General features: G+C 39.6%; 1 protein-coding gene across 1 annotated transcript; it reads right to left on the minus strand.

The window, feature by feature from the left end:
* Positions 1 to 28362: 28362 nt before the first annotated feature.
* Positions 28363 to 81774, minus strand: PTCHD1 (patched domain containing 1). Its single transcript, XM_004587815.3, has 3 exons — positions 80907 to 81774; positions 42743 to 43403; positions 28363 to 31050 (listed from the first exon to the last, which is right to left on the minus strand). Exons 1-3 carry the CDS (start codon positions 81255 to 81257, stop codon positions 29396 to 29398), a joined length of 2667 nt encoding a protein of 888 aa, XP_004587872.2. The 5' UTR covers positions 81258 to 81774; the 3' UTR covers positions 28363 to 29395.
* Positions 81775 to 144179: the final 62405 nt, after the last annotated feature.

The following is a 144179-nucleotide window of genomic DNA, read 5'->3' on the forward strand; positions in this document are numbered from 1 at the left end:
CTACAGACACTCCCTAAAATGGTTAGAGTTGTGGCAGTTCATAGCCAGGACCCAGGAGCTTTTTCTGGGTCTCCCATGTGGGTGTAGGGTATCAAGGCTTTGGGCCATCCTCTACTGCTTTCCCAGGCCACAAACAGGAAGCTGGATTAGAAGTGGAGCAGCTGAAACTAGAATCAGTGTCCATGTCTGTAAATATTTGCTCTCATTGTGTAGTTGCCTTTTCCCTCTATTGATTGTTTCCTTTGCTATGCAGGAATGTTAAATTTAACATTACTTTCATTTGCCCTCATTGACTTATGATGTACATGAAATCAGTATTAAGACAAATACTAAGTATTCCATATGTTTTATTTTAATTTTATAGCTTCAGTTCTTAAGTCTGTAATAGACATTCAGTTGCTTTTTGTACACAGTGAAAAATAAGGATCTAATTTTATTCTTTTACATGTGAATATCTAGTATATATATAACTCCATTTTTGAAGAGACCATTGTTTTTATTGTAGAGTCTTGGTTCCCTTCTAAAAGATCATTTGGTCATATATGTATGAGTTTGTTTCTGGGATTCTCTATTCTCTTCCATTGTCTTTATGCCAGTGCTATATTTTGATTGCTGTGGATTTCTAATATGTTTTGAAGTCAGGAAATGCAAGGACTCTGGCTTTGTTCTTTCTCAAGATTGCTTTGGCTCTTCAGGATACCTGTGGTTCCATATGAGTTTTAAGATTGTTCTTCTGTTTATGTAAAACATTCCATTCAGATTTCAAATTAGATTGCATTAAATCCATAGATTGTTTTGGATAGTATGGTTATTTTAATAATACTATGTCTTCTAATTCATGAACACAGGAGATCTTTTCATTTTTGGTGTCTTCTTTAACTTCTTTCATAAGGGCTTTGTGGTTTTTAGTGTGTAAGTCTTTCACTTCCTTCATTATTTATTTACCTCTTTTAAGTGACAGAGAGAATGAGAGTGAGCAAGTGAGTGTCCATCTACCAGTTCACTTACAAAATGCTCACAATGTCCAGGGCTGGGCCAGACAGACGCTTGGAGGCAGGAACTCAAGTAGGTGTGTGGATGTCATAGAGTCAGCCACTTGAGCTGTCATCTGCTGCCTCCTAGGTTGCATATTAGCAACAAGATGGAGTTAAGAGTGGAATCATTACTTGAAGCCAGGATACTCTGATACTCTGGGGATTCCAAGTCATGTCTTATTCACTAGGCCAAATGTCCAATGCAGTGTTTTATTTTTCATTGCAATTGAAAATGAGATTATTTTCCTAATTTCCTTTTTAGGTAATTAATTATTAGCATATAGAAATGAAATTGGTTTTTGTGTGTTGATTTTGTGTCCTGCAATGTTATTGCATTCATTTGTTAGTTCTAATATGGGTTTTGGTAGCATTTATGATTTATTATAATTTGGTGATGTCATCTGCAAACAAGGATACTTTTCAAAGATATATTAGGAACTCCTACACTTCAATAACAAAAACAGACAAGAAAAAAAAACTAATTACTTAATTGAAAAATGGGACTTGAATAAACATTTTTCCAAAGTGTACATACAGATGACCACTAGATAAAACGATGCTTAAAATCAAATAACAGAGGGGAAATGCAAATCAAAATTACAATATTATCTCACACTTGTACGAAGAACTACCGTGAAAAGTCAAAAAGCCTCACATATTAGGTTGTGGAGAAAGTGGAATGCTTGTATACTATTGGCATGAATGCGAAAAGGTATGGCCTCTGGGGAAAATAATATGAAAGTTCCTCAAAACCTTAGAAAATAGAACTACCAAATAATGTGGCAATCTCATTTCTAGGCATTTAACAAAAATTTAGAAAAATTACCAGAAATGGAACAACCCATTGAATGATTAGATTAAATTTGATATTTTCACAGAGTGGTATATTATTCAGCCTTAAAAAGATCTGGCTAAACCTTGAGATTCTACGTGCTTTCATTTATATGAGTTATTTAAGATAATTAAACTCATCAGATTTAGAGAATAGATTGGTGGCTTCCTGGGATGAAAAATGTTGTAGTGCAAATGATTAACATTTTCCCATCTCAATCAATGTTTCAGTTGAGTGAAATGCTATAAGTTCTGGAGATTCACTGTGCAACTTTATGCCTGTGTTGTGTTCTTAAAATCTGTTAGGAAGGTAGATTTCATATTGATTGTTAGTACTTACCACAGTGAAAAATGAAAGCAATGTAGAAAGGCAGAGTCACAAAGAGAGGAAAAGACGGAGAAAGACCTTCTATCTGCTGGTTCACTACCCAAATGGCCATGATGGCCAGAGCTTGGCTGATCCAAAACCAGGATCCAGGACCTTCTGGGTCTTCCATTTTGGGATCGGGAACCCAAGTACGTGGGCCATTCTTTGCTGCACTCTCAGCCATATTAGCAGTGAGCTGGATAAGAAGCGCAGCAACGAGACATGAACCCCCACGTATAGGGGCTGCTAGCTTCACAGCCAGCAGCCTTACCTGCTATGTCACAGTGCCATCCCACACGATAAAGTTTAAAAGAAAGAAGGGTAGTAGTCATAGAAAAGAGAATGAGGTGGGACTTTTTATCTTGTAAGGCCCTATGGTTGTTTTTGTTTGTTTGTTTTGTTTTGTTTTTTTTAGAGAATACTCTGACTGTAAAGATCCTATGCTGAATAGCTCCTATTCCTAGTGTTATTCCATGTTATGATAAAATTATGCTATTTAAAGAATTTAGCAGATAACTAAGAACAACATGAATTTATAAGGTACTATGAAATGTCTCCATAGATGTATACATTATGTGATGTTGAAGTTAGCAGAAGAATATTTCCTCAAACCTTTATCATCTCTTTATGGTGTAAATATTCAAAATCTTCTCTTCTAGTCTTTAAAAAATAACAATATCTTGTTATCTCTAATCACCCTACTGTGCAGAAAATCAGAGCTACTTCTAGCTGTAACTTAATGGCTGCCTAGCACTTCCCCTTAATTTTTTTTTACATTTCAATTGGTAGTATAGAGAAGTCACAGGAAAATATTTAATTGTTTTGGATAGATCAATACATGGTGAGACATATAAAAGAATATGAAGAGGCTGATCATGAAACTGTTGCATTAAGCACCGATCAAGGAAGAAACAATTGTCTGAGAATAATGGTAAAAAAAATCTGTGGCTGAACTTTACGAAGTAGTGTAGGTTGACCTTTCATAGCTATGTTGAATTCCTGTCCTCTTATTATTTGGCTAACCTATGCACTGTGTCTTCTAAGGTGGCCTATAGAATGTTCACCTCACTGAGTCATTAGATCCTTAATATAATTGGTAGATTTAAAAAAATTTTAAGATCCCTTTTCATATATAGTCATCATTCAGTGTGCTAAGAAAAAAAGCAACAAGCATGTGGTGACAAGCAGACAGATTTAAGCACTATTTTAGATTTTTTTTTTTAAAATCCAGAAATAAAATAGAACAAGAGAAGAAAGAACTATCTCCAAAGCAGAAGCTTGGCATACAACATATACTCCTTTTGTTTTTTTTTAATGCACACATTTGTTTTGAAAATCAAAACTACATACAGATAGATAGGTAGAAAGAGAAAGATCGAGTTCAAGTTCGAGATTGAGATTGAGATCCATCTTCCATGTTCTATTTCACACCCCAGATGGTTACAAAGGCCAGTGCTGAATTCTTGCCAGGTTGAAGCCATGATCTGAGAGCTTCATCTAGGTCTCCCATGTGGATGGCAGGAGTCCAAATATTTGAGACATCTTTCGCTGATTTCCTCAGGCTATTAGTGGGAAGCTGTAATAGAAATGTAACAGCAGAGACTCAAACTTGTACCCTTACGTTGTGCTTGGTGACACATGCAGTGGCTTTACCTGCTACAACAGAGTGCTAGCCCCCAGCGTCAGCTTCTTTTCAGTGTGCCTGTCAGCCACCCTGCCCTGTTTTTATTTTCTTCCTTTGCTCTATACACAGAGCCAAAAATCTGGGGTATTTTGGAAGCTCACCATGTGCCCTAAAGCTCTTTTTATCAAATAGTAAAGTACTGGCCACTTATTATTGCTTCCCTTGCCACTATTGTTCTCTTTTGAGCTGAGCCAAGGGTCCCACGAATCTGTGTGGACTCCAATACAATCTTCATTACTCTGTGAGTATAAAGTTTAGCCTCTTTTCAGTTTAAAGGCTTCTAAATTCAGAGGAACAGAAAGCTCTTTTTAGGTGTTTCCTTTCTGCTTTCCGTTGTCTTCAACTGATTTTGGCTATAAGCTCAACCATTCAAGCAATATCACTTTTGTTTTCTCTATTGTTTTCTCTCTTGTCCCTCTTCTAGTTCTGGGATTACACGAAGTTATTTATCTATGTCCATGCCAGTGCTTGCCTGGAGTGTTACTGATGAGGTCACTGGGAGCATTGAAAGATAGCCTAGACTTTATACTCAGAATTCTTTTATTTTGTATCTTTATTAATATAAGGGGACCAGATTTCATGTTATTTCATAAACATAATTCTAAGAAGATAACCATGCTTTCTTCCTTGAACTGTTCACCTTTCATTTCTTTTTCTCTGATAAAATCCTTTCAACTTGCTTAATAACTACAGATATAATGCTCTACTAACCATGATGTTCAACATGTAAAAAATAGTAAGATCACTGTTCTCCAGGAATATAGACAAGGGCTATAAACAATCAGTCAGTTTCATGCTTATATATTTTTATGTAAACATTTTATGTATACAGTTTCATGCTTATAAATTTTTAAATATTCTGTATTAATTACCATATATCAGAGAAAACTTAGGATAGTATTTTTTGGAACTGGCCTATTTCACTAAACATAAACTTCACTTGTGTTGATTTTGTTGCAGAAGATGTGATTTCATTGTTTTGTATCACTGAAGAACATTCTGTAGTGTGTGTGTATGCTTCTACACATAGCATTTTCTTTACTGAATCATCAGTTGATAGATATCTGAATTGATTCCTGTTGTGAATTGAGCTACCACAAACATGGCTGTACAAATAACTCTTATGGCTGATTTAACTTTGGGAAAAATTCCAAGGCATGGCATAGTAGATGTATTTTTAGATTTCTGAGGAATCTTCACACTGTCTTCTTAATGGTTGTACTAGTTTGCATTCCCACCAACAGTTTTTAAGGGTGTGTTTTTCTATATATCTTTATCAAAATTATATAGTTTACAATAACTTCTTTATGCGGTATACTATCATCCTTCAGATCCATGGGGAACGTGTCATAGTAGTTGCATATTACATATGCATATCCTTCCATATACTTCAGATAATTTCTGGATTACTTAAACTAATAAAATGCAATTGATATGTAAGCAGTTGGCCGTACTGTATTAATTAGGGAATAATGACAAGAAAAAGTCAGTACATGTTCAGTACAGATACATTTTTTCCAAATATTTTCCTTCCGTGATTGGTTAAATTACAGATGTGGAGCTCATGGACACAGAGGGCTGGTTGTGCTTACCTCCATATCAGTAGGTCTTTGTTCACACCAGAACAATAGTGCAAGAACTTCAACTTGTACCCTAACTCAAAATTTATTTAACTCTGCTTCAGTCAGGATTGGCCAGATTATACTATGATAGTAAGTAGCTTCTGAATCTCAGTGACTTAAGTTTATATATCATTTTTGTTAACGTGTCCATTTCATGTCTGTCTTTCTCTTTTTTTAATTAAAAAATTTTTGTAGTTTTTTATTGTATTATGTTATGATACAGTCCCATAGGCTCTGGGATTTTCCTCCTTTTCTTTAAGTCCCCTCACCCCGCTGATTCGACTTACATTATTATAATAGTATAATCCTTCATAATCAGTCATAAATACATCATTCTGTTATTTAACGATAGCCTGACATTGCGGGAATGGACAATGGCAGAGAGTCCAGCATTCTATTGTCAAGATATATTTAGCAGTTTCATTGGCAGTCCATCTTTGGTTTGGGAGTAGAGATGCATACTGCATTGTATTTTCACATCTGGATATTATAGTCTCTATTACACAGTTACTATATATCCCCTTAAATGAAAAGCCATAAAACAAAAATCAAAACAGGAAGAAAAATTCATAACAGCACGAATGACTGAATGACCAATATGTTGCTGAAGAATGAAAAAAACCTTCTTGAAGAAAATAATGCTACTTTATAATCTATGTGTCACTGAGGAAATGAATAAGAAAAAAACAACTGTTTTGAAGAAGTGAAAATAAAAACAAAAATATCAAAATCCATTATATATAACAAAAACAGTATTGTAAGGGACATCTATAACATCAGGTACTTACAAAAAATCAAAATATCTCAAATAAATGGTCTAATACTATATCTCAAGAACTTATTAAAAAGAAAAAATGAACAGAAAGCAAGCTATGATAAAAATAACAGCAAAAATAAATGGAATTGAAGCTTAAACATATACATATTGCCATAAGAGAGAGCCATTTTTTAACAGCGTGAGCAAAACAAATTTTTAGCCAGACTAGCAAAGAAAAGCCAAAAAGGAAAACTAAGTAAAATTAGAGATGAAAAAGAAGCATACTAGGAAACTAGTAAGGTTATCTCTTCTTGTTGAACGGATCCTTTGATCATTATGTGGTGGTGTTCTTAATCTTTTAATATTTTTCTCATCAAAGTCTATATTATCTGATATAAGAATGACTTTACCAGCTTGTTTTTCTTTTCCATTCGCCTGGAATATCTTTTTTCATCTTGTCACTTTGTTTCCATGTATCTTTGTTTGTGAGATATGACTCCTGTAGGCAACAGATGAGTTTTGTTTATTGATCCAGTGTGCTAATCTGTAATGCTAAATTGATGATTTTAAGCCATTTACATTCAGGATTAGTATCAATAGATAGTAATTTGGTTGTGTCATTTTAGCAATGGGTTGTTCAATGTTTGATTTAATTATCTTTTGTTGTTTTATTGGGATGGTCTCCATGTTTGCCTTTGGTTTTGGTAGGTGCTTTTTCTTTGCCGAGAACATCTTTATCATTTGTAGGGGAGGTCTGGAGGAGGTGAATTCTTGAGCTTTTCTTTATTGTGAAAGAATTTTATTTCATTTTCAAAAACAAAGGAAAGGTTTGCTGAGTGTGTTATGCTGTACTGACAGTTCTTTCCTTTTAGAATCTATAATATATCATTCCATTCTCTTCTCGTCTGTGGAATTTCCTCTGAGTGGTAAGCTATGAGTCTGATTGGGTTTCCTCCATATGCTAATTGATTTTAATGTGCCTATTTAAGAATCTTTTCCTTGTGTTCAACTGAATAGAGCTTGATTATTATGTGTCATGGTGAAGATTGCTTTTGGTCATCCCTGTTGAGAGTTCTGTGCCCCTCTTGTATGTTGTTTCCCAATTCTTTCTCCATATTAGGGAAGTTTCTGTTTATTATTTAATTGAATACATTTTTTAAAATTTATTTATTTATTTTTTTTAATAAAGCAAACATCTACTGCTATGTTTCACTGTAAAATTTACCTTTGTTAAAATTTGCTTCTGTTCAAATTTGTTGAGATCGCATCTGTATGTGCTTCTTATTGTTGATAAGAAGCTTTATAAAAAGTTTTTAAAGTTCCTTGTCCCCCATTTTCTTGATGTCTTCCTCAGTTAACTTTGAGGTTGAAAAAGGCTTTTGCCCCTTTGAAGGGGGAGGCTTCTGAAATATCCTTTATGCTTCTGTCTCTTTTTTTTTGCTCTTGGCCATTCTGGTTTGCAGATTCTTCTCTTTAGGGCTGGTTTCTAAGCTGTGTCACCCACAGGTCTACAGTTCAATTTTGCTGATTGCATTTGGTATCTGGTTCTTCATTTTCAGTCACTTGTATAACTCCTTCCAGTGAGTTTCAGTCCCAGGACCTTGTGCTAAGCTTCCACCATCGTCTCCATAGACCCAGATCCTGTGCTGTAGCTGTACTGTTGCCTGCACAGCCTTTTCTCCCACTGCAGGTTTGAGCAGTGCTGGGATTAGGGAGACACCAGCTGTCCTAAATCACTGGGTTATCAGCGGTTCTGGTGTTTCCGATACTTGCTGGCCATTAAGTCTGAAGCCCATTTGGACTTATTTTTGGTGGAACCCATAGGATTCATGAGGCCTATACCCATGAATTGTTGAGCATCATGAAAGATATATAGTAGTGTTAGGAAAACTTTTATGCTTATTTTCTCTTTTTTTTTATTTTTTTATTTTTTTATTTTTTTTTAAATATTCATTTATTCATTAATTACATTGCATTACATGACACAATTTCATAGGTACTGGGATTCCCCCCCCTTCACCCCAAACCCTTCCCCCATCATGAATTCCTTCACCTTGATGCATAACCACAGCTCAAGTTCCGTTGAGATTCCCTAATTAAAAGTTTACACTATACAGAGTCCAGCATCCCACTTGTCCAGTTCAAGTTCAACCGCCTCTTAGGTGTGCTTATTTTCTCTTAAGGAAGAATGCTTGTAAGTTAGTTTAACATTGTGGGTGCTTACAATATCAGTGTAATTTCTTTTTCATTACTTTGTATTATATGTCTGGTATATTTTTCAGAGAAGTTTAAAAAGCAATTGAGTCGACTGTAAATGTTCTTTCTACTGAATATCATGCTGTACAAATAGATTATATAATAAGACAATCTGCCTGTGTGGAATGCATGTGTATTGGATAAATCTACTAAATGTACTCTTGGCTTCCCATAATCCAATTGTTATAAGTTTCAAACTAGAAAAAAGAGCAATATCTGAAACTAATTTTGCTGATGTTGAACACTTACCTATAAAATGTGTATAACTAAACACATAAACCTATCTGAAAATAAATGGAGATACTAAAAAATCATTTTGGACATTTAATTGCTCTGTAGAAGGAAAAGAGTTGGTTTCTTCCTCATACTATTAACAAAAATATGCTACAAATGGAGTACTGATTCTTAGGGTGAGTGAAGAAGTGAGGAAACGCAATATGCTGTATATTGGAACCAGTCTGAATTGACTGTACTTTTTGAAATGACAACGTGCATTAAAATGTGTTTACTATTTTCATCCCTATAATTCATTTTAGGTAATTAATCTAAGAAGATAATTGTGTAAGCATCCAAAGGATTTTGTTTCAGTCTTATGTGTAAGCAAAACTGTCATGAACCCAAATATTTAGCCATACAATGGGAAGCAGGTATAGACTTCAAAGGGCAGACTATATTTACAGGCATTGATATGGGAAAGATACTACAACCTATTAATGATTTTTAAAAGGCTACAGAATAATTTACATACATTAAAATCACTTTTTATCTACATGCTTTTAGAAGTTTCCCATGGCTAACAATAGATAGCAGAGTAGTTTTCTCACGGAGCAGTGTCTAGTTTCAACTATGAAGACACTGAAAACTTGCTTTTTAAAATTTTTTTTAAATTTTATTTTTCTTATTGGAAAGTCAGATATACAGAGAGGAGACAAAGAGGAAGATCTTCCACGTGCTGATTCACTGACCAAGTGGCCACAACGGCTGGAGCTGAGCTGATCTGAAGCCAGGAGTCTGGAGCCTCCTCCTGGTCTTCCACATGGATGCAGGGTCCCAAGTCTTTGGCCTGTCCTTGACTGCTTTCCCAGACCACAAGCAGGGAGCTGGAAGGGAAGTAGGGCTGCCAAGATTAGAACCAGTGCCCACGTGGGATCCTGGGCATGCAAGGCAAGGACTTTAACCACTAGGCTACTGCGCTGGACCTGAAGGCTTGCTTTTTAAAATAAAATTAAAAACTAAGGGCAACTTTTGCATAAAAATATCAGAAATTTACCCACTTGGGCTCTGTTTTAATTGCTGCAGATAGATAAAGCAGACAAGAAATTCTCATACTGAAGAGTTTCACATAGGAGACAAATGGTGACCATAAAAACCTGTCAGATTTTTGCCCATATGAAAGACATGCATAACTTTGTTCAGATTAAATTGGACTTTGTTGGAGTAGGATAAATAATTCAATTCTTCCCTCCACCTTTCCCACTTCTTTCTTCATATTCTGTGAAACAGTAGTATTATAACAAGAACAAATACTTGGGAATGTCTTCCAGTGGCCTCTGAACAAAACTGGTTATTCAGAGGTTCAAATAAATAACCCACATAAACTTCATTGTATGGTAGCTGGGATGATAGCCAGTCTCACTTGCAATATTGGTAGACACAGTTCTGTTCTGCAGTGAAATGACTGCTCTTGTAAAGCTGCCATTAGACCTAAGAGGCAGTCAATAGGTTGCTTGTGGCAGGTCCTCCTCTCTCTTCCCATCTCTATTCAATAATATTCACAACATGAATTTTTTCTTGGAGTGTAAACAAAATATTATCTATCAACAGCCATTTCCTACCAAAGATTGTGGGAGATTTTTAGAAATCTAATGATGCCTAGGATATACCTCTAGGAGATCTGTGTGTGTGTGTGTGTGTGTGTGTGTGTGTGTTTGTGTGATTGGAATTTATTTCATTAGGACTTCTTTAAGTGACTGTCTTGATTAGCAAGCATCAAAAAGCCAGAAGAAGGCATAATGTATTGTATAAGCTTGCAATGTTTTGGAGACCTACTGGCTCAGTAGGTCTTTAGAGATGCCGTTCAGGATTCACTGTCTTTAGAAGTCATCCTTGATTCTGTTTGTGGTCATCTCTGTCTCTCTAATAAACAGTGGGGTCTTCTGTTTCTCAATGTTTATAATAATTGTGGATCCTCCTCTACCCATGCTCAAATGGTACTTTTGGTTTGAAGTGCTCTTCGATCCTGAGTTTTGTCACTAATTCATGCATTTAACAAATTGTTATTTAGAACCAACCATTGCAGACTGTATTATGTGACTCAGTTGGTGTTTCTGTTCTTTATTATGTGTTGTATCCATCTCTGTAGGTAATGTTTACCTTAAACCATTAGAAAAAAGGATTTGTATGTCTGTCTACTTATTCCACTGTTGCTAATATCCAGAATTATGTCTTATTCATTTTAAAATTTCCAGTGCTTGGTATCTGCCCTGACATTTTGGTATTGCACAATGAATATTAGCTTATGCTATTATTTTTGAAGGGAGGACAGATGGTGTGTTCTAGAACTAACAGGTCAGTAATGCATATTTAGTACGGCTGTTGCAAAGCAGGCACTGGAGAAGGTGGTGGCAGTTGAAGTTTAATAGGCAAACTAGAGTCTGAGACAGCTATTGTATGCCATAATAAGAACTTTTGATTTTATAGACAATGGTGAGCCACTCAGTCATATATCCAGAAGATGGTTTATGCAAGTGCAGTTGGAAGGAGGGTACAAGAATCAGGAATCAGCTAGCTATGATGAGTTAGACTTTATTGCAATAATATGGATGAGGGAGAAGGACAGGCCTAAACAAAGGCAGTGATGGAAGGATAAGGAAGGGACAATATAACAATTCATGATATGTTTCCAGGACTTTGCTGGAGCTATTTTATAGTAGCTGGGGAGAGTTAACCCTGCCTCTTTCACGTTTTGTAATCTGTGACGTCACATTAGCAGCTTAAACTTGGCTGTGGTGAGACTATACTACAGATATCTGAAAACATTATGATTTGGATTTTAAGTTCATTTTTCAGAAAAACCATTTTACCAGTATATCACTATATTTACTCAACTTTAAAAGTCATCTTGCTGGGATAGTGTAATAACTCTACTGGCTGATTCACTGCCTGTAAGCACTGGCATCCCATATGGCGACTGGTTGGTGTTCAAGCTGCTGCATTTCTTATCTAGCTCCCTGATTGTGGCCTGGGAAAGCAGCAGAGGATGGCACAAAGCCTTGTGATTCTGCATCTGCATGACAGACCCAGAAGAAGCTCCAGGATGCTGGCTTTGGGTTGGCTCAGCTATGGTTGTTGCAGTCATTTAGGGAGTGAGCCAGTGGATGGAAGATCTTTCTTCTCTCTGTGAATCTACCTTTGCAATAAAAATAAATAAATATTTTAAAACGTAGTCTTACCTTGGAAGGCCTACCTTTTTGCAGTCCTGGACTATGTTTTTCTTCTTTCTTCCCCATGTTAATACATGGCACTATGTATTCTGATAACTTATTTGCTTGCTTGCATACCCTGCTAGATTGTAAGCTTTTATGATGGAAGCAAATACCTGCAATGTTGACAGTTGTTTCCTTGTGCTTGTCATAAAATGCTCCATAATGTTTACTGATTGCATGAATAGTTTTTGTTGCATGCTGCTAAGTGTGTGGTATGTATATTTCTATAGAAACATATATGTACGTATGTGTGGTTCATGATTTTTTTTTAGGATCTGGATGAGTCAAAACTTCCTGTGCAGTTATCAGAAATGCCATATATTCCCTCAGCTCTTGAAAAAGAACTGAAAAAATGACTAGATTACTTCTCTAACATAAAGGAAATATTTTATAATATAGTATTTTTCATTTTGTTATACTTTTTCCTTCATGTGCTATGAATGCTGCAATTTTCTTTGCTTTTTAAGTATAGCATGAGAAGCAGGAAACTTTTGAAGATTTATAACAGCATTTTGTAATAGCTAGGAAAGTGTCATTTCATTATTTTGATTTGAAAAAAGAAGGGTAGGAAGTAAATAGTTTTCAGAATTTAAAAAAAATATTTACATATTGTATTTTTTATTAAAGATTTCTTTATTTTTACTGAAAAGGCAGATATACAATGAGAAGGAGAGACAGAGAGAAAGATCTTCCATCTGCTGGTTCACTCCCCATGCAGCCTCTATGGCCAGAGTTGAGCTGATCCAAAGCCAGTAACCAGGAGCCTCTTCCAGGTCTCCCATGTGGGTGCAGAGTCCCAAGGCTTTGGGCCGTCCTCGACTGTTTTTCCAGGCCACAAGCAGGGAGCTGGATGGGAAATGGGCCTGCTGGGAATGAACTGGTTCCCATATGTGATTCCGACATATGCAAGGCAAAGACTTTAGCCACTGGGCTCAAATAATTTATTTTTTTTAAACATTTTTCGAAAAATTGTTTTAGATTTATGAGACAAAAATTGTGAAGCAGTAATACAAGGAGTTGCCATATACCCTCTTGTCAGTTTCCTTATTCATGTCATATTAATATGTGTTTATCACTGTTAATGAAACATACCCTCTTTCTTATATATTTCTTTTAAATCTACAACCCTTTTATCGCTTTCATCTCTTCCAACCTCAAATAATCAATGTTTTATGTTTGAATTGAGTTGATTTTAAAAAATTTTTGTTCCCACATTCAAGAGAGAACATGTGGTGTTTGTCTTCCTGGGTTTGGCTTTTTTCAGTCAGTGTGATGTCGTGCGTCTTCCTTGATTTTGCTATAGATGATAAGATTTCATTCTTTTTAGATATGAATAATATTCCATTTTGTGCATATTCCACATTTTCTTAATATGATGATGTACACCTTGGTCAATTCCATATATTGATTTTTTTGGACAGTGCTGCTATAAGCATGGTGATACAGGTATTTCTTGAATATGTTTGTGTGTTTTAAGTGTATGTCCAATAGTGGGATTACTGGATAGATTGGTAGTTCAAGTTCTGAATTTTAATTAAATCTTCATACTATTTTCCACAGTGGCTACACAAATTTACATTCCCACTAAAAGAGTTTATGAGTTCACCTTTTTCTACATTTGTGCCAGCATTTGCTGCTCTTTTTTGTTTGTTTGTTTTGATAAAATAGTTCTTTTTGCAGAAGTGGGGTGATATCTCACTGTGATTTTGATTTGCATTTCCATCTTGACCAGTGCTGTTGAACAGCTTCCCATGTATTTCTTGGTCATTTCTTGGTATTTCTTTTCAGAACTGTCCATTAATTTCCTTATATTTTTAGACATTTATTTTAGTTAAAAGCAGAGTTACAGAGAGAAGGGAGACAAAGATTTTCTGTCTGCTGCTTCACCCCCCTCCCCCGCCTCCCATGGCCATAATGACCAGAGCTGAGCTAATCCAAAACAAGGAGGCAGGAGCTTCTTCTAGGTATCCTCCATGGGTGCAGGAGCTCAAGTACTTGAGCCACCCTACACTGTTTTCCCAGACCATAAAGAGGCAACTGGATGGAAGTGGAACAGCTGGGACAAAAACCAGTGCCCATATGGGATGCTAGTGCTTCAGATGGGGGATTAGCTTGCTAAACCACCATGCCTACCCCCTTTGCTCATTTCTTAACTGGATTGTTTATTTTTGTTGTTGTTGTGGTTTTTCGTTATTGATACATTCTGAATATGAGTCCTTTGTAAAAAAAAAAGTAGCTTGGAAATATTTTTTTTTGATTTTGTCAGAGATCTCTTCACTGAATCGATTATTTACTTTGCTGTACAGAAGCTTTTCAGTTTGATATAATCCCATTTATCTAGATTTGCTTTTATAACCCGTGGGTTTGGGAATCTTTTAAATGACTTGATCACTGGGGCTGGCGTTGTGGTGCAGAAGTTGCAACCACTCTGGCATTCCGTGTCTGACTACTGTTCAAATCCCAGCTGTTGCGTTTCTGATCTAGCTCTCTGCTAGTGCACCTGAAATAGCAGTTGAGATGGTCGAGGTACTTGGACCTTTGTCACTTATGTGGGAGAACTGGATGGAGCTCTTTTTTTGCTGACTTCTCTTTCATTTTGGCTATCTAGGGAGTGAACCAGCAGATGAAAAATCTCTCTCTCTCTTTTACTCTGCCTTTCAAATAAAGTAAAACATGATTCATCAGCTACGCTAGTGACTTAAAACGTTTTATGTGTATTTTCTTCTACCAATTTCATAATTTCTGGTCTTAAATTTAAAACTTTGATCCGTATTGATCCATATTGTTTGTTGTGTGTTTCAAGAATTAGGGATCCAATTTCATTCTTTCACTTATCTGTATCCAGTTTTACTAGCATCATTTATTCAAAAGCCCAGACTTTCTCAATTTGTATTATTGACCCCTTTGTGAAAGATTGTTTGAATGTTAATATGAGGATTAATTTCTGGATTGTGTACATTCTGTTCCTTTGATTAATGTGCTGCTTCAATTAGTATAGTTTTATAGTATACCTTGAAATCAAGTCTTGTAATACTTTGAGCTTGATTTGTTTTCTTTCTTTTATTTTGGTTGTCCTGGTTTTTGTTCTGATTCCATATGAATTTTAAGATTTTTTTCTGATTATATAAATGACAGTGGTGTTTTGATAAGGATTACATTGAATCTGTAGCTTGCTTTTGGTGTTATAGATATTTTAGTGATGTTAATTTTCCCATCTCTAAGCTAGAATTATTTTTTCTCTTTTTATGTCTTTGATGATTTCTTTCATCAATGTTTTATAGTTTTCTTTGTAAAGATATTAATTTTTTGTTAAATTTACTCCTAAATAATTGAATTGTTATAGCTATTGTGAATGCTATTTCTTTTCTGTTTTCTCTTTCAGCAATATCATTGTTACTATTTAAAATTTCACTTTTTGTGTGTTTATTTTGTATCTTGTGACTTTGCTGAGTTGATTGGCAAGTTCTGTATAACAGCTTTTTGATGGTGTGTTTAGGGTTTTCCATCTACATTATCATGTCATCAATAGACATAGATATTTTGGTTTCCTCTCTTTTTATGTCTTTCTCTTCCCTTATTGCCCCTGCTAATACTTCCAGTACTACACTGAATAGGGGTAGTAAATGCATATGTCTTTGCCTTGTTCTTGATCTGAGGGGAAATACTTTTAGTTTTTCCCTGTTCATTATGATACTGTACAGTTGTCATGGATAGCCTTTATCATTTTGAGGTATGTTTCTTCTATATCTAATTTGTGGAGGGATTTTTATCATGAAGGGATGTTGTTGACATTAAAATTGTTTACATAGATTACTTAATGTCAAAGTAAATTATATATACACACATACATAATATATACACAAAGTATATCCATTAAATTTATGTTGCTAAAAAACTTTAATTTTAACAGTTTTTCATCCATTTAATAAGGAGAAGAAAATTCTCAGACCATGAGAGGACTGAAAGAAAAGCTCTATTATGGATTTTTATTTCATAACTCTGCTAAATTTCCAGATCTCACATCTATGTAGGAAATGCTGAGTAAAATAGTTATTTTAAGTTTAAGCACTAGCTGTGGTATGTAGAGGCACAGAGAGTATTTAGTAGTACTAGATCTTTATAAAATTCAAGTTTGAGTCATGGCACCTCAATTTGAACACCTATTAGCCACATTCAAGTACCTCTTCCATGTTTAGGGGTGAACTGATAATTTTCCTATAATTTAAGGTCAGGTAAAAAGTTAAGTAGGTCATTTTTGCTGAAAATCTTGCATTTCTTAACTCACATATAACACCTTGGGAAATATATGACACTATGACATCCCGTATTTGTTTATGGAATTAAATATTCTTATAGCCTAAACACCTATATTGCCATTGAAGATGAAATGATGGGTACTTATTGTGGATTATTTTTAGGGCTTCCTTCTAATGACTGTTTTTGAACTTGATTTTTTTGAGAGGCAGAGATACATATTGAGAAACAGAGTTACACATACCTAGAGGGAGAAAAGGAGAGAGAACTCTCATCTGTTGGTTCACCCCTCAGATGTCTGTGATGGCTGTGATTGGGCCAAAGCTGGAATCCAGGAACCTAGACCTCAGTCCAAGTCTTCCACATGAACAGCAGGAACCCCATCACTTGCACCATCATTGCTGCCTCCTAGAGTGTGCATTAGCAGGAAGCTAAAGTCAGGTGTTCTGAAGTGGGATGTGAGCAACATAACCAATGGTTTCTGCATTAGGCCCAGTGACTGCCTCTGAACTTGGTGGTTTAAGTCATGTTGTTCAAGGGAGAATCTTCACTTTATTATATTCTTATGATTCAGCAGAAGTGGCCATTTCTTTATAGATGATGAAATCTTATCTCAGTTTATCAACATGTAGAAGATAACACTTATACCTGTAAGATGTCTTTGCTACTTTATAAGATTATTGCCTCCTCCCACATTTGTTGTTTTGAATGTAGACATTTATCTCTTATTTGTTTTCTACTTATAAAAATGTTGCTTACATTTTCTAAAGTTATCCTTTCCCTTGCCATAGTTTTGGATGCAGAGTACCAGTACTTTCCCATTTGAGGATGAAGTACAAATGAGAATATGCTGTAGTGAAAATATACAATAAGAACACTCATGTTTAACAGCAAACCTTGTTGTCCTGTTGATTTTTTATTAGCTCAAGTGTACAATTCTTCTTCCATTTTGGATTCTAGTAAAATATAAGTGCTTCATGACTTGAAACATTCATCAGCTATACAGAACAATGTACTAAAAGAACCTGATTCAAGACCACTTATTGTCAACTACAGTCCACTTCAAATGGAAAATCCTTTAAAAGCAATTCTGTTTTCATCTTTCTTATAGAGAAAAGGAATAGACATGGAAAGTAAAATATTTCCCCTTATCAAACTTGTTTATGTGTAGAAGCTTCCAGGTTGCCTGATGATTTCATTGGAGACATATGGAATGGGACAGTGTCCATTTTTCCTGTCACTTTACTGTATGTTTAATCAATGCCACTTTAAAGGTACCAGCTTGACTGTTGTCTTTAAGAGAGATGTAGAATAAGATGGAAACATTTATTATAAAATAGCCTCATAAATCTGTGGAGGCTATACATACTATTTTGCCTTTAAGATGTAAACTTAGAAAGTCTGTATTGAACAATTAAATTAACGAATTTACTTTCTTGTTTCCCTTCCCCTTATTTATTTTTTGAGGAACTATTTAGGTAAATGTCTATACTTTGGAGTACTGCAAATGGGACAATAATCCAAATGATTAAATTTAGTTTCTGTGGATGTTTTCTCACTATAAAACATTTCCAAGTTAGTTGCATTAATTGAACATAAACTGGAATGCCCCAAGGATTTAGTAGCAAAGACCTGGTATACACTTAGTTTTCTAACCTGGGTTTTTCATCTGCGTTATAATAAACTTGGATTCTGAAAGTTATGGCGGCCTAACTATCTGGCCTTTTTCTGCTTGTTCAGGATTTATCACTGAGATGGATTTGTGACTGTTGTTGAAGGACTAACCTATTGTCACAATGTAGGGGAAAACAGTGAGGGGAAGAGGGCAGGTGAAGGAGGCTGGAAGGGGAAATCCCTGAGCCTGAGGAACTGTATTATGAAAAATGAATTTTGCACACACACACACACACAGATAATAGTGTCCATTGCAAAAATTATCCTGTAGGTGCTTACACACATGCATGTGCACATTGAACTCTAGACAATATTTTCTGTGTGTGTGTGTGTGTGAGAGAGAGAGAGAGGGAGAGAGAGAGAGAGAGACAGGGAGACAGAGAGAGAGAGAGAGAGAGAGAGAGAGAGAGAGAGAGAGATTCCATGGAAATGGGCTAAATAAGGACTTTAACAGCCATGAGTGTGTGTGTGTGACTTCTTTGCTATTCCCAGCTGCTGGGTTCCAGCTCAGTACTATTCAGATAAACTATGAAATCCTCTCATTCTTTGCATTATAGGATATGTATTGTAATTTGGTACCTGATCTTTATGATGTGATAATCACTGTTGATTCAGGTAGCCAGTGAATGAACTAAAACAAGAACACTCACTCACCAACCCCTGACACTCGTGCATATACATTGCTTTGTAGCTTTCTTCCCAGACTTTTCTCTTCCCTCTTCATATAGGGATTGATCTGTAGCTAATATACCCAGCATTTTCTTCTTCTTCACCCTAGATGCTTATGGAAAACCAGAATTCTAAGAAAAGAGAGACTATACTTAGGTTTCTTTGAGAACTCTGTTGATCTTTCCTCAGCATGTAGTCACATAGTGCTTCCAACTACAATTTTCGTGTCCCATTTATGATTATATATTACACTATGGCCAGTAATTGGGTTTCTTTCCTTTTCCCAAAGACTGAGGTGTGACAAAGTGACAATTCAGCTAAAGAAGGCACCATATGTAAGGTTTTATGTATAAAAAAATTACCCACTGCTAAATAAGGGGGAAAAAGCTCCAAATCTCTATAGAACATTGGCTCATACACACCCATTTTGATTGTTTGATTAGAAAAAAAGTGACAAAATGAAACAATAAAGAACACATATTAATAGCTGTAAAACAGCATTGAAATATTTGGAGATAAAGAAAATAAAGTGGACATATTATCCCAGCCTGTTGCCACTTTATTCTTTGGTGTGTGTCTGTTTAATAATTAGAAATATGTATGAAAAAATGAAAGCAAAAGAAAAGGTGAGGTGATGGCGATTTTAATTACTTTGATTTAATCTTTGCTTGATATATACATGTGAAAACATTATATTGCATTCTATATATATGTACAATTTTATGTCATTTGAAATTAAATATAAAAGAAAGAGGGGAAAGCAGTAAGTATGAAATGTTTGCATATGGAATTGGATACCAGGATTGAAAATAGGATGCTTCATTGGAAGATGGGCTTTTAATAAGAAAGGATAGTCACCTAAAGACTCACTGTATGTGACAGGAGTCATTTCCTAGGTACAATGTGCTAAGTGGCTTGGGGGCTTCTACGGTCCAAGTGCAAGCATTAAATACTGCCCTGTGGCAAGAGCTGGTCAGCTAGAGAGGAATAGTGGGGTTGGCAGTCACCGATGGGATGGTTTTCCCTACTGATTATGTCTCAATAGAGGTATAGGATGATGCAAGCACGTATTGTGAGTATTAGGGAAACTCAAGTAGTATGAAATATGGCAATCCACCCCACTCTCCAAAAAAACCCCAGTTAAGCCATATGTCATTGCATTGATTTTCCTTAAACCAACCCGTTGCTTTCCTTAAATCATTCAATTGATTACCTTTAAAAGGGAAAAATACTATAGATCTTCATCTGAAATATAATCAGTTTCATTTTTATAGACTTAGAAGACATGTTGGGTGTTGGGGAAGCATTACACCTTCTTCATGTCAGCAATTTCTGTTGAGATCCATGAACCATTTCTTCTGTAGGAACTGTGTGTCCACATGGAAACTTCTAGGCTTGATCATGTACAGAAAGGTCTTGTAATGAAATAGAGGGGCACCAAAAGAGGTGTGATGAAATAAAGGTACACGTTACAAAAGGGGTGTGTGTGTGTGTGTGTGTGTGTGTGAGATCATTTTAGGCAAAAATGAGTTTGTGAACATTCCTTGCTAGAAGATATTATTTGGAAGATGTTTTTAATATTTTGTGCGGAACTGGTCTGAGTACCTTTGTTTATTTATAAAGTCCCACATGAACAGATACTGTCTGTCATGGATAAAAGTTTTGTGACTCACACTTTGTCAAGCTCAGAGAATGACTACATTATGTTTCCCAATAGAGTTTAATGTTTATCTGACTCAGAACTGACCAAACTAAACTAATTTTTTGTTATAACATTTGGATATTTTTTCCTACTTCAAAAATAATTTACTATTATCAGAACTGTCTATTTGTCTAGCATGAATTTATCCAAATAAAACACTGGGGAAACACAAATTAGTTTTGAGAACTTTTTTGAGAAATAGGTAAGATTTCTGAATACTGCATTATATGATATTGTTATTGGCAAGATGTAATATATTGTTGAGAATGCAACTTTAAAACTTATTGATATTTAGGCCAAAACTTTATAAGATAATACCCATTTCAGATACTTCTTCTCTTGACAATGATAATGAGAACATTCATATCTTTATATTGTGTCTAGAGTGGGGACCCTTTCCAACATGACTAAAAATTTGAAATAGAATTTCTTCCTTTCTTGTTTTCTCAGCTGTTACAGTTGGACTGCCATAGGAACATTTTGCTATCATGACTATTTTATTAATAGTTTGTAGCAGAGGTTATCTTTGATGTTGATGCACTATGTATGTAGTCATGCTTTTATAGCTTTGAACAGGGAATTTGAACAGGGAATTACCAAAGCCAAGCTGAAATTTTCATCATTTGAATTAGCATTCAATAATTCTCATTTTGGGTTTAAGCTGGAGGGTAACTCCACAAATACAGATGATTGAATAGAGAGATCAAACAACAGGAAGAGAACCTGAGTGTATTCCTACCAAGTTATTGAGGAATTGTGAGTCAGTGATTCAAAAGAAATCATGTGTTGCTTTTATTTTATTCAAAAAGTAGATTCCCACTTCGGATTTCTATCCTGAAGAATTCCATTATTCTCAACTTGTACATTCAGCTATTCCCTACAAATTTGATTGGTTTCAGATTCCCAATAATTTTTACATCATACTGTATGTTGAAATTTATTAGGAAAATGCATCAGGGTTCCCCTTAATATCCACTTCGCATTGTATGGGTGTGTGTATGAGTGAGTGAGTGAAACAGAAAGAAAGAGCGAGAGTGAGAGAGAAAACTTTAAGTTTCTGGCCAGATTTTTTTTTTGTTGTTGTTGTTTGTGTATCATCTCCTAAAATGAAGTTTCTCATCAGTCAGCTTCCTTGGATGGCAGCTTCTTTCCTTGATGTGGATGAAACGCACTGATTTTCACATTAAACTGCTGCTGTGGATAAATGTCAAATGCCTGCTCATTCCTAGAACTGGGACCTGGCAATATAGATTGACTATCCCATATTTCCTCCCTGTTTCTGCTTCTCTGGATTACCAAGCAAAGATTGTAGATACATTTCCAAAATTTCAGATCTTAAGAGAGATAGCTGCGATTTTGGATCTCTGTTACTTTGTTGATGACTTAGAAGTTTCACCAAATGTTGTTTTTCAACTATAAAACTATTAGCTAGCAATATGACAGCTGCAAATTACATTCTTACCTTCCCAGGTCTCTTTTCTTTAAACCTATTGCTTGGATGCTCTCAGATGTGCTCACATTCAGGAAATACATAGAATGGGAGAAATACTTTTAATGCTTTTTAAAAGGATTTATTTTTATTGGAAAGGCAGATCAGATTTATGGAGAGAAATACAGATTTTCCATCTGCTGGTTCGCTGCCCAGATGGCTGTAATAGCTGGGAGCCAAGAGCTTCTTTCAAGTCTCCCATGCAGGGTCCTGAGGCTTTGGTCCATCCTCTACTGCTCTCCCAGGCCACAAGTAGGGAGCTGGATAGGAAGTGGAACAGCTGGGATACGAACCAGCACCCACACGGAATCCTGGTGCTTGTGAGGTTACAAGGCAAGGAATTAGCCACTAGGCTATTACACCATGCCCTTATAATCTTTTTCTTCTTTTAGGGTAAATATTTGTTTAATTTAATTATAAGAGTTATATATATAGAGAGGTAAAGACAGAGAGATAGCTTGCATCTGCTGATTCATTCCCCACGTGGCTGCCATGACCAGAGTTGGGCTGGTCCTAAGCTGGGTGCCAGGAGTTTCCCCCTGGGTCTCCCACACGGATGGAGGGGCCCAAGAACTTAAGCCATCCTCTGCCACTTTCCCTGGTCTTCAGCAAGGAGCTGGATCAGAAGTGGAATGGCTGGGATTGAAATCTGCATCCATATGAGATTCTGCTGCCACAGTGTGCCTAAACTGTTTTAGGTTTATGTTAAAAGGCTGGTGTGTATGTATTTGCTAAACTAGTATGTGTGTGCATATGGTAATGTGTAACATATGCTATAGGTATGTTCACATATGTATATATGCATGTGTGCATATTTGTGAAGCAGAACTAGTGTGTTATTCCTAATTTTGCCTACCAATCAAAAGTCCTGGAGAGCATCATAGTTACTCTCTTGGTAATTCTGGGACAGCAGGCAAAGCCAATGTGGCAGGATATTACTTTAAAAAATAAATATCTGGGCCCGGCAGCGTGGCTAGCGGCTAAAGTCCTCGCCTTGAAAGCCCCGGGATCACATGTGAGCGCCGGTTCTAGTCCCGGCAGCTCCACTTCCCATTCAGCTCCCTGCTTGTGGCCTGGGAGAGCAGTCGGGGATGACCCAGTGTATTGGGACCCTGCACCCACGTGGGAGACCTGGAGGAGGTTCCTGGTTCCCGGCATCGGATCGGCGCGCACCGGCCGTTGCGGCTCACTTGGGGAGTGAATCATAGGAAGGAGGATCTTCCTCTCTGTCTCTCCTCCTCTCTGTATATCTGACTTTGTAATAAAATAAATAAATCTTAAAAAAATAAATATCTGAAAGGCTGAGCCAGACACTTTCATGGTCACCCTGAAAAATCAAGGACATTGTTTTGCCAAAGCCAGAATCCAATGGATTTTCTCATATCATTTTGCAGGAATTATACAAAGCACCATTTAAAATCCAATGGGAAAAGCCCTCATATCTCTCATCAGATGCTACAGAGTGAGAATCATATTTCTGCAACTCAGTAGCATGTTTCCATTATTGTGGTACAGCAGAGGGTTATACTGACCTATGCCTCCGTAATGCTTCATGGAAGACCAGGCAGTGAATATCTCCACCTTGCCCTAGCTCAACACAGGTAGCTTGCATTGTGCTTAACATTACACCAACAGAGACATTATCATGAACAAATTAAATAATTTATTCTCAAACTTCCCCCATCAATCTATGCTATATCTAGCTTCTGAGTAGGAATCAAGGAAACAGGGCTTTTATTTGCATATATGTCTGGGACCTGTCCTTACTGTACCCATCTGAAGGTAAATTATCCAGATGAATGAGATTTAGTCTTTCCATGTCTGAGTCAGCTGTTGCAAGTGTGTGCAAACTTGCCTGGTTTAGACCTTTCAGAACAGCACTCACATTGGGAGCAACCTTCGAAGCAAGAGTATGCTGCCACAGATAGGCTGGAAGTAGGCTGTTCTTCCCCTGGTTCTTTGGCATTACATACTACTGTAGATTAGCTTTTTTGGCTGCTCATTGTGTATGTAGTGGTAACCATTATTTTGAGTCTATATAGTCTTTACTGCAACAGTGAAACGGGAGAGGTTACTACAAAGTAACACCATTTGGTATTCCTTCTGTCAACAAAGGCCCAACCTTAGAGGTGGTATTCGTTTGGTTGCTGGAACATAAATTGGCACTGAAAATACGTTTCCGGAATAAGTGAGTGAGTATAAAGTAAAGGAATAGAAAAAGACACTTGACTTGTCATGAAGACACCAGTATTTGCAAACTTTTTTGGCTCCTTAATAGGTGGTTGAGAAGTTATTAAATGCCCAGTAGCCAAAATGAGGACACTAGGATCACACTGCCATTGAGGTCTTTATTAATTCAGGACAGTGGTTCTTTACCCCTTTTGGAATCTGATGACAACTATGAACCGTCTCTTTAGGAAAATGCACATATTAAACACATACACACATTTTGGCATGTAATTTAATTTTCAGGAGCTCAGAGTCCCTCCTCCCACCAACTCATTCATGACCCCCAGGTTAAAACCCCATAATTTAGTTACACAGGTTTTGGCAGTAAAGTGACGGAATGGAGAAGGAATTGAGATTAGAAACTAGACTTCAATTGTAGTCCTCTGTCTGCTTCTAACTAGCTCTGTGAATATAATCTCACTTCTCCAGGTTTCAGTTTTCTCATGTGAAAAGTGAGAGGGTAGGCTTCTTTCCAAATACTCATCTGGTGTCAACATTCTGGAGGGAAAAGAAGCTGGCACATTCTACAGGACTGTCACTCCTTCCAGCAAGGCTCCTCTGTGGGTGGCCTCCTCAATATACACTGTTTTCTTGGTACTTTTTTTTAAGGCCTTTTTTTTGCCATCAGGTAGGCTTCTTCAAATCCCTGTGGTACTACTTTCAATCTAACTAGAAAAGTCTACACAGAGGGAATAACTCTCTGGCTTCCTGACCTCTTCCTCGCCTGGGACCCTCATAGATAGCAAAGAGAATTTCAAACAGATCACCTGGGCAGAAGGGGGGGCGGAGGAGAGGCAGGCTATGGAGGATATCCTGACACTGTTTAATTAGGTGAACAGTTTGCAGCTCATTCACTATTCTCTGCATTCCCCTGAATTGGCATGAAATAGAAATAGACAGTTGTAACCACCACAGGGAGGAATGCTGCAATGTGCTAGCTGTATCCAATCTCAGTTCTTTGCCAACTAATCCAGTATAGCAATAATTTAATATTTTTCCTTGCACTGCAGGTTTACCACACTTAAAAACATAGGAATTTTATGTCTTAAATATGTGGTGCTTTTTATGTAGCCTAAACTTCAAAGATCAAATTATACAAAGGAAATGTTCAAATGTCTTCAGACACACCAGGCATAATTATTAAATAGTAAATGATGTCTCCTCCTCAACCTCAACACTCAAGGATCACAGTCCAACTTTAACCTCCAGGACATAAACCCCTTAAAGTTGTCCCACTAAGTGGTGATACAGTCCAATTTTTAATGTCCCAAGATGATAGGCTATCATCCTAAATTAATTACTTTCTGTGGCAACTCATTACATCTTTATAGAGCCCAAATGTTCAGCCTCAATTCACTTCTTTGTAGCTTTATGTCCTGAGATCTAGTGCTACTGTGCGCATTTGACAAAGATGATTTGAGTTCCTTCTCTTTGTCATGCCTTTTGATGAGAGTCTTCTAAATGTCATCTCACTTTATCCTCATGGCAAACCTGAAGCATTGAACATGTGCTATAAGCAGGCAGATATTAAAAAAAAATCACATTAGTCACTGCTGAATCCCCTGTTTCTAGACCAGTATCTGAGCAATATTCACAGATTATTTGCTGAATATAAATATATTTCCTATTATTAATCCCATATTACAAATGTTGAAAGAGATTCACAGAGGTCCAGCATTACCACCAGCTACGGAGATACTTGAGCAGGCTCCAAAGAAGTAAAGCCATTATGAGAGTGACACTATTTGTGTCCACGATGCTCTGCTTATACCACACTCTCAAGGTGTGTTCCAAGCCTGTCCCACCTGGTCTTATGATTGACACAGTCAGTCTCTGTCACTGGGGCTGGAGGAGAGTAGTGTTATGGTCCTAGAATGCCACTTTCAGTGGGATGGTGGCTAGTTACTAAGGGTCTTGTTTTAAGCAATATATTTCATCAATAACTGTGGCCATAGACAGTGGCATCTGATGATCTGACTTCTGACTGAAAATGCAAAAGTTTAAAGTGTTCAGAAAGGCAGAAGCAAAACAAATACAAAGAAATAAACAAATATACCAAATCAACCCCAACAACAACAAAAAAATAATAACAGCAAACAAACAAACAAAAACCAACACAACCCAGCCCCCAAAAGCCAAAACAAGAATTATGAGCTGGAGCACTGGAGAGGAATTTCCATGAGCATTTTTCTTATTTTTTCTCTGGAACAAACTCTACTTTTTGCCCAAGGAGCCCTGATGTGACTTGTAACATTACTGTAGGACTAAACTGTGATGCCTTACTTTAAAGTATCATTTTCTTTCTTGCAAACTGCTAAGTTCCTTTTGAATTTACATCTTCTGCTGAATATTATTTCCCTTCCCCTGGCTTTTCCTATGAATGGGCTAGAAAGCCCAGGTATCACAGTTTTTGAATTGAGCAGGGGAAATGTTTTTATAAATGGGACATTTTCTTTGGTAAGCAAACTGCAAACACCAATTCACAGTTAACTAAATATGTTTCTTTGGTAGAGTGGACATTAATGTCTGTTTAGGATGAGTTGAAAGAAAAAAACACTTCTTCAAACGTTTTCTGGAATCATTTCTTTCTCTTTTTGTAGCAATTCAAAAAGTAAAACATCAGGAAGTGAAGATGTAACCTTTTATGAGAATGTGATTCTGAGTTACTTCTAAAGTGTCATCTCCAGGGTGGGGCTAGATCACTGTAGTCGGAGCAATAATCGATAATAAATATTAACAAATAAATAATAATTATCTAACAATAAATAATAAGTCTTTGCATGCATAGTTCCCCAATAGAAAAATTCATTTCACAGTCAGAATTCCATAAGCCTTGATTTCAAGTGCTGAAAAGAGAAGTTGACAAGTTTGAAAATGCCCTTCATTTAAAAACACAATATCCCAGGGTATACAGAAACTCAATCAAATTGGAAAACTACTATCTGTCATAAAACAAAGTTCCACAGTAAGTTATTCTGGTTGACCACATCAAATGATTAAATTTTCAACAAATTCCATTTAATTGGTGTGTGTGTTATACCAGATATGTGGAGTCACTTTAAGCTGAGGTGCTCCATGTGGCTGACACTAAATCAATGGGTGATTAAGAACACACTGTTCAGAAAATGATTTATCAACATATGATTTAAGAATAAAACCAAATCCTCTCTTCAGTTGTGTTTTATAAATAATAGCCTAGTTGCAGGCCCCTAGGAGAGAGAATTGATCAAAGATCTATTATGCAAACTTGCCCTTTGCGAGGACTGTACTTGTCCTCAGGTTAAAGCTCATTATCTTCTTGCTGAGCGCATAACATGTTGGTATGATCTCTTAGTGAGTCTGCAGGGAAAATTAAGCAAGTGTGTAATGTACTAGCTATGATCTCCTGCACATGTATTTAATACTGTGTGGACAACAGTACATGAAATAGAAAGCACAAGTTTGTTCTTGGTGTGATTTACATCTGAATCATGTGGGCTTTTCTGCTGCTTGGAAAGACAATGGCCAACCCAAATTCCAAACATTTGAATTCTAGACATTAAGAAGTCTTCCTCCAGACACAAATGTGTTCCTTCCTTAGAAATGTATTTTAAGGGGAGCAATAATTGTCTTATGAGAAAACCTAAAATTGGCCTTCCTTGTATTAGGCATGCTAAAACGATAGAAATCCTCTAGTTGGTATGGCCTGGGTGAGTAACATCATTCTCTCATGTGTTAGTTTCCACTTCTGAAAAGGATGGGGAAATTGCACAGTACATCTGCTAAGGTCCAGAAAGGTAAGATGCTTTAGGGAAATGCTTACCACTATCAATGTCTAAAGAGGCTACATCTGTAAAAGGAAAAAATATTGCAGACATTTTCTTCAAATGGAGCCAGGTTTCAGCTTCATTGTATAGATCTAAAGAAATGCTGGAATCTGGGGCAGGTACATAGCCTCTTCAGAGCAATCCACTTCTGTTTAAAATTCATGAACTGTTTCATCTGTGGATACTGCAAGTCAACAGTGCAAACATCTAGGCTTGCTAGGGTGCAGAAGGGCATTGCCAAAAAGTAGAGCTATACCTGAAAAGGTGAATGGGAAGACAGGGAAAGTGAGGTACACCAGATTAGAAGGAAAGTTTGACTGTCACCATTGATACATTTGTATTGGTTAGTATTTTTCCCCAGTCATTGCCATCTGTCTTCTTTTCAGGCCTTTGTCTACCCTACTCTTACAGTTTCTCTATCAGGACATAGACTTATCAATGATCTTTTTCCCTGCCCTGTGTGTCACAGCAAAGACAGGCTGGCCATTACAAGTTGCAGGCTATGGCAAATAATCATTTCAGGGTTCATTGGCTTCATCAGCTCTGTGTGGGCAGATGTTGTTTCTGGGCATCCATGCAAAATGCATTTAGGGCCAAACCACAAACAGCTGTACCAGCTGGCTGTTTTTTTTTTTCTGTTAAAATGGAGATAATGTCTCTGTATTCAAGTAAATACCCACTTTTTCTTCATCATGCCAGGCATTTGGGTTTGGCTCTGTAGTTTTGGGTCTCAGTGCCTGCTGCCAAAAATTGGATTACTGAAACATACCTATTCGGAAACAAGTGACAAGATATTCCAAAATAGAGTTGCCCTGATTTCTACAGTGCTAGAGCTGTCATTGGTTTCCAAGTGTATTAACCAAACTACATGAATGTTAAAAGAATATCAGTGGAGGAATAGGATAAATTCATTCTAAACAACAAAACTGCCTCACCCAGGTAAACTTAGGGATAACTCAACCTCAGTCCATGGGTGATGGCCACTTTGTATGATGTCTCCTTCTGACCTGATTTTGTTGGTCAGAACTTTCACAAGCATCTCCTAGGGTTTTGTGGAACTAGATGAGACGGCTAAGATCTCAAACCACAGACCTGGTTGGAGTTACTGCTCTGCAGAAGATCTGGAACCCTTATTGTTTCAACAACACTTAGAGCTATTTCTGCCTTGGCAGCTGACCTTTCAGTCAATAGGTTTTGTTACAATACCAGCAACATCTACAATGTGGATAAAATAAGATCCTGCTTATAAATAAGCTTTCTTCTTTTTGATGTTGGTTTGAAAGACTGTGAATCTTTGTGTGTGTGTGTGTGTGTTTGTGTGTGTGTGTGTAGGTATATGAATTCTTTCTCATAACCCTTTTGTTTTGAAGACTGAAAATATATCATGCTCATTTTCACCCCTTTGTCTTTTACCTTGTTTTTCAATGCCTGTTTCTTATCCTTAAACAAGGAATACTTTCAAATGTAATTGTTTCATTAACATAATCTCTTTGCTGTAGATAAGACCTAGGGTGAAAATATACCAAGCAGACACTATCACACAGTAGTAATTTGGTCAACCACTCGGGTGCTATCCATATCCACCATTTCTACACACTCAATTTCTTCCCGATTTTCGGGATTTTTCTTCTCTTTCCTTTTTTTCTTAGAGGGTGGTAGGAAAGTCAGTATCACAGGTAAAATGGCAAAGCAGTGAAAGAAGGTGACAAATGCTATTAAAAACAAGCACCTGAACAGTGTACAGGTCAGATTTGAAGGCACAGCTGCGAGAGGAATCAGACCAACAATGTAACAGAGGTAACTCTGTAAAATAGCTACCCCATGCACTTCCAGGGCATTTTTTACCCATTTAGTTCTTGTGAAATCCTTGCCCAGAACAAATGTAGATAACAGTGGAGCACAGTTATCAATTGTGTAGTTAATTCCATAAATTAAGCACAGCACAGAAATGCAATCCAGCTCTACTTTCCATAGTGTCATGAAACCTATCACTCCAAATTCCACGGACACAACTGTTAGCGTGATCCAGACGTTAATCAGAGAATCTGCCACCAGGAATGCCGAGAAGAAGAGCAGGAATAAAGCACTGATGCAGGAGTTGTGCAGGGGGGCTCCCAGAGAGGAGGCATAGCGATCCATGTACACAAAGGATGGATTGAAGACTATGAATTTCACCTTGGAGGTGACAGAAAGTCTCCTCAGCGTCTCCAAGAGATCATAAAGTTCTTCTCTGTTTGTTTCCATGGTCTTGGCCACCAAAAACATTCTGGAGGCCACTACATCAACCTCATCATTGTACTTTTTAGAGAAGATGATGTCCTCTTGAAAATGTGAAAATTGGGGGGCTTTCAGGAAGGAATTCCTCAATATGTCTGTGAAATTTTTCTTAGGTAAGCCAGTGGATATATTGAGTTTCCGAAGATAATTTAAATAACTCTCAAACCAGGATATCCGCACAAACCCCTTGGTATATTCTAGAACATCTTCTTGGACACTAGTGTTCCAGTATTCTATGGACTCATAGATGTAAAACCCAATCACAGGACTGTAGTTGCTAAAGTACTTTTGCTGGGCAGTAGTATACTCAATGGTTTGCGTCGCAGTTGCTACAATATTACTAAGGTCTGACCCTTCACTGACCTGCAGATAGCCCATTAAGGCAAAGGAAATATAAATAAGGTAAAAGAGAACTACAAAAGGCTTGACATAGGTGTTGGTTATCCAGTCACAGTAATAGCGTTTGAGGAAACATACCAGTAGGTGACTCTCGTATGTGTTCGCTTCTTCTCCTTCAGTTGTGTCCTCACTGAATCTGGCTGTTAGGAGAAACCTGTACCATGCTGGCTTTTCCTGCAATACCTCAGGCTTTGGGACTTTTCTACAGAAGATACTATGCTGGTAATTGTTTTCTATGTAGCCAGTGAACACCAGGCTGGAACCATAAAACGAGAGTACATAGAGGTAGTTGAAGAAGATTGCAATGCAGGAATTGCAGCAGAAAATCCTGGCTGCCTCAATGTTCGTGAAAGGGCTGGCCCCTATGCCAAAGGTGACCAGGTACATGGCAGTGGTGAGAGAAAAGGAGAGCATGGAGTCTGCATAGACTGCTGCAGTTCTCTCTTTAACATGTTGGTCTTCTCTAGTTTTCCTCCAGGAGGACAGCATTTCAAAAGTCCCATATAATCCATGACCTGAGGGGACAGAAGAGAAGATCAGAGCCAAAATTTAAAGAATTAATTGCTTTAAGTTAAAATTAAAAGAAGGAAACCAAATTTATCATGGGGGCTAGTGAGTTAAGGGGGACACAACCAGCCCTAGTGGTGACAGGTTTGCACATGCAAATGATTTCTAGTATGTGGAGATAAACTCATATTTTGGTGAATCATGAAATGGCAGGTAGGACAGCAAAGATCTTCATGTTCCCTTCTGGCTTAAGAAAGGTGGTTGAACTTATACCAATAGAAAGCTGAGTAGATTTGTGTTGGGATCGCTTGAGCATTCTCTACAGTAATTGCTTAGGGTTGTTGGTGCAATATGGTGGAACATTCCAGAAAGCCTGCCTGGACACCCATCATTTTCCTTCCCATGCTTTCAGGTCTAGTTGAGTGTCATCAGAAGAAGACAGTGAACAGAGGGTTCTGAGTTAACATCCTATCATTGCATTTAAAATTGTCCAGGTAGAGAGAGGGCTTTGGTGGGAAAGAAGCACTATATTTAATGTGAGTCTTGACAAGAAACTAAATCATAGCCTCTTTCTTTTTTTCTTCTCCAAATATTAGGGCAGGAAGCAATAAATCTGAGAAACAAAGGGAAACAAAATAAGGAGGAACATTTAAGGAATGGGGAAAGATATTAAAAGTAAAGAAGGAACAAGATTCACATGAATTCTCCATGCTATGGATAAAAATTAGAATTGGGTTGAAGGATTATGAATTGCATTTTGTCTTTAGGAATCTTTATGCTCTATTTTGTTTGTTCATAGATGACATATACTACAGGCTGGCTTCTTTACATGCTTTGGCAATGGCCTGTGTGGGAGGGAGCCAGATCAGTAACCTGGCTTAACTGCATATTTTTATTTAACTGCATATTGCCTTTGCCTGGCTCGTTAGTATTCTGACAACACTGAAATAACAGACAGTAAGTGCCCATGTTTTGACTCCATTCTGCTGCCTGAAAAAGCTAACACGACTTCTGCCACCTCTCTGTTGGAGCCAGATACATTCCCTGGGTTTTCAGGCCAAGACAACACTGGAATGTCCACCAAAGTGACCCATCACAGCTTTTATAACTCCTGTTGTGGCACTGGGACCTGCAGATCTCATTTTCTGCTTCCACACCTTGGCATATTCAATCCCATTATTGAGGATAATAAAATCTTTACCTTTTGGTAAAATGGTCTTGTTTTTAAAAAGGAATTTAAAATCTCCAGCCAAGCATAATGCTGAGTAAAGTGAGTCACTGTTATCCTGTGTGTACAGAAACTGAGCACATGGCTTCCCATGTGCCAAGGCCAGTATCCTTATTGTAAAGGCTGGGCCTCAAACCTAAATACCCATTTCATGGTGATGGTCAAGGCCTGTTTCCACAGAGGGACTTGGCATTTATCTCAGTTTATTAGGCATCACTTTAAAGCTGCTTTTAGAGATCAGATCAAGACTGTCAATTTGATAACTAAAACCTTAGCCCCTATTAAATTGAAGGCACCTAAACTCCCTGGACATGAAGTAAAAAGCGCACTCATTGGCTGGCATCCTGTTGTTAATTATGCTTTAGAAAGTCAGCCATCTAGTCACCGGAGGAGAAACTAATTAAAAAAATATTTATTTACTTTTATTGGAAAGGCAAATTTATAGAGAGAAGGAGACAGAAATATCTTCTATCCTCTGGTTTATTCCCTCAAATGGCCACAGTGACCACACCTGAACCTATCTGAAGCCAGGAGCCAGGAGCTTCCTCAGGGTTCCCCACATGTGTGCAGGATCCCTACTGGTTGGGAAGTAGAGCACCTGGGACAAGAACCAGCACCCACATGAGATCCTGGCACCTCCAAAATGGAGGATTAGCCAATCCAACTATTGTCCCAGGCCTGGGACACTGTTTTAAAAATCTATTTCCACCATGTTCTCAGAATGCACCAAACAGCCTTTGATTAAAGGCATCTTGGACTTTGACAAAGAAGGCAAAAAAGATGAATGCCTTTGAGGCATGAGTACCCTGCAGAAACAATGCTGACTCCTTGGTCCAGCTCTGGCCATTGCAGCCATTTGTTGAGTGAGCCAGCAGATGGAAGATTTTTTATTCTCTGTATCTCTCCATCATTCTCTGTAATTCTGCCTCTCAAATAAGTGAATATACCTTTTAAAAACTAAACCAAACCAAAGCAAAGCAAAACAAAACCCTCACAAAAACCAGGACTTTGTTAGGGAGTCATAAAGTATGGTATGAAATGTGGGTGCATACAGCAAAACCAGAATTATTCATAAGTAGAATTTAAATTAAATTTGTTTTGCAGTCCTTTAAAAACAGTGTATTGTCTTGTAATAATCTTGTCATTATAATAATAATATAATAATCTTGTAATTATCTGACTTGGACTCTTGTTGGAAAATACAATATGAATCCATTTCTTACCTTGCTCTTGAATAATCATAGAAGTTAATTGAGAAAAGAAATTTGAATTAATAGAGCTATTAGGTGACTAATTGTGAGTGAGGCTCCAGTGACTAGCATGAAAAAAAAATCCAACTTAAGGAAAGATCGAAGTAGGCTGTAAGCTTGTCCCTTGAGTTCTATTGCTGTATTTTCAATGCCTGCCCTTCTATAGTTTGACCATTTTTACTGCATGCTGGTTTTTTTTTTTTTACATATATATGTTTTTGGCTCCAGGAGCAGTTCCAAAGAGAATTTTAATTTCATTTATATGGGCCATGGGAAATTATGCCTATCATTTATCTCTCTTACTATGTGTGTGTGTGTGTGTGCATGCATGCATGCACATGTATGCGTATGTATGTAGACACCCATTGAGGCCACAAGAGGTCCTAAAAAAATCTGTTCTATTTGATCACTTAACATTGGTTGCTAGTGTTTATTAGCTATGCCTCTGAAGACTTTCATTCCCATTCCTGACAGGTCAGATTCTTGTTTCTCAAGCCACACTTCTTCAGCACATTGCTTCACCCTAAACCCCAAACTGGAGTTCTGCAGTGTCTTCTTACAAGAGCACTTGGATTTCTGGGACAATTGCTAGTGCCACTAGACCTCCTTCCTGAAGCTCAGTCAAGGGAAAGATGAGTGCCAACATGGCTGCAGTCAGCTTTCAGTGATTAACAGCCTGAAGTGGCTTGTTGGCACTAGCCCTGTCCCACAGCTGGGTATTTATGCAGGAGAAATAGGAAAGCCTCACTATGGTGACCCTGTTTTGTTCTCTGGACATGAGGGAGTCACATTTCAATCCTAGGACCTGAGAAAGACTATATGTCTCTTCCCTCACCCCAAACACTTGCTCTTTCCATAATCATAGATAATTTCCCTTTGTTTTGGCCTCCATTGGTGTCCTTGTAAATAGAGACTGCTCTGGGATAGTAGTCTATTAAAGCAACTTCCTTTAGTTTGTGGAATGAAACAGAAAATGGGAATGCAGAAGGACTGAGGAGGAAATAGCAGACAGCAATATAAAGCTGTTTTCTCAGGTTTATTTTTTCTGCAGTAACTCCCGGTCTTATTATCTCTTACTGCCACACCAGAAACTGGACCAATCAGAGTCAAGGAATGGCAGAGAAGAAAGATTGAGGTAGGTTTGTTGGACTCTCTCAATAGATGGCTCCCTTGTTTATCCATCACCCATCCATGCATCCATCCATCTATCTTCCTCTGAAGAACTAGAACTCAGCATGCAGGATGTGAGGAAGCACACACTGCATGTAGCTAGAAATCATTTTCCAGAAGCTGAACTACTGTTTGTTCCATTTTACAAAGGAACTTGAAAAACAAAGGTATTGCTATTTGCACTCTTAAAAAATCCTTATAACAGAAGACATTTTCTAAAATGTGTCTATGGGGGCCCGGCGGCATGGCCTAGCGGCTAAAGTCCTCACCTTGAAAGCCCCGGGATCCCATATGGGCGCCGGTTCTAATCCCGGCAGCTCCACTTCCCATCCACCTCCCTGCTTGTGGCCTGGGAAAGCAGTCGAGGACGGCCCAAAGATTTGGGACCCTGCACCCGCATGGGAGACCTGGAGGAAGAGGTTCCAGGTTCCCGGCATCGGATCGGCGCGCACCGGCCGTTGCGGCTCACTTGGGGAGTGAATCATCGGATGGAAGATCTTCCTCTCTGTCTCTCCTCCTCTGTGTATATCTGACTTTGTAATAAATAAATAAATCTTTAAAAAAAAAAAAAAAAAAATGTGTCTATGAAGAGTGACCAAGAGACCTATATAACTGGCACAAAATAGCAGTTAAGCAAGGAAAAATTTCCCATTTCCAGTGTCCCAAGACAGTCCTGGAGGGCTCTGTGGTAGCAGGAGGTCCCAGCAAGGCTGGAGGGTGGTGTTGCATAGCTTCCCAAATCCAAAGTTTCCAACAGATTTCGACCTTGTTAGGCAGGTGTCCTGTAGTAGTAGGTAGAGTGATGGCTCGTTATCAACCTGTCTTGGTAGTAAAGCGACTATAATAGGGGTGACAGGAACTGACCAACAACTCGGGGCACTCCTTCTTGTACAATCATATGTAAAGCCAAAGAACTGCCAACACATATTTTGAATGTATCAAATTCTAAAGAGAAATAAGCCTTTAAAGCATTTGTTTAAAAACACATTCAAGATGTTTGTTTCTGTTTTTGGCCAATTGCACTTCTGTGTCATTACATGCATATATACTCATGCATGTCACTACACACACACACACACACACACACACGTCACAGTTCCAAATCATGAGTGTGTGCTTTGAGGGACATAGTCTTTTAGTTAGCCCTGGGTAAAGGACAGTAGCAGAACTCTTCACTACTGTTTAGAAACAGGGATACCTAGAGTGTGCTTTGTAAAAGGAAACTGCTTTTGTTAATTCCATTAATAGTAGACTGGGACTGGCATTGGGGAAAATAAAATACTAAAAGATTTAGGCTAATAATTCCTCTTCTTCTCCAAAGAATACTCTGTTTCTTCATGCAGTTGGCTTTCAGGCTTTGGAGACAATGAAGAGAAAAAGCAACACAAATGATAAGTAACATTAATGCTGGAAAAACTCAAGCAGCTAATCCTAAATCTACTAAGGGTGACTCTTAGGCATACTCGTAGATTAAATCCCACTCTCACACAGACTCTTTTCTGGGCCCTGGCCAGGGCCTTCAGGGTTGTTTATAATCCACTAAAGCAGGAATCCATTAACAAATAGTTGAAAGTTAACCTAACTTTGTCCAGTAGAGATGCTTCTGGAAAGTTGATTGTAAAGTGAATCATATTTTTAATTTATTTAATGGTTTTGCTGTCAGAGTTCCCTGGGTGACTTTTTCCTTATCAATGAATATTCATGAGCAAATTGATCTGCCTTATACATCTGGGTTTACTATGTCTGTTTTTTCTTCTTCTACCTTCCCCAGTTCACACAGACACAGTATACAGTCTAATTAAGGCCCATGGGTGCCCCTCACACTTTGTTTCCACACTAGCAGGATTTCCTCAGCCTGATTTCCTCAAAATGAGGAATGACTGAGAAGATGAGGATGTGAAATGGGATGGCTTGCTGATGGATGATCTTTCAGTTTCAGTCTCAAAACATTTAACATCATGAGACAGTGAAGCCATGTATACCATGTCTGGGCAGTGCTAAGTTTCATGTACAGAAATAAAAGACTACATTCTTCTTGAAAACCCATAATACAAAGCATGAGAAAAATCTTCTTAAAACATACTTTGTTCTTAGATAAGATTTCCTAAGTTTATGTTTATATAATGCTTTTATTTTGAGGACATTCATATACATTTATGATTTTTGTTTCTTCCAAGTGAAATTAAAAGTATATATGTGTCTGCATTGAATAACACCTATTTTCAGAGAGAAGTTCATTAATTGGGTTACATTTACACTTTGCCAGTTATAAACATTTACTTTATAAGCTGAATTGTTTGCTTTACCACAGCCTGTTTTGTCTCATGGTTAAGAGTAAGAGTAAAGGTGTACTCTGCTTAAGTAAAAACAGATACCCACATCAGGGAGAATAAACACATCTTATTCTTTGTACTAGAGACTTGTCACATTTTGATAAATCTAATCACAGCACTGCATTTTAGTCTGAGAAATGATTTCCCTTCACTACATAGATGCATTTGAGAGTTCAAGACGTGAATTTTCTAATAGCTCTTGCTTGTTTAAAAATGAGATATTTAGATACCATATGTGTATGTACTATAAAAATAAAACCATTGTTTATATACAGAACCTATAATATATGTTATGGTCATTGTGCAATATATTTTTATATAGTAGGCATGCATTATGTGTGTGTATATATATATATATATGGCAATATGCTATTCAAACAGTTCATATATTTTACATATAAAATGTTTGAATGCATACTATATCATATAGAAAAATATAACACTTATATTTAAATAGTCAAGCAATATATTCTATGTATGAATTGAACATGATTATCTATATAAATATATAATTATCTAATATGATATACATGATATGTTATATATAATAAATATGGCAAGTAAGATATATGTTATGTACATAGATGATATACACCTGCACACACACACAGATACACAAGATAAATAGAAGCCTGATGTGAAATTTGTTTTCTTGCTGAAGCAGAGAGAGGTCATACTCCTGTACCAATCAGTGTAAAGGATCTTTTCTCAGGATCTGTCTGTCTATATTTTTTCTCTTGCTTGCAAAAATAGTGATGGACAGGGTTTCCCTGATAATTAATATGAATACTTTGGGTTCTGAGTTACTACAGATCTATCTGATCAAGGTGATCTGGCTGTGATTTTCTGACATTCTAGTCTTAATTTAGATACTAGGAATTTCTCCTCAGGGTCTGTTTAAAATAGGCCAGTGTTCTAATGTTGCCTCAGGCTAACCCAACCTTTATGACAGGCATGGAGTCTGCTGTTCCCCCATTTTTTGAACAAGACTGGGTATATGATGTTTTGTTGGTGACTTCGGGATAAAGACATAGATCCCTTGCGTTATTATACCTAAGCTCTGCCTCCCTGGACTGGTGATATTTTGTGATGAAGAATAGGACAGTAAAACTGGGTTTGTTCCATGATACCAAACTTACCATATGGTTAGTGTAAGGACTAACTAGAAAACAGGGATATACAGTCTCCTTGTGAATTAGTCCTTTAATGGTCATAGGGCATTACAGAATAGATATTCAGGAAACAAACTTTCTAGAAAGTTCTGGATATATTAATGATTTATAGTATATTTCCACAGCATGCTAATACGGTTCTATTCTACCTGGAAATTGTCACAGTGTTGCAAATAATGAATTTATATGGTAAGATACTTTGGGTACTAAAAATTCATGGAGTGTATATATTATTTAAAAATTATGCATGTAAAACAATATTTTGCATCAAAATTAACTTATATTTTAATTTTATTTTTCTGTTAATTTTTTCTTTTTAAATTTCAAAGGCAGAGCTACATGGTATTGGAGAGAGAGAAAGATCTTTCATCTGGTCCACCCCCTAAATGGCCACAGTAGCCAGGTGTGGGTCAGGCTGAAGCCAAGAGCCCAAATTCTGCCACTATTCTCCTTCTAGCAATTAATCCATATCTTTCCTTTTTTGCCATATCTTTCAATATGAGTTTTCTCAGAGCATAGTTCACAAGGAAGAGAGCAGCCTGTATCTGATACTTGGCTTTCTCAAAACCCCAAACACTTGAAATGTAACTTGATGAGTATTTTTTTTTTTACCTCATCTAATCTCTTCGGTTCCTTTATAAATTAGCATGCAGATAAAATAACCAAATTATTGTCACTATAACTTCAGTTCTTCCTTTTTAGTTGTATAGAATATATACAATGCAACAATTTTTCCTGATTAATAGAAGAGAAAAACTTTCTGTCCCTTTCTATATTCTGCAACATTCCATTCCTTTCCTGATTTGTGTCTGATCAGCAAAGCTTATATTACTATTAAACCTGCAAGGAGAGCTTGTGCATACAAAACCTATGCCAATGTTTAAAATCATACCCAGCTGGCGAACGACGGTGTGCAAACCTTCATCCCTTAAAGGATACTCATAGCAGATTAAAATGATTAATATCCTGTTTATAAATGGACATTTAAATACCTCAGTACCTGATATCCATATATTTGGGAAAGAAGGGCTATTATTTTTATGCATGACAGGGGTATAGACCAAACAATATCTTCTCTAAATTATAGTAACTAAAAATTCCAACAAGCATGTTCTGTAGACCTTTTAGGATTTCAGCTCTAAATATACTGGTCTGACTCATCTGGACAGGGGTTTTGGCAGAAGTGGAATTATCTAATACATGATGCTGATTAAAAACATTCTAAATCATGATGTGGCTATGCTTACATCATTTCTAAAATGATTCATCTGTGTAGGATATATTCTTATTGCCAGAGATGTCACACATCATCTTGGCTAGAAACACAGAATCACATCCCGGTATGGCAAACTCAGAGTTTATTCAGATTCTTTCCTCTGTTGGAATTTTGTCAGTTCAATGCTGCTTGACACATGTGGTCTTAAAAATTTCCAATCTAAATCTACTGCCATTTTGGCATTTGGCTGTATCTGGCCTTATGTTCCTGCCATTGCACTGAAAACGTTTAGTTTGTTGAATTTAAAAAATATGTTTATCACATTATGCACCAATTGATGGCCAAAGGATATGTCTGGCAACTGTAAGCACTGGACAAATAATTGACTAGTAGTGCAAAATCCTTAACACAGCATTTCTTCTTGGTGTTTTGAAATATTTATTGGCATGTTAGAACTGAATCAAAAACACCAGAATTAAACAATGGCTGTGAATTCAGTTGTTACAAATCGTATATTTCATTTTAAATCAAACCTAACAATGAAAAGTTTATCTGAGAAATACAGAAGGGCAACCTTCCTGGATCTGGGTGCTGTTGGCTTAACAGCGTATTAATCACCCATTACATGGTGGCAAGTATTTATTGCAAATGGGCTTAAGCAACTCAAATGTGTAGCTTCCTTTCCTGTTGTGACTAAGTAACTTGAGAACTGGTTGGGCTGAAAGTGCACAGAAACAGTACACACTGATTGTCAGCAGGGAAAACTGCCATCAAATCAATGCACGTAGCATTCTTTCCAAATTGCAAACACAGGAAAGTATTGGACACCTACAGTGCTTGGTCTCTTTCATAGCTAATGCTAGGTTTTTCTGAATTGAACTCTATTTAAAGGTCAGTGATACTTTGTAGAGCTGTGGCACCATTTCTGACTTGATTTTTAAAGATACTCCTATGTCAATAGCACCTTTCCATCCTACCAGTTCTTTTTTAAAAGATTTATTTTATTTTAATTTATTTATTGGAAAGGCAGATATACAGAGAGAAGGAGAGACATAGACAAAGATCTTCCAGCCGCTGGTTCACTCCACAAGTGGCCATAATAGCCAGAGCTGAGCCGGGTTGAAGCCAGCAGCCAAGAGCCTCCTCTGGGTCTCCCACGTGGGTGCAGGGTCCCAAGGCTTTGGGCCATCCTTCACTGCTTTCCCAGGCCACAGGCAGGGAGCTGGATGGGAAGTGGGGCAGCTAGGACATAAACTGGCGTCCATATGGTACGCTGGGGCATGCTAGGTGAGGATTTAGCCACTAGGCTGTTCGTGTTGTTTTTCTTTGTGCCAAATACTTGTATTATGTAGCATGTTGTTTCCTGTGTTGATTTTTACTTGATGCTTTTTTATAAATGCACAAATATAAGGCTTAAGGGGGTACTAGTGTAATTTATTTAATAAAATTAATTTTTAGAAGTTTTGAAAAGCTTAAGTTCATTTGGAAGACTTAAATGTTGTAACATGCTTTGAACTCGTAACATCCTGAAGTATTGTAAAATCAGCACCAGTAGTCCTTTTACTAGCTCTGACATCTTTCTCCTATCACCCTAAGAATCTATCTTACTATCTTCTTTCAGTTTCCAACTCTTATTTTTGCTTCTTGTCCGCATACAAAAACTTCAACAAGAAAGCATTTTGTTTTTAAAATGAAAAGCTAATAAAAAAACCCCCAAACACCCAAGTATATGACTAAACATGAACAAAACATCTTAATTTAGATTTTGACTCAACTTTCCATGGAAGACACTCATACTCAGTCCTACTCACTCTTCAAGGAACTGCCCTGTATCTCTCAGTCGACCCACATGATCTTGGGGTTGCTTTAAAAGAGGCAAGTTGTGCTGTCTTCGTAACAGACTAAATTTAAGAGGAAGGAGAGCAGCCTCCTCCTTTGTTGTTGTAGACAGTGATGAGCAAACAAATCTAGTAAATTCTAAGGCTGCTCAGTCTCTCCACAGTGCCCTACTTTTCACAAAATCTACTAGTACATGTTTATTGACTGGGTCTCAATTTTCCTTGAAGAAAGAATGTAATTTTGTGGCATTTCAACCTCACTAGCCTTGCTCATAATTTAACAGTGAGATTTCCTGAGGAAATTTTTCTCTTTTCTACTTCTCCAAAATAGGGCATAAGGCATACAAAGGGAATTTAACCATGGCTATTTCTCTGCCAACAACAACAACAACAACAAACACTATTTCATTTGTCATGTTAGTATCTGATTCCAGATAACACTTTAATTTTGCTGAAGCAAAGATGGAAAGCTAATTTCTTGACTTCTTGGCTTTCAGAAACCCAGCCTTCATACTTGCTAGGTATGGTATCTTTCATACTGGAGGGTCAGAACAACTGATGTCATGCCCACAATGACTTTTTACTGACTATTACCAATATCAGGGAAATTCCTGTAGTTCCCCCTCCACACCCCCTTGCCAACCCCATTCCCGAATGAATACACTGGGAACATATCCCTGTTCCTTTCAAATGTTCTCCTGGGTTTGAGTAAGAAAGGTCCCTTCATATCTGGTGTCTCACATTTTTTTTCAAAGTTCTTCTATATTTACTAGGTCCTTGTATGTGATGCTCGCATTCACACTCTCCAGAAGGTTGCAGATATGAGTGCCCAGCTCTCTTGCCCTCCCCTTCACCTTGAGCTCACTAGAGCCTAATGGCTGTCTCTGGCTGCCAGAGTGTGTTCATTCTTCCTAAGGAGTGTCGAGGAGTTAACTACACTGGGAGAACAACCCTCTTGAATTACACAGTGTCTTGGGATGAGTTGCCCAGCTCTCTGACTGCTCATGGAAGACCTCCCTGAGGTATGGCTTACACGGTGTCTCATAGGGCCCCAGAGGGGTGCAGTCACAGGCAAGCATAGCAATAATATTTCTGTCTTATTTCCTTACTCCCATACTGGTGCTTCCTGGGCTTACCTCCCCAATACACTACTTGTATCTGAATCCTTGTGTCATAGCCTGCTTCTGGGAAAGTCCAAGCTAAGACACTAGGACACAGAGAAGATTGATTGCTGTTAAACACCACATAGGTTCTTAATGGAGAACCACAGCTGCAACCCAGGACTACTTTGGATGTCAGATTTGTAGCACATTTAGGTTAGGCTGCTGCTTACTGATGACCGGCAATTTAAAGCATCAGTCCCAGGATTTCTGGGTAAAATGAAGATACTACAAATGGGAAAAAAAGTTGTTAGATACTCCTGGCCTTTTAGGAACCCAGTTACCGCCACAAGCAGAAAAACAGAAACAGAAAAAATGAAGGGCAGTAATTACCTAGCATGACGAAAGGGACTCCCAGGAAGGTGGAATTGTATTTCCCACCAGTGAGATTGATGATCCCAGCTGCAGTAAGTGTGGCCAGGCTTATGGTCACCAAGCCGAGCAGGCCTAGCCAGGGTTTGCTGCGAACGCAGTCCTGCATGGAGCAACAGAGGATGGCCATGGTAACAACCAGGATCAGGCTGGTGACCAGGTAACGCTCTGACACGCGGCTGGTCTTCTGGAAATCTTCCCTCAGTGATGAGGAAGTGTAAGGGTACATTTTGACTTTGCTGTTGTATTTCTGGAACATTTTGACAGTGTCACAGAAGCTGGACTCCCACCTCTCGGCCACCATGTCATTGAGACTGTTGATTGATTGCAGGTAGTAGGTGAGCTGGATTGCCTCTGCGGATTTCACCCGGTCCTTGCTGTGCACTGTGACACCCCCAAGCTGGTGCCCGTTGTACACGGCCCTTCCATCCTTTAAGTGCGTAATCGGGTATGTGATAGCAAAATTGGTCCGATTGGTGGCCCGAGCATTCTTTAGCTCTTCTAGGACGTGCACTATGTCATCCACGATGCAAGTCTTATCATTATTCAGGATACATATGTGAGCAAATGTGTAATTAAAACCAGGCCTTGGAACCTGGATCTTGGTCACAGCAGCATGCAACTAAGGGGGAAAAATGACAGTTAGTGTTTATTATTGACATTAGACATTAGTAAGATCAAATGTTTCTTTGCATGGGGGAATTTAATCTCTACGCTAAAGAGAAAATAAAAAGGTTATTACCAACAACGAGAAACAGGTAGTTGAAGTACAAAACACACTGGACCAGTGGTTCTCCCAGTGTGGCCTCTGGGCAACAGAATCAGTGCAGTCTGGAAGCCTGACAGGAGTGAAAACTCACACTCTCCAACCACCCCCTCCTCCTGCCAAGACCTGATAAATCAGAATTTCTGGCTTTGAGCCCAAGAATTTGGGTTTTCGCAAGCTCTCCAGGGGGTTCTGATGCAACTCAAACTTGAGAAGTACTGCATTAAAACACCAGCAATTTTCCATGCATTTTTTTATTTGTAACTCCATTGATCTCTAATGTTTGATAATCTTATATAGGTCCTTTGTTCCATTTTTTATCTTAAAAACATAATGTAAGATGTATACTAAAGTATAATTCAAATGCAGCTAAATTATTTCATCCAGTACACTCAACTGTACCATAAAAGACAAGAGCTATACCTGGGGGCCCTTGTATTATCTAACTTTCTTAATCTGCATATATGGGAAGGGAGCTGTAACTGTTAAGAGTCTTACTGGGATACAAGGGAATCACACTAAAGGAATACAGTGGGATTCACATTATACACTTTGCCTGATGTAGAGTTTTACTGTGTTCAGGTTTTGTATGCCTGCTACTAAAGTGTACATGAGAATACAAGCACTAATTTAACAGCCTCTATTACATGTCAGGCACAGTTATAGGCCATTTACACTTAGTAACTCATTTAGTCAAACTATTAAATAGGTGTAAGTATTAGCCTCATTTTATAGATGAGGACATTGAGACATAGAGAAGCCAAGACAATTGTCCAAGATCACATGCATAGTACGTAGCAGAGTTGTGCTATTATATATATATATATATATATATATATATATATATATATATATATATATATATATATATAGCTTGGCAATGTCAGTGACTAATTCTTGCATTTGTGCTTTTACTTCCTTGCACCTAAAGATCACAAGTGCTCAAGTTCAGGTATAGTTGAACTAACAGGTTCTTTTTGCATAGTATCATGCTAGTGTTAAAGCTATAGCTACACTGGTCTCTAACTCAGCTATTTCAAGTGGCCAACAATTTCTCCTCATGGTGACAGTGGCAGATATGTAGTTTGCACATAGGTAAATGAGTGTATTTAGGACCATACCTAGCACTGAGTGGGTTCTCCCCAAAGTGTCTCAGAACTCTCATGCATTTTAAGTCTGTTTTTGGTAGATTATTCAGGAAGACATTTTGCTGTTTCTGTGCCTAGGTGAGTGGGGTATTTGCTTTGTTGAAACTGTCCGAGAGGTGCTAGCTATCAGAGTCCTTTCACTGGCATAGTACATGAATTGTTCATCCTAATTTTCCATGCCCATTTCTCACATCCCTTCATGTCTACCAACACTTAGGTTAAGCAAACACTTTGTTGTATTATGTTTGCCATGTGCATACACAGACACACATGTGCGCATGCACACATACACACACACACACGCATGCACACTTTCCAGAGATACCTAGGAAGCTGTTTTCAGAACCCCAACCATATGCTGAGTTTTTGTTTTGGTGCTTTGGGATTAATGGTGAGCAAAATGTGTTTAGTGATTTTAAGCTGTGAAAGTGTGTTCTCATCTACTCTTTCCTAAGCAGGATTTAGCAAATTTTGATTAAAAGAATTCCTGACTAAGAATTCCTAACTAAGTATAACAGATTATTTTGGAGGAAGGAAGATCCAAAAGGAATTTAAAGATGAAAATTTTGATACGAGTTAAAGACTTTGGGGGAAAGACTGAAACGAGGCTAGAAAAGGAGTGGTATTGAAAGCATGCATATGTGTAATATTTAGTGCATTGTTTGTTACCATGAGCAGTGTAATAAATCTCCCTTAGAGTGATTACTAAATATGTCAAGAGAAAAAGATTGCCAAATAAGATGGTGTTAAGCCACAGGGCTGAACCCAATTATAGCAATGGGGATATTTTCCATCCATTCTCTAAGGCGACCATGCCCTGTTGGGTGGGGAGTAGTCAACTATTTAGTAATCTGCCAAGTCTGGAGATCTACTGTTCTGATCACTGGGACCATAGAGTACTGCACTGCTATAATTCAGTGGGAGGGGGGAACTTGGAAAATGGAAACTTAACTGAAATTTGAGAGGGAAACTTTCTCAACTTTCAGCACCAGACTTGGTGTGAGATGTAACTGCCTTGAATTTCTAGTGAAGTGGTGGGTAGAGCATGTGTCACTCTTACTTCTGAAGTGGCAGGGTGATGCAGAGTGACAAAGCAGCCAGAGAGGGGGTGTTGGCTGAGGCCACCCACATGGCAGGCAGAGGCTGTGGGATTCTATTGTGAGATAAGAGGTGAAAGGATAATAAGATGCATGCAAAAGGAGAGTTGAAATATTCTGTTATGTATGAGTTCTGAAATGGCTCAGTTCTGATCTTTGATTCTAATGACTACACATCAGTATGCACACATCAACTCTGAAAGATCTGTATAGGCTGGGGAAGAATCACTGCATGTGTTACTGGGACAAATATCTTTACATGATTTTAGACTGCCTTGATTGAATATTCTGAAGGAGCCCCACTGAGGGCAGTAAGCACACATATTCAGGAAAAAGAAAGCCAGAAATGAAAGCTGTGTTTCAGCTAATCCACAATGATTTTATAATCACAAGTCACACAAACTTATTATCAAACTGAGAGACCTCCTTCTCAGACAAGTTTCACAAAATAGTCTTGACCTTGAATACAGTCTGAATCTGTCATATGGATCAACATATAATCGATGTTGAAATATGTAGATTCTAGGTTATTCCCTAAACACACATTCCAAAAGCACTTGTTAAGTTCAGTGTGTTGTCAATAATAGGAACATCTTCCCTGAATTTACTGTGCTTATACTTAATCATGGAAAATCTTATGACATACAATATCCAAACAATGGGAAGATCATAAGAGTAAACACCCCAAGCAGTTTGTATTAGTAAAGCCCAATTAACCCAATGTTAATTCTGATCACGAAATGTTGGATTATTATTTTGCTTACTGCCAAAGAGGCCAGGACTGAATGTTAAATTGAGATTGATTTGAAGGCTCTGAACGTGCTGTTTAAATTGTTAATATATTTGTTCTTATAACCTTTCAGGTTAAGAATGATGGTAATAATAAATAGTATGTTAAATATTTTCTGTACAGTTTCGAAACTGTATTCAAATCCAACTCCATGGATGTGGTTAAATTATTATCCTACTTTTCCAGCTATAGCAACTAATGCCTGAAGAATTTCAGAGCAGGCATTCTGCCAAACAGCTTAGAAGTCCATGTCCACCATGCATATGCCTGGGTTTGATTCCTGGCTCTGGCTCTTGCTTCTGTCTTCCTTCCAATGCAGACCCTGGGTTGCAGCACGTGACAGCTGAAGTAACTAGATTTCTGCCTCTGATGGAGGAGACCTCAATTGTGTTTCTAGTTGCTAGTCTTGGCCCAGCTCAGGCCCATTTTATGTATTTGAGGAGCAAAATAGTAGATGAAAACTTTCCTTTTCCCACTCTGACTCTTTTGCCTTTCAAATAAATAACAAAAATGCTTATAAGAATTTCAGTAACTCACCTAAGTAAAAGGCACATCAGGAAAGTTGAGCTTTACTTTACAGGAGTATATCTAACCCTAGAACAGTACAAATTCAACATTAGGAAGAAAAGTGGGGGGAATAATGAGGACTTTTCAGCTTAACTGGTTCAATTGACCAATACTGAATATGAATGGGTTATGGGATTGCCACACTTGGAGATCTGCGATCCCGTAAGGGAGACCAAAAATAATCCAAAGAGCAAAACCTCATTTTCAGACAGCAACATGACATGTCAATATTAACTGCTAAGAAGGGATTGGATTTTCAGTCTACTGACTTTTTGTCTTCCTTATCAAGTCTGTGAAGTTGGCAAATAAAACTTTTCAAAGCCAAGTGCCCTAAGAAAAAAAGACTATGGAACATAATGGAATCTAGAAGTTCCTACTATGGCTTCCACTGCTTAGCTCTGGGATGTCAGGAGCCCTTCGGAGACTTCATGTCTTAGATTGATAAGTAACAAGGGGCTTCATCTGGCTCATCTTTAAGGGCAAAGCCTTCTGTTTTTGATGCTACAGAATTCTATGATGAATGACATCCCAAACTACACAGATACTTGGTGAGAGTTAGCTTACTAAAAACCGGTTTGAGATGTATTACAGCTGTTTGAGGTATGCTTGTGCAACATATTCAAGTTCTTTTTAGCACAATGACAGATCCAGTACTAGATGAAACCCAGAAAGAAAAGAGAATAAAAAATAGGTTTACTGGAAAAAAAATAAAGATTCCCTTCTCTGAATGCTTTCTCATTTTGGGGAGGCACTGACTTTTATCATCCTCTTCTGCCACAGCCTGGGACAAAGCTAGTGTGGACCACTGGTCCCAACAGGCCATAGTCTCATTTCCTCTCTGTCTCTTCTTGGCACACTCAAATCTTCCTCAGAAGATAGCAGAACACCTTGTAAAGGAGAGTACAGAAGGCATCTTGGAGGAAGAAAGTTACTATTTGTTGGTGGAGATTAACATAGGAAAAATACCTGTGGGCTCACAGGACTTTATACCATATCTTTTGGCTCTTTAAAACTTAGTTTCTTGGGGGCCCGGCAGCGTGGCCTAGCGGCTAAAGTCCTCGCCTTGAAAGCCCCGGGATCCCAAATGGGCGCCGGTTCTAATCCCGGCCGCTCCACTTCCCATCCAGCTCCCTGCTTGTGGCCTGGGAAAGCAGTCGAGGACGGCCCAAGGCTTTGGGACCCTGCACCCGCGTGGGAGACCCGGAAGAGGTTCCTGGTCCTGGCATCGGATTGGCGCGTACCGGCCTGTTGCAGCTCACTTGGGGAGTGAATCATCGGACGGAAGATCTTCCTCTCTGTCTCTCCTCCTCTCTGTATATCCAGCTTTCCAATAATAATAAAATCTTTAAAAAAAAAAACTTAGTTTCTTGGGGCACCATTGTGGCACATAGAGTAAAGCTGCTGCCTGCAGTGCTGGCATCTCCTGTGGGTGCTAGTGCTGGTTTACATCCTAGCTGCTGCACCTATGATCCAGCTCCATGCTAATTACTTGGGAAAGCAACTGATGATGACCCAAATACTTTGTTCCCTGCTAGCCACTTGGGTGACCCAAAGGAAGCTCCTGGATTCTCAACCTGGCCCAGCACTGACTGTTGTGGCCATCTGGGGAACTAAACCTATGCATGGAAAATCTCTCTGTCTCTGCCTCTCTTGCTCTGTAACTGACTTTAAAATGCACAAATAAGTCTCCAAAAAGAAAAGAGATTGGCTTATTGAAGAGGGAGGGCAGGAAGACCACTCTGCCCATGCAGGGCAATTACCTGCTCATGCTATGGGTTAGGTCTCAGACAACCCCCCCAGCAAAGCCACATGAGAGGGAGGAGTTGGTGGAGATTGAGGTTCCCCAGGTCAGCAGTGGGATGGAGCCCAGTCACCGAGAGTGGGGGCTACCTTGATGATGTCCCATGTGAAGACTACTTTCCACTCCTTGTTTCACATTCTTCCTCTCTTTCTGCTACTCCTAAAGATTGCCGCATGTATTTTTTTTAAAGGCAAAAAGGAAGTCTTATGAACCTCCAAGTATTACTTCCAAGTGATACCAGATAAAAATCCCTTTAAAATGCTTTCAAGGAATACCTAGTTTCACTCCTAAATGAAATGTGTTCTCATTGAATGCCTTCAGATTCCAGGTCTTGATCCAGGTCTGTATTTTAAAAGTGTAAATGTGTAGGTACTACGTGGCAAAGTATCTTTGCCCTGAAAACATCTTAAAGTAAAGGGATCTGGTCTCTGCAGTTCATAAATTACGCTAGCTCTCTTGGTGCTCTTGGTGTTATGTTCTGTCTTTGCATGATCTAACTCTCACCCACTCTCTTTCCTTTTCTTTTAATAGAAATGCATTACATCAGAACAGCAGAAGTTGCAAGTTGGGGATTGTTACCGTGATTCATTTGTAGTGCAGCCAAAAGCAAGTTAGTCATCTCCTTAATAAGTGAACAGAAATATCATTCTGTCTTTGAAACATTACATTTTCAGAGGCTCCAGAATTGAGGCTGTGGATATGGCCAAAGAAGTGGCTGTCCACATGCTTCCTCTGCACACGTGTGCCTGCCATCATGCTGACATTCTTCAGTGACAGAGGCAACATTTACTTCTGTCATTATTGCAATAGCAGCACAGCTTTGAGGGTAATGGAATTCCTCTGTTTTGCTCTTCATTTGACAAAGGGCTAAACATTCTTATTGTGGGTATTGACAATAACAAGCAGCCAAAGCAGCCCAACATTGTAATTTGCCAAATAGAGCAGCTTTAGATTTGAAGCAAATAATCTGAAATGTTAGAAGTAAAAAATATTAGTGGTGAAAGAAAAAAAGTTGTGATATCTCATTGAAACTTTTGTCCAATTCTGTGATGACCTGGATGAGAAATACAATATTGTACATGACAGGTTAAATAATCTTATTTTCTTAGGTTGTCAGAAAAATTCCTTGGTCTTTATTCTATCCTTTTATCAAGGATCAAAAAATCCTTGATATCATGAAGATTACTAGAAACCTATAAAGTCAAACATTTTGATTATAGTAGTTATTTTTTTTACTATTATTGTTGAACTGAATTTTTCTCTTTCTAATTTTTAAAATTTGGTTAATTTCTTTTCAAAACTTATTTGAAACACAGAGAGAAAGACACAGAGACAGTTCATTTGCTGCTTAGTTACCCACAACATCCCAGGCTACACCAGGCAATAGCCAGGAACTTTGGAGTTCAATGCAGATTTCTGACATAGATGGGAGGGAGCCATGCCTCCCTGGTGCATTAGCAGGAAGCTGGAATTGGCAGTAGGTTGGAATGCAGAGATCCCAAGTGCTATCTTAAAATGCTGCCCCAAACATCTATTCCTAGAGTGACTATTTTAAAATTACTTTGATTCCCCACTTGAGTTTCACTGTCAAGCTTAAAGTCCAACTGAAAACTTGTGGGTAGTAAGTTTTACTGGATAGCATTAAGAGGACAGGATATTCATAAGCTGATTGGCAGAAGGGCAGAGGGAAGTTCAAACAAGCCAAATGCATGGGGAGTAGGAAATAGTTGCTGTAAGATTTGGTGAGACCATATACCACCATGCAAGTGATAGGAAAAACAAGATGCCATGGACATTCATGTCTGATAAATGATCATGTGTCTGAATGGGGGTACTGAATGAAGAGTCAGAAAACTTCTGTGTTAGTACTGGATCTGGGTCTCACTAACACCTGGCTTGTTGATACACAAAACTTGAACCTATGAAAACGTACCACTCTCCTGCTATAAATCCTCCAATGGCTCCTGTCACATCCAGAGCTAAAACACAAATGTTGACTGTGGCTGGTGATATGGGACATTGCCCACATTATGCTATTATTATGCAGCAAGAGGCATGGACAATTTTTCCTCTGGATAGTAACCTGACAGCTGTCCAGCTATAACCTAGAGTTGATTGATCCAGAGCTCCAGATCTTTCCTTATTCGACAGACTTTTGTACTTTTTATGTGAGGGGTAAATTTATTTGAGAGATGGAGAGCACATGTCTTTCTGCACTCTCTGAATGTGTTCAGTGGCCTGGTAAAAACTGAGGTGAAGCTGAACTCAGTAGCTGAGAACACAATCCAGATGCTTACATGTGTGAGAGAACCCATTGCTGCCTCCCAGGGTTTACATTAGTGTGAAGTTTGAGTCAGGAGCCAGAACCAATACAATAAAACCACACCCAATTACTCTGATGTAGAATGTGGGCATTTTAACTTCTAGGCTAAACTGCTACTCTCTCTCTCCCTCCCTCCCTTCCTCTCTCCCACATCCTCCCTCTCTGATGGGGTTTTGAGGTCAGAACAGTGGAAGTTCAACTTCCATTTCTGTTAACACTAAAGAAAGCATTGCAGTGGACACACTAGGCCCTTACTTGTTCCACCCTTTTCACTCAAGTGCCCACCAACTATTCCTCTAGCTGGATGTGGAAATGCTGTGGAATTAATAAACTATTTTAATCCCAGTCATCTTTCATCTGTGACTAAAGAAAATCTGTGAATAAATACCCCCCATCTCACTTGGGCCCAAGATGAATAACACTGTGGCATGTGTTCTTCATTGTTTCTCACAATTCCCCTGAAAAAAATTAGGCTCCAACTGTCTCTAGGGGAACTGGTTTGATAATGTCCTCATAGCAGAATCTTTCCCTCCCATGTCCTCCATTATCATCTCTTCCCAGTGCTTCATGGAATTGTTTTCAACATAAATCTGCAACCAAAATCCATCAAACTATTAGAGGAAGACATAGGAAGCACTCTACAATATACAGGAATTGAGGAAGACTTCTTAGAAGTCACTAAAAGCAGAGGCAACCAAAGCCAAAATAAACAAATGGACTCTGTCAAACTAAGAAGCTTCTTTACAGTAAAGAAAATGATCAACAAAATGAAGAAGCAACCAAGAAAATGGGAGAAAATCTTTGCACACTACACAACAGATAGGGGACTAATATTGAGGATTTATAAGAGCTTCTGAAACTCAATGACAGCAAAACAAACAACCCTGTGAGGAAATGGATTAAGGAAGTGAGCAGGTATTTTTCAAAAGAACACATTCAAGTGCTAACAGACATATGAAAATATTCTCAGGCTCCCTATGTATCAGGGAAATACAAATAAAAATCACATCGAAATTCCACCTAACCCCAATGAGACTGGCCTACATTTGGTAACCTAACCACACCTGCTGGCGTGGATAAGTAGAACAACTATGGAAGTCAGTATGGAGTGTGCTCAGACATTTGAAAATGGATCTATTGTTTGACCCAGCTATCCCACTCCCAGGAATGTATCCCACTCCCAGAATGTAAGTGAAGTAAAATTTGCATAGGAGAAAGTGACCTGTAAACCAATATTTACAGCAGCAGAATCTATAATAGCAAAGATATGGAAACAACCCAAATGTCTGTTGAAAGAGGAATGGATAAAAAAATGGCATATTTACTCTAGGGAATACTACTTAGCCATTAAAAGGATGAAATTCTACGATTTGCAACAAGATCGTCCCAAGTAGAGAACATTATGCTCAGTGAAATAAGCCAATTCCAAAGGACAAATATCATGTGTTTTCTCTGATATAAGGTAACCTCCATACAAAATGTAAGATCAAAAGACATATAGGTACACATGTAGATACATATATTCTCACTGATGAAAGGTGTAATGTAGACTAACACTCCAGAAAAATATGTGTCACAGTATACACCCCTACTCCTCAATAAAAGGTGGACTCCCAATGAAACTGTTGACTGTATCTTGACAATGGGATGCTGGATTGTCTATCCCTACAATGACATGATACACTTAAATAGCAGAATGATGGACTTGTGAATATTTCTAAAGGACTATACTCTTGTAATAATATGGGGAAAACAGTGGGGAGACAGGTGAATTGAAAGGGTAGATGTAGAAATCCATGAGCCTATGGAACCCTATCATGAAAAATAAAAATTTAAAACAAGACAAAAAAACCTAACCAACCAAAAAATGTATTATTCAACATCAAGTACTTGACTTCATGTCAATTTCTATCAGAACTCAAACTAAGACAAAAACTTCAGCATTCAATTCAGTTTCTTTATCTGTAAAATGGGGATAGTCGTTTATAGAATCATTATGGTCACATATCAATATAAGAGCAAAACGTATCTGGGCTGGCCTTTAATATTAAGTTAAACTGAATGAAATTGCCCCTTTCTAAAGGCTAAAAAGTGGTTCAGTGGTGGCAGCGTTTTGTGATTCACCTGACTGACCTCCAGTGAGTTTTCTGCTTCATGTCCTTTCCTCCTCTCTGTGAGTACTGTGAGAGTTTGAGGTCTCCAGGGCATGTATCATTTTTTTTTTTGGTCAAGAGATGGTTTGGTGGTATCAGAGAAAGATAGCATGAAACAATTCAGTGCTAGGAAAGACCTCACATATCCATCCACTCATTCTCTTCTTTAAGTGAAACCAGAATTGCACATATTGTGGACATAAGCTTCTGCAGGCAACTGGAATGTATACTTTAGTAGTTTCTGTTTATGAATAAAAGAAAATGTCGATGTAATCCATGTCCCTAAAATGTATAAAGTTATGAATATTTAATAATTATGTTAAATCTAAAAAATATTAAAATGTGACTCCAGCAGATGATTTCCTGGGATTGTTTTTATCTGTAAAAGAATTTGCTGTTTTTCTAATGGGCACTAATGAAAATTATAGCTGATGTAAGAAGACATGAGAAAATGATTCTACCTCATGACATGATAATGGCTGTCTTGAATGATGGACCATGACCCTTGTAAGAGTGGGTTCTTGGAGGCCACTATGGAATCCAGTATGGAGAGTGCTCAGACAATTGAGAATTCAGCTACCTAGGTGACCCAGCTATCCCACTCCTGGAAATATATCCAAGTGAAGTGCAATCTGCATATGAGAAAGCAACCTTCATCCCTATATTTATAACAGCACAATCCTTAATAGTAAAGTCACAGAAACAGCTTAGATGCCCATTGAAAGAAGAATGGATAAAGAAACTGTGGCACACTTACTCTATGGAATACTACATAGCCAGAAAAGAATGAAATCCTACCATTTGCAACGAAATGATCCCAATAGGAAAACATTCTCAGTAAAATATGCCAATCCCCAAAGGACAAATATAATACATTCTCTCTGATATGAGGTAACATTTGTGCAAAATACAAAACAAAGAGATATGTAGGTAAGCAAGTATGTACATATATTCTCACAGATGAAATATAGAAGGGAGACTAGCATACTGGGAAGTGAAGATATGCTGCAGAAGCATCTCTACTGCTGAATAAAAGGAGGACACCAATGAAACTGTTAAATATGTCTTGACGATATGATATTAAGTTTTCCACTTTTTTCTATACCTATAATACCATGATGCCCTTAAAAAGTAGAATGTTAACCTTGCACCTATTACTAAAGTGCTATACCAGTGTGGTAATATGGGAGAAATGGCAGGAGGGGAAAACAGGGAAAGAAGGAAGGGAGGAGGAAGGAGGAATCTCCCTACTTACAAAACAATCAAGGGGGCCCTGTGTAGTAGCCTAGCGGGTGAAGTCCTCATCTTGCTCACACCGGAATTCCATATGGGCATCAGTTTGTGTCCTGGTGGCCCTGCTTCCCATCCAGCTCCTTGCTTGTGGCCTGGGAAAGCAGTTGAGGACGGCCCAAAGCTTTGGGATGCTGCACCCACATGGGAGACCTGGAGGAAGTTCCTGTCTCCTGGCTTCAGATTGGCTCAGCTCCGGTCATTGTGGCCACTTGGGGAGTGCATCAACTGATGGAAGATCTTCCTCTTTGTCTCTGCTCCTCTCTGTATATCTGACTTTCCAATAGAAATAAAATAAATCTTAAAAAAAACTGTATCAAGGAAAATAATAACAAAAAAGAGTGAGTTCTTGATGTAATTCATATAATAGCATATTAGTGATAGTGCATTTTTTCTTTAAAATATTTTTTCTGTGTTCTGATGGTTTGCATACAGATTTACTTCTCTTAAAAATCACAGGAGTATCTGAGCCATCACCTTCCTTTTCCTGATCTAAAACGTGATCTCCCAGAGCAAACTGTCAAAGATATGATAATTTCTGTGGTTCAGCTTATTAAGACTTTCACCTTTCTGGGAGATGCTGATGCTGATGGAAGGATTTGGTGTGGAGAAACCAGACTACCGAGATTCGTTGATGTGTGCCTACATTTTGTTACTGTAACAATGGAAAATACCAGGACTTATCAGGACTAATGGAAGATGACAACTTGAATATAAGCTCAATACAGTATTAAACACAAGTGCTACCCAGTAAAAGTTTGATAGCAAAACCAAATGAACAGTCACAAAACCTGCTTCCATCTTCTACTTTGTAGATACAGCCCCTAATTTTTTCACTTTAAATGAAGGGACTTATATTTTCCTGAGAAGTACATTCGGTGAATTGTAAAAGTGGATAGATTTTTGCTCACGTATTTGCTGGAGAGATTAAGGGTTAATGAGGTTGATAGCATGCATCAGTAAATACTTGAAAAAAAAGGCTGGGTAGTGTTTTATCGACAACAATGACACTTTTATTAATAACAAAATGGCATTTTGTTAACAAATGACACTCCCTAATTCTATAAATTTCCATTCTGAAAAATCTTCTCACCTTTCTCAGGTTAGCTCTCCATTTAGATTATCATGTAGGAAAGATGGTGGACTCAAAAGAAGGAAAGTAAGAGATACTAAGTGACTACCACATGTAAAGACTGCTACATGCATCATGTCAGTATCTCCAGGGAGGCAGGCATTATAGACCATTTGCAGGCAAGGACATTGAGTCTCAGGGAGCTCAAATAACTTTTCCAACATCACAGATTTTTCTAAGCTGATCATCTCAAATTTGATTGCTATGCTCAAATTTCCTCTTAATAAGAGGGCAAAATTAGCTCTATCTTCCATAATCTATTCCATAGAATTTGGATGTAAATAAATTTACTTTTGATATTAGGTTTAAGAATAGTTAACCACAGTGTGATATGGTGATGGCATAGAAAGGCAAGGGTTCATATAGCCACCTAGAAAAATCAACAAGAGTTTGAGTGTTGAAACCCAATATTTACAACAGAAATCTCAGAGAGAAGCTTCAACCCATTTATCAATGATAAGCATGCTGAAGCAGCTGGAGATGAAGAAAATGTAATAAGAGCAAGACTTTATTAATCCAATAAGTGTCCTTTTGCATCATGTTTGCTTCCCAGTTGACCCCTTCTCCTGCCCTGGACATGTACACAAGGAAAAAGCAAAAGCCTTTACAGGACATGTTAATAAAAGCGCTAGAAGTCTGGAGACTTTTTCTAAAACTTCAAATTGAAGTTAGGGGTTTTACAGAACTTTGGCATCATCTTTCTACAATGACAGTTTAACACTAGAAATATATATACACACACACTTCACAAGGGTGGGAACTTTGTTATACTTAGGCTTGTCTCCCAAATATGTTGAATATGTTGAATAGTGCCTGGCACAATGAAGGAGCAGTACCATGATGTATTGGTAAATCTTCAGTATTTCTTCTTTCTTGCTAGTTTATATTTTCTCTAGTGACATTGAATGAAACTTGATTTGTACTGAGACTACTGTGCTACATGCATATCATTTACATTTTAAGTAAATGGATGATATTGAATTTGGTCATGTTGCTTACATGCTGCAGACAAATGGCTAGCCTCATTATAAAAATGGATATGGCTACATATAATGTAAAAGAAATCTAAGAGCAGAGAAATAGTTTAGGTGGGCAGTTGGGGACTGAATTGTGTACTGTGTTTCATTATAGGAGAGTTTGAATTTTTCATGTGTATAGGATCTTTTTGAGGAATTAAGTAGATATGTAAATCTAGAAACTAATGTAAAAAATTCCTATGTATATATCACCACATTCTATGCTTATCTGAAGGTTCTACCTCTGTTGTGAATGCTATCTATGGGTAGTATGGCCATATACTTTATTATCTGAATGGGAACACGTTTGAGAGAACATGATGGCATTGTTAATTTCATAGGAACAACAGGCATAAAATGGGAGTATGATGGAAAAACCAGGATGTATGCTCTTCCTATCTATGGGTATCAAGAGGATGTGAGCACTGCGATCGCTTTCCTTATTTATGTGTCAGAGTGGACCTAAGATAGTGATACTTTGGTTAGCAGCCCAATTACTACTGATAGAACATTGAACATTGTACGCGACACTACCCAGCTATCAAAGGGCCCCTGGAAAAGAATGTGAAAAACCCCCTTCTGTTTCTAACTACTTTCAACAACACCACCATTGCAACTTCCTTCCAGGTAAAAGCCCTGATGTTCACAGGATTCAGCTATCCTGAAACAGTTTTGCCTGCTACTGCAGAGGTAGTGTGTATCTACAGGATCTTTTAGGTCATTTTTGTTACTTTTATTGAATGTACTAGCTCTGCTGAAATTGACAGATGGTTTCTACTCAGCTCTGCCCCTTCTTTCTCTCTGACATGTGGCTTGTGGAAGTGGTTTGCCCGGCTAGCATCAAAGATTGCTTTTAATGCTCAAAGATGTCACTTTTGAGTGATTCTACCTTGCTTTAGTGTTGGCAACAGCTCACTGGCTTGGCTGATAAAAAAATTTTTGAAGGCTCACAGATGTGGTATCTGTGATGGATCTCTGATATTAGGCAGGTGGGAGGGTAGAGATTTTGTGCTTTATTGAGAACTACAGGTCATGTAGAGCAAGCCTTCTGCATCATTGCCAAATTACAGTGCTAATTCAATTACTCAGTGTGTATTAGATGTCTACACTATGCTGAACATTATGTTAACCTTGGAGAGATAAAGAACACCAAGGATATAATAATGGAGGGACTTAGATTCTTAGAACTTGTTAGCACAGGTGAGCCATGAGTGTGAAGTGTTAATGCTAGAACAGGAACAGCTAATGTGTACAGTGGAGTGCAGGAGGGCTAGTATTTTTGTGTGCCAGATGTGCAGTGTGTGTGTGTGTGTGTGTGTGTGTGTGTGTGTGTATAGAAGCATGTGTAGCAGAAGAATGAAGTGCAGTGAAACAGAGTTGAAGAAGAGACATAGAGCAAATGAGGATCTCATTTGCCTATTGAATGAAACTTATTAGTAACTATTAGTAAATCTTACCTCAAATCATGTGAACAAGACAAATGTGGCTCTGCCTTCACAGAACATTCAAACTACAGGGGATAAAGACATGCAACAAGCCAATTACCAACTTTGTGGAGCTCTGAAATGGGAGAAGTGTAGTGTAGTAAGGCAATGGCCCACATGTTGGCTGGGTCGGCATCAAGGAAGACTTCTTGGAGGAAATGAGTTTTAAATTAAGACCTAAGAGTGAGGCGTTAATTATGGGCAGAGGTTTGACAAGGGATGTGGAACCGAAGGAGAGAGTACATCAGATGGAAAGAATGGGCAGTCTCTCATAAACTTAAAGAGGATTCAGGGAAATGGACATAATTCAGGCTGGCTGGAAAATGAAGGAAAGTTCAAAAAGGCAAATAAGTTCCACATCACACAATTCCTTGTCTGATTAACTTGGAAGACCAACTTTGTCCTGTGGGCAATTTGGAATCAATGAAAGGTGTTAAATAGGAGACAAGATGATCAGAAAATTTTTTTCCCTAGGAAAATCACTCTGCCTGCAGTGTGGTATAGCTGGGTTGGGAATCTGTGAATGAAACACAATGCAAAGGTACTCTGTTGGTAAAATGAAAGTCAAACCAAGGTATCCATATTGGCTTGAAGGAGGCAAATGGTTATATCTCTTTTATAGTTCTGGCAAGCTTAGCTTAAGGAGTAAGTCAGGTAGTAGAATCATGTATCAATTTTCAGTTTCATGGCAATGACTGAACAAGCATTTGAATTCCATTCCCCAGGTTTACTTCTACATATGCTGTCTATCAAATAAATTGACAGATGTGTAGATTTAGCTGCCACGTGGTCTTTAGCTTTTCTGTGTGTACACTTGTAAAGCACAGTCATAGATCCCTACAAGCACAGGATTTCTTGGCCAATTGCTTCAAATGGTTCTGTGGCAGATGCAGTTGGCACCTTGTTCGTATCCTCTTCCTTATCTCTTGAGAGCACACCTGCCTGACTTCAAATGCCAGCACCCACACTACTTTGTCAGAGAGTCCACTTTACCATCTGCTTGGCAGGGAAGAAGTGCTGGAGAATTAACACTCCTTGCAAGCAGTCCTCAACCAATGACAGGTGGGAGCTGGCATGTAAGTATCTGGCTTCCTCTCCATGAGTGGAATCACATCGGGGTGAATGTGTTTGAAATGACTTTGCAGAGCTTTCCCAGTGGTATTGTATTCTGGTTGCTGACAACAGTGCCTACTTAATTACATGGCTTTTTAGGCTCCTGTCCCTTTTTGTCTTATGCCTTTCACCTGGTTGTCCTTCAGCTCCAAAATAAACTGCTTTTATGTCATTTCTTATTTCAGGATCAGATTTTGGAGGATCCCAAACTAAGGATGCCCAATAATCCCTAAACCCTTAGGAACAAGTGTTCTCCAGAGTCCTAAAAATCTAGCCATTCTTAAGCCTACCCCTCAGATTTTGCATATTCAAATATAGTCATGTCAAAATGAAACTCAACTCCTAGAGGGTAAAATTAGCATTTTGTGAGTTCTTTTCAATGTTTTCATTGTGGAAACAACACAATTTTCTTATTATATGTGTAACAGGTTTGCAATAAATATCTCTCCAACTGGCCTAGATAAGTGTATGGATATATATGTCTTGATGCTATCAACTATACATCTCCTGCATTTGAAGCATAGTTAAATCTTCCCAGTAAGGCGTAAATCAATCACTCTGTTGATTCCAGGTTGTATTGCTAACAAGAATGTACCCAAAGGTTTTGAAAATGTCTCATGCCTGTATCTTTCCAGAAATGGAGAACTGTGAGATGACATGATTTCTAATTTTTCTTCTTGCTGATGATAAAGGAAACAGGCAATTCTTTGGCTTTTACTTTTTTGACAAAAAGTTCAGAAATACAGTTAGAAGCTTCTTGGCATTTTGTGGGGGAATATCTCGGCAAGTATGATATTAGACTTCAGTGTTCCTTGTTGACAGAAAATGTTGGAATATTGCTCAAGTTGGATGACAGTCTCTGTCTTTACATTTCTGGATTTCTGCTGTTACAGCAGTGGGTGTATGGGAGAACAGTTGATGTGTTCACTGGATTCCTTTCCAGGCAAGCATGTACCCAGAGAGAGTATGTGATGGTGGAGACAAACTCTCCATACACTGGCACTGTTGCTAGTACAGGGTTTGACGGTATCATCAGATGTCAGGAAAACTGAGCTGATCTGTCTGCCAAAATTCAGACAGTCTTCCTTCTTGTTGGTACTCACTATTGGATGCACTGTGCTGCTGAAATGATGGTCTAACTCATTAGCTCTACTATCAGTAGCATTGAATAGAATATATGTATGCATGTGCATGTGCACACATGCCCATAAGTATCTCTACACTGCTCACTATGGAAGTATAACATTCACAGTGTACAAATTTTAACTGTCCAATGTCATGACTTGTATATGCACACACCCCATATAAACATTGTTCAGGTCAAGATATAGAATATGTACAGCACCTAGAAGGTCACCACGTGGCTTTTCCATATCAATGGCTTCAGAGGGAAATTCTGATTTCTGTCAGCATTGATTAATTTTGCTTGTTCTTGAAATTCCCTTTAATTGAATTCTACAGTATGTACTGATTTGTGCCTGTCTCACTTTACTCAACCCATAGCCTGTGATATGCACCTATGTTATAAGTAATTTGGTGTTTTAATTTTATTTTTTCCAGTATGGCATTCCATTCTGTAAAGATACCACATTTGGTTTTTCCATTCTCCTGTTGGTGAAACTTTTGAGCTGTTTCCAGTTTGGAGTTCTCATAAATAAAACTGCTATGGACATTCCTGTATATAGTCTTTGGCCAGCATATATATTGATTTCTTAGATATACATAGTATGTTGGTAAGTGTTAATCAATCCGTTTACAAACAGAACTCTGGTTTCTGGGTGTTGCTAATATCCTCACCATGAGCAGGTGTCAGTTTGCCAAGGCACTGTGAGTTGGGAAGTGATGTGTCCAATGCCAGATTCAGGGGTGCAATTTCAGGATCCTACAGTAGGGATATATCTAGGTTAAAGTTCCATAAAGTGATTGTACAATTTTACATTCCTAATAGCCATGTGTGAGGGTTCTTATTACTCATGTTCTAAGCAATACTTGCTCTTATAAGGTTTTAACATTTTTACCTTTCTGCTGGGTGCTTAGTGATATTTCACTTTTGATTTGCATTTTCATAAACTTAAGCACCTTTTCACATGCTAATTAGCCATGTGGCTATCTTCCTTTCTTAAGTGCTTATTCAAGCATTTTGTCCCTTTAGTTTTTGGGTTATTTTCCCTTCTTGATCTGTAGACTGTTAAAAACCAGTGTAAGTGATTATAAACACTACAAGAAGGAAGAACTCCAGAGACAGCCTGGAGTAGAAAAGAGGGCCTCACACTGGAATTGCATAGACTTGTATTTATCTAGTTTGCTGATGACCTTGAGCAAGTCAGCCGTCTAGAGCCTCAGTTTCCCTGTCATCAAAATAGGATTACTGTTTCATAATGCTATTGATTCCTGACTGAGACCAGGCTGATCAAGATGCCTGGCAGAAAATCCATCATCTGTGCATGGTGGTCTTTTGTGTAATAAGAAATCTTCCCATTTCAATCAGAAAATATGCTGGCCCCTTCTTCAGGAATCATTATTCATGAAGCATATGATGACTTTAATTTAATGCCTAGAAATCCCACATTCTTCCTGGCTGTTTAGTCGTGTTATTATTATACAGGAACCACCTCTCTTTTGATATGACAGTTGTCTTCTTTGTGGGAGACAGTGCTTTTCTTTCTGTGGGAGGTACAATGACAAAGTTTTCTAAACTCCGTACTATAGTGGTTGATTTGATGGGAGGCAGGGTACTTTGTGGAGCCCTGCCCTCTGTTTTGCTGCAGAAGCCGAGGAATCAGAACTGATAATTAACTAGGGCTGTTCCACAAAGGGTTATATAGTAAGCCCTAAGTCACAGTCCACCTACCCCTGTTCTGGAAATCTGAACTTGTGAGGAGTAATGGGTTCAGTTTAGGCATCACCTCCTCCAGGAAGCCTGCCACAGAAATGCACATAGTTTTCTCTGGTCCGGTATGAATAGAAAAATCTGTTTTGTCATCTGCGATATTATAACAGCATCTTATTGCAGCAATTTGAGAGGAGTTGAGTCTTACTCTTTGCTATAGCCCCACTTCCAGGACAGTGAATGGAGAGGAGGCATACCATACTCAAGACAGATGTGCTATGGACAAGCCAACATTTTCTTTTACAATCTTCTTGGTATCACAAGCACATGTTAAACAGTTTGCCTTGCATGTCTTGAAACCCATTAAATATTAAGAAGTAATTAAGCAAAATCATTAACTGGTTCTTAAAGACTCAGGGGGGAAGCAAAACCTAATAGCAACGAACAAACAAGAAAAACCAGAACACATAAGAATAAGTCACTGTGAAAATGACTATGTGCACTTTCATGTCTGTAAAAGTAAAGAAACTGTGGCAATTAAAACAAACAAACAAAAACAGGATAGCAGTGTGTTTCCAGATCAGCTCTCAAGGAAACACACAGGGCGATATTACTATATGTGTTTCTGGAAAGAATGGAACCTGAGGATTAGGAATAAAGGAACTTTAAAATTCTGTCTTATCATTTTTTTCTCTACTTTTTCAGGTTGAAGTATGTTCATCCACATCAGTATAAACCAGCAAATAGATCTAAGCTAAGTTTGGGTTCATTTAAGAAATGAATAAGCTTAGGTTTTCCTCTAGTATCTTGTAAAATAACACAGTAGCAGGAAGCTGAGATATCATCTAATAGCAGAAGCTATAACATAGTAGCAAACCTGATTGCCATTTTAATGTTTTGTCTCACATTACATTACTTAAAATAATTGTCAAAATCTGTAATGTGCTTATTGTATGTTGAGTTGCTTATACATTGTTATATTGGGTAGTATTGGATTTTCTGCCTTTTCTTTTTAAGTTAAAAGTGGAGCAAAAATACTCTTGAAGGGCAAGACTGGAATGCTAAAAAGCAGATCATTTTGAAGCAGAAGCATTTTCATGGTGCTTTGCACACAATTTTATAAAGAGAGATCCCGACAGCTCGCCAGCAACTCTCGGTAGGGAAACCTCAGATTGTTTTTATGAGGTAGAGAGTAATGGCTTTGGCAGATCACCTATAAAAGACAGTCCGTTTTCTGTTGGCTGCTTCCCACCTGCAAGTCTGAGGGCAGGGGCCAAGCTTTTAGAACACCTGGGGAATCTGGATATCTGTTAGCAGTGCTAACAGTGCTGGGGAGTGCTGGGGAGCCTTTGCTGTCTGTGCCTGCTGCCTTGGAGCCTATTGGGTAGGGAGGAGGAACACACTGTACCTGTTGTGACATTTGGCTGGACTTCAAAAAAAAGCCTCACTGGTCTCACTGATATAAAAATAAACCAACTCCAAATGGTATCTGAGAGGGTGCTCCAGAGTGTGTAGAGGGCCTATCAGCAGTGAAAACAAAGAATTTCATCTTGTTTCCCCAGTCCACTGGATCCCAGTCTCCTGAGGGTTTCTTTGTATATTTTTAAAATTTGGGGTTGATGAAGAAGGGTGAAGGGTGTATATGTGTTTAGGAAGCTGGAGCAAAGTTTAATTGACACAGAAGAGCTGAAATTTTTTTCTAGTGAGACTATAGGAAGATGGTTAGGTTTGGAAGGATTATGGCTTTCCACAATTCAAATCCAAAGTTTTACCATTTTTTCAACATAAAATAAGTAGAAGAGTAAGGGCTGCCTCCCTAATTTTTCCTGGTGTACCTTTCCTCTCTGATACTGACACTGATGCCTCCTGCTGGCATACTGGAATTGAAAACCCCTGAAACTGACTGTTCACTTTTCACTTTCTCAGCTTAACTCTCTGATGCCCATTGAAACTACCTGTGGAACTTAACAAACTTAAATGCATAGGTCCACCTTCACATCATTAAATCAGAATTTCTTGGCAAGGACTTGGGCATCCATATTCTTAAAAGCTTTCAGGGGACTGTAAAACTCAGCCAAGGCTTAGAACTCTTGCATCATCATTCATCAGTTCTTGTTGATTTCAGGTCCAAAATCTATGAAACTCATCTTCTCCCACTAAATTTCCATTGGTCCTGATTTGGTAATAGTCCTTATAATCCATCTGAATGATAAACACAGTGTCTTAACTCATCTTTTTTGCTTATGGTCTACTTTCTTTGCTGCTGCAAGATTTATTTTTTCTAATATACAAACCCAAGGCTATCTTGCCTTTGCTTTAAATTCTCCGATTGCTCCTCCCCCGAAAAAATGATGGAAACTATTTCTTAGATGCTAGTGGAGAACAGCTGCTCCTTATCCTAGTCAGCCTCACTCTTGCCTTAGAATGCTTTATTTTTAGTTGTTATTCTTAAAAAATATAAGGCTCACGAAGTTTCAAATATGGTGTTTGTAGTCCTTATGCAGCTTCACTCAATGACAACCACTTCTACAAACATAGCACAGCATCAAAACCATGAAACTGACTTTGGTACAGTATTATTAAGTGTGGGCGTTATTGGAATCTCACTAGTTTTACATGCACTCTTGTGCATGTAGTTCTGTAGAATGCTATGAAATTTTATCACATGGGCTTAATGCACTCAAAATGATCTCTTTTTCTGTCTGGAAGTGATTTTCAACTCTGTACATTAAAATGTCCTATGGGATCTTCAAGAAAGTATCCAGAGTTGGGCTTTACTCAAAGCCATGCTTTAGTCCAGCACTTCTCAGATTTTAAAGTGTACACAAATCAATTGAGAATGTTATTAAAATATTCTGACTTAGTGGGTCTGGTTGGAACCTGTGAGTCTGCAGTTCTAACAAGATGTTGCTGTTGAAGCTCTCCTTTTGTGAGCCACATTTAGAGTAGGACACCCTGCTTTTAAATGAATGTAGTGAGAGCTATAGGTGTGACACCTAGCCTTTGTATATTTGAATTCTTTGGGAGATTCTCACATGTCATCAGAGTTGCAACCATTAATTAACATAGGTGATGGAGTTCAATGACGGTATGATCCTGGGAGGACACACCATTCCAATCTCTATTTAAAGTATTCTATACCATTTAAGTCTCCACTAATAAGTTTTTCCAATTTCCAAAAATTCTTGGAGTGAAGGAGTCCATTCTTCTATATAATTCATATTCTTTGGAATTCTAAGTATATCTTGTGTTAACTTTCTCAATCTGCCCCACTGCAACTTTTTCTTTACATTTTTGCCTCTGTTGAAACAGATGAGAGACAGACTGTTTTATATTCAATTTCCCATTACTTGCACATTACTACCTAGACACCTTTCATTAAGGTGCTGATTGGCTGAACCCTAGTTACCAGGATGTTCTCTTTAGCAATTGGCAACACTCACTTTGGGTTGCTTATCTTGTTTTCTATATTGCAGGAAAAAATTTCAAAGTATAGATGAGAACTACCCACAACTTGTTTTTGTCATATTCATAACTGCTCCCATCTTCCTCTCCTGTGAAATCAAGGCTAAAATCCCCTCTCTAAGGTCCATTGCTTTAACTGGATTGTGCTCTTTCTTTCCTTACATCTAGTACAGTTAACCCCTCTTCTCACATATCCTCAAAACTCTATTAATCCATCCATGAGTTTTAAAATATGCTTCTGTCTCTCCCATATTTCAATCAAGACTCCATTAGTCACAATGTCCCATCAAATTTCTCCCATATCTCACCCCTTTGAAGGAGCCCTGTAAGTTTGTTGTCTCCAACTGCATTTCAAAGGATAATTAGTGCTTACTGTCTTTATCACCTCACCCCGCTCCCAAACCAGTTTATTCAAGGGACAACCACAATTCAGTGACTTTCAAGATGAGTCTACTGACTAGTTTTCAATCTTTAACTTCCTAAATTCTCAGCAGATATACATAGTTAAGTGAATTATAAAAGATTAAGAATATAGAGATGTTCATGGAAATCCTTTCTGTTCAGCTGAGGTATGGGCATGGTTACTGCACTGCTGCATCCTCTGCTGTGTGACTGCAAGTAAATGTGCCCAGTAAATATCTGTTGAGCAAATGAAAACTCACCTGCTCCCCATGATGGATTCCATCACTCAACTCTTCTAGCTTGACTTAGTTTTCTTAAGATCCCTCTAACTAACCCCTTTACCTCTCCAATTTGTAAGTTTGTGTTTACTCAAGACATTCTGGCATTTCTGATCTTATCCCATGAGAATGAATTTTTCATGCGCAGTGAATTCCATTTCCATGGTCTGACCTGTCATCTTTGTGCTGACCAATCAACAGTTTACATAAGTACCTCAATTCTCTTAGAAACTCCAGATCTGAATTTCCATCTGCCTCCTGAAGACTTGCAAATACAGGCTATGGCAGTATTTCAACTGGTATATATCCAAGAGCTGAATCTTTTCCTCCAAATTTGTTCTTCCACCTGTTTCCTGTTACGTGGTTAACAGCATCATCGCCTTTCTACTCACCCAGGTGGGAAACTCCACAATCCAATCATTTCAATTCCAGCTCCTTGTTTTTGGCCTAGAAAATTTTTAGTATATGTTCTGAAGTGTGTTAGTTCCTTGGAATGCTGATAGGGGTCACAAGTAAACATATCAAATAAATCCGCTAAAGTGAGCAATGTTAAATGAGTTTCTTTTAGAGGCTTTAATATGTCTAAAATATGAAGATGCTGCATGTTCTGTTTTTTCAACGTTACTTAGCCACAGGGTCTGATGTTTTTACATCACTGAAGGAAACCTTCCCAAAACACAGTTTTGAAAATGGCAGCCTAATCTATCTCCTTCATTCTCCATTTGCAACTTAAAGCTACTTGTTTAAACTTAATGCCAGTTCCTTAGGGAGAGCAAGGAATTGTTCTCCAATGGCCTACTTCTTCAATTTAACCTCGCTACTTCTATAAGCAGTGTTCTTACAAAAGTTGGACTAAACCCTTCTCGGAGTAGTGCCTCTCATCTTGCTCCTTGCTATGATCCAATCATTTACATCCTTACCTGATTTATTAGTTATTATAGAGGGATGTCTCGTTCTCTAACAGTGGGTTTACCTATTTTACCTTTCAGTTCTTGGCTTATATTTTGATGCTGTATTGTTAGATTCATACATATTTAGGACTGTTATATCTTCTTGGATAATTGATCCCTTTATCATTATATAATCGTAATGTGCTTCCTGAAAATTGTCCCATGTTCTGAAGTTAACTTTGTCTGAAATTAATATAACTCTACCAGTTTTCTTTTGATTAGTTTTAACCTGGTATGTCTTTCTGTGTCCCTTTACCTTTTACCTATTTGGGTCTTCACATTCAAAGTGGATTTCTTGTAGACAATAGAGTTGGGTCTTTTTTTTTTTTCATAATCTGCTTTGACAATCAATGTCTTTACTTGGTGTATTTATACCATTCACACTTACACTGATTATTCACATAGCTGTGTTAATAGCTGCTGTGCATGTAAATGTTTCCTTTATTTGTTCATTGCGTCTACCCTTTTTCTGACTTCTCTGGATTTGACTGAGAATTTAATGTTGTCTCTTAGTATATCAATTGTAGGGGTTTTTTTTAATTAGTGGTTATTCTAGCACTTAAAAGACACATTTATACCCAATCTAAATTCACATTCAAATATTACCATACTGCTTGACATGCAGTAAAGTTACATTAAAAGACACATGAGGGTACTGCAAAATTTTCATGAAAAATAAAATTAAAAGATAAGTTTATTTTGTTGCAAAAAAATGAAATCCATGCCTATGAGAGGTCTTCAGAAAGACCAGGGGAAGTGCATATTATTAAAAAATTTGCATGGATTTCAGATTTTCTATGTGAAAATAAATGTTACCTTTTAATTCCATCTTTCATTTTTAAAAACATTTGAAAGACAAAGAGAGGAAAAAAGATTTTCCCATTCACTGGTTCACTCTCCAAATGCCTACAAAAGCACAACTGGGTCATACTGAAGCTGCAAGCATGGCAGGCTGCAGGAACCGCACTATTTGAGCCATGGTCTGTTACTTTCCAAAGTGTGCTTTAGCAGGAAGCTAGATCAACAGCAGAGGGCTTTATCCCAGGCAGTCTATATGAAATGTGGGCATCCCAAGTGGTAGCATAAGCAGCTGCACTACAATGTTTGCCCATTTCTGTGAACTCTTCAAAGTACCCTCATATTCCCATTTTCTTCCTCATATCCTTTGTTATATGGCTGATATTCTCTTCATTTACTTACAGGTTACAATTCAATCCATTGTAAATATTGTTTTAAATAATCTTTTAGATAAATTTATTTGCCTTCATTTAGCCTTTCTTTAATACTCTTTAGGTAGATCTGAGTTTCTAACATGTAAGGTTAGAACATGTAAGATTTTCCTTTCTCTAATTTCTTTCAAGATTTTCTGAATTGTGGTTTTCTCAAGTTTGAATATGATATATAAGGTTGATTTTCTGAGTACTTAACTTTCTGTCTGCTTTTTAAGGTACCTGGGTTTGTGTTTTGTATCATTAATTTTTGGGAAATTTTTGGCCATTTACATTTCAGTTACATCTTGTACTTCATTTTCACTTTTCCTTCTAATATTATAATTATATGTAGATTACACCTTTTGAAAGTGCCCCACAATTCTTGGGTATTCTGTGTAAGGCAGTGTTTTTCTTCACTCTTTTTTTTTTTTTAAACTGTTTCAGTTTGTCAAGTTTCTGTTGCCCTATATAGTGTCACTGATTGTTCCCTTGGTGTGTTAAATCTACTGATGAGTTCATTGAATCCAGTCTTCATTTCTGTGACAGTGTTTTTGTCTCTAGTGTTTCCTTTTCATTCAATCTGAGGGTTTCCATCTCTCTGCTTATATATTCCATTAAAGACCTTAACGTACTAATTACTGTTACTTTGGATTATTTGATAATTCTAACATCTGTGACATATCTGAATCTTGTTTCAATGCTTTTTTTTTTGTCTCTGCAGACTGATTTCTTGGCATGTTTTGCAATTTACAAAGATAGACTTGTGTCCGTTAACATGAACTAAGGTAAGTAGGCCTTTGCAGTGAAGATTTATGCTATTCTAGGAGTTGGGATGTATTTCATATTTGTTGTAGCTATAGGTACTAGAAACTTTGCATTTCTGTTGTCCTTTTTAAATTTTTTTTTGTCTCGTATAGTATACTGGGGCTTTATGATGTGGAAGTAAAGTGTGATGCTATATATCGTCCTATGAAGTCTGAATCTTTTAGGGAACTTGTGCCTTGGGTCTGTGACTTTCACACCTTTTTTTTCCACTGACACAGTTTATGCATCCTGTCTACTCCCTTTCCTCAGCGAAATTTCCCAAATCTATTTTCTTGAATTCCTGGTCTATTGACTTCCCCATTTAGGTAAAGAAGGAAGGCTGATGGAGGTTGTAATCAGGAGGAACCTAAGATACAGTTTATAATTGTGTTCTGGAAAGTATAGCCTTCTGGAAAATATGCCTTTCTAATGGGGAACTCTGGGTGAATTTTGCAATGACAGTATACTGATCCTATTTTATGGGTAAAGGAATAGAATGTCCCCCAAAATGGTTAAACAACTTGGTCAAGTGCATACTAATAGTGTACAGCTTCAAATGTTGGGTTCTGGAGCAGAGCTCATTCCACAAACGCAAAACTGGTACTAACTGAACTTCAGTTGCAGCCCTGCTTCACTCCTCTCTAATGGCACTAATGGCAAACAGGAGTTGAGACTCTGTATCAGCTTCCAGGGATGTCCCTGGGAACACATCACCTTTGAACCCTTTTCCAGATAGATATCACCTCTTAGCCTTGCTTGTCTATTTTTGTATCATTCAATTTTAGCAAGAAGTATGGCAAGTCCATTTTCCCAGAATGCGCCATCCTTCATATCAGATTACTTTGGATATTTGATCAAACCCCTCATCTCCCAACATCCCCAAGGTGATACATGATCACTCTGGCTTGCCTTCAGCAAGACCCCTATAAGGTCAGTTTAGCCAGATGGTTCTGCTTAATAATTTTCCATCCTCTGACCCTACCCCTTGGTTTAAATTCTCACTTTTTCTTGTATTCAGAGTTGAGCCTGATCTCTCTCCCTTACCACAATGCTGTACTGCAGTAGTTCCTATACCCATTTCAATGGTTCCCTTTGGAGAAAGTCCACTTGATGATTTCTTTCATAAGTGTTATGAATAATTCTTTTTTAACATGGCCATAGAGTTAGGGCCCTGTGTCAACAACAGCATGGAGCTCCTATTTGTGCTTGCTGTACTTTTTGTTTGCTTAAGAACTTTGCAGAAAGATAAAGCGCAGATGACTCTGTAAGGGATCTTGTGTAGAAAGTAAAGCCTTGGCAATAAGTATGTGGTGATGGTAGCAACAACATCCACAGTGTGTGTGTGTGTGTAAGTGTGTGCTCATGGCACTTATCTCCCTCCATTTCAGTGTGTTCTTTCCTCTATTCAGCCTCTCTAACCTGGTACCTGGACTCAAGCCCCTTTGTTCAATATGCTGTCCTGGCACTGCAAACTTCACACATTCAGATTTATGTATTATCCTTTGTACAACAGCTTTAACAGAGTCATTCAGCGTTAAATGCTGAACAAATAAATTCTGCACCCTGCTCCATCTATTGGACAAATTCTGCAGGGAAGAACTATATTTTTGGAGTTAGTCCTGGCAGGTAGTTACTAGGATGATTTTACAGCAATATTCTCAAAGTGTGCTTCCTGGAGCAGGAGGCACAGCATCACCTTGGGAAACTGTTGGAAGTGAAAGTGCCTGGGCTCCCCCCACCCACCCAGGCCTGCTGATGCAGAAGCCTCAGGGATTGGGGGGGGCAATCTGTGTTTAGACATGTCCTCCAGGGGCTTTCTGCTCAAGTTAGGAAGCAAACTTGGCCTTTGAGGCAATTCAGTAGCACTCAGTCAGGGTATACAAAGTTTCACAAGATTCCTCAGAAACACTAATCCACTACCCTCCTGCAAGCATGATGCCCAAGCAGCAGTGTCAGCACTCCTGGGAGCTTGTTCCAAGTGCACCATCTTTGGCCTGTTACCACAGACTTGTGACATCAGAATCTACATGGTCCTAGAAGTTCCCAGGAAATTCAGAAGCATGTTAAAAAAAACTTGAGACACATTCTGTAATCTGCATGAAAAGGACTATTTTTACTTGTTTCAATGGGGGAACCCATCACTATTAATGAGAATAATCTTTATCAGGTACTTGACAAAATCCTTTCATTCTAGTACAAGAGTTGGGGGTACAACTTTTATACTTGAATCTACCTACCAAATTTACATTTCTCAATTCCTTTTTTGGAAGGTGCTATTTTTGTATTTAAATAACTTTTTAAATTGTAAACCTGCTTCCTGCTTATCTTATTGCATTGCTAGTTTTATGTAGGTATTAATTTTATTGCTGCTCACTGTTTTTGGTTTCATATTATTTAGCTCTGCTCTTTCTCCTAAATGGCTGTATTATCCATGACTAATTGCTTACAACTTTACTACATGTAAACTGATTTTTACTCTTCTGGAAAAAATATTAAGCTTTATTAAACAACAATAAAAGTTAGTTTATTTTAAAAAAAAGCTTGAGACATGCTGGCACCCCCTACTTAGATGGAAGAGATTAGGCATCGAGCACAAAGCAGGCTGAGAAATCTTTAGTGGTTTTGAATTAGATATGAAATAATTATCTATTTATTCTAGATCCCTGTAAAAAGAATGTTTGAAAAGGGGTTGGGGGAGGAGTGCATTGACCAAAATGCCCAGTCAGCAAAATGATACAACATGGTGGTTCCCACTGGACTTACAATGGTCAGTTTGCTTGATTTTCCTGAGCTCTGACAATTCTAACAACACTTTTCCCTTTGAAGTATTTGTAGATCTACTTATGTGGGCAAGATTGCCCAAAGAAACAGTGTGCTCATATAGATTAAGTGGGAGAGGAGAATTCTGAACTCTTTGCTAAACTGTTGGAGAATTCCTTTTCTCTTGGTGCTCTAATAGTGACCGCAACCTTGAAACCAGAGTCCACAACCTCGTAGAGCTTTTACTTCCAAAGGCACTGCCTTTGGGCAGAAAGGAAAGTTTTTCTTTGTGTGCACAGCCCGGTCAAGCACGAATAAGCTGCTCTGAGCCTAAGATGCCACCTTCATGGGCGGGACCACAGTGTGCCCATCCCAATCTGCTGCTCTGGCTGCCTAAGAACTTTTTGCAGCAGAGGAGCTGCAGGCTCAGCAGTAGGATGAATCCAATCATCTGTAATGACTCATTAAAGACCAGCAAATTGCCAATCTGAGTATTGAGAATGTAGATTGAGCACCCATTATTGCCAGTTGGATCAAAGGTCCAAAAAATGCTTACATGTGTATTTACTCAACAGGCAATAATGGCTCTGAAAGAGCTGGCACGTGCGGGGAAATTCCAGTCATTTTCAAAACAAATAGTGGTAATGATGACATACCTTACAGAAGGCTCACTCAGATCTTCTGGCATTTATTTCAGACATAGTTCCTGTCCTTGTAGAGTCCAAGATCTTGTGCAAGAGAAACTATTACATGGCAATAAGACTAAGTATTTAATGGTCTACAGCTAAGCATTAAAGAATGTGGACATGAATGAAAGCCACATAGATTTAGAGGAAAGATAGCATGAATCTGAGAAAGCCTCATAAAGTAGGGAGCTGGAGTTGGATTTTAAAGGAAGGAACAAGAAAAGGCATTTCTAGGGAGCATAACAACAAAAGCAGGTGTGCATACCTAGGGGCTATGAGTTGGAAGCCTGCAAACTTCTGCCTTTATAAATAAAAGAGTAGCTAGATGTGTGCTACTCAAATGTGTCTAAAACCACATGCCCTGTGGATGTCTAGACCGTGTCTGGAATTATCTTTGCAAGCTTCCTGTGATTCTAATTAAATTCAGACTCAACTAAATGCTGGGATCTTTCTTGACTAAGCTTCCTGAAGAAATGGTCACAGTCATCTTGTGGAGTAGAAGGGATGGGTATCTTTGAAGAGCCAAGGCCCCACAACTCTGGTGGCTTGAAAGACCCTTAAGGAAGATGCTCTCAGGGCCCCACATCATCTCAGCTCACACTCACCCCTATATGCCAAGATTACTTACTGCAAATACCTATAGTGCTCAGTGTGAAGCTTTTAAAGTAAAAGGGAGGAGGGACCAGTGCAGTGGCATCCTCTGCCTGCAGCTCCAGCATTGCATATGGACACCAGTTCGCGTCCCGGCCGTTGAACTTCTGATTCAGCTCCTTGCTGATGACCTGGGAAAGTAGTAGAGAATGGCTCAGGTCCCCGGGCCCTGAACCCATCTGGGAGATCCAGAAAGAAGCTCCTGGCTTCAGTTCAGCTCAGCTCTGGACATTGTAGTCATTTGGGGAGTGTACCGTTAGATGAAAGTGCTCTCTCTGTGTCTCTCATGCTCTCTCCTGTAAAACCTGCCTTTTAAATAAAAATATTTTTAAAGGCCGCCTGTGTAGACAAATACAGCATATGGACATGCCACCAATGTAATGCCCTCATGTGCAGCCTGATCAACCAGTTGCCATTGTTGAAGAAATACCCAGCTTTTTCAATTGCTGTTAGGGTTTCTGACACCTGTTTTATAGTATCTCCCAGAGCTCCCTAGTGAGATTGAGTCCTTGTTGCCCACAGCAGACACTTATCTGATGATCTTGATTGGTTTCTACCTCTACTTACATTCCCCACTGCCTCATCAACATTTTCTGGTAGCACTTCCCAAGACAATTGTTAACTGCTTGCTCTCAAACAAATCCTCATCTGAACTGGAACACATACATGAAACCAAAAGTAGAAGACCTAACAATCGGGAGCTTTGAAAAATTACAATAATGATATTCTCAAGAGAAATTCTTAGACAGCAAGATGATAAAAATGGCTTCTCTATTTCGTCATTGCCTCCTTTTGTTCAAAACACTAATTCTGAAGTTGAAGGCGCAACATAACATGACATATTACTCAGGGCTTCCCATATGAAATAACAACTAATTTTGATTTCCTTTTTTCCTTGTCTTTTAAAGGTTAGAGATTACTCACCTCCCCTGCTGGTCATTAAATCAGTCTGGCAGGATTCCTTGGTAGTTCTTTGGCCTTCCGGGTATGTGGCGGAGACACAGGCGGTACTGCAGACAGGCCTGCTTGCTGTGATGTGCTACTAAGCAGGTGACTTCAAAGGTCTGCTTTATGCCGATCTCAGGGATCATTTGAGGCTCACACTGATCCCCCCAAATCAGGTACCAGATGGCACATCCCACAGAGTCAAAGTTGATCAGCTCACATTTTCCTAAATCCTATGCAAAAGGAGGCTGCAACCTCTCCTGTACAAAACTACTCGCTTTGCTAGCCTACTTCTCCTTATCTTACTTATTCTAAGAAATGTTTAATTCTTCTGTGAGGCGTGTAGGACCAAGTGAATCTAGAGAGAATTGGCTTTTGTGTTCATTTCCTTTCCTAACTCTAACGTGGCATTAAAAAGTTGTGCTTGCTCTCGTAGTGTGGATTTATATTTAAATTTCAGTTTCAGATTGCAGTTTTACCATGGTTTGTCTCACACATTTACTTGCATGGGAAAAGGAAAAGACTGCTACCTAAATCTAAATAAGACAAGTGAGGTGGCCATTAGGGCTGCCAGTTACACAAATGAAATGTCTTTAAAGGTCAGTGACCCTGGAATGAAGTTGTGCTTGGGTATGCCTCCCATGAAATGAAAGGAGAATGAAAAATTACCTCAGCCTCCTTAATTTTCTCCTAGTGCAATGAAATTTAAAAGGCAATCAGTCTGGCAATTGGCTAAAAAGGCAATTGGCTAGTCCAGTAAGTGCACAAGGGTTGCCCTTTCCAGCCAGGACTCAATATTTTTTCTGAGTATTTGCCACTTGGGTAACTCAAAAAAAGAGACTGGATTGCTGAAGGCATCATTGCACCTGTCATCAGACAAAGCCCCCAGAGATGCTAAGAGCAGATTCTAGAATAAGCTTCTGCAGAGATGAGCTTTCAGGTGGCTTTCAAACCCAAGATTCTTGGATTTCTTGTTCCTTGGATGCAAGTTCTTCTTTTGACATTTTATGTTCAGCAAAACAGGGAAGATGGTATAGACAACAAAGTGCTGCCTCTTGCCTTTTCAACGGGTCACTGCTCACAGTGGGGTCTTACAACACTGTCAGAAGAAGCCTGACCTAAGTAGGCAACTGTTACAGATTGAGGCTTAGGCATGCTGCTAATGGGCACCCTAGTAACCAACAAATCTCAAAGGTGATGGCAGTTTAAGGGTTTTGCCATTCAAGCAGTTAGACTGCGTTCAGTTTCTTGGGTTCCTCTTCAGTGGGTGGAATTGAGACTACAGGGGACAGAGCTAGGGCAGACAGCATGGAAACTGCATGTTGGAAAAAAAAATTACACTGGAAACTCTGGTCTCTGTTCTATTGCCCAAGAGCACATCAGCTCAGATATCATATTTGTTCCTGAAGTTCTATAAGATTTTTGGATATGCATTTCTCTTTGACACATTTTTTTTCCATTTTCCATTCTCATTATACAAACTCAGTATACTCAGTATACAAATGGTGTCACTATCGACATTTGGGTCCAGATAATTCTTTGTTGTGAGGGCTGTTCAGTGGATTATAGGATATTTAGCAGCATTCTCAGCCTCTATTTATTAGGTGCTACTAGCAAACCCCCACCTCTGCAATCAGGCATTGCAGAATGGCCTCGGGGAGACAGAGTCACTCCAGGTTGAGAGCTACTGCCTTCTAAATGATTTTAACATTATTTCCTGCCTAAAATTATTCCAGTAATACAATTTTAGAATTCAACCTGGGTTATTTTTATGTATTTCAGGCTTTGGGAGCCACACAAACATCTGCTGTACCATCTCCTTTGTGCTTGTTTTGCTTACAATCTTTTTTAAAAAGTGGAAACTCGGTGTAAGAAAAACAAATAGACTTGAATTTGTCAATCCTTAGATTGTAGAAGAAGAAATTATGGCAACTCCCATAAAGGTTTGAAAGTATTGAGACAATATTTGGAGCAACTGAGATCTTGATCCAGCTACCTGGTCTTCCTGACCCTGAGCTAGCAGTTATGCTATCCTTCTTGTAGAACCTAAATTAAATAACTCCAACTTAAATTCTATTAATCTTGTTTCTAACTTAATTGCATTGAATATATTTAAACATAAAAGGTTTTAATAAAACAAACCCAATATTTGAACAAAATGCAATTCCCTAGTACATGGGAGAATGTCTGCTTATTGAGGATGTGTCCTTCCCTAGATTTGAAATAAAATATCCCGTGAGATCCCTCTGAAGAAAAGGACATTGTTATATTGGAAATGTCCCTCCAAATTGCAACATGGAAGGGAGGAAAAGTGGTATCTTGGGAAAAGAGATACCAAGAAACTGCCTATAAATTTTAAAATGTTATTTTCAAACTATTTATTGCGTGGGTATTATCTTCCAGGGACTAGCTGATGCTTTAGAGCTCAATCCACCTGGATTCTGACCATGCCTAGCACCCAGACAGGAAACAGTTTTGCTCAATCATTGAGACTTTTATTCTAGGAATATTCTTTCTATACTTGTATATTGCTAATTGTTTATCTTTAGGAATTTTCAGGTTTATTTGAGTGGTGGGGGAAGTGGAGTTTTATCGATATCAGACATAATCAGTTAAAAACAAGTCCTTACTATCCAGTTACCACTGTTAGAATGATAGTATGAGATGAAATATAAGTCATTAGTCAGATGGAGTTTGTTTTTTTCTTAAAGATTAATCCATTTTTTTTTAATTGGAAAAGCAGATCTACATAGAGAAGGAGATGCAGATACAAAGATATTCCATCTGCTGGTTCACTCTCCAAGTGGCCGCTATGGCCAGAGATGAGCTGATCTGAAGCTAGGAGCCAGAAGTTGCTTCCGAGTCTCCCACACGGGTGCAGGGTCCCAATGCTTTGGGCCGTCCTCTACTGCTTTCCTAGGCCACAATCAGGGAGTTGGATGGGAAGTGGAGCTGCTGGGATTAGAACTGGTATCCAGATGGGATCCTGGTGTGTGCAAGGAGAGGATTTTATCCACTGAGCCACTGAGCTGAGCCTAGTCAAATTTAGTTTACTTGGGTAACAAAAATGTGTATTTTAAAACATTTCAAATATTTTATCATATGGAAGGCAGTACACTGAAGTGAAAAGAGCACTGGGCTTAGTGATCAAAATCTGGATCTTGATCTTCTGTGGACATGTCTGTTAGTGTCTAAGGAGTAGTTTTCAAATATGTAAAATGGGATAACAACATTCCATTTCCCAATTTATGGTATTTACACATATTGTATGTTTATAACCTATAAAGTGCTGTAAATGTGGCATTATTACTGCAAGGATGGTCTAAACTAATTATTTCTTCTCTAGGTGTAATTCTGGAATAACTAAGTATTGGTCATAATGTGGTTCAATTATCTATGTTTCCTTTTTGATATTTCATTTAGTTGACAACAAAAAAATTTATACATCTTATGATGCACTACTTTGAAATTTGATCAAATGAGCATCACAGATTTTCTGTAAAATAAATACTTTTGAAGATAAGTACGTAAAGTGGCTCACAAATCAATGGGCGAGCCCTTCTCAGCACCATCAGGTTCTGGAACCTTTTACCCCAAGTTACATCTTTTCCCTGTAGCCCTCATTGCTAGGGCCACTCACTCCTTCATGGTTTGGGATCAGAGTCTGTGCTGCCATGCTAGATTATGGTAGTCATGCAATTTAAACAAATTTTAGAATACTGTTCCCAACCAAATGAGTGTGATTTGCAAATGTAGATTTCTTTTTCTATGATACTCTCAAATACATTATTTTTTAAAAGGGTGACATGGCTTTTCAATTTTTTTTGTTATCACACCCTTCCAGTCTATTTTTGGTAGTGTTCCAAGAAGGATATTCTTGATTGAATAGGTACAACTCCAAAGCATTATGAGGAGAGAAACATAATGCATTGAAGCAGCACCATCCACAAGCTTGCTACCTGCTTCCTCCAGTTTGGTGGTAGGCCCTCCACGAGCCTCCAACCCTGCTTCTACTCTGCCCACTTTACTTGAAATGTGATGCGTGCAAACGGGCGAGGGCTGTTCTGTGATGTGTGCCGTCTTAATTGGTGGCACTATCCTGGATCTCAGCAACAGAGTAGCAGAATAACATTAGTAATGGCAGTAACAGTGACTGGTGCACTCTTAATACCTTTTGTAAGGGATAAGTCATCATGTCTCTAAATGGAGAAAAAGAAATAAGCACTCACTCCCACACTTAACATTACCATGACTACTGAAGGGCCATTTCCCTGTCTCCCGGCTCCATACCTACCAAAAATAAGGGTTGGATGAAGAAAGAAACAGGGAATATGTGATTTTAAATCTGAGGCCATTCCCTGGGTTTCAAAAATCAGGGCTTTTATAAGCTGTATGAAGTCATGCGACCAGAGAGCTGTCAGCTAGAAATGAGTTCTGATCACTAGTCAGCTTGGTTTTGATTTTACCCACACCTCCAACATGAGAACTATCCCATTTTTTAAAACAATCCACTTGACTCAACCATTGTCCTTTAAAGTCAACCTTTAGATGTGGAGCTTTTTTCTTACCAGTTCTAGCCTTCTCTTATAATAATCAGTTTCTGTGCTAAACTGATCAGAATCAAATCAGGGAGAAAGAATCCAGTTGAAAAGAGATCCAATGTGCCTGTTGATGTTTCATTAACCTTGAGACTGAGTGTGACTGTTGACTGCCCATCAAGTGATGGCTTGGTAGGGGAGAAAAAGCTGAGGGAAACATTGCCTTGGAAATAAATAAAAAGAGCAACCTCTCTTGGTAAATCATCTGTCACAAATAGGGCGTTTCCAGCCATTCTAACTAACTGATAGTTCCCATAAGATTGTGATGAATGCATGTTTTCTGCGGAAGGCACTGGAAGCGATATTAGCTGTGTGTCAAAATATGTACATTGGAATATTGAGAAAAATACTGACGTTGGAAGTACAATCATGACAAAAAAGACATTTCAGGGTTAGCATGGATACAGTTGTGCAATGTGTGGATGAATATATGTGTGACATTTGTGTGCCATTAACAGTATCCACAAGCCAGTCAGTGTGGAAAAGTCCTAATTCCACTGAGTCTCCAGGCAGATTCCCCTGGTTACTAATGTTGCTGGTTGATAATGTGTCAACAATGGAAGGGAAATTAGCTAAGATCAAGTGTAATAGAAGGAAATTAGCTTGTCTCCAGGGATAAGCTGTTACTCATGGAGAAGAGTCATCCAGGTTTATTGGCAGACTCTCCTTAAGACAGGTAAACTAGAGATCGCACAGGAGTCTAGTGCCCCATCTGGACCAAAGACCCACACAAAACCAACAGCCCTTATCTCTGTGCACCTGGATCCCAGCAGGACCTGCTTCCCCTTGGCCCTCCCCAGTGGAGAACCACATGTAAACAAGCTCCACATTCCCACTGGGGATGCAGATGGAACATTCTCACTAGTTTTTGCTTTTCCCTCTTGAGGTCTCCACTATTGCCCCTGTAGTCCTCACTCCTCTGCTTTTCTTAGGAACTTCTCAAACTTATCACAATTAACCTCACTTTTCCTATCAAATTCCCACCTCCTGCTGATGGCACAAACGGTTTCTGAGAGTGTCACTGGAGCCAGGTGTCTGTTCTCACTCTTGTGGCTCTGCCTCTCACTCCCAAGCTCCAATGCACCTAAATCAAAGTAGATGGCTTGCTTCCCTCTTTTCCCAAGGAAGTTTTTACATTTCTCAGGGAGGAGCTACTGTGAAGGAGGAAAGAACTGTAAATTTCAAACATCATTTCCTACCCTAAAAGGTAGAGATGGCTATCTGGTTCTGGGGAAGACCGCAGCAGAACAGCCGGGACCTCTCCAGGCACCCTGCTCATTTCTGAGTGCTCGGAAGGCAGTTTCCTTGCTATCCCGCCTCCCATTTTTCTGCCCCCACAACCGTTCTCCAAATGGGAGGGGGCACAGGAAGGAACAAAAAACCCCCACAAAATAACAACAACAACAACAACAACAACAACAACAAAACAGGACGGGGAGAGGTGTCTCAGAATGTCTCCCAAGTACTGTATTTTATTCTCAAGTAGCAAGACTTTCTAAAATGTCTTGTCTGTTTCTGCTCCTTCCTTGGCCCAGTTACCCCAAGGCTGCCCCACCCCCAAGCCCACTGCGACCAAAACAAGCGCACTGACCACAGCACCGCGGCCGCCGCCGCCCCAACTGTTGCAGCAGCTGCGGGGTGGTGGCGGAGGCAGCGCGGGCAGTGCCAGGCTGGGACCCGGACGCTCCTTGCTCAGGAGCTTGGGAGGCTCGTGGTGGCCGCCCAGGGGCACGCAGTGCAGGGGAGCCCTTGCGGCAGTCGCCTGGGATAGGACAGGCGGCGCTCTTAGCCGGGACCCTCGCACTCAGGCAGCCTGGCTGTGGCAGGGGCACGAGTGGAGCTACCCGCCCCCGCCCCCCTCTCACCTTTAAGATCAGGTCTGTGTGATGCTGGTCCAGCATGTTGGCTTTCTGGAAGGAGGTGACGATGACCCGGCCGTAACGCCCGGGAGTCTGCAGGTCCGAATAGAGTCGGTGCTTGGAGCGGTTGACAGGGAAGAGGCTGTTGACGAGGTTGCGCTCGATCTTGGCCAGGCTGTGCTGGGGCGCCAGCAGGTGCTCCACGCTTTCTTCGACCTGGTAGCGGCTGAAGCTTGCGCCGAGCAGGATGGAGATGAGCACTGGCGCCGAGGCGAAGAAGACCGGGTGACTAGCAATGAAGTGGCCGAGCCGGGAGAAACACGTCCTCAAGCCCCTGTGCAGAACCTGCCGCAGCATCCTAGAGCAGAGCGGGCGCGGGAGGAGGGCGAGGCGCACGCTCGGCGCGGGCTCGGGCGGCGGCGGCGGCGGCGGCGGCGGTGGTGGTGGCGCCCGCGGTGGCGGCGACGGCGGCGGCGGCGGCGAAGGCGAGACCCTGAGCTCTCCCGAAGCCGGGGCACCACCATCGGGGAGTCCCGCGCCTCGCTTCGGGAGGGTCCCCTCGGGATGGAGACACGCCCTCCTGCCCGCAGCCGCGCCCGCCTGGAGAGCCCCCCAGCTTGGCGGCCTCCGCGCCGCCTCTACCCCGCCCTAGCCCGTGCGCCCTCCCTCCCCCTCCCCGCCGCCTCCCGGCCCGGGGGTCTTCTCGCGGCGCTGCCGCGTCCCTTCTCAGCGCGGGCGGGGCCACGGGCCGCCCCCACGGCGCGTCATGACCCCACTCACCCGACCCCCAAGGCCAACGACCGGGTGGCGCGGGGAGCGGCGGCGCTATCGCCCGGGGACTCTGCGCGCCAGCCTAGGAACACGAGGACGGAGAATTCCAGGCTACACCCAGTACCCCCCCTTCCCCGCGCTCCCCTCCCCCGGCCTGGCCCGCGCCGCTCGCCCTCCTCTCCTCTGCCCTCCTTGGGGAGACCCAGAGATAAATAAAGAAATCGCCCCGATTTTCCAAAGAAAAAGTAAAGAGTTCCAGCGGGGCGGGCGGCGAGGGACCGGGGTGGTGTGGCGTTGGGCAGAGGTGCTCCGAGCCGAGTATCCCCAGAGGCGGAAAGGAGCCCGCTGAAGACTGCGTGCGCCCCGGCGCTCGCCAGGCTCAGGTGGTGGCGCGCAGTGGCTGCTGCCGAGAGGGGGGTGGGGAGCAAAGACGCTCGAACGTGGAAATCACGCCTCCTCTCTCAAGTATGAGCCATTTAAGATAGCCCCAACACTGCAGCTTCAGCGGGACCGCGGGGTTGGGGGTGCGCCAGGAGCACTGCCATCCAAAATGTGCCGGTGGAGAATTGTTCTCTCGCGCCCAAATGCGAGCTCCTTCGAGTGGCTTAGTGCTGGGCAGTTTTGCCCCGCGTCCCCCAACCTTCTCACAAGTCCCCCAGTAATAAAAGTGCTGATAATTGACGGACACTTGGTGGAACCAGCAGTAGCCAAGGCTCCTGGGCTCCCGACTCTCCGCCCAGCGTCCTCCTCCTCCACCTCCTCTTCTTCCTCCTCCTCTCTCTCTGTCGTCACTGGCAGGTCTGGGGGACCTGGTGCTGCGGGGCTGACGCGGGCGCCCCTGCGGGCGCAGAATTTTTGAGAAAGGCTGTTCAGGGAGTCTGTAGCCTTAACCCCCTTCTCTCCTTCACCCCACTCCCTCCTCTATCCGCAAGATTGTGAAAGTGGGGGGAACCTTATCTCAGACTCCGAGAGATACAAGTCTCCGAGAGGGTCGAGCCTCAGGGGGAGCGGGGAGCCGGGAGCGCGGGCTGGGGGTGGGGGGAGTGCCGACCGCCCGGCAAAGTTGGGCGTGTGCGCGCCAGCTGTGAGCTAGCTGGCAGCCACCGCGGTTCCCCTCGCACTCCCCCTCCGGAGAATTCCCCGAGAAGGCGGGCGCCGGCTTCGGGCCCGGGATAGACCTGCAGCGGCGGCAGGAACGGCCACGCACAGGTACAATTTGGCGCGGTTCATTGCGCGCTCTAAGTCTCTGGGTCAGTCCACTGCGTCGCAGAGCCAGCCAGATTTCACAGTCTGGGTCCTTAGGGCGTGGGGATAGGGTGGGCACCAGCAGGCAGTGAGGGAATCCTTAGGCTCCGGGTGCTTGGATTCCCCATCCTCAGCCTCTGGTCGCTCCAGCCCAGTCTCCCAGTGCTGAGGGTCCAGCGGGAGGCGGAAGCAGCGGCGGCGGGAGGCAGGAGGCGCGGTCCCTGGAGTGTGGCCCGCACTACTGAGCATGGACATGCATATTAATCAAAGCCAAAGGAAGACGGAATAGGGACAAGAGGAGGAGGAAAAGAAGGAGGAGAATGAGGGAGGAGAAGGGAAACGGAAGAGAAGGAGGGAGGGGAAAAGAGAGAGGGATGGATGGGAGAAAGCAACTCAGGGAAGCATTATCCTTAACGTTGCCCATCCTGGACTCCCCAAAGGCAATTGGCTCTCCACTTCTCAAACTGAACTTGGGAACTTACACCTTGAAAACAGGAAGTTGCGGGCTGGGGAATACTTTCTTTGATTCTCTCCCCTCTTCCTTCGTATTCGACGCTCTTCCCTACATTTCTCTCAGCAACACTTGCTACTGCTGCACCACCGACCACTTGCCTGGGCGCGCGCTCGCTCCCTGGTCCCATCTCTGCTGCTTTCTCTGCTCACCCAACTCAGTTTCCAAAGGTTTCCCCAGGATGCCTAAACCCAGCAGCTTCCAGTCAACCCCTCATTCTGCCAGCATTTCCATTCACAAGTAGAGATTCACTGGAAGGGGCTAGAACCCACCCCACCCTGCACTTTTTGCCCTTCCCCCAGCATCTTAATTTCTGCTCAGGGAGACACCGCTGTGGTGCAGTGCTTTGCTGATTCACCATGATCGCTGAGGGAAAAGCCTCATTGACTTGTGCCCCTGCAAGCGTGAAGCGAGCTCCAGTGGCTGCTAGGGCATGAGCTTTGGGAACACCCATCATTGCACAGCTGGGGTGCTAAATGGCTAGTGGTTTACCCTGTGTGGCTCTTAGACTAGGCAAATGAAAAGACGAAGGGGGGTGTGGGGGCAAAAAGGGTGAGGTGTCAATGGGGGAAAGTGGGGGGGGCGCGGCTCCTTGTGACTGAGCCAGCAGCTAGTGGGTGGACCTCTCTCAAGAGACCTAAATTGGGTCCCAGGCAAGCAGGATCAGGGAGGGTTGTGTCCTGTGTCCTGATGCCAGAGCAGTGGCAAAAGTAAGAGCAGAGAAACCAGCCCCCAGGTGTCTTTGGGAACCTTTGCATTTGGTAAAGCTCATTTCATTCTATAAGCTTTGCCCCTGCTCTGGTTCCTTTGCAACCTTGGTTTTCTCTTCTCAGAGTTTGCAGCCACTTCATGAGAGCCCTCATGCAGGCTGCAGATCAAGAGTGCCCTCTCTCAATGCCTGGGCTGAATCTTAGAACTGGAGAAAGCCAGCAAGGCTCAGGGAGCTCAGGGGGGAGTGTTGCCTTATCACACTGAAGGGCCTTTCCTAGGAGACCAAAGCATTTGCTTCTGGTTCTCGCTGCTCTATTCCCAACAGCCCCTACGTGCATTTCGGGGCACTTGCATTTGCTTGTGTTAGCAATAGAACCGTCTGAGAGTAGATTTTCAGCCACCTTTTATTGTGCACGATCCAGTTGGTGTTGTCTAAAGCAAATTAGAGCAAGAATGAGAGAGCTAGGGAGAATGAAAATGGACATGAATGGGGTTGCCTTCTCTCCAGGTTTTTCTGCTCTTTTGATTTAGACATGCAAGGGAGCTTTGTCACCACCAAAGACTTGGGTTTGCATTTGGGATGACGATCTTGGGAACAGAGTTTTCATGAATACTTTGATATATCAGGACATTTTCCTGATTAAAATGAATGCATATTAATTTATAAAAACAAAGCAAAACTCCTGTATTCCTGTACTTCCAACATCTTTCACAAGTAACCTTTGTTGACAATTGATTATACATATAGGCAACATAATGCCAAGGTTAAGACTGTTGATTCAGTAGTGGCTGAGTTGAATCATTGCTCATTACTTAATGTATATCGGTTGAGTAACTACCTTTTTGTGCCACAAATTTCTCTGCTGGAAAATGAGAATAATAATGGAAATTATCTCACAGAGTAGCTGTGAGGGTTAAATCAAAGATAAAAAGTACTTAGAACAGTCTCTGGAATATCCCAAACACCTTGTAAAAGGATACTTGTTTTAATTCCAATGTTTTCTACTTATGTGAGTGTGAAAAGAAAATCAGTGCCCAACATCCAGTTGCCATCCTGTTAGCTGTTGGGCTCCTGTGTTACTAGGAGCTGGGCTAGCACTGACACTCTTAAGAAATATAAATTAGTTTTGAAAGCACTAATGTCAGATGAGGATGTTCTGTAATTATGATAGATTAAGAGAAAATTAGGACCACTCCATAATGTTACCTCACTGCAGAGAAAACAAGAATTGTATCCAAACATTAAATAATAATAATAAAATAACATTAACAATAATAAAGGCAAAGCTTGTGCTTACTCTGGCTGTTTTGGGTGATTAGTGTGGTCTTTTAAAAATAAGTAATGGTTTTGGCCTTCTTCTAGTCTTCTCTCTCTGCAGATAAAGATTTATAAAGACATCCAGTCATAAGACTGTCCCTGTTTCTTCATGATATCTGATGCAAAGCAAGGCCCCGTGACTTAAACTCTCCTTGGCAATCACTTAGCATGAACCAAACTATTTTGTGAAGTTTTTTCCAACAACCTCTTGTTGAGATGCCCCTTTGTTCTTCATGATGTATCTTCTTTTCCCTCCCTGCCACAAAAATTAGACAGCTTGGCAACTGTTGCTGTGGTCCCAGGAATCCTTGGCAGGAGGGACTTGACGATGTATGTGCAATGTTTATACACTTTGTCTTTTCTAAAATTGAGTATCATAGTAAGCTATCTGTTTGGTAAACATTTTCCCTGTTAAAGTTATTGGCATTTTACCATACCAGTTAATATTGTTATAAAAGATTTTAGTGGCTGTCTATAGAATTACATCATGTGGTTGAGCGTTAATTTTTTGTAACTTATGCCATATTGTTAAACATTTTTAAATCTATTGTACGTAACACTGACATGAACATCTCAAACATAAATCTCTTACTGTATCTCTAGTTGTTTTCTTAGGGTAAAATATGCAGAACTATGTTTTAAGTAGACTGCTCTTACCCATATACCTTTCTAATAATTTAGTTGGAGTGGATAAACACATTCATTCATAGGGATTAAATTCTCTAATAACATACAGAATTAGTCCCACTTTATATGGGTTTCTGTCATTTGTTGCATTTGGAATTAGTCTCTTGGCTCAGTCTTTCTCAAAGATGCCAGAGATTAATCTTGGTGTAGAGTTAAAGGATTTGAAAGAAAAGATACTTGATTTGATAAGGTTGGAAACAAGAGTTTACTTCTGTCTAGCAAATGTGTCAAATCATTAGCTTTCAAACACATTAGGATTTCCTAACCAAGAAATAACAAAAATATTTTCACATGTATATCTTAACTCTAAGCAGCTATGTCAACTATGACGTCACTGCATAGCAGGAATGTGCAGAAGGCAATTGGCAAGCTGAATTGAGTTTGACATGTGGTATAGTGTGTGTATCATTATACCACCCTAATCATCGCTGATAGATCATTAAGTGATGGATGATTCTGCTATTCTAAAGTGATTTAGGCAGTGGGTTTTTTTTTTTTTTGAATAACGGATAAACTTGCAGAGAAGGCCAAAGCTCCTTTGAGAAACATCCCAGTTACCTTGCGTGGAGTATTTCCATGGAATAACTACTGGATCTTACCCTGATTTGACTTAGAAACTTTTTGTAGAGAGCAACACTGTACTTCCTGATACAGTACAAAAAGCAAGACTTTTAAAGATTGCTAACCTTGCAGTTAAATAAAGCAAACATGTGTGGCAAACCGTAGCAGTCAGCTTAAGATGGGGAGACAATGCTGTATATAGCTGATCACTGCTTGAAAGTGTGCTTACTGGGGATCTGAGTTTTCCAATATACTCTGCCAACTTAGTAGCTTCTTCCTATCATGAGTCTTTTTGAAGAATGATCCCGGGTTATGTAAGGGAAAAAATTGTCAAGACTTTTCCCCCAAATAAACAGGACTCTAAGCTAAAACAGCTATTTCTTCCATTGGTTCAAGGGAAAACATTTTGACACACACTGACTAGATTGTGCTTACAATGTCAGTGGTAGACTGAGATGGCCAAGTTAAAACCTTTGCTGTTTTTTTTCTCTCCCAGCAGAAAGCATGGATTTACCTTTTTTTCCTGACTTTCAAAGTCCTTCTTTTCTTCAAAGTTCTTTTAAAATTCAAGTTCACATATCTGATAGCTTATCTGCCACAGTTGTTGGAAAACGTTGAGTTCCTTCAATGTAGAAGTACCAGCTGTGATCTGTGGTCAATGACTAGGAGAAATGAACAAGAGACTTCTGGCTTTCAGGAATTTCTATTATAATAAGATTGAATAAAATATACAGAAGATTAAAATATGAACCTGTCAGGTTGCCAGGGAAGATGTCCTGTGTCAGCAGTGTGTAGGGGCTCATAAAAGGCATTATCTGATTCATCTCTGATCTTAGAATGTTTTAACCTCAAGTTATTTTGTTTGTTTTCTATTTTTTGTTACATAATGTTTCTCATGTATACATAAATATATGTTACATAGTATATACAATATGCTATATATATTTTACTATTCTTTTGCCAAAATTTTAACCTCTTAAAGGCTCAGTACCTTATTTTGAACTTTTGATTTTTTGCATACTCATTGCTGGGACTTTGTACAGAGAAGGCTTAAATAAATACATGTGGGAGCTTGTTTAAGGAAAATGTAAGTCACTGAAGGAAGATGAGGATGTTGCCACTTTTGAAAAAATGTTTTTCAAAGCCATGTTGTTGAAATTGGTGATCTGTAAAGCAAGGAATAAATTAACAATTCTAATTCCCCATAATCAAAATATGTATTAATCCACCTGAGAAATGTGCACTGTAAATAGGACGGATGTGGGGGAATGCTGATTTAAAAATAGTCCTCCAAAATGAATGAACACATTGTAATATGTAAATTAATATTGTTGTTAATGAACTTTTTTTTTTGCTACTCTGGGCTAAAAGAGACCCTGGTTTAGACACAGTCCTAGTCTAGTTAAACTACGAATAGTATGAGGCACTTGGAACAATGAAGGCAATAAGGCAGTGAAGGCAATAGGCACTTGGAACAGTGAAGGCAATAAAATGCATATTTATTGAAAAACTAACCTGTAACTCAAGTGGATGGGCAGGGGATTGTGATCCAATACACATTACTTTTTTCTTTCTTTCTTTTTTTTTTTTTGCTAAAAAATTTATTTTTATTGGAAAGGCAGCTGTACAAAGAGAAGGAGAGACAGAGAGGAAAATCTTCTTCAGATGATTCACACCCCAAGTGGCTGCAATGGCCAGAGCTGAGCTGATCCAAAGCCAGGAGCAAGGGGCTACACTGGGTCTCCCACACAGGTGCAGAGTCCCAAGGCTTTGGGCCACTCTCGAGTGCCTTTCCAGACCACAAGCAGGGAGCTAGAAGGGAAGTGGAGCAGCTGTAACATGAACCAGCACCCACATGGGATGCGGGGCCTGCAAGGTGAGGACTTTAGCTACTAGGCTCCCTTTTTGGCCCACACATTACCCTTTTCATAGCCTTTTGTCAATGGGGTAGGTTAGTGAGAATGTCCCATTGTTTTCTGTTCCTTGGGATGCTATTGAATTTTTGAACTAATAAAAAATATGAGTAATTTTACTATTTAAATATCAAACAGTAATTCAGGTTCTTCATTAGGTGATATTAATGAAACTAGTTTTCCCTTCATTTCATCTAAATAAGTGTAGGTACATGATTCATTCTCAGCACTAGGGACAGATTTCATTAAATCTTAATACCTCTACCCTTTCCCACCCCCCATCACTTCTAAGTTGATTTTAGAAAAAAATTCAGAGAGTAACAAGTTCTTTTTTATATTTTTATTTGAAAGGAGAGAGGGAGAGGGGGAAACCAGGAACATAACCCAGGTATCCTATATGGATGTTAGGAACCTAACCACTTGCTCCATCATCCACTGCCTCCCAAGTTGTACATTAGCATGAAAGCAGAGCTGATACTCAAACCTAGGCACTATAATATGCTATGTCAGTAAGCAGAATCTTAATGGCTTCACTAAGTGCTTGTCTCTGAAGAGATTCTTTAACATAATCTGGGAGTTGATCACCTTTTGCTAACCAACCCCATTAAAACAGAACCAAATTTAGATTGTTGGACCACTAACCCAATATAATAGTACTTCAAATTGTGCCCAATACTTTAATGCCTTTGTTATGTATTTGTTTGGGGAAGTGGACATTTAAAAGGAAGTATTAGAAATTACTGAAATGTAAAGTCTTATATTTTAGGATTAATTGTGCTGAAAATTTGCAAGAGTGATAGAAAATGGAGCAAAAGAATGTTGTTTACATTTTATATGCCAAGTTAACACCAGGTACTTTCAAGTATCTGAGCCTATGCAATTTGCAAATTCACTTTGTTATCAAGTGAGTATTATTAAACTTATTTTAAGGAGAAGAATTTGAGGATTAAAGAGACTAAATGTCTTGTCTAGGATTATACTCTAATGAAAATATAAATAGAACACAGGACTATTTGATAACAAAACCCATGTTTTTTCTTCAATTATTCTGCTTTTAAGGAGAAAATTACTTGAATTCTTTTCTAATACACTGGATATCATAATGTGCAGAAACATCTTAATCAAATAACATAATGTGCCATTAATATCATAAACTGGTACTATTTCTGTATTTGATATTCATTTAATAATGCTGTAAAGTGGCAAAATTGTGACCTACACATTAGTCAGTTTTCTAGTGTTAGGATTCATTTCTAATGTTGGTATTCTTAGAGGAGTTCTGTGGTGCAACAAAAATGTGGTTATGGAACCCAAAGTGTTTGATGTACTACTCCATCCCACTCTTTTTGCAGATGGTAAAACTTCTGCAGGCCTTTTCTGCATTCTATCAACAAAAAATCCCTTAAAATGTTAAAACAGAAAACTGTCAAGTGGTTCCAAAATATGTAACAGAAAACACAACCAAATAAACTCTGACCTTATGCGTGTTGAAATAATTCTGCTCCTCCTCCTCCGTCTTCTAGTGGCTCATCAGTAATCATGACAGTGCTAAGGAAAGTTTCTTTAATTCTCTTACTTTACTGTCTAAAGTGAACAGAGACCGTTCTAATAACCAGATTCATTATCTTATGTTTGAACAAAGGCGGAATAAGGAGGCAGGGGGTTTCCTGATGCTATTCTTGACTTCAAAGAAGTATTTCTTTGATGTTTATACATTTAATCATTTAAAAAATGTACTCCAGAGCATAACTTGAGGAACAAAGCATTTCATCCCTTCTGTTACTAGAACTGTGTACTTCTTGTTTTGACTTTTAAAATGACAGAGCTACAAGGCATTCTGTTCCCCATGGCTGATCGCTTCTTTCCAATGAATGACATTATTCTGGTGAATTAATTAATAGTAAAATATGATTTACATATTCACAAATATAAGAATTGTTGAAAAGTTAAATCAGGAGGCAGCTCTTAGAAGAGGATAAGTGGGGAAGAAAAAAACATTGAAAGTTTTTTTTTTTTTTTTTTTTTTTTCGGATAAAGCACAGGATTTAGAATTTCTAGGGCTGTTTTGGCTTCCACCCTCAGGAATCTTCTGAATGTTGTACCGGGGGTTAGTCTAGGCATGAAAAACTCTGTTCTCTCATGACTTAAAAAGTTAAACCTTTTGTGAATGTTATTACATTTCTTAGTGCACCAAGCAACAGAAACTAGTTGTATACTGGCTGAACCATCAGCATATATAATCTTCCATTTAACTCTGTTACGTCACTATGTTTAAGATTTTTTTGGTTCACAAAATGAGAATGATAAAAATAATGATGATATTTTCCTGTTAGGGAGGGTTTAAGCTGTAAAATTGATTATGGATATAAAGGGCTTTGAACCAACCACATGCATTCTTGCTCCTGTTAGATTCAATATACTTTGCTAAAGTGCAAAGCATCGGGAGATGTCTTACAGATCTTGCCTTAAGGTATTTAGAGTGAAGTTAACCAGTGAGACAGGAAAATTTGTATGATGTGGCAACAATTGGAGTGCCATTGGGCCAGTGAGAGGGTTCCTTTAACTCAAACTCAAAAGCAGATGTCAGGGTTGGAAATATTCTAAAGAGATTAAGTGCAGATACTACCTGTTGCTCCAGCCTTATCTTTATGGGCCAACCTGGAAGTACACTCTAGTTAGATCTCACATATGATGATGGTTTCTTGTTTCTCTGTGCTTGAGTTATTATTTGTTATAGGATGTCCTTGAAGAGCTAGAGCTAATACCCCTGGGAGTGACCTCAATTAGGGAGGGATTGGAAAGATTGATAATTATGCAAGCTTCTTTGCCTCTCTGTGGGCTAACACCCCTTCATTTCCCACAGACTCTCAAAGAATTCCCAGTGGAGTGGAGCCCTAGTGGGCCACAGTAGTAATGTACCCATGCTTATCAAAACTCCCTTCATTTGCTTTCTGTTTTCTCTCTCTCCCGTCTCCCCTCTCCCGTTCTTCTTTCTGGGAATCTCCTATCAAATAAACCACTGTCATCCAAAGCTTTCTTTCAGATTTTGTCTTTGGGGAGCCTAAGCAAAAACAAGAGATGACATCCAAATGGAGTTTCAAAGGTTAGTAATTCATCAAGCATAGTGAATTTAATGGCATGTAAATTATACCTCAGTGAAGCTTATAGATTGAAAAAAAATGAGCCAGCCCGTCATGGGGGAAAAGAATATTCTAAATAGAAGGAATAACATTTGAAACTGTAAGGCTGGCTTGATGGCTCAGTTGGCTAATCCTCTGCCTGCAAGCACCAATATTCCATATGGGTGATGGTTCATGTCCTGGCTCCTCCACTTCCCATCCAGCTCTCTGTTTCTGTCCTCGGAAAGCAGCAGAGAATAGGCCAAGTCCCTGGGCCCCTAAATTTGTGTGGGCGAACTGGAAGAAGCTTCTGACTCCTGGCTTCAGATTAGCTCAGCTCTGGCTGTTGTGGCCATTTCGGGAGTGAACCAGCAGATAGAAGATCTCTCTCTTGCTGTCTCTCTCCTTCACTCTGTTAATATGCTTTTCCAGTAAAAATAAATCTTTTTTAAAAAGATAAAATAAACTTTAAAAAAGGAACTGGTAGGATGGGATAGAGAGCTTAGTTTGGTGAACTTACAAGTAGTTTGGGAAGATATGGCAGTAGTTTGGAAAGGTAAAAAGGAGCTAGGTTAAAAGGAAGTTACCAAACTTAGATAAAGAGCTGGATATTTATTCTGTAGATGATGAAGAGCCATTTCAGGTCTTTAAATATGGGAGTTCAGGCACTGTTTGTATTTCTGTTTTTTAAATCTGGTGGCCACATAGAAATTGAATAAATTCAAGAAGGATGCAGAGAAATAGGTTGATATATTTTTAGGGAAATAAAATAGGACTAATATGATTGAAAAATGGAGCTGAGATACTGTTTCTGTGGTCTCTAAAGACGTGGTATCATTCCAAACACCCATGCCACACCATACCATACCCAATTCTGTAATTATTAGTTTATTCTTACCAACTTCCACTGCAGAACAAAGTCAGTGTGAGGAAGTTAGAAAGGTAATCTGTGTTAAACTCTGAACTGTTATAAATGGGTGCTGAGTGTAATGGTTTGGGCATGAGAGCTGGACAAGAGGAACCATGTGAAGGCTATGATCTGTTAGGCCAATTTCATGATGTAGAGATTCATGTGGACTGAAAAAATGTCCTCGCCCCCAAGGAGACTGAGTTATATTTTTGACCCTGATGCTCAAGTTGAGACAATTTAACTCAGAGAAGGAAGAAGAGATAAATGAGGAGGGGAGAAGAAGGTGAAGGAAATGTTCAGCTTTCACGTGTGAGATTCTATAGAAGAGCTCCTCTCATTGGTACTTAACACTTTTCATCTTTAGAATGCATACTTGGAGATTTTTCCTACTATGACCTGTTAGGAATTATCCTGAAAGCTCACTAATGACCATACCCTCTTTGTATAAGGCCCCCATTCCCTTCTATAGTTGTCTGTGTGTTCTCAATTCACAGATTTAACCAAAAGTGCATTGAAAATGTTAGAAAAAATTGTACGTGTACTGAACATATACATATTTTTTCTTGCCAGTGTTCTGAAACAGTTCAGTATAAGCGGTAAATACATAGAATTTACATTGTATTAGGTATTATAAGCAACCTTAAGATGGCTTAACACATGCAGTGGAATTGCCTAGGTTGTGTGCAAACACTGCTTCATTTTTTATAAGGTATACTTGAGCATTCAAAGACTTTGATATCTGTTTGGATCCTGGATCCATTCCCTCTTTGGCACTAAGGGATGACTATACTTCTTTTAGGACTCACATATACATACATAAATTTGCTTTGATTTACCCAGGTAAGAATTACATTTAAGAAAATAGAACCAGCATTTTATATATTAGACACTCATTATTTCAACATTTCTGGACAGGCTCTGTAAATACGAGAACATTTTGATGAAATTTTTAACCCTTTTATGAGTAATGCTAGTATGAGCTTCCTTATAGAACTTATTGTGTGCACATAAATTTTAATTTATATTGGGTACATATTTAGCAGTAGAATTGCCAGGGTGTATGGTAACTAAATGTTCAATTTTTTGAGAAACTGTTGAATTGTTTTCTAAAGTGTCTTAACTATTTCACATTTCCACTATCATTTTTTTGTTTTTACATCAACATATATTCATTTTTAATCTACTTATTGCAAGATATTAATTTCACAAAACGTTTGTAATATCACTCTTTTTTTTTTCAGTTCTTTTTAGACCAGGGCTTTGGCATAACAGCTAAGTTGTCACTTAGGGTGCCCTCATGCTATATCATTGTGCCTGAGTTTGCCTTCTGGTTCTACTCTGATTTCCAGCTTGCTGCTAATGTACATCCTAAGAGGCAACAGGTGATTTCTCAAGTACTTGAATCTCTTCGGCTCCCATGGGGAGACTTTGATTGAGTTGCTGGATCATGGCTTGGCCTGGCCCAGCCAAAGCTGTTGTGGGCATTTGGGGAATCAGCTAAGAGGTGGGGGACTTTCCTTTACCCTTCTACTTTTCAAATATATGAAATTGTTCTTCTTAGGAGGAAAGACTTTCATTTAAAAAAATACTTTATAGGGGAAGGTAGAAGGGAAAATCGCCGAGTCTATGGAACTATATCATGAGAAATAAAAATAAAAAAAGAATCAAGTAAAATAAATGAAGTTAAAAATGAAAAAAAAATACTTCATAGTGAAAATCCCCATATTACCTACATAAGGGTAAGTGAGGTTGTCTAGAGCGTATACTAGATTCGGTCAATCTATAATTTACATAGATGTAGGGGGTCTTTATTTATGGATACTGAATTTCTTTCTGCTGTAGCACCCAGACTTTCCACCAAACCTCCAGTTGGTGGAGGGCGGATACTGGGAATGAGTTAGCATCCTCCAAGCTGCCATGGTAACAAGCTGCCCTATAGACCAATAAAGGTGAAAGAAGGTGATGGCACAAGTCTCACAGGAAGGTCTGTTAGTACTATTAAGCAATGCTTTCCAAGCGAAACATTCTCTCCACGGTGATATTTCATTGCTGATAGGCCTTGAGAGCTTCAAGAAAAGAGAGACATTTTGTTTCTCTGGCTTGGGTCTCCTGGTATTCATAAAGGAATCTAGGTTACACCTCATGATGCCAAAACTGGTGGTCTACCCAGTAAATCCAGTAATTGAATGACATTATTTGGTAATAGGTAGGCAAAATAGCTAATTGTTTGGCTGAAATATTCATATAGATCAGTTATTTTGAAAACATATGGGCATAGTGTAAGTCAATATTTAAATGGTAATTAAAATAATTAATTGAAACCATATTGTTGATTATCTCATATATACAGGAATATTTCTTTTTTTAACAGATGGCTTTGCATCAATCCAGTCTTAGAAATCAGCAAACACAGATTTCTCTAACTGGAATTGAAATAAATATATAAGAAGGAATGAAACAGAAAAGCAATTTAATGTTAACTCTGCAAATTGAGGCAGTGGTAATTCTTTAGTGGTAATTAATATGATCTCTAGAAGAAATAGCACCTGGAAATTCAAACAGCAGAGGTCTTGGTTATTAATTCGGTCTTTTAGTTTCATAGGGTGCAATTGGCAAATAGCAAAACAGTGAGTGATGTAAATAACTGAAATGTATTTTCTCCCAGTTCTGGATTGAGGTGCAAGGCGGGGTTGGTTCCTTTCAGAGGGCTGTAAGGGAGAATTGCTTTATGCCTCACTCCAAGCTTTTGGTGGATTGCTTGGAATCTTTGGTTTTCCTTGGTTTGTAGATGTATTACCCTGCTCTCTCTGTTGAGGCTCACATGACATTCTCCCCCTGTGTGTATGTGTCCGCAAATGCCCTCTTTTTGTAGAAACATCAGTAATACTGGAGTATGCCCCTCTACTCCAGAAGCACATCTTCTTAACTAATTACATCGACAGTGGTCCTGTTTCCAAATAATTTCATATCCTGAGACACTTTAACATAAACACTTTGGGAGCATGTAATTTAGACTATAGTATGCAAGATGTTCATGCTAGAGCTCACAGAGACTGCTTGTTTTGCTGCATAGACTCATTGGAAGTGGAGTAATTGGCACATGAACTGGCGCCCTTATCTGCACCCCAAAACGTCTAATCAGAACTGCCTCTTTTCCCTGTTTTGGAAGGATGGGGCTAAATTTTTGCTTTAAGATTTGGGACCCAAGAGAAATTAGAATTTTGATAAAATCCTCACATTTTTTGAGTGTTTTAAGACTCCTGTAGGCTTGAACATTGTAGCATGACAATCATCATACTTTTGCTGTTTCATATTTTTTCCATATACTTTAAAGTTCTCTGTTAGAAGATCCATAGGTATTTTCATTACTTTTTTATAAATTACTCTCTTCCTTCCCAGAGCCTATGAAACTGTGTCACATAATGCAATGTAATTAATAATAATAATATATATAAATAAATTACTCTCTTCCATGAGTGGTATTATGCTCTTATTCCCTTCCAAGGATTTTCATATTTTTAACCTAGCAAATGCCATTCATCCTTCTCTTTTATTTGAAAATATGTGCTCCTATTAGCCTAGCTTATCTACCATATGCTTTTTTTCCCAATCTATACTTTGGCCATCTCTACCATATTTCCCACCTCACAGAACTTTGGATCTGGGAGGATCACTTAGCTACTATTTCCCATCTGGAAAAGGGGGGCCTGAGGTCATCCTTTTTAAATACTCTAGACACCTGAGATTAAGGCATCAGGTCTGAGGGATCAGCTCTTGCTGTAAGTGATAGGCTGTGCTTCGTAAGGCTATCTTGAGAATATCGCTAGGCATGTCCTGCTAAGCTGTGGCCTTTCTGTGAGCGATGTCACAAGATATTTGTATCAGTGTTATACTGATCTTAGAAGTCACCTTGCTTTTATGTGTGATAAAGCCCTCTCATCAGGGTCTGTCTTACTTGATAACTTTTTCAGAAATGATTTCTTTTAATTGCATATGATTTTTGTTCCAAAGCCTTTAGTAAGAAAATAATAGAGGCAATCTCTGCATGATGCAAGAACAACTGGAGGGTCAGATCAAACTGGTTAGTAATTTGATGGGAAAATGTCATCTAGCTAATCTTCTATTTGACATCACTTGGTTAAGTGTTGTGTATATTTATATGTGCATATTTCACAATTATATATATATATATATTTATTCATGTGTGTGTGAGTACAAAATTATGTTCCTTAGTTGACAAGTGGAAGTAAAACATTGTTCTCGCTCCCTATAAATCACTAACAAATATTTATTTTAATACCATGATGTGCATTATACAGGGAAAGCAAGGAGACAGAAGTCCTAGAGTCCTATTCTCAAAGAGCTTGGTTTCTTGCTGGGGAGATAAGAATATTCATCTATTCAAGAAATATCTGCTTAGTAACTAACTTGTGCCTTGCTCAATTTGAGAACTCATGTATGTGAAAAGTAAGCTGTCATTTCTATCTGAAGGTCATAGGTCATTTGGAAATGCAGAGAAAATGACAGAAGCTGGCAAAAGTGTGGTGAAAACTTAACTGGGAGGAAGAACAGGGCATTTAAGAGTTGACATTTGGGATATCAAATTCAGAATAAGAGGGCTAGCGAGGATTCCTGGAGGTGAAAGACAGGTAATAACTACAACAGTGCTTAAGTGTTCCGCACTAACAAACTGATGCAGGCATAAATGATATTCAAAGGTGGAAGAAGTCACTTCATGCCAAGATGATGAGGGAGAATTTTATGGAAGAATGGGGTTTGAAATGAACTGTGAAAATTGGTGTAAAAAAAAATCACAAATCTGGCTGCTCTGCATCTGTGCATTGTGGGAAGTCTCGGTAGGAAATAAAGATGATGAGACAAGACTGAGGTCTAGTATGGTCGAAGGTACATGTAATTGGCCAGAAGTGGAGGACTTTGATATTCAGTCTGAACCTAAATAGGTCTGCATTGAAGACAGGAAGAAGTGTGGGGGGGAGTTACATCTATTTCTTTAGCAAGGAAAGTAATATTTCCTCAAAGTTGAAAATCGAGACTGGGAAAGAGATTGAATTTTAAAATGTCTCAGAGAAAGAGAAAGTTTGGAAATAAGCGTTGGGAGAATATACAGTGAAGTATAGTTATCAAAATGTATTAATGTGTGTGTGGGGGATTGGGGTGTGTGTGTGTGCGCGCTTGCACAGGTTCAGTGCAGTAGTATTATCTATGGCTTGGGCTGTGACCTAGGACTGGGTGCAGTACCAAGAAAGGCTTCAAGAGGGAGCCAAAGAGAAGATCCCTCAACTGGGCTCCACCCAGCACTCATTTCCTGCTACTTTGGGGGTAGCCCCTCTACAGCCTCATTCCTTTGCGATCCTGGCTCCTGGCTCCATGTCCTGTCTCTGCTGCTCAGACAATGGCTTTCTCTTGGATTCTGCTATTGGCCTCTTTTCGGCTTACTCTTCCCACACCTGGACAGAATTCAGGAAGCTAACACTGGCAGGGCCTGAGGCTGCTTCCAGGCCTAACAGCTGTGCCAACTATGAGCTCCCTCTGGGTAGGGTTCGAGTTGCCAAGTTTTACATCCCAGTTAGACATAGAAAGAAAAATAATAGGGGCTTGAATGTCCAGTGATCCGTGCCAGGATAGCCATGTGAAGCCAGACGAGATCAATCTGGGATAAGAAGTCTGGACTCTGAAGACAAGCTTGATTCTGGACTCCTGCATTTGTACATGGTTCTTTTATTCCTTTAGTGTCTTGGTAAACTTGGATATTGTTTATTTAGAGTCTGCTGTTAGCTCTTTTTGTGGGTATTTACCTGTTTCCCTGCTTCTTGACAGAAGCCCCACCCTCGTTATCTCAGAACTACAAGAGAAAAGGAAATTATCTACACCATACCAGTGAGGCCCTCTTTCTGAACTCCAGGATAGGTGTGGGAGAGGCAGCCTGTCCTACTCTGAGATTCTGCCAGATACAATGTGGTTGGTGAGGTAAATACCCATGAAGGAATAGAAGAGAACAAGGGTGATTTCTACTGCTCTGTCACAAGGACATTCACTAAAAAAACAAAAACAAAAACAAACTTTATTACTTTTGAGCTAATATTTTTACTTTGTATTATAGTTGAAGGTTTAATGCTCCAGTAAATAAATAGTCCAACAAATAGAAGAAATGGAAGAAGAAAGACTGTAGTTGAGCAGGAATATGGGGCACTTATTTAGAAGTGATTTGCAGCTGTGGCTGTTGGTGAGCTTGGGGAATCTGAATTTCTGGTGAAGATGACCTGTGAGGGTTGAAGCCAAAGAGGTCCTTTGCTCCCTGCACTAAGTGGGTTTGAGTTACAGTCTGTAGTTTTTGCATTCTAGAGAGCAGTAAAGGTGGACATGGGTGTTATAAAAGGGTAATGTGGCCAACCAACCTGAGCTGCAACCCTAGGCATGGCGATACAGGGCAGTGAGCAGGCATTGTGAAAGACACGTGTGATGAACCTTTCTTGACTTGGAAAGTTGCCTTAGAAACTTCTCTGATGTATCAATGGGAATGCTCCATCTAAGACATGAACTAGGGCAGTTGTTCTTCATCTTCCTGTTGCCACAGACATCTTTGCTAAACTGGTGAAGAGATGAGCTGCCTCTTAGAAGACGTTTCTAAATGCATAACATCAGATACATTAAGTAACAATAGAAATCAATTACATTGAAATATAGTTACCAAAATGTATTAAAAGATCAGGTTTGTGTTAGAATAATATATTTGTTCCTTTATTAACATGTTAAATAGCAAGATCTACTGAAGGATTTACTAACTACTGTAATTCTGAAGTAGTGATGAGTATTAACAGGATTTCAGGTTATATGTAACCATTGAAATGTGATATGAAAATAACTGAATTTTCTTGCTGACAAACTCACAGGTACTGCTAGTATTGTAGCAGTCTGTTGGCCATGTGGACTGTAAAGAACTGACAATTTTGGTTAGAGATTGGAGAATACAAAATGTAAACTTTTTCCATTCAAGTTACAGATCCCTGAATTTTACCCACACTGCTCATGGTGTAGCTCACTGTTCTAACTCCTGCAGAAAAGGGGGTCTATCAGAGCAGCAGGTTAAGGTCGCAATTAGGGAAGGCATGAGACCAGATTCTACATGAGGACAGCTCTGCCACTGGTCCAAGACATAGCCATCCTTTTATAAAGGATTTGGGGTAGAAGCTACACTCCATTTCCTGTCTGTTTGGTCTCTTAGATAATGCCAAGTTCAGGAAATGGTGTCATTAATTTTTTATTGGCAGTGGACTTGATTCTCTTGTAGGAGACGAATGGGCTTAGAATCTGGTCTAGTCCTCTGAGGGTTTCTTATGGCAGTTTGCTTCCAACTCTTCTGTTTGGATTGGATCTGGTAAGTGCTGACATGGTGTCAACTAGCGCAATGTTTGTTTGCTTCTTCCCTGAATGTGCTAAGCGCAAATGAAAAGCCAGAATAAAATGCAAAAAAAAAAAAAAAAATGGCACAATGAAAAGATTTGGCTTTGGGTTTTCTTTGTGAAAATGGCAGTAGGAGTCTAATTAGTAAAGCCTATATTGAGCCCCTCAGTCAGAAGGTCACCTCAAGTCTCATGTTAATCATTATTCTTATTTTGCAAACAGAGAAGTGAGAACTAATGAAGAGTTCAGGGTTGATGAGCATGTCAAACACAGGGTGATGAATAGAATTTACAACTAAAGAATCACAAGCTCTCTCACTAGGGATGCAGTTAGTTTATAGTTCAACAACAACAACAACAACATACTCTCTAATAAACGAATGATTATATTCCTTGCCTGTGACCTATAATGTAGGCATTGGGGTTTAATGATTATGATCAGCTAAGGCTTCTTTGAAGAGGTGGAGTTGGAATTGAAAGCTAAAGGGGAAGCAGCTGCAATGGATAAAAGAGCTCCAGAAAGAAGGAATGGGGTGTAGGAATATTCCTGGGATAGCAGCACCTTTTGAGAGACAGGAGGAAGGCCTGTGTAGGAGAGAGAACATGACAGGAATTGGAGCTGTGGAGACAGGTGGGCCAGAGCTTGAGGGGCCACAGAGGAAACGGTCAACAATGATGCTTTTAGTTTGATTGAAATGGGAAGTTGCTGGAAAGTTTGAAGAGGAACAGACTGCTGATTAGCACGCTCTGATGCTGGAGTCATCCCAGTGGAAACTGGCAATTCCACCTAGATGTCTTTCTTAGGCTGTGTGGGATGCTATCGAGAGATTCTTAAGTTGTGGAAGTGGAGTCAAGTAGTGGACTTACTTCTCTCATGGTTCTGAAAGCCCAAAAAATCATACATCAAGGTGCTGGCAGATTCAGTTCCTAGTTTGCAAATGTCCAAGGGGAGCTAACAAGAGAACAAGAGAGGGAGAGGAAGAGGAAGAAAATACAAGTGCTCGTGAGTGTCTCTTCTTTTCTTTTTATGATACATTTATGTAGGGTCTGGGATTCACCTCCTCCAAAATTCCCACCCCTGGACTGATTTTCCCCATATTGTTACAATAGTATAGCGCTTCATCAGGGGTTGTAATTCCACTAGTCTGTTACTTAATGTGCCCTGACATTACTGCTAAGGACAATGTCATACAGTCCAGCATCCCATTGTATAAACATTTCCAACAGTTTTACTGGGAATCCATCTTTGATTTGGAAGTAGGGATGCATATTGCTTTGTGTCTTTTTTTACTTCTTTTTTAATTATTGTTATCATTTTATGATACAATTCCATAGGCCCTGGGATTTTCCTACCCGTGTTCCCCTTCCACCCACTAAGTTCCCCTATATTATTACTATAGTATAGTTCTTCATAAACAGTCATATGTCTGTCCATCATTGCAGGCATGGACAATGACAGAGAGTCTAGCATCCTATTGTAAAGATATAGTGAACAGTTTCATTGGGAGTCCATCTTTGATCTGGAAGTAGAGATGCATGCTGCAATGTATCGTCACATCTGGATATGATAGTCTCCATTACACAATCACTACACATCCCCTTAAACGAAAAGCCACAATGCAAAATTAACAACAAGAAGAAACATAGAAATTTACAATGCCATGTAGTTGAATAACATGCTACTGGATATGATAGTCTCCATTACACAGTTACTGTACATCCCTTGAATGAAAAGCCACAAAACAAAATCAACAACAGGAAGAAAAAAGAAATTAAAAACACCATGAAGTTAAATGACATGACACTGAATGACTAATGTGTCACTGGAGAAATGAAAAAGAAAATCAAGAATCTTCTTGAAGAAAGTGATGTTGCTGTGTGATATACGAGTTAGTGAAGAATTTAATGAAAAAGATCTTTGATGAGATGAAACTAAAAAAACCCATAAAGCCATAAAATATAGTTCCCATTGATCTTTCTTGGTGAGATATGTTTCCTGTAGGCGACAAATAGAAGGGTTTTTTTTTTTTTTTAATCCAGTCTGCTTATCTATGATGTTTGAGAGATGAGTTTTAAGCCATTTACATTCAGGTTTAGTATGTATGGGTGATAATTTGTTCCTGTCATTTAGCAATGGGTTGTTCATTGATTTAGTCTTCTGTTGTCATTTTACTGGGATGTTCTTCACATTTGCCTTTGGTTTTGGTAGGTGCTATTCCTCTTCTCGATCAAGAGAACATCTTGAAGTATCATTTGTAGGGCAGGTTTGGAAGAGGCAAATTCTTGTAACTTTTCTTGACTGTGGAAGAATTTTATTTCATTTTCAAAGACAAAAGAAAGCTTTGCTGCGTATATTATCCTGGGCCAACATTTTTTTTTTTCTTTTAGAATCTGGAATGTGCTACTCCATTCTCTTCTTGCCTGTAGAGTTTCCTGTGAGAGGTCTCCTGTGAGTTTAATTGGCATTCCTTTATATGTCAATTGATTATTTTTCATGCGCACATTTAAGGATCTTTTCCTTATGTTCAATTGAAGAGAGCTTGATGATCATATGTCTTGGTGAAGATCGCTTTTGATCAAGCCTGTTGGGAGTTCTGTGCCCCTCTTGGATGTTGTTTCCCAATTCTTTCTCTAGGTTAGGGAAATTATCTCTTATTATTTCATTGCATACATTTGTAAACCCAGTTTCTGTTTTTGTACCTTCTGGGACTCTCATAACTCTTATATTTGGCCTTTTAATAGTGTCTTTCAATTCCTGAATACTCTTTTTGGCTTGACCCAGGTCTGCTTCCAGCTTTTTGCTTGTTTCCCCTTGGTGACAGTAAATATCTTCCAATTCTGAGATCCTTTCTTCTGCCTCTTTCATTCTATTTTGGATTCTCCACTGTACTTTTACAGTGCTCCACTGTATTCTTAATATCTGATGTATCAGCTTTTATTTCATTCATTTCCTGTGTAACATATTCCTTAAATCCTTTGAATGCTTGTATTATGTGCTTCTCACTGTTGATAAGAAGCTCTATAAGGAGAGTTTTGAATTCTGCATCCCCCATTTTCTCGATGTCTTCCTCAGTTAACTCTGAGGTTGACAAAGGGTTTTGCTCCTTTGCAGGGGAGTCTTCAGTAATATTCATTTTGCCTTTGTGTCTTCTTTTGCTCTTGGTCATTGTACTTCTGGTCATCAGATTCTTCTCCTTGGGGCAGATTTCTAAGCTGAGTCACTCACAAGTCTACAATTTGATTTTACTTATTGTGGTTGACACATGGATCTTTGTTTGCAGCACTGGTGCCACTCCAGCAAGTTCCAGGTCTGGGTTCCTGTGTTAGACTTCCACCATGGTCTCTGTAGCCCCAGCTCCTGGCTCACCACTCTCCACCTCCTTTAATCCTGTGCTGAGGCTGCACCATTGTCTGTACACTCTTTCTCCCACTTCTGGTTGGAGCAGGTCCCAGGATGAGGGAGACAGCAGGAGTCCTATATAGCTAGGTTGTTGGTGATGCTAATCTTGCCAGAACCAGTTGGCCATTAGGTGTTGGTGCCACATGGACCTATTTTGACCCATACGATGCCATAGTCGGTATTATTTTCCTGCAGGACCAGTGCAATGTACTGAGCTCAGTGAGTTCTTGCTGAGCTCAGTGCATGCCACGGCTCACTGTTATCCCAGCAGTCTTAAAGTTTTTCCAAACTAAGAAAAAAAATGGCACCTGATGTGCCACTACTAGAGTTCTTGATCTGCTGGACATCAGGTCTGAGGGCTTCCGGGACATGTCTTGGGTGGAACCTGTAGGATGTCATGTTGATGCAGTTCACTGAGCCAGAAATGAATTCTCTCCCAGCTCAGTGCATGTGCATTCCTGTCCCATAGCCTTTTTCTCCCTACATAAAATCATGCCAGATTCAGCTCATGGGGGTGGACTGGGCTGTGAAATCCACTCTGTTCCCATAATGCCCATCTGGGATCTGCTGCTCTGTCTCTGCTCCTGGTCAAATCAAACTGAACAGCAAGATGGGTTCTGGGTTCACCTTCTGAGTTCCCAGTGAACATCCCTTCCTACCTCATTGATAGTGTAGTTCTGGCTGTCCATCCAGTTCTGATTACTGCTTACTGAATGCTGCTGGGTTATTGGTCACTGCAACACCACACTGTTGTGTCCACTGCTTTCCTGCATCTGTCAGTCTTCAGGTGCCCTTCTGCTGTCATTTTATGCTCTCCTATTTGCTGCTTCATACTGGCTAATGTTTCTCTGTTTAAATGCGTTTTTACCCTATTCTGCCATCTTGATTCTCCTGCATTGTATCTTCACATCTTGATATGGTAGTTTCTATTACTCTATCACTCTATGTTCCCTTAAATGAGAAGCCATGAAATAATGTCAATAGCAGATATGAAGTTAAAACAAAAAGGAAAAAATATATAGCATCATAGAGTAGAAAAAACATGCCACTGAATAATTAACGCATGAGAGACGAAAAGGAAACACAAAAGCCTTATTTGCATGGTGGTTTCCTTATATTAGAGAGAACATATGGTATTTGTCCTTTTGGGATTGACTTATTTCACTGAGCATAATGGTCGCTAGTTGGGACCATCTCGTTGCTAATGGTATTATTTCAATTGAATGTGTATTGTTACAAGGTCACAAATCCTATCATGTAGGTCCAACTCTCATGACCTCATTGAAGCCTAATCACCTGCCAAAGATTCCATCTCTCTCAGTGCCATCGCTTTGGAGGTCAGCACTTCGACCTAAGAATCTAGAAGAGAAGGAGATATTCGGTCCTTGTGATGAGGATTGTAGTTATGCAGAGAGTGAGAAGTGGCCAGACTGTGCAGATTGTACAGAGACACACACTTGATGAGTATGGTATGGCATATGAGAGAGAGTATGAAGGATTCCACAGTAAGGTGAACAGCAGTAACTGAGGGATGCTATCAAGATGTCTTCTGTGCCTGAAAGCACTGTCTGTTGGGAAAGTGGTGTTATGTCATTTGTCTTATGTTCTTTGATATTTCCACCTGGTAGCTCTTCTTTTTTACATCAATTTTATTTTTAATATTGTTTATATACTTGTGAGAAATGTATGTCAGTGTAGGTCTCCAGTTAGGATGGGGACGGTTGAATGGAGGAAGGTGAATGGAACAAATGTTTCTTTTCCTCTTTCTTTCTTTCTTTCTTTCTTTCTTTCTTTCTTTCTTTCTTTCTTTCTTTCTTTCTTTCTCTCTCTCTCTCTCTCTCTCTCTCTCTCTCTCTCTCTCTCTCTCTTCTCTCTTTCTCTCTTTCTCTCTTTCTCTCTTTCTCTCTTTCTCTCTTTCTCTCTTTCTCTCTTTCTTTCTCCTGCGTCCAAGGGTGGGGAAGGGGATGGGACCACTTCTTGCTGTCAAACTACATCAGCACCTGGGGATAGGGGACAGTTATTTAACGATGCCTCGGAGACCCCAGTGCGGAGAAAAGTGTTCCAAAGTTGTTGTTATTTTAGTGTTTTTGATAGTTCTGAGACATTGTTGGCTTTGTTGCACCAGGTTTGGGAAAATGTTTCCAAGGTCGCTTGGCTGACCAGGACCACCTTGATGCATATTGAGGCCCAGGAACATGTTGAAAAACCTTGGCCAGGAGAGAGATTCAACTTGTTATGCTTTCTATCCTCTGAAATGGCAATTGATTTCCCTTGATGGCCTAGATGAGTTGGCTGTCTGGCTATGTGTACCTCTTCTTAATTCCACCTTCTAAATCTCTAATTCCTTTTTTTTTTAAGTTTCTCAAGGGAAACAGTCATACACTGCTTTCTTAGAAGAAGTATGGGGCTACACAATTGATAGTATTTGGAATATACAAGGATCCTTGTTTCTACTGTTTACTTCTGTGATCTAGGCAACTTAATTTTCTGAACAGCAGTTGTTTTTCATCTGTGAAATCGGATGAAAAGACTTGTAGATTTGAGAAATGCCTAGCTCAGGATAAACATTAGGTAATTCATCCTGATTTCAATTTCAGTTCACCTCTTCTGTCTTCCATTTTGGCCCTTGCTTGGTGATTAACCGTCCATTAATAAACTAAATCATGTTAGGATATTAGCCTGGTTCTCAAAACTGACCACATGTTAGAGCAACAAAAGAATTTTCAAAAGATATACTCAGGTTCTAGCTCCACCTTTTAATGTTTCTGATTTAATTGATTTGGATAGAGGGAGAGAGAGAGAGAGAGAGAGAGAGAGAGAGAGAGAGAGAGAAAGAGAAAGAGAGAGAGAGAGAGAGATTTCTCATTTTCTGGTTCACTCATCAAATGCCCATAGTAGCATAGTAACTGGATTAGTCCTAAAATAGTGTTGGGAACTCAACCCATGTCTCCAGTGTGGGCAGCAGGAACCCAACTGCTTGAGCCATCACTACTGCTTCCCAGGATGTTCATTACCAGGAACTGTAATGTGAAGCTAGAGCTGGGACTTGAACCCATGTACCCAGATGTAGGATGTGAGGATCCTTGTGGGAGTTTTAAGCATTTGGCCAAATGCCCACTCCAAGTAAACAGTTAATGACAGTAAAATAGGGAGTGCCATTTTTAATAAGATGCTGAGTCTTGTAAAGGCTGGCTATAGGCTGAAATTTTCTTATGAGGAACTGAGAGCTTGTCTAAAGCATCCTTCAGTAGACAAAGTTTATTGCAAATTTGCCATGTGTCAGTGTTCTAAGTTATTTCTCTTTCCTTAGCTTATCCACATTGGCTTTCCCCAGTTATTTGAAAATTTCTCATGCTCTAACTTTACACATGCTATTTCTTCTTTCCTGCCCCTTTTGTATTTTCTTTTCTGAAAACTCTTGACTCCAATATTGTTTAGATTTTCCTTTTATCCCAATCTGTGGATATTTATTAGTTTGCTTGCTTGTTTAGTATTTGTGTTCTACACTATATTGTAAGCCCGCAGAAAGGCAGGCACAGGTCTGTTTTGTTTGTCACTGAAGCCCAGGATCATAATGTTTGTTGAGTGAGTGCAACGGAGAACATGTCTTCCCTTTGCACTAGACTCATATAAGAGTGACATACAGGGACAAGGCAGTTTCTAACCTTAGCTGCCAGAAGATATGTTGTCACTGCCTTCTTCCATGCTGAGTGCTCGTGCTGAATCCATTCAAGCGGTTTTTCTCTGTCACCTCGTGACCTCATTGTGCTTTCTTTTTATCTGGCCTTGCACTGTTATTTCTAAGAGACCCCTCTGCTTCTGTGCAAATTTCTGGCTGTAAGTTGACCCATGGGTTGAGGAGTTTGGACTATTTACCAAGATATAGTTACCAATGTCTGTTGGGGGAAGAAGGAGTGACCCAACTACACTGGCCAATATCCTAATTTAGTCAAGGTATTTTACTTTCAAAATTCTTCATTGGCCCGTGGGTCAAAAGTCCGATTTATTTGCAGTGATTTATTAATAGACTTGAATGTCTGCATGTGCTTCCAGTGGAGGAAGCCAGGATGTATTTTGAAGACAAAGCTCCAAGGTCATTTTAGTTACAATATTCTCAAGTAGAAGAACTTTCAATATTTCAAATGTGCAGGGCAGAAAAACTCACGTTCATCATTAAAAACCTTTGCTGAGTGGTTTTTGGATGGGGTTCCTCATAAGCCAGCCTTGATAGAAGATATGGATGCAAGTGATTTATTTGGAAGATGACTGCAGGAAACTTTGGGCAGAGAGTGGGAAGTGAGATAAGGAAGCTAAGCCATTACAGGCACATTAATGGTAGGGTTGCTCTTTGAGGGACTGATCCTGACTTCTGTTATGATCCCTTGAGAGACAGTGTACAACATGCTTCAGCATTGTGCCACAATATTATGCCACAGGCAAAGAAGCTGGGGGTATGCAACTCTCCACTCGTGTCCTTCATTGGTTGGCGGTCACTGGGAGGATCATTATGTTCTGGGCCTTCCAGCCTGCCCAGAATGTACATAGAGTATTCTCCTATGGATAGGGGCAGCCTCTACACACAGAGAGCTACAGAGGTTTTCCTTAGAAGCCATAGGTGTCACAGGAATAATGAACTGAAACAGGCTGCACCTGCAGCATCTCTTCTACTGAGATTTCTGTGTGTGTCTCAGTGCTAGGAGTTGAAAATGATCTGGGCCTATCAGCAGGGTATATAACCTACAGTAAATGTTCAGAACACATAGATATCTTCAACAAATACATAAAAATTAGTGAAATTAAAAAGAGTGAATTCTATGTGCAAATTGGTGGGTTAGGCCAGCCAACACTATGGTTCACATAAATCTGTAGATATTTGGGGCAGATTTACCCAATGTCAAAGACATCACAGAACAAATTCAGGAAAATGTACATTTGTATACGTTATATACAACTTTCCTAGAATTAACAGGGAAATATGAACACATTTAAAAGAATAAATTTACCCTCCCAATTTGCCTGCCCATTTTATATAATTTAAGAGCTATTCTACCGAATACCAGTTTCCCTATACACTGGATCCTATCATACCAGTCCTACTTGAAATGTATGTAATGCAGAGAGTTAAGAAGTATAGTAATAAGTAATGGAGAAAATCCTGGTGTGCAGTATTGTAGGTATGTGAAAAAGATGTGAACTATTGAAGGCTAAGATAGGGCTTGGAAAGACTAGAATTTAAGATGAGCCAGCAGTTAGCCTGAGGAAATGGTAAATATTATACAGCCACTGTGAAACATTTGTCTTATGCTCCATTACCTTGATACGAATTCATGTGTTTTTCTTCACTAAAAAGTAAACCAAAGCAGGAGCTGTTACCTCAGAAAATATTTACCAGACTAATGCCTCATCCCGCCACACAAATGTCAACTGGAAATGGAAGTATAAGAAAAAAAATATTTACTTTGCTTGTGTTTTACTTTATGTTTGACTGAAACCACTATTAGCATTTAGTCCAAACTACCCCCACTATCTCCAAATCACTGAGCCCAAAACTGACTTCTGGCATAAGGGGTTCAGTGGCACTCAGAAAGAGGAGTAACATGCTGTTATCAACACCTGCCTGAACTCAGTTTTCCAGTGTCCACCTTAATTCCTTGTATTAATTTTTAGAAGTGATGTTTTAAAAAATAAAGTTATTTATACAGGGAATCATATTCCTTCATTTCTTGAAATCTTAATTGGTTAGTATTTAATCAAAATACAACACAGTCAACACACTAGAGAAAGTTAAGGTACTCTGCAAATATAACAACGTAATTATGGTCTTCATATGTGAAAATCAATATGAAAGTTTCCAGTTTTTAAAAGTTTTTTTTTTCTTTAGCTTGGATTCATTTCTGGGCTATGATCTGGGGTGGAAGGTGTGCAATCCTATTTTATAAACTGCAGTTATCCATGGAGTTATTAAATAGCAAGGGCTTGGAAAACCATATGTCCAACTTCTACTTACTTTCCTCTTTTGTGGGGTTGACTTTGTTCTCATTCCAGAATATCAGTGTGATTAAATGTGTGGCCTTTAATTCCTGTGAAGGTTGGTACCTTGTGTGCCAGCTTCCTTGACTGGTATCTGGGGGAAGTTTTTGAAAGAAATGGTGAGGAATGTATGGAGATAGTTGTCCTACATTTATTATAAATCATTATTGTTGATACATTTGCAAGGGATGCATTGCTGTGGGGGAGGGGTAGTTAATGACCAAAGAGATCCCTGACAGATGGCTGCAAGTGAGTTCCATTGGCGCCGCCTTTAGTTACACATGCATGCCTTCATAAGATGGCTAAAAGGCTGCATTATAGGTGCGACAAGAGAACAGAGGTGGGAACTGCAACACTTTCAGTCACTTCTGTAACACTTAAAAATAAATAATGTACTGGTTTTTCTCCCATCTCTCACAAGAAGTGGAAAAATCAACCCTTTTCTTTTCTTGACAGACACTGTTTTGATGAACATCTTAGTATCCAGCTGTGAAGAGGGAAATTACATCAGGAATTTTAGTGGAAGGGACGCAATACAGGAATTGGCTACATAGGTATTGGTAGCTAAAGTGCAAAAAGGGAAGCCGGAGATGAATCATTTCAGAATGTACTTAACCACTCCTGAGCCAAGAGAACAAATGATGTTTTATGGCTCAAGAGCAATGGAAAGGACCCTAAAGTTGGCAGGGGAGGGAGTGTGTGCTTTGACAGCTTGGATGGCATGACCCCAAGAGTTAGGGAGCTCAGGTGGCTCCTCTTGCAGGTGCTGCTGGCACCCCTGAGACTGTGAGGTTAAGCTACTATTAGGGAGAGCTTCACAGATATTGGGAAAAAAGAAGCTAGGAGTCCTTTACCTCTATAGCCATGTTCTTCTAAACTCCAGGAAATCCTCCACCATTACTCCTGCTGGTAGAACCACACAGGGAGCCAGTTAGCCAGGGGATACAAGGAACTTGGTGTGCAGAGTTCCACTTCCTGGATCACAGTGTAAAGTGTAGCACAATAGGCTGGGAACTGCAAGACAATAGGTGAAGAAATGTCCTAGAGGCCCCTGTCACCAACGGGAGTGTGTCTAGGACTTTGGCCTTGGTTTCTGCTTCCCATTCCTCCCCAGCCTGGCCTCTTCCTCTCTGGGCCCTCAGGTGGGAGAAAACGTTGCACAAAATGCAGATTAGAGGCTTTCATTGCTATTTCATGTCAGTAATATTTTCTCCATTCCTGTGCTTCTGGAGAACCCGTTAAAGCCTTGAGTGACAAATTGAAAGGAATAATATAAGTTTGATTTGACTTGAAAATATCATTAATTTGAAGTAGGCTTAAGTATATTGAGGTTGGAGAGAAGCAGGGAATGAAAGCAAACACATCGGAAAAGTCAAACTCAAGCGATGAATGCATCTCCGTCATCATCCCTTATAAGGTACTGCTTATAAGTCAAACCATCCTTATTATGATTAATGTGAGGGATTTAATAAGGTCTTAAAATCCTCCTGGTTCACTTTTGAATGAACTAGCAAGCTTTAAGATTCCCATTGTTCCATGTATGCAAATTGATCTTTGAGGCTGGTGCAGGTGACAATGGAATTTTCCAATTGCATATATACACTTAATTATATACACTTAATTATACACTTAATTATATACACTTAATTATACATGATATTGTTAGAAACATCCAATTTTCATGGAATTATGAAGGTTTCATAACTTTGGCAAACTCATTTAATGAAAGTGGCACTAAGATTGTGGGACTGATGTTCTAAGTAATTTCTCTAATCACCAGTGTTTGGGCTTTAAAAGGGTTTTAAATTTCTGATAAATAACTTCTTTTATGTATGAAGATATGTGTTTTATTAAAAACATTTTTTATTTATCAGTGAACAATTTTGATAAGATAAGCTGATACAGTGACTGATGTTATCCTAGTACCTTCTAGCAGTTAGTGTGCTTCATTTTAGGAAGAAAGGAGGTAGAGGAAAGGATAAGGATAAAGTTTAGGTCAGTTTTTGTTTAAACAATTATTTGTAACTAATTTTTGTTTGTGTTTGGAATTCATAGACACTGATTTCCTGTCAAGGAAACTGGAGCCAGGGCCCAGGGAAACTCACTCCATGTTCCACTTTCAGTTTTTGGTTCCTGTCCTGTGTTCCTTCAGTCCCTGGGCTTCTTCAAATTTTTATTCCTCTCTTTCTCTCTCTTTTTTTTTACTTCCTGTCCTGGGCTTTTTTTTTTTTCAGGTCTTCTCTTCAGTTCCCAAAGTTAGTCACCTGTCTTCTGGGCTGGTAAACATCATGGTTTCCACACCTTCCTTTTAATCATACCTTCTCAGAAAATGGAAACAATGGTGCCATATGGTTTTTGGAATCAGGATATTCTTACAGCTGCTTCAAAGTGCTTCCATACCACAGATTTCCTTGTAGGTAAATTAAGCACTTCTGAAAACAAAATGAGGTCTCTGAGACCTACAGCTATGCTTAATTATAATAGCTTATATTTGCATAATGTTTTAAAGTACATAGAGGCATTTACCTAATTATATTTTAATTGTATTGTTTACAGGTCTGTCTCTCTTAATAGAATATGAGCTTCTGCAGGGCCAGAAATATAGATTTCTCTCCTCACAGGCTCAGTGCCTGGTATATAATTAGGGTTTTAGTAGCTGTTTGTTAAATATGAGATACATCATATACTAGCTTTTCTCTTAATATTATTTGAAGTTTAGATGAACTATTAAACACATAAGCCCTGATCACTGAGCCTGGTATGTAGATGGCTCTCAATAGATAATGGGAAATAACTTAAATAAACTAAAAACTGTTGTGATGCAAATGCATTTGCTATCAGGATGCATGTTAGGGCTGGAGCCCTGGAATGCAGTTTAAGGCGAGGGTTTTTCCATCCTACTTACTGATTATCACACTGACCTGGAGCCAGAAGAGTGGAGAAGTGCTATCCTATCAGTTCTCCAAATAAAAATGATTATTCACTTGAGTGACTGTGTCACATGAAATTATCTTGACAATGCATGATAATAGAAGGGCAACAGTGTGACCAAGAGGTCAAAATAATGGATAATCTGTTAAAGCACATAAAACTCCCAGAAATGCAAAGTACAATGAGGGTAGCAGATTTACCTTCATTATTAGATGTTGAATGTAGTTCCAGTAGGATGCAGAGGAATTTGATGGCTGGATGTTTTGGACTCTATGCTCCAGAACATCAGTTTCTTATTGTGTTGGAAAGGCAGATATACGGAGAGAAGGAGAGACAGAGAGAAAGATCTTCCACTCACTGGTTCAATCCCCAAATGGCTGCAACGTCTGGAGCTGACCTGATCCAAAGCTAGGAACCAGAAGCTTTTTCCAGGTCTCCCATGCAGGTGCAGGGTCACAAGGCTTTAGGCCATCCTCCATTGCTTTCCCAGGCTACAGGGCAGGGAAGTGGAAAGAAAATGGAGCAGCTGGAATATGAGCTGGTGCCCATAAGGGATCCCAGCAGATGAAAGGCAAGGATTTTAACAGTAGGCTACTGTGCCGGGCCTGGATGCCAGTTTCTTTAATGCCTGTTGCAGCACCTAGGATATGATAGGTGTTGTTATAAGCTGCCTTCATAGGACAAATTCTTTGCTCCTTCCATCTGCACATCGTTTGTCTTCAGATGCTGTGGCTTGTGTCATGTAAGTGGCCACATCTCTTACTATCTGTGGCTTTTGCGTTTGTGTACCTTGCTTTGGTTAATGGAATGTTAGAGGTTAAAGGCTTAACAGCAAAACAAAAGCATGGAAAGTACTTGAGGGTGAAGCTTGTCTTGTGTCCCTGCTGGGACCATGAGAGGTACATGATTGGACTCACCTTCTAGCTCAAGGATGAGGATGAGACATCTGTCTAGCAGAGCTAAACCATGACAGCTGAGCCAGGATGGGTCATTCCGCTCCCAGATGACAGTAGCAGAATTGCTCAGCGGAGACCAGGTAAATCAGGTGACCCTCATCCAAAACACACATCTGTGAGAAGATAATTTTTCTTGCTTAGCCATATGTAGTTTGGGGATGGTTTGTGGCAGTATTTGGGGGCTGATTTGGATATTTAATGAACATTTGCTCAGTGAACAAACACATAGGAGATATTGCAAGGCTAGCTGTTTAATTTCCTGGCATCACCTCCTATACAAGAAGCAATCAGACAGTGAAACAGAATAAAGTGCCCAGAATTGTGCATTAGGGGACCAGGTTTAAACAGTGATCCCAGCATCCTTAAGTGATTTTACTGAAATAAATCTATAATGTGAAGATAGTTGAACCAAATGTGTCCTAGCAAATTCATGGGAAGAGTATGAGGATTAAAAGAGATAGTAGATTTTGAAAAAGCTAAATATCCTCTACTATTATTATTAATTACCAGGTTTCACCATAATGGTTCATATCTGATCTCATCAGGGGAAAGATATTTTACAGACTTTTTTTTAGCAAATACAAATGTATGTGAAAATGCCATTACATTTATTTTTTGAGTCTTCTGAAATCTAGTGTTTTGACATAAGTGTTACTTCTTAATGAGTCAAGAGTATAATAATGATCAGCACTAGCTTTATACTTTCACAACACAACAGTAAAATAAGAAAGGTTCTAGGTGACCTCCAATGACCTCCACTAGCCTTTCATATCAGAATATTGCTCCTTGGTGGTGCTGACACATGAAGAAGTCCTTAGGGGCATAAAACATGGAGCACTCAGATGGCCTTTTCTCTCAATGTCCATCACTTACCCAACATTGAACAATTTTTCTGTCCTGTTGATATTTCGTCCTCATCATGAATAGACTTTCTTCAGCTGTCAGTGTACTGTTCCTAATCTACATTTTCTTTTGAAAAACAAAGCTCATTATCTGGAGATCAGTGGTCTTGATACATTTTTCATATGACTAAGTTCATAATTTTTGGTGGCATCTATGCTATTGAAAAGTCATTTGAAGTAATTTTGGGGTGCTCTGGTTTATCATTGGCCGACACAGCTATACGTTGGACCTCTGACTGAGAGAAGTTTTCCAGTCACAGCCCAACTTTAGTATACACTGCCCAGTTTATACCCAAATCAGTCCTGTCTATTTGCTTCACACTGTTTCATGTACTTTGTAAGGGAAACAAAGGCAATTTTTGACACTTACTTTTCATCTGCGCTGCCCATTTGCTATTCTGCATTCAAATGAAGAACGCTCCTTTACATTCTAACACATGAGAATAAACATCCTGGATATGTTAAGCATGACTGACCACCCCCTTTTGATTAGTGATCAGACTAAAAGTATACCACGTGGAAAAAATTCAAGTGTAAAGTTAGATAAACATGGGCTTCTGTGTTGGGTTTGTTACCAATGAGCTGTGCTTTCTAGCTGTGCAAAGTATGACTTCAAGGTTGTAGTTTTTCTTTTTGTAAAATGAGAGCAATCTTAGTTCCTACCTTATTGGCTTGTTTTGAGGCTTAAGTAGTGTATAATGTATAGAAGCTTATTATAATGCTTGACAGATGTAGTAGTTTAATAAATGTGATTAATCTTATTAATCTTATAATCATGGTAGAAATCTTATAATCATGGTAGAAATTTGTAAATTATAGAATTGTTCAACAAAAATTTAGAACTGCAGAATTCTACCACCTAGAGAACTGATGTTAAAGAAACAGGAAGAGAAAGTTGGTTGTACATTTTTCTAACCCATTCCTTGTTACTCTACAAAAGCAATTCTTATTAAAATCCCTTATTTAAGTCCTTTTTTAGAGTTTCTCTTATCTGCCTCTAGAAGAAGAAATTAATTCATACTTTTAACCAAGTTTCTTCCCAAGGGGTTGGGGAGTAACATTCATAGTAAATAATATAGAAAACTTAAAAGCTATTTGTCTTGCAGATCATTTGGTTCAATTTGAGGATATTTTCCAAGCCTACATTACCAGGAATACACATAGCTGTTTCTGTGTTTATCTTAGATAAACCATCAGGAGTAAAAACTGCTCTAGGTTCTGCTTTTTGCAGGGTGGTATGTTCAAAGGTCAGCAGTTTTTCTGGGTGAGATGGCAGGAATTATCTTAACAGAATAGCTACTTTTTTTTTTTGATAAGGGACTAGTATCATTCCTTTAGAGATAACTCACAGATTTGGAAGCTAGTAATCAAGTTCACTGCTCCAAAATGTCAAAGCTCCAGTTGACAAAGAAATCATTGCAAAGTCATGGTGTGAAGTGTGAAATGCTTTCTGCCCCCTCCCTGGAATTATGACTAAAAGTTATATCCAAGAACAAAAGGCAAGTCTCCTCTGTTTGAGGAACAGCCTCTAGGGTTTGGCTGCTGAGAGGTGTAGTTTCAGCAGAACAAGCACCAAAGCCCTTTGTCTACTTGCTTGCACCCCCCTCCATCACATAAAACAGGCTTAAGGGATATGAGGGTATCATTGGGCAGAATTAGACATCAGTGAAATGACAGCCATTCCTTTCTCCTTTCCTCTCCTTGGAGCATTCAGCTTATCCTATCCTTCCTACAAGATTGAGGGTGACAGAACTGTCACAACCCCCTAATGGCCAAATCAGAGGGTAAGATTGTCTCCTGTATGAGCATGTGAGGAGCCGAATGTGAGATGTAGTAGACATTCTTCTTTCGCATGCCAAGGTTAAGCGAGTGTCCTGTGCCTCAGTATACACTACAGAAGATGGAATTCCATTTGCAAGTGCCATGGGGAGGGTGCTGAGGACGAGTGAGATTGGCGCCAGTTAGATCTTCTAATTGAGGGACTTTCCATGGGGACCTTTGAAAAATCAGGTTTTTTTTTCCCTTCAGAGAATCAGCAGTTTGTTACTTTTAGAAAAATCTGTATTTTTATTTGAAAGACAGAGAGAGAGAGCGAGAGCGAGAGAGAGAGAGAGAGAGAGAGAGAGAGAGATGGGGAGGGGATAGAGAGAAATCGTCTACTCACCAAGTCACTTCCTAAATGTCTGCAACAAGGGCTGGGTAAGGCTGTAGCACCAACTATTTGAGCCATAACCTTATCTCCCAGAGTATACATTAGCAGGAAATTGGAATCAGATGTGGAGCTGGGATTTAAATCCAGGCCCTGCGATACAGAAATGCGGGCATCGAAGTTGTATTTTTACTGCTATACCAAATGCCCATCTCAGGGGCTGTATTTTGATTCCTCACTTACAGAAGAAAGCCAGAACAGTGAAAGACAGAAAGGGCAATAGAGATACCCATAGAAAGAGCTGATGACCTCACTACCATCACCACCAGTATATAAGGAAACCTCAATTATAACCAACAAAGCAGAAGCAACACTTTAAAAATTATTTCTATTTTTTTCTCTACCTGACTTGAACCCAGAGGAGTCTGGGCAGAGAAAAGGGTAGTTGTATGAGTTAGCCATTCTTTTCTCCTTGGTTTGATACTCATTCTATGCTGCTAGAAGCACATTAGTCAGTTCAGCTGGGAGGAAGACTTTGAATCACATATGAGGGTGGGATTTTGAAGCAGGGAAGACAATGTTTTAGATTATTTTAATCATAAGTTAATGTTTATTGAATATTAAGTAATTTTTTTTACACAGAAGCAGTGACAACATGTAAAACAAATAATGTAATGAGATTAAATAGTTTGCTTCTTGCACCATTCATCCAACACTTTATCAAAGTAAACCTGTGTTAGGTATTGAGAGATATTAGAGATTTGTTAATGTGTAAAGCAGGTAGGTATAGGCCACTTAGAACAGGGATTGCTGACTATTCACCAAATTCTTCCTTTTTTCTAGAACATACACCTTGATTGCATTTCTCAACTTCCCTTTCAGCTGAATGTGCCCATGTGACTACTATTCACCAAAGGTGTGAAAATGAATATTGTGCATCATTTCCTCCCATAGGCAGTCTCATGATACTCTTTCATTGTCAGCTGAATCCAAGTATAAGGCTCTCAGGATGCCAGAGCCAAAGCATGGCAAGAATCTGAATAGCTGAGTCATCACATGGGAGAAGAGCTGTCCACTTACCAGGAAGTGTGCTTTGCACTATTATGTGAGCAAGAAACAAAATTCTATTGTCTTTCAGCCATCATATCTTGTGGGAGGGATAATTGTTACAGCAGTTTATCCAGTTCTACTTACATATTACTGCAATAATGATTTTCAACACTTAGTGATTGTGATTTTGATTCTTTCTGATTTGTCAATAACACTTGTTTTGCTTTCCTGTGATCTCTCTAGGCTTTTGTTTTGTGGGTCTTGGATAACAGAAAAGGATTACATTTAATTGAAATTATTGCAGTCAGGTTACATTGATCATTTTTTGCTGAAGCTAAACTCTTTTTCCATACATGATAGCAACTACAACTACAGATAGGCAAACATTTCTATGATTAAAAACACAGGCAACTGTCAAACTTGGCCCAACCTTGACATGGTTACCTAATCCTGGATTCTGGATTTAGGAGTCAATACTGTCTTGTATCCTGTCTTTTTGTTGTAAGAAATCCCCAGAAGTGTGTTGTTCCCATGGCCTTTGAGGAAGAAAATCTTGTGAAATAGGAAGAAAAGGAAGAAAAATTTACTCTGCCTTAAAAGGAAGCGTCTAGCAAATGTGAGATAACTTGAAGCAGGACGAAGGGAGTTTATTCGTGTTTAAAGAATTTCATCTAAGTTTTCCTGATAATAAAAAGGAATATGATCAAAGTGGATGAGAGTTTTTAGGTCTGAAAAGTGATAATTTTTTTAAGTAGGAACTTTAAATCAAGAAATATTGATGTATATGTGTATATGCACATATGTAAAGTTTATACATTTTTTTTAAGATTTATTCATTTTATTACAGCCAGATATACACAGAGGAGGAGAGACAGAGAGGAAGATCTTCCGTCCGATGATTCACTCCCCAAGTGAGCCACAACGGGCCGATGCGCACCGATCCGAAGCCGGGAACCAGGAACCTCTTCCAGGTCTCCCACGCGGGTGCAGTGTCCCAATGCATTGGGCCGTAAGTTTATACATTTTAATGATTGACTTATTCTAAAATTCACTCATAAATGGTATTTACCATGATTATATATAGAATTTTTAAAAACTCAAGAATACCTGTAAGGATTTTTTTTGCTATGCTAAATGTGTTTTATAAGAAAAGATCTCCAGAGAAATTGCAAAATAAGTTAGAATACTCAATGTCTTTAAGTGAAAGGAAATGTCATACGTAGAGATAGCTCAAAACCTTTTCCTGTTGACTCCTGCATTCTGATTGGCATTTCTCTTTTCTTTACTGCTCTGTCAGTGATTTATTTCCAGCTGAGGGCAGATGCCTGGATGATTTGTGAGGCCTACCTAATGCCATGGTGATAGGGATCAATGGTTTGCTCTAAGAAGTAGTAAAATGCATCATCTCTATTGAACAAACAATATTTCTAAAAATATTTTGCTAAGCATAAGAGTAAAACTTGAGATTTACTGTCAGGGAATAAACATTAGAAAGTTAATCCATCTGACTCATGACACGATTGGCATTTCCCTCAATCAAATTGTATCTGTCATCCCTGTTGAAAGGAAGCAGGTGCCTCCAGAAATGTTCATTTCCAGTCTTGTATAAGCAAGACGAATAATTCTGCTTGACAGTGTATTTTTCTGTGTCAGTTTTTTTTAAAAAAAATGAAGTTGAAAACAAAGGACTATCAAGGCCAAATGAATCAAAATGAATCCCTAGATGTAATTATGTACCAAAATCTAGGTGACTAAAAGAAGTGTGCATTTTAATTTTTTTTACTTTTCTTTACTTTTAAACTGAACTATTTTTCCAATGCAGAAAACTTGGAAAAGTCAAATGAACACAAATGAGAAAACAATCATATAATTCAAAGATAATCTTGTCGTATGTGTATACTTATCATTTGTGTATGGTTCTTCTCTTTTAAAAACATTTGTAGGACATGAATTCCAAACAAATGATTGAAAACCTGGAAACTTGATGGCATGTATAAGTGAATGGATGTAGTCAAAGTGAGAAGTGAAACAAAGAATTTGTAAAAAAAAAATCCACAAATATGTTGCGTTAAAATTTTGTTAGAGATATTGATGCTTTTGTTCTTCTGATCAAATGTATTGCAATAGTGCTAACTATTGTATATGATTAGTGTTTAGGACTATAGTAATATAGGAAATATTAAGAAGATGGGGGATTATTTTATAAATGTCACAATAGAATACAGACATAAGTGAATACTTGACATATTAAAACTTTTGATAATGGGTATGAAAGCTTTTTTTCCCAAATCTTATGTACACTAGAAATGAGATTATACTATTATTATTCATAGTAAGTATATGGAGTAAAAGTCAACGTACGGAAACTGAAACTCTATAGAATTATCTCTTGATTCTTTAGAAAGAGATAATCATAATGAGATAAAGATACAGTTCTAGGAAGAAATATTTAAAGAGTGATCATGTAGAAGAGAGATTCTGTGAATTGCATGAAGGTATTTTTTAAAGATAAAGAGGATCTTTCTAGGATATGGACTCTGGACAGTTTCCTTAATTAAAAAAATAAATATTAAATTAAATGATGGCTAAATATTATCCTATCCTTACCAGAAAACTTTCCTAAAATTTCAGAGTACGTCCAGCAGTTTTATTTACCTGTGTCTCCCTTGATTAAACCCTGGACAGGAGTATGTGAGTGTATTGAGTTATTTCTCTTTTGGGAAGTTTTCTCATGTTGAGCTTTTCCCCCAAGTCAGCCTGTTGAAAATTTTCTTTCATGTTTTCAGGAAAAACATTTCTAGCACTTGAAAGGCAAATACAGTATGTTTATCTCAACCAAAGAAGCTGCTAGCTTTTTGCTAGTCTTCCCTTGATGTTAAAACTACATAATTTTTTAACAGCCCCAAATGGCTGAGATTGCAGGAAGTTGAATTGTCTTTCCTTTGAAAATTTAACACTACTATTATCACGAGATTTTTATTTTGTTCTTCTGTATAAGTCAGTGTGAGATAAGTGTCAAAACAAACAATTTTGAAAATTTAAGTGCTTAATGCAGTAAGCGTTTATTTGTCATACATGTCGCATTTGAATTCAGGCGGGGGGTGGTGTAGGTGACTCTATTCAATCACCAAAGGATCCAATCCCTTTCTGTTAGGTGGTTTAGATCACTTCCTTCCCCATTTCATGTGCCAAACTCAATGACATGGCTTCTCCTAACTGTAATCCAGTCTTATGCCCAGGAGGAAAAGAAAGTGGTATTTTGTGAAGGCATAATAGCTCCTGTGTCATCTCCTCCAAATTGGAATAGTATGTGTTCAAACTATAAAGTATTTTATAATTCTTGTTAAGATAGAAAGTCATCATTAAGAGCTGCAGAATTATTGTGTAGTAAATGTTTTGATTTTGAGTCATGCACAGCAAATGCCTGTGCATCTCAAACTGGTAATATGGAGATGAGGGTTGCTGAGCTGTACTGGACTTTACTCATTAGCAAACATTATCACATAGCATCATATGGGAAAGTAATTTCAGACATGGGACCACTTGGCCCTGAAAATTGGCAAAATGGATTCATGTATCCATATGTAAAAACAAAATTTCTAAATCAGGCACTGAGCCAGAGCAGGTGATATTATATATTGCCCAAGAACACCAAACTAAGGGTGTGCATAGAAAAGTGACTAAGAGAGTGAGAGCTCTTTATGTCATTCATTCAGTAGGGTTGATGGTCTACCCTGTGCCATTCATGGTCATGCTGGGGAGATTGGAAGAACAAAAGAAGCATTTATGCATTCACAGACCTTTTTTGTTTAAAGATTTATTTATTTTTATTGGAAAGCTAGATATACAGAGAAGAGGAGAGACTGAGAGGAAGATCTTCCATCTGCTGGTTCACTCCCCAAGTGGTCGCAACGGCCAGAGCTGAGCTGATCAAAAGCCAGGAGCAAGGAGCCATGAATTTCTTCCTGGTCTCTCACTTTGGTACAGTGTCCCAATGTTTTGGACCATCCTCTACTGCTTTTCCAGACCGCTAGCAAAGAGCTGGAAGGGAAATGGAGCAGCTGGGATATGAGTCGGTGCCCATATGGGATCCCAGTGCATGCAAGGTGAGGACTTTAGCCGCTAGGCTACTGTGCCAGTCCTATCTTCACAAATCTTAATAATAATGATAATGAACAAGAGCATGAATTACTGAGCAAATGGGATTTAGTGCATGAAGAATCTAGTTGTATTATGGAGTGTCTAGTAGCACTGAGATTTGGTTAGAGTATCAGGGGATATCTTTTTGAGGAGAATGGGGTGTTTTAGTGTAGATTTGAATGACAGGAATTATCTACCCATCTGGGGAAGAACATGCCAGATAAAAAGCCTGAGGTAGGAGTGAGCTTGGGGTTTTCAAGTAGCATAAAGTCCAGTGTGGCTGGAATGTGTGAGTATGGGGAGGAGTGGGGAAGAACAATTGAGGAGACATTTGTTGTATTTAAGATTTTATGCTAGGGCCCAGTGTGGTGGTCTAGTGGCTAAAGTCCTCGCCTTGAACGTCCTGAGATCCCATATCGGTGTTGGTTCTAATCCTGGCCAGCTTCCTGGAATCCAGCTCCCTGCTTGAGGCCTGGGAAAGCAGTCGAGCACAGCCCCAAGCCTTGAGACCCTGCACCCGCATTGGAGACCTGGAACAGGCTCTGGACTCCTGGCTTTGGATCGGTGCAGCGACGGCCATTACAGCCACTTGGGGAGTGAATCATCAGATGGAAGATCTTCCTCTCAGTCTCTCCTCTTCTCTGTATATCTGGCTTTCCAATAAAAATAAATAAATCTTTAAAGAAAAAGAGATTTTATGCTAAGTGTGATTATGTCAGCACAAAATTTTAAGTAGGCAAGTGACATGACCAGCTTTACTTGATCGATATCACATTGTGGCTTTGTGTGGTAAATTGACAAAAAAGGAGTGGATGGTGCAGGGCCCCAAATGCTGAGAAGTGGTGATCTTACTTTGGGAGACTGTGAATTACAAAGATTTAACCATAGGTTCCCATAGGAAGCATGGGGCTATAGCTGAGGCTGCACCAGCCACAGTATTAAAATATAAAACTGTGTTTTTGTAGGCTGGGATGCCCCTTCCCCTTTCAGATTACATTTTGTTGTTGTTTCTCCTTCCTAAATTAAGGGAAGGAAAAGAAATGATAGGAGAAGAAGGAAGGAAGGAAGGAAGGAAGGAAGGAAGGAAGGAAGGAAGGAAGGAGAAAAGAAGGAAAGAGAGAGAAAGAGAAGAGAAGGAAAAGAAAAGAAGAAAGGAAGAAGAAGAATGGACGAAAGGGAGGTTAGTTTTAGTTTAAGTTGCATTCTTGGCAGAATACATCCCTATGCTTTTTTTTTCCCTAGTAAAATGCAGGCAAAACATGTGGGGCCTATGAGAAGTTTCTGTAATTGAGAGAATCCTGCCTGGAACAGACATGATGGCTGGAGGTAAAGAAAGCATATGGCATTGAGCAGGCTTGAGAATGGAAGTATGAATTTAGGGGGTTGAGAAAAGATCAATGAACCCAAGCATCTGATGTTAACATGGAAGTGTTTCACTTCACTAGACTGCATAGTGTACATTTCTTTTATGCAACTGAAAAAGAAACCTCTATCTTATTTAAAGCACCTATATTTTCATTACTTGCACCCAAATGCAATTCCCAGTCTGTATGCTTCACCTTATGAGACCTTTAATACAGCAGTTTTTAACTTTTGTGAGCTGCTCTGTGATGAACACTTTTCTCTATCAAATTAGTTGGGTAAATGTTACATGCATGATCCATCACCACTTAGTCCTTCATGGAACACACCCAGTTAAAAGTGCACCACCACTTCCATCTGCCATGCATCATCCAACTTGTGTCCCCTTTTCTTGCCATCCTGATTTAGGTTTCTGTATGTAACTCATTATGTAACATACCATATAATTTACTTTGTCTTTTACCTCTCCCCATAATGCAAAGATTAGTTATGTGACTATCTGATTTTTGTTAATTCAATGAATTTTTAATGTTCAGAGAAATGAACTAGGAGACTGATCAAGACTGATCCTGACAGTAATATTTCAATTCCTTTTCAGTCTAATATATCTATCATACAACTGTAGATTATTATAAATTGACTTCCATTCTGTTTGTCTTGTGTTTGGATTAAATACATCTTGGAAATAAATGTCAAGTACTAATTGGCAAAAAAGGAGGGGACAAAGCTGTATTCTCAGTTCTTGTCAAACTGGAACATTTTGTGATGCGTACTGGTTGGAAAACACGTCCTCTGTCTTCTGGTATCGGGTACTAGTGATGATGTTCCTGGATTGTCTTGGTAGAGGTCAAATGATCAAGGGGTGTTCAACCTGATCTGGCTTCCTGTATGTGAAAGGAGCTGGCAGCAAGGGATTAAAATGACTGGAGAAACTTGTGAGGAGATTGCTGTGTATGCATCTGTCCTCGGCTCTGCCTTAGCTGGCATGGATATATTTTCAGTGTGTTCATACTATCTGTCATTCCCTTGCCTCTGTGCAGCATGAATTAAGCATTATGTATGAAAATTTGCTTGATAATTCAAGGCTCATCATAGAGACCCCCAAAAGACTCTAGATGGGATGCTACATCTCCGAGTTCAGGAAAAAGAAAACATGTCATCTGGGTCTGAGCACAGTGTGATTGTGAGATTATACAGCACTGGGCAATTCGGTCATTATTGAAATGTCCTCAGTTTGCAGAGAATCAAAATGGTTGTGAGGTAAGGCCCTGGATACAGACTGGGTAATATCACATTGTCCTAAATCTTCATAAGAAGAAAGTAGCAGTGGTAATAATACTCATAATGCCATGGCTCTTTGGAAACTGTGTGTATTGAAATCCAATAGATACTCTTGCTCTACAGTTCCCTATTAACCTTTTATCTAATATTGACTACTTCAGTACTCATAGCATTGCATCTTTCAGAGGATGTTTACCAAGCTTTGTTGATGTGAGGCAAGATTATCCAAAGTAGGCAGGAAAATGTGAATGGTAAGTCACTTTTCTTTTTTTCTTTTTTAATTTTTTACCATTCAGAATTGCATAGTGTAAATGCACACAGACACACATTCCAACCATATCATGTTTTGACATATTTAGGATGCGATGCATCACTGCGTTCCCAGAATGTGAGCTTTCATCCTGGGTGCTGGTAGTGGAGGAAGAAAGAGGGAAGTGTAACTACTATTACCTATTTAAATACAGGTATAAGGTGCATAGGCAACTCGACTTAAGTGCCCACATGTGTGGTTCAAGCTCTTTTTGCTGGATCTGTGATTTCCCATTTCTCCCTGAATTGAGTTGTTTAACAGGAAAAAAAATGCATTTGTATCAGTTGGCCATAACATTGATCTGGAATTTTGACCCAATGTAGTGAGGAAGTTGAAGATGGAGCAGCTTAATGGCTTAAGTGAAGTGAGGGAAAGGGTGTGTGTATGTCATATTAGCGTCTGACTGTGCAGGCTCTTTGAAGAGGAAGCTTTGTTCAGGGACTCTGGTAGCAGAGTCTTAGAACAATGGTTTTCTGTGTGGAGCACGCAGCAGGAAAATCTTGAAAGTCCCATTTATATTTACTTTTGCTTTAAAGAATAAGAAATATAAGAAAGCTGAACTATACCATTGATGAAAGTTGACAGATAACATTGAGGAGTGCCAGTTAAATTTTAATTTCAGGTAAATAATTTGACAAAGATTTATGTATTTATTTGAAAGAGTTACAGACAGAGGGGGAAAGATGGAGATAGGAAAGGAGAGATAGAGATAAAGATAGATAGATAGATAGATAGAGCACATGCAAGAGAGAATCTTCCATATACTGATTCACTCTCCAGATGGTTACAGTGGTCAGTGCTGAGCAAGACCCAAGGCAGGAGCCAAGAGGATTATCCAGGTTTCTCACATGGGTGGCAAAGGCCCATGGACTGCAGCCATCCTCTGCTGCTTTCCCAGATGCATTAGCAAGCAGCTGGTTTAGAAGTGGTACCCACATGGGATGCTGTCATCGCGGGTGGTGGCTTTATTGTACCATAATGCCAGCCCCAAAGATAAACAGTTTTTAAAATGTAAATGTGACCCAATGAAGTGTACTTGGGCTCAAATAATGTTTCTGTAAGTTGATATCTATGTAAGATATGATTCTAAGAGATGACATATCTCTACATAGTTTATGTGGTATAGATTTAATTGTTTTTATACATATTATTACAGATATTAGATTTTGTGCAGTACATATTATTAACTTTTAAAATAATTGGACTTCTTTCATCTGGATCTATATCACTTTGTGGAACCTCCCTCTTTTTTTCTTCCTCTATTCTTTTATTGATCATCACAGCTTTAGAAACCAAGTATCAAAATATGCTATCATATAAAACCTTTAAATTAAATAGAAACTAAAGGAGCAAGTTTGATAATATTTTTCTGACTAAAACCATCATGTTTTCTTAGTAAGGGCAAAAGTGACTTTTTTACACTTTAATAAACGAAGTAGAGTTAAACATAACTTATCTAAAGATTTATTTTATTCTTATTTGAAAGGCAGAGTTATAGAGAGAAGACAGAGAGAGATCTTCCATTTGCTAGTTCATTCCCCAAATGGCTACATTGGTTGTAGTAGACCAGCCTGAAGCCAGGAGCCAGGAGCTTCCTCTGAGTCTCCCACATGGGCACAGGGCTCTAAGGACTATGACCATCATTTGTTGCTTTCACAGACCATAAGCAGGGAGCTCAATTGGAAGTAGAGCCTCTGGGATTCAAACTGGCACCTATATGGGATGCTGGTGCCAAAGATGGAAGCTGCCATGCCAGCCTCCCACCCCCATTTAAACATAATTTTGAAAATATTGCATTGTGATTTTCCATGCTTTTAGGATTTCAAGTTTTGTGTATAGGTTTCTGATGTCAGAATATATTATGGCTGTATGTATATACTTTATAAACAAAGGTATGTATAATTGGAGATGTGCAAAAATACGTTGATGCAAAATCTTAGAAGCATCTGACTTAAAGGACTTATAGAAAAGGTATGTCTGTGCTAATCTTTTTTTTTCTTTAAAGATCTATTTATTTTTAGTGCAAAGTCAGATATACAGAGAGGAGGAGAGACAGAGAGGAAGATCTTCCATCTGATGATTCACTCCCCAAGTAGCCACAACACCTATCATATCCTAGGTGCTGCAATAGGCATTAAAGAAACTGGCATCCAGGCCCGGCACAGTAGCCTACTGTTAAAATCCTTGCCTTTCATCTGCTGGGATCCCATATGGGCACCAGTTCATATTCCAGCTGTTCCATTTTCTTTCCACTTTCCTGCCTTGTAGCCTGGGAAAGCAATGGAGGATGGCTTTAAAGCCTTATGACCCTGCACCTGCATGGGAGACCAGGAAGAGGCTCCTGGCTTCTGGCTTCAGATTGGCCAGGCTCCAGCCACTGTGGCCACTTTTGTCTGTTGATTTACTCCCCAAGTGACTGCAATGGCTGGAGCTGTACCGATCCAAAGCCAGGAGCCAGGAACTTCTTCCTGATCTCCCATGTGGGTGCAGGTTCCCAAGGCTTGGGGCCATCCATGACTGCTTTCCCAGGCCTCAAGCAGGGAGCTCTATAGAAAGTGAGACTGCCAGGATTAGAACCAGTGCCCATATAGGATCCCAGGAGGTTCAAGATGAGGACTTTAGCCACTAGGCCACTGCGCCAGTGCTAGCCTTATTGGAAGCAAGTACTAATCTTAGGAATAATAGGAATAGTAGCTTATTCTTAGGTTGCAATCAGTAACACTCTCATGGATTGCAAAATTTCTTCAAATTTATACTTAGATGCTCACATGAAAGATGTTTGGGAGCTCTTCAGATTTTCCTGTGAAACTTCCAAAAGAACAACCACACTGCTTCGGATGGTAGCGCAGGGCCTTTAGTGCAGAGGCCTGAAGACTGCTAAGCCAGCCTCATTGCTTAGTCCCAGGCTGCCACTGATTCACAGGGAATTTGCCAAGCACATTGTGACTCCATGCACCTAAGAATGGGTTGGGGGAAGGCATGGATAAGATGTCCTTTTCCACAAAATCTCTTGTAGGAGCACCAGCAGCCTGGCCTCATGGATTCTGCTTTGTAGTGGGAGGCTGTCGAGGACACAGCCCAATCCGGCAGCTGTGGTTACAGGTGGTCCCAGCTGCTGAATTTGTTGCCCTGGGAATCAGCAGTGGGCATCCGAGGGAGGGAGACATGACTTATTTCACTGCCTGGGATGACGGGCAAACAGTCCTCAACCAGGCTCTCCATCAAGAGCAGCAAGAGCACTATACTGAGAGGAGCCTCATGGCATTGGTGGCCTGAGGCTTGGCAGCCTTGCCTAAAGCCTGTAAATTCCTTTCACTTAAGCTGTTTCGCAATGCAACAGTGCATGGAGATGGTGTCCTAGGCCTGACTGGGAAATACTGGCTTCGGAAGCAAACTTCTTAGGTTGGAATCTTGAGATTGAGGCTTAAGACAGTATGGGAAGGGCCATGACCTGTCCAGGAACCCCTTACTTTTGCCGGCCAACAGATTGTGGCTGTAAATCTGCAGTAAAGTCAGGTTAGAAAATAAGAAAGTATTTAGAGTGCTACTAGAGAATTGGTTTGAATAGTAGGAGACATAATGGTTTCTTTGGTAACCAAGCCTGGGAGTCACCCACACAAAGTTAGAAAGTACTGAGCTCATTTCTGTTTTAAAGATTTATTTTTTTAATTTTTATTGGAAAGATATACAGAGAGGAGGAGAGACAGAGAGGAAGATCTTCCGTCCGATGATTCACTCCCCAAGTGAGCCGCAACGGCCGATGCTGTGCCGAGCCAAAGCTAGGAGCCAGGAACTTCTTCCAGGTCTCCCACACGGGTGCAGAGTCCCAAGGCTTTGGGCTGTCCTCGACTGCTTTCCCAGGCCACAAGCAGGGAGCTGGATGGGAAGCGGGGCTGCTGGGATTAGAACCGGCGCCCATATGGGATCCTGGCGCGTTCAAGGCGAGGACTTTAGCCGTTAGGCCATGGCGCTGGGCCCTGGGCTCATTTCTGTTCCCTACCTCGCCCCCCTAATCCAACAAGATGAAAATACTATAAAGAGATAAATGAGATGAAATAGCATTTCATGTAAGAAGGGATTTGTTGGCTGTGAAAATACATCAAGGACCTGTTTTTTATCTTGTGGACAACCAGCTACACCAGATTTTAGTTATGACTCTTTGCATGGTCACTCAGATGGTTTCCTATTGGCCCAGAAATCAGCACCTTGCTTAGATAGGGCACTAAGAAGTGTGAGACAGGAAAAAAAGGGGAAAACATTTAACACATTCCACACTGTGCATATTGTTAGTGGCAACCAAGCAGAGACAATATGTAAAAGGCAAAACAAATTTGAAAGGAAACCACGAATCATTTAAGAATAATTTCTCTTCAGTTCTTAGAGTAGTTTCTCTTCTGGCTGATAAGGTTACAAATCCCTACTTTTGTTGAGGTTTAAACTTGCCAAATAACAGGACTTACCTGTAGAAGAGTCAAAAGAAAAAGACTCTCCTAGATTCATAGTACCGTTGCCCAGAAGAATTGTGTGCAGTGATGGAAATTGTGCCTTTTGTGGAATCCATTGGTCACGTGGGGTATTTGAAATTAAATTTTCATAAGTTAAAATTGAATTTCATGTAAAATTTAATTTGTCAGTTTATGTTAATTAGGTCTGTGTGCCTAGTGGCCACTGGATTGGAGAGTTCACATAGCAGTTCAGCTGGCATGGTGGAGCCATGAGTTAAGCCTCCACCTGCAATGCAGGCATGCACTAGGAGTAGCCTTTGAGTCTTAGCTGAAGTTCTAGACTTCCGGCTTCAGCCTGACCCAGCCCCAGGTGTATTGGGCCATTTGGGGTGTGTACCAGTAGATGGAATACTCTGACTCTCCCTCTTTCTCTGCAACTATGCTTTACAAATGAATTTATAAGTAAATCTTTAAACAGTAAGCTCGAAAAGAAAGGATGATTTTTGTTACTGTGAAAAATCACCAAATGGCGATTTTGTCTTTTGTTTAACTGTACTGTTTCTTCTGGTGTCAGCCTTGCTCATCTGCATCACCCCAGCCACCCCATGAAGCTAAATTTTACTTAACTGTTCTAATAATAGTGTTTTCCTGGCCCTCAGCATTCCAGAAACGCCATCTCATCAACTCCTCCAAACCCTCCATAGCACAGGTAAAGAGAACAGATAATTATATTTAATTTTATAAAACAGAAAATAAACACCATTCTAAAACATAAATTATTAGCAGGAAAAGACCTTCCACAATTCCACGATTACCTTCTTTGGCTTTCATTGTCTCTTCACGGCTGGAATTTAGTGTTTTCTTATGGTAGGATAAAACATTCCTGAAATCTGTTGGAATTGAAAGGAAGAATTATCACATCCAGTAGTAGATAGAATATTGTCTGATAAACATTAGATTTAAACAGCTAAATATTTACTTCCTTTTGATTCCTAATGTAAGACTTTGGGCTGTACTTTCCTCCTGGGTAACTAAGATAATTAGAAATGTACTACTTGACTAAAGTAGCAAATCATCCTCAATTTTTGTTTGCCTCTTGCAGAGCTATGATATGCTGTTCTTAAAAATATGTCCTTCCTTATGCATGGTACTTAAGAGAGTGACTTGCAAAGAAGGTGGTATACAAGGAATCATAGGAATGAGCTGCTTCCTGATTCCCGTTTAGATGCCATGAAACCTATTTCACGAAACCCTTACCATGATTCAGTAAATGTGCCTGGGAATGTGGATACAAAGTCAGCAAGCTCAGCCAAGACTCCAGTCTGTGTAATTAAGGAAGCGAAAAACATTAACCAAACAATCAAGACTATACTCACTCACTCCCCATCCCTCCAATATGTATGTACGTATGTACATATATACATACATATATACATATAATGGCATAAGCAGCTGGTTTCATGGAAGAGGGCTAACCTGAACTGATAATAGAGAAAACTGATACAGATAAGGACGTCAGGGATGGCTTATCCAGAACCAACAAGGTGAAGGGTGAAATGAGGAAAGCATTTCAAGAAGCAGGGGCAGTATGTGCAAAGGCTGTGAAATAAAGGACGCAAGAGAGTGTAAGAAAGCTGTTTTTGGGGAAATATCAGAGGGGAAGTGATGGCAGGACAGGATTGGGGAGATTGGCAAAAGGTAGGCCAGGCAACATCTGCAGACTGCTTTAAGATGTTATATTTTACCTTGTCAGCAGTGAGTACTGATCATATGTTCTTGGCAGAGGGTGTGGCCCATGACAGGCATAAGTTTTCAGAAGATCACATTGATTGATCTTAGATCACATTGATAGTGGCTAGGCCAGGAAGTAGTGTGCCTTTGATCTGCAAATACCATTTATTCTTTGTTTTTGGATTATTTTAAGTGTATCAGGTGGCTCCAGAATTTGAATTTACCACATTCTTTATTCATATACTACTTAAGTCTTTGAGTCTAACAATATCACTGCACTTTTCTGCTAATGATAATGTCAGCATTGGTGGGTGGTTGGGAATGGGGAAGTTTTGGCCTACAATGTTGGAGGAATGGTCAGTGACTGATCAGTTTAGCATTTAGGGTCTTTGCCTGTGTTTGGTCTTTGTTGTTAGTTTTCTCCAGAAAACACCATTGTAGTCCTTTACACTTGAAATCATGAATCCTTTAACATATGCTCACTTGCAAGTCCTGTTTCTAATTTCTGTCCTACAGTATTTTTGTCTTATTGTATTCCAGGCTTTAAGACTGACTAGGAATGCAATACAAAGGTTTTTGAAGAATGATAATTTCAGGTGATATATAATGAAAATGGAAAAAGATCCTGAGGTTTCATTATGCTTTTGTGTATGTATATTACAGTACTTTGTTCTTTCTGATGTACAAGACTGTTATTCATGTAGTCATCTGTAGCTTTCTGCATCAGCACCTGCATTCTTCTTTACTCTGGACTCATCCTTCAGATTTCACACCATTATCATGTCTTCAGGGAGGATTTTTCTTCTCTTCTTTGCCAGTAAACTGCTTTTACTGCACTTTGGTTGCCTGTGATCACAAATGTACCTGCCTTCACTCCCCTGCTATTGGCCAATGTCTGCCTGCTGGATGGGGAGGTTTCTGTGGGCTTGGACCTTGCTCTTGACTCTGTTCCCTGTCAGACCTACTGCACCAGCACAGTACCTGCTCACTCAGTCTTTGTGACTAAATGAATGATACTTACAGCAACTTCCTTGAGCTCAGAGTCTTTCTTCTTGTGTCTGACTTTCTTATTTCTCCAAGTACTTGATGAGTTGATAGAAAACTTGTATTACTGATTTCAGCCAGCTCATGTTTAATTTTTAGCAGAGAATTCCAATATTCAAGTGATTGTGGCTTACTACTTACTACAAAGATATTGAATAGAGTTCGTTCAAAATTGAAACAATATACTAGGTGACATAAAACATAGGGGGATGCAGTGAAGTCATTAAGAGCACAGGCTCTGAAGCCAAACTGTTACAATCCAACTTGTGTTTCTGAGATTTATTAGCTGAATGACTAGACACGAGTTATTTCATGTCTCTTTGCCTTAGTTTACTTATTTGAAAAGCAGAGATAGTGCTATCTTTCTCAAACAGTAGTTACGAAGGCTACATGAGTTAGTTAACATAGGTTGCAGCAATACATTTCATATGTGTTATCTATTATTGTTTTGTAATCAGAGGGAAAGGATGGGTAATGTATAGTAAAAATGATCCAATTCATTCTTGTCTCCTTTTTTACAAGTTGAAAATGAGGAGTTTACAGTATTGACAGTTTATGCTTTTGCTCAATAAATTGATTTGCTTTCTTTTAGTTCCCATATATTTTATTATCATGAAGATGGTATTGGAATTAGATCATTTTTACACTGAAGTTTACTGCAAACAGTGTAGCTTTAGTGAAGACTAGAGATATTGAAGTGACAATGGTAGAATTAAACAATTTGAGAAACTTCAAAAATGGCATAGGGAGCCCCAAGGTTGCTGCATTATAGTTGTTAGGTTAAGTGGGTAGGTTAGTTGTGTGTGTGTGTGTGTGTGTGTGTGTGCAAAATACTGGACTATGGGTAGTATGATTAAGTGTGCATATTCTGAGATTTCCTTTGAAGTATAGTTTATACACAGAAAGATGTGTCTACATCATAAGAGTGCATGTGGAGCCAACACCCATATCAAAAAGAGAACATAACCAGCATCTCAGAAGCCCCTTCTGACCTCTAATCCCCCATTATCTAACACTGCAGACTGGCTTCATTCATTTGTTTTCTTTTGTGACAGAATCACATGGTATATACTACTCCATTTCTGGATTTGAACTTCAGTATCATGTGTGAGAGTCTCCCATATTGTGTGTAGTTTCATGCGATCCATTCACTTGCTATATGTTACTCCATTGTGAGAACATTGTTTCGTATAGCTGAATGGGCATTTGAGTGGTTTCCATTGTGGAGCTACCATGTGTTGCCATAAACATTTACAAATATCTGGTGCACATGTATGTATTTCTTTTGGGTGTATGCCTACAAGTGGAATTATGGGGTAATAACTCACATGCATGTTCAGCTTTATTAGATTTTATGGTTACCTTTTAAGTCCTTAAGGTGATTCTCATTCCTAGTCATGGCTGATCTGTAATATCTACTCAAAAGGAAGGTTTAAAGCCATGCTATCAAAGCTTGGATGAGCTCATTAAATATGTAATATTTAAGAAGATAAACTGCAAGGATCATCCACAGTGCCTTATAGATAATGCCAGTATCTATTACTTCAATACGTACCCTGCCTTTTCCAAAGGGGTTGAGGTGGACAAGCTAATAACAGATTTTGGTTCTCCCATTTTCCCCCCTTGGTTCAACCCTGATTTTTCTCAGGTTCAGCAAAGTGGAATGCCTACCAAGAACTTGGGCTGAGTGAAAGCATTGCCAAATATTGTTAATTATTAACGAAATGAATTTGCATCAAACCAGAGGGGATTAAAGTGGCTTAAAATGAGTAGCAAGTTCTCATTTCCTATTCTCAGGTGACTGGAATGATGCACTCATGTTGGAGCACATTAATTTTTTTTTATTAAAATTTTTTATTGTATTTTTGTTGACAATATTTACATAGTTAATTACGTTAAAAAAGGAAAGGTTCAGGGGGTATAGGGAAGTGGGTAATAGTATTATGTCCATATTGTTTCCATCATGTATCTGAGGTAAAGGGGGGTATTGACGGAGAAGCCCCACCCAGTTTCCCACCCACCCCAAGTCCCGGATGTGGGGCATGCCCTGAGATCCTTGTTCAAATGGTTTTAATAGTTCTCCACTTATGAATCGCTGCCAGTTTCACTCGATGAGGTCGTCCACTGATTGACACAGTCCATCATAGACTGTTCATTTGCCCAGTTTTTCGCTGCCAACATATAGCTGAGATGGTTGATTGACTTGCTCTGTCCTCTGTCTTTTCTTGGCTAGGGTTCTGAGTCCTGCAGTTCGATTGAGGAGATCTCCAAAGAAACTTTGAGGTATTCCCAGACCAGATTCTTGTATGTTCTAGCAAGCACAGGGCCCGGCACAGTCCATCACCCTGATCAGCTGGTGGTTTCAATTGCTGGGTTGGTTCTGTTTTCAGTCCTGATTTCCACTGGAACCAATGGAACCAATGGGTGTTGCAGTCCAGCCTGGTTCTGCCCAGCACACACTCGGCCCCCACATCAACCAGTGAGAGCTGCAGCCTAGTCGGGGCGACCCACAATAACCTCCACCAGGCCCGCCCCTCACCCTGGTTTGCCAGTATGTATAGCAGGCTAGTCCAGTCTGTCCCACATCCTATTTGGCTCTTGTACTTGTCACTGGGTATTAAAGCTTAGTTCCATCTAACCAACTCAACCATCCAGCCCTCACGGATGTTGTTGAGTGCCTCTCTGTCTAGCCACCCCAGCCCCCGTCTTAGTTTTCATGCCCTCCTGCGGGAGTGGTGACCCAAGAGGGGGGAACCCACTATTTCCCTCCCAGGTCTCTCTCAGTCCCGGTTTATGCACGCTTCGGGTGGTTCTGTGATTTGACTTGACAGAATTAGTCCCCAGTGCCAGCTTCTGCCAGCTGATGCTGTGGCTAGGCCCAAACATCCCTCACCCGCTCTAATTTATGCTTGCACCAGCAGAAATAATCAGCCCAGCCTGGCTTTTCCCTGATCTAGTCCACGTGCAGCACACAGGTGTTGTAGCCTTGCTTAGTCTGGTCTGTCCCCATCCCAGCTGAAGCTCTCCAGTGGGAGTAGCTGTCTGGCGAGGGGACGAGCCCCTTAATCCCCCCGCCGGCTCTGCCCCTCCCTTCCTGGATCTCACGTGTGCTGGTTGGGTGCTGCTGTCAAATCCAGTACAGGCAACCTCACCCTAGCGTTCCATAGTGTGCACTGGTTTTGTTGCAACCAGTCCAGGCTCGACGCACACTTTGTTCTGGTGATCGGATTTGCCAGTGGTTGACATGAACTGATTCAGCCTGGTCTGCCCCTGACCTATGCCAGATGTATGCCAGTGGGAAACTTTCCATGGCCTATTCTGGGCTGTTTCCTATCATGCTTCTTGCGCTTACCTGCAGGGACTGTGTCCTGCCAGAGGAGTTGCCCAGGCTCCTCCATCAGAACCTCTCCCAGTGCCAGATTTTGCGCATACCAGGGGGTCCTTGAGCCAGCCCTACTCAGTTCACCTCATGTCCTAGCAGGAACAGTGGCTTTTCCTGGCTTGCTTTCACCCCATTCTGGTTCTTGTTGTTGGATGTTTCAACCCAGCCATGGCTCGTCCATACCCACGTACAGCTCACACATGGCTCAGTAGGGGGTTGAGACCCAGCCTAGTCAGTCCCACATCCACCCTGGTTCTCCATGACACCAGATGATGTTGGGGTCTGGCCCGGCCTGGTGCATCCAATCCCAGTCCACACTAGTGCCTCGGGTGATTGCAACTGTTTCCTAGATAGAACGCAACCCCATTCCAGCACACACACCCCTTGGTGGGAACCTCAACCCAGTTAGGGTGTCCCCTTACTTCCCCAACTGGGCCTGTTCCTAGCCGTAGATCATGAGCCTGCCAGTGTGGAGCACATTAATTTAATAGAAGTACTGCTTCTCCAAGTTCAACTTGGAGCTGGATGTGAGCCCAGTCCAGGGATAGTAGGTTCTCAAGCAAGTACTCCTTATGTGGCTATGGTGAAATGAAGGACGTGAGCATAGCACACTAGGTAGAAAAAGCAAGCACTTCAAGAAAACCTCAAAGTAGAGTATCACTTCATGGCTCCACCACAAACATTGAAGGGAGAAAAAAGGACCTTGTAATGGAGCATCAGACAGATCTCAGTTCAAACCCCAGATCAATTGTACTGGCTTGGTGACCTTGTGCAAATTATGTGCCTCATAAAGCCCTCAGTTTCTTCATCTGTAAAATGGATAACCATGTAAACCTCAAGGGGTTGTATATCTAGCATCTAGTTCATAAGAGACCCTCCATAAATAGCAATATTGTATATGGTGCTATGTGAGAAACTGTTGAAAATGTCCCTGTGTGGCAGAGAATGGCAAAGGAGAAAAGGTGATGCTGTAGAAACTAGCCTTCTGGCAGATGGTAGGGCTGTACTGAAAATGTATTTTTTTCTGTTGCAGACCCAGAGGTTTTTCAGTCTGTGCAGAACAGTAAGGGATCAGTAAAGAAAGTATGGAACATGACTGTGCATTAGCATTGGTAAGAGGGCCAGGGAACCTCAGGAGAGCCTTTTGGGCAAATGGATATTTAAAAACGAGAGAGTTAAAAGTCTCTCCTCTGAGCGGATTTTGGTACTCAAAGTAAACTGTCTTAGCAATAGCTGACTGGACTCTGGATGACTGTGCAAGCTGGGGCCCAGTAGTCTGCCTTGCTCATATTATAAGATCTAGTTAACTGTTACTTATAGAATGCCTTCCCTAACAATTTAGGCCAGTAAGATGGAACTGACCTAAACTTGGTTGTGATATAATGGAAGGAACTAATAGGCAGTGGTAGACTAGTTATTCCATACAAGTCATAGAAGCCAACTGGCATGGAAAAGGATGGTAATACCAGTGCAACAAACAACAAGCACTTATCTTGTTAAGGAGTTTAGCTCAATGCTTTTCTCATGCCTGATCTTTTCTGATAACCCAGGAAGGAAGATGCAATTACTTCCCATATTAGGGATGAAAAAAACCCTGAAATTTTATTTAGTTCAGTGACATTACAAGATGAAAGTAAACTCAAATCTCATTCTTTCTAATCTCATTCCCTTGTCAATCCACTATGTAGCCTCAGCACTGATGAACAACAGTGCCAGTGTGGTGTACAAGCTGTGCAATACTATATTGCTTGTTAGAAATCATACTCAAGGTAAGCATGGTATAATTTTGTGTACACTATTTGTGTTTGGTAATTTAAACTGGATTATTTCAAGTTGTGAAAATATTACTTGTGTTCACTTGATAGTAATTCATTTGTCCCATTATTAAAAGGTCATTCTTTTACATTTAGGTAACATCTAATTCAATGAAAAAAATTCCTGTAGCAGTGTTATTAAACCTGGGGCCAGATAATAAACATTTGAAAAACACTTGATATTTTTTAAGGTGGCCAGGTCATTAATTATTTAGTTCAAATACCTCTTATATGGTAGGTAAATGACAGAATAATTTATATTTTAGGGAAATGTTAAGGAAACCAGAGAATATTAATATGTGCCCATGTCCCTCACTGAAAGGGATAATACAAGCTCAGAACTCAGCATCGGTACTAGGTCCTTGGTCATCCACCCAGCTCTTTGGTATTGAAAGGAAGTCACTTCTTATTGCTTGCATTGCAAAATTAATGGTACCCTCAGCATCCCTTTTCTCCCCTTTTAATGCTGGTAGACTTCTACAATTCAATTATCAGCACATATTTATTTTATAATAATTCTGTGAACATAATTGGGGTTCATTCTGGAGATAGTCCCAGGCAAGACAGCATACACTGACAGAGGCAGACAAATACATTTTCACTTTTTGAGGCTGATGTCAGCTGTGTGGACAGACAAATAGAAGAGGTGGGATGTGGTATGAAGTGTATCTAGTATCAGAGCATTTCTGCTGTTCCAGACTTTTTCATATAAGCTACCGGTTTCGTCTCTTCAAGAAGTCTAAAACCTTGAAGCACATAAACCCAGAAATTTGTAGACCAGTAAAGTTGTAGACCATAGAAATCACATGTGGACTTCCTATTATAAGATAAAAATACCTGATCCTTTCCTTAATATAACAAGATTGTGCCTTTGTGGTTATTAGCATCTAGGCATCTCTGACTCTGTGTCATGCCTTAGTTTGAGAACCACTTCCAGGAACCAACACTGCAGCATTCCATTGGATAAAATGGGGCATGTGTGGCAGTTAAATTGTTTACCTCTTTCTTTGGGAGATATGCACTAGGCATTTTTAAAAAATTATTTTTATTGGAAATGTAGATCAGATTTACAGAGAGGAGAGAAAAAGGTTTTCCATCTGCTGGTTTGTCCCCCAAATGGCCACAATGACTGGAGCTAAGCCAATTTGAAGTCAGGAGCCAGGAGGTTTTTCCTGATTTCCCATGCAGGTGCATGGTTCCAGAGCTTTTGACAATCCTCTATTATGTATCCAAGATGTAAGCTGGGTGCTGGAAGAGAAGTGGAGCAGCTGGGACATGAACTGGCACACATATGGGATCCCAGTGCTTGAAACGTGAGGATTTAGCCATTGAGCTATCACACCAGGCCCTGTGCACTTGGACCTCAAGGAGGATATCTGGTTTTAAGAGGTTTTGTCTCTGTGTGAAGCCAGATTATTTGAAGTGGGAAAATGTAATTGATTATTCTTTCTATATTGGTTACCTGTCCCTGATTTGTGTCTTTGTTTTATTGCCTTCATTATGCTTGACGTCGTTTTTGAGTAGAGCACATTTGATTGAAGAATACCCTGATGAATTCACAATGTGAGATTATGTAGGAAAAATTATCACCAAAATAAAGAATATGGATGTTCATTGGAAACAAAATTGCTTGTGGCAGACCCAGCCCACATACATGCCAAGAGGTGCTGTAGCTTTGCTCAGCCTGGTCTATGGCACAGCCCTGGGTCTTACACTCACCAGTAGGAGTACAAGATCATCTGCCTAGCAGATGATTCCCAAAAGTTCCTCTATCAGGCCTGTTCACACCCTATACCTTAAGCATGTTGGCAGAGTCTTCAGCCTAGACTGCCCATAGTCTCTGTTCTTGCTGGTGGGTGTGGCAGCCTAGACTAACTGACAGGCCCACATCCTGTCCTGGCTCTTGTGCATGCCGGTGGGTGCTACAGATTTGCCCAGCTTGGCCTGCCCCCAGGCCTTGCCCACACAAATGCTGGTGAGTGCTGCAGCCTTGCCTGGCCTGGCCCATGCCCAACCCTGGCTCTTGTGCCCCTCAGTGGAAGCTATGGCCTAATAGGGGAGTTCCCCACGTTACTCTACCAGTCCTGCTCCCAGTCCTAGATCCCACATATGCTGGTGGGTGCTATAGCCCTGGTTGGCATGGTGTGCCCTCAGTCTAAGCCTTTGCCTGTGCTGATGTGTGCTGCAACCACCTTGCCTCCTACTAGCCCCGGTGATTGTCAGATGAGTTCTGGGGTTCAACCTGGCTCAACCGATCACCACCTCCAGCTTTCGCGCAGACCAGAATGTACTGCAGTCCCACAGAAGCAACACCACAAGTACTCCATAGAATCTGCCCCCAGGGCCTGCAGGAGAGAGCGCCTTGCTCGGATCCCGATCCCAGCCAACATGTGCTCATGCTGAGCTGGGCCCGGGGAGCTCTGGGGTATAGGTTGTCTGAATCGTTGCTTAGATAGCTCCAGGCTGACCACACTGTTTCTGGAAATAGTGGGTTCCCCCTTCTTGGGTCACTATTCCCGTGGGAGGGCATGAAAACTAGGACGGGGGCTGAGGTGGCTAGACAGAGAGGCACTCAACAACATCCGTGAGGGCTGGATGGTTGAGTTGATTAGATGGAACTAAGCTTTAATACCCAGTGACAAGTACAAGAGCCCAATGGGATGGGGGACAGACTGGTCTAATGCTACACATACTGGCAAACCAGGGTGAGGGGCGGGCCTGGTGGAGGTTATTGTGGGTCGCCCCGACTAGGCTGCAGCTCCCACTGGTTGATGTAAGGGCTGAGTATGTTCTGGACAGAACCAGACTGGACTGCAACACCCATTGGTTCCAGTGCAACAGAACCAACCCAGCAATTGAAACCACCAGCTGATCAGGGTGATGGACTGTGCCGGGCCCTGTGCTTGCTAGAACATACAAGAATCTAGTCTGGGAATACCTCAAAGTTTCTTTGGAGATCTCCTCAATCGAACTGCAGGACTCAGAACTCTAACCAAGAAAAGACAGAAGACAGAGCAGATCAATCATTCATCTCAGCTATATGTTGTTGGCAGCGAAATATGGGGCGAACGGAGACTTTATGATGGACCATATCAATCAGTGGATGACCTCATTGAGTGAAACTGGCAGCGATTCATAACTGGAGAACTATTAAAACCATTTGAGCAAATATCTCAGAGCATGCCCCACATCCGGGACTTGGGGTGGGTGGGAAACCGGGTGGGGCTTCTCCCTCAATATTCCCCTTTACCTCAGATACATGATGGAAACAATATGGACATAATAGTATTACCCACTTCCCTATACCCCCTGAACCTTTTTTTAATTTTAACCATAATTAACTATGTAAACATTGTCAACAACAATAAAATAAATTAAAAAAAAAAAGAATCTGCCCCCAAATCTGGTTCTTTCATGTTCTGATGGCTATTGCAGCCCAACCTGGCAGCCCAGGCAGTTGTTTACAGCTGGAGGAGCTCCATATTCTCTCAAGTTTGTCTTTTAACTCTGCGTTTACGTCTTGGCTGTGATTCACAGAGCTTAGTGTTCCTGGTTTTCACTCCAGTGCCACTTAGGACATGATGTGTACCTACCTGGTGTTTATGTCTCTGTGATGCACCAAGCTTCCACTGTAGAGGCCCGAGCCCCACACTGGGCACTGCAGTTTGCACTTTATCATTCTAAGTGGGATGAAGAGGCAGGGCTCAGAACTCAGAACTCAGAAGGTATTCTGATGAACTTTCCCCTTATGTTTGTTTTTCCAATATAAAAGCAAGATTGAACCCCAAATCTGATTTTCCCTATCTTTTAGTATTTTCCCCAGTTGCATTGCTAAGCCTTCTATTCCTACTCTGCCATCTACTTTCATTCCTTGCTCACTTTACAGTTTCTTCTTTTAACAAAAGATTTTTTTTATTGGAGAGTCAGATTTGCAGAAGAGAGACAGAAAGATCTTCCATCTGCTGGTTCACTCCCCAAGTGGCCATAATGGCCGGTACTGAGCCAATCTGAAGCCAGGAGCCAGGAGCCAGGAGCTTTTTCTGGGTCTCCCATATGGGTGCAGGGTCCCAGGCTTTGGGCTGTCCTTGACTTCTTTCCCAGGCCACAAGCAGGGAAATGTAAGGCAAGTGGAGCAACCAGGATATGAACTGGGATCCCAGCACATGCAAGGTGAGGACTTTAGCCACTAGGCTACCGTGCTGACTGCTTACTTTATAAGTTCTTTTTTTTTTCTAGTTTGAACATATTCTATTTTTTTTAAAGTGCAAAACAAAAACCATTGACATTTGATTTTTATCAGTATAGAAAATATTCAATACTCCGATGTGTTTTTTTTCTGCCTTTCTTTTTTTCCAAGATTTAATTATTATTATTATTATTATCATCATCATTTTATGATACAGTTCCATAGGCTCCTGGGATTTCCCTTATCCTCTCCTCAATTTCTGCCCTCCCACCTAGTTCTTCTATGTCATTACTAAAATATAGTTCTTCGTACAGTAATATGTACATCATTGCTAGCATGGACAATGACAGAGGGTCCAGGATCCTATTTTCAAGATATAGCTAACAGTTTCATTGTAAGTCCATCTTTGTCTGGAGGTAGAAATGCATGCTACATTGTATCGTCAATCTGGATGTTAGTCTCCATTTCACAGCTACTATACATCCCCTTAAATGAAAAATCACAACACAAAATCAACAATAGGAAGAAAAATAGAATTTTACAATGCCAGGTAGTTGAATAACATGCTACTGGATATGATAGTCTCCATTACACAGCTACTATACATCCCCTTGAATGAAAAGCCACAAAACAAAATCAACAACAGGAAGAAAAAAGAAATTAACAACACCATGAAGTTAAATGACATGACACTGAATGACTAATGTGTTACTGAAGAAATGAAAAACAATATCAAGAACCTTCTTGAAGAAAATGATGCTACTGTATGATCTATGAGTCATTGAATAATTTAATCAAAAGAAACTGTTTTGAAGAGATGAAACTGACAAAAACAAAAACATCAAAATCCACGAAATACAGTTTCTGCTGATTTTTGTTGGTGAAATGCGTCTCTTCTAGACAACAAATAGATGGGTTTTGTTTTTTAATCCCATCAGCTAATATATGACGTTTCATTGAGCACAAGCCATTCACATTCAGGGTTAATATGTATGGATGGTAATTTGTTCCTGTCATTTAGTGATGGGTTGTTCATTGATTTAGTCTTCTGTTGTCATTTTACTGGGATGTTCTTCACATTTGCCTTTGGTTTTGGTGGGTGCTATTCCTCTTCTCGATCAAGAGAACATCTTGAAGTATCATTTGTAGGGCAGGTTTGGAAGAGGCAAATTCTTGTAACTTTTCTTGACTGTGGAAGAATTTTATTTCATTTTCAAAGACAAAAGAAAGCTTTGCTGCGTATGTTCTCCTAGGCCAGCAATTTTTTTCTTTTAGAATCTGGAATGTGTCACTCCATTCTCTTCTTGCCTGTAGAGTTTCCTGTGAGAGATCTCCTGTGAGTTTAATTGGCATTCCTTTATATGTCAATTGATTTTTCTTCACGTGCACATTTAAGGATCTTTTCCTTATGTTCAATTGAAGAGAGCTTGATGATCATATGTCTTGGTGAAGATCGCTTTTGATCAAGCCTGTTGGGAGTTCTGTGCCCCTCTTGGATGTTGTTTCCCAATTGTTTCTCTAGGTTAGGGAAATTATCTCTTATTATTTCATTGCATACATTTGTAAACCCAGTTTCTGTTTTTTTTTATTAAATTTATTCATTAATTACATTGTGTTCTAATTACATAGAATCTGGGATTATCCCCCCGACCCTTCCCCCATGGTGGGTTCCTCCACCCCGCTGCACAACCATAGTTCAAGTTCAGTTGAAATTCCCCCCCTGCAAGCATTTGCCAAGCATAGAGTCCAACATCCCACAGTCCAGACAAGTTCAACTACTTATTGGTTAGACCCTCTGTGGTCTGAGGGCAGAGTCAGCAGAGTATCCTCCTGGTCAAACAAAAGCACCAATATACCATCTGCAACAATTAACATCGCTATGGAATCAATTGACATGGTACTGAGCAGTCAACATGTTACCTTCTGGAACTCTCATAACTCTTATATTTGGCCTTTTAATAGTGTCTTTCAATTCCTGAATACTCTTTTTGGCTTGACCCAGGTCTGCTTCCAGCTTTTTGCTTGTTTCCCCTTGGTGACAGTAAATATCTTCCAATTCTGAGATCCTTTCTTCTGCCTCTTTCATTCTATTTTGGATTCTCCACTGTACTTTTACAGTGCTCCACTGTATTCTTAATATCTGATGTATCAGCTTTTATTTCATTCATTTCCTGTGTAACATATTCCTTAAATCCTTTGAATGCTTGTATTATGTGCTTCTCACTGTTGATAAGAAGCTCTATAAGGAGAGTTTTGAATTCTGCATCCCCCATTTTCTCGATGTCTTCCTCAGTTAACTCTGAGGTTGGTAAAGGGTTTTTGCTCCTTTGTAGGGGAGTCTTCAGTAATATTCATTTTGCCTTTGTCTTTTTTTTTTTTTTTTTTTGCTCTTGGTCATTGTGCTTCTGGTCATCAGATTCTTCTCCTTGGGGCAGATTTCTAAGCTGAGTCACTCACAAGTCTACAATTTGATTTTACTTATTGTGGTTGACACATGGATCTTTGTTTGCAGCACTGGTGCCACTCCAGCAAGTTCCAGGTCTGGGTTCCTGTGTTAGACTTCCACCATGGTCTCTGTAGCCCCAGCTCCTGGCTCACCACTCTCCACCTCCTTTAATCCTGTGCTGAGGCTGCACCATTGTCTGTACAACCTTTCTCCCACTTCTGGTTGGAGCAGGTCCCAGGATGAGGGAGACAGCAGGAGTCCTATATAGCTAGGTTGTTGGTGATGCTAATCTTGCCAGAACCAGTTGGCCATTAGGTGTTGGTGCCACACGGACCTATTTGGACCCATACGATGCCATAGTCGGTATTATTTTCCTGCAGGACCAGTGCAATGTACTGAGCTCAGTGAGTTCTTGCTGAGCTCAGTGCAGGCTATGGCTCACTGTTATCCCAGCAGTCTTAAAGTTTTTCCAAACTAAAAAAAAAAAAAATGGCACCTGATGTGCCACTACTAGAGTTCTTGATCTGCTGGACATCAGGTCTGAGGACCACCC

Source organism: Ochotona princeps, chromosome X (assembly GCF_030435755.1).
Source record: "Ochotona princeps isolate mOchPri1 chromosome X, mOchPri1.hap1, whole genome shotgun sequence".
Lineage (NCBI taxonomy): Eukaryota > Metazoa > Chordata > Mammalia > Lagomorpha > Ochotonidae > Ochotona > Ochotona princeps.

What these genes read in the sequence shown, in the direction of transcription:
- PTCHD1 (XM_004587815.3), bottom strand. Translation starts at nt 81,257, where the DNA reads ATGCTGCGGCAGGTTCTGCACAGGGGCTTGAGGACGTGTTTCTCCCGG. An exon ending in ACACAGACCTGATCTTAAAG is followed by an intron (nt 43,404 to 80,906) that starts GTGAGAGGGGGG and finishes TTTCCCCCTTAG; the next exon opens with TTGCATGCTGCTGTGACCAA. An exon ending in AGTCCCTTTCGTCATGCTAG is followed by an intron (nt 31,051 to 42,742) that starts GTAATTACTGCC and finishes CTGTCCCCTCAG; the next exon opens with GTCATGGATTATATGGGACT.